Source organism: Salarias fasciatus, chromosome 20 (genome assembly GCF_902148845.1).
Source record: "Salarias fasciatus chromosome 20, fSalaFa1.1, whole genome shotgun sequence".
In the NCBI taxonomy this organism is placed as follows: domain Eukaryota; kingdom Metazoa; phylum Chordata; class Actinopteri; order Blenniiformes; family Blenniidae; genus Salarias; species Salarias fasciatus.
The window spans coordinates 25,678,834-25,800,687 of NC_043764.1; the positions used below are offsets into that span (position 1 = coordinate 25,678,834).

The following is a 121,854-nucleotide window of genomic DNA, read 5'->3' on the forward strand; positions in this document are numbered from 1 at the left end:
ACAGACATTTTTCTGCCCGCGATTGTTATCAAAAAGACAGAAAATTCTCTGAGTACCGTTTCTTTCTTTTGCCGTCTCATTCAGATTTCTGTTTAGTGTAATGAGGCATTGGTCCTTCAGTCATTGCTTAAAGTACTGATTTGCTGTTTTGGAAGTCTGGAATTAGATGCACTCTGGAGTTTCAGTTGGAGGACTCATTGATTAGCCTCTAGTGTGATTTAAAAGTTAATAAAAAAAATTAAAAAAAAGTGTTTACAGCAAATCATTCAAACTTCTAAAGTCTATTCCAGTTTAAAGACACAGGCCAGAGTGCACCGCACTGATGATTGCCCTGATAATTTAATCATGACAAACGAAATGACAGCGTAAAATGGTCCCTACTCATTCTCCTCTGAATATTAATAATGCATCATCATATTTCACTGGGATTTCTTCCCCTCCCCCGGTGACAGAAGCACACACACATTGCAGAACTCCTTTTTTTTTTATTGCCTGCTGCTTTCCAGCTTCCACACATAAGCAAGAATAATGCATTTCACATCGCTGCAACTACTTCCTGTCCTCGCACCAATACTCAGGCCTCAATTTGAGTGAACACACTTACACAATATTCTCCAAATGGTGCTCTGTAATCTCAAGCCTGCCAACGTTTTCCCTCATACACAATCTTCCTGTTATAGTGAATCAGCAAGCGGCCCCGGAGTGCAGGGATTTATCTCATTAATAAACTATCACACATCTTTCCAGGCCTCAGATGACTTGAGGGGCACTTGGTGTGGTGGCAGGAGGCAAAGGGCCCTCTAAAATTAATTTTCATTTAATCTGTCAGGGAATTAAAAAAAAGGAAATTCCTGTGGGGAATAAAAAAAAAAAAAAAAAAAGAAAAAACCAGCAGTGTCCTGCTGCTGCTGCACCAGTTTCATCATGTGTCACCAGCAAATTCACACAAAGGCACATCGAACCTGTACGCAGTTTTAGATGTACGGCGGTCTGTACTGACCTATGGATACTGATCTAGACCTGTCTAAATCGACGTCCTCATTATATTATAATGATCTAGACTGATCTATTTTGAACTATGCTGGTCTTATTTTGGTAATGCTGGTGTACACTGGTCCATACTGATGTGTAGTGATCGTCTATACCGACAGTACTGACGTACAGTCGTCTGTAAGAGTTGTTACCAACTTATATTTCCCTGCACTGCTCTACACCCATCTGTACTGGTTTATATGCAAGTCATAGTGGTCTGTACCGGTCTCTGCTGGTCTCTACTTGTCCATATTGATCTGTTTAGTGCTGGTGGTAATGAGTACATATTCTCCTGCCAAATCAGCATCAAACCAGCACCATCCAGTGCAGCCCAGTATCGATCAGGTCAAAACCACTTTATATCATAACAGACCAGGAAAGATGAGCGTCGGGACTGAACGGCATTGTGCCGTTTTCCTCGCTCGGGTCTGCTGTAAACCAACAGGAGAAAGAGGAATTATGCATCCAGAGAAAATAATCTTTCTAAAAAACAATCCCCTTCTGTGTCCTCTTATAAAACAAGAATTACAGATAGTGACGTTTTCGTTCAAGGTCTGACGCAGATTTCAGCAGAGTGGTCAAAAAGGTAATTGGTTTCTGAAATTGCCAGCATGTAAACTGTGTCTAACAAAAACAGAGAGGTTTGGTTATTCACAGAGATGTGTCCCTTGAGGCAATAAAAGAGAGAGAACGGTGTCTCTGCCTCCGTATTTACACCATTTGTTGATTATTTCAAAAGGCCTCGTTCGCATCTCCGGCTCCACATTTTTTCAGTCCAGTGTTATGACTGAGAGACGGTGGACAGACGGGAAGAAATGCAGAAAATGTGAACGCGGCACAACCCAGTGAAGCAAAACTACTCCTCTTGCTGTCTTTTCTCCGTGGTGCGAGTGGCTTTGTTAGCCTTAATGTCGGTCTTCCACACACCAGCAAATCCCCCAGAGGTGGTTGGTAGTGGCATTCGTTTTCTGGAGACTGGGCATCACGCTTTCTGTTTGTACACAGCTGCGTGACAGATACAGTAAACAGCAATTACACAGCTCGCACGCTCCCTCCGCACAAGCCAACCATGTAGATTTGAGTGGATTTGAATTCATGGCAATGAGGGTAGACTAACCATTAGAAACACTTCTCAGAATAATACGACACACGGCAGCGTCTGGAACAGCCATAAAATTGAATCAACACTTGTGTAGAAACAAGACGGATGCATTATTAGCTCCACTTAGGCTGGATTTATAACTTCAGCGTTGGCTTTCATCGTTCTGGTCATGGTTGTAGCCGTCATCCTCGTGCTGTGTTTTCTAATGAGTTTCCGTTCCGCTTTTCCATCTCCGATTGGTTGAAGTTTGCTTCCTGCTCCTGGAACGGTCTCATTCTCAGCTCAGTCTGCCGTCCTGTGCTTGGTTGTTTCTTCCTCTGTTTTTCATTCGGACTCTGCTCGGGTTTCTTTGTTTGAGCCTTGCCTTGTTCTTATTTTTTGTGTTTTCTCAGCTCTGGTGTCTGGACTTTTACATCCTGAATACAATGAACTGGCCAACAAATACACAACCCTGACCCCGTCTGTGCAACATGTTTTCCACATTTCCAACAAGTTTAGTTTCCCTCCACTGGCACGACAGAATTGGAGCATTTTCAAAAACTCTCACCTTGTGTTCAGAAATCTGCATTTTCCAGTGGCTCCGACTACCAACAAAAGCAACTAAAGTTTTGCCTTTTCACTTGAAAAAAAAAGTCAACAAAATAGTTTTGTGGCTGCAGTTAAAGAAACACGATGGCAACAGAAACTCTTCACTGAAGGCCAAAGCCAGCTGATGTTAAATGCATGAACACGGTAAACGTCCTTGTGTGTCAGTCTCTGTCAGTTTTTTTTTCTTTGTGGTTTTGTTCTTTTGTGAGGAGGGGAAAGCATCAGCTGCACTTCGTGTTAACAAATCTCTTCGCTTGTTTCTTTTGTGTGTGTTGAAAGAGGAAAGTCAATTATTCAGAGAAAGAAGCCACATCAGTATAATCTTTTCATATGGCTGTTAAAAAAAAAAGAAAAGAAAGACCTCTAGGGTCAAGAAATCGATTGTTTTCTTCATGCAGTGTGCAGCCAGACATGGCCTGGCTTTGAAAATCCAGTTAGTCAAAAAGATTTTATGACAGTTTGGCTAATTACCCCATTAAGACCTCTGAGGCAGTGTGCATGTTCCCCTTAATGACAGTGCACAATGTTAATGGACGCCTCCTTTTAAAGTCGGATGATGAGACGCCACTTTTTACCTTTTTCCTACATTTTCGCTCATGATACATTTACGTGAACACAGCCTTTTGAAGATCACCTTTTAATGGCATTAAAGGTGAATTTAAATCCACATAAATGGCACTATTCATTGCCAGTACCTACTTCGGCCCCATTAACTCAACATTTCAAGTCACAATGCGATGTTTATGCATTTTTGCTTCAGAAAAGTTTTGAGTCTTTGAACTGCTATGGTTTGAAAATTGAAGAATAGAATAGCATTTTATTGTCACCATGGAAGAAAAATGTTAAAAGACGGTGTTTACAGCAATAAATGTCATTTACAGTATCCTCTGTGGCAGCAATACACAAGAAAAACAGAAAGTCAGCTTGTCTACCGTCTTCAGGTGGGTCAGCTGACCCACCTGAAGACGGTGGATGAGCTGACAGTTTTCGCTAACTTAGCCACAATTAGCTCGGACGGGAACGTTGTGGAGCTCCTCTCCGCAGCAGAGAGGCACTTTGAGTCGGCCTCGGCTGTCACGGCGCCCGGGCGTCTGACTTCCAGGCGCCGAGTTGGAAAACGGCCCGGAGCTGCTCCACGGAGGCTCCGGAGGTCCAAAAGCTGGCGGAGACGAACGGCTTGCGTGCGGCTGCTGGGCCGCTTCTGGAGTTCTCTCCTCGCCGGGAGGCTGCTGAGCTCCGGTGCCCAGCGGAGGTGCACTGCACGCCGGCCGCAGGGCACGCGGAGACCCGCCGCTGCTCTTGGCAGCGGGAGGATCCAGATCTCCGCCACCCGGCGGATGCGCGCTCCAGACCAGGCCGCGGGGCCCCACCGGAGGCCCCCCTTCCGCAAGGAGGTGACAGAGAGGAGCGAAGCGCAGCAGAGCAGAGCAGAGCTTTGAGCATCCAACCGCGGACCGAAAGGCAACCCGGGGCCGCCACGGGGGGCCCCCGCCCGGCACAGCGCCCAGCGCCGCCGCCGTGGCGGATGGTTCCCCCGACCCAGCGGCCCAGCCTCCACGCCCGGTCGGGCTCCGCGAACAGGCAACCGGTCCCACGCCGTCCGACTGTCTTCAGACGGTAGACGAGCTGACTTTATGATAACACTGGCGATGGATGAAAAAATATAGCCGAAATGAGCGATTTTGCAGAGATTATGTCCCGCACTGAAGCTCCCTTGCCGTGGCCCCCGCTAAACCGGTTGGATCTAAATAACTTCTGAAGGACTCCGAGCTGCACCATGTTTGTCTGAGTGAGTATATGAGCATGCACACACCTAGAAATAAGGTCCAGGTGTCAAACCGGAGTTGCCCTTTAAGATCAAGTCGTATTTGGATAAAAAGTATTTACAAGTCGTTGCGTTTTCGGTTACTCCAAGCACTGCTTTTGAGCAGAAAGACCCTGAAAACACGTTTACACTGGAAAAGAACACAGAATATTTCCTCCAAATGAAAAACAAAGCTGGAGTAAGGTAGCGCCTCAGCAGGGTGCATCGCCTGCCTTTGGCAAACCAACACGGCTTTGAGGACTGACAGAAGAGAGCAATGAATCGCATATAGCGGTTTTATGTTTTCTTATTTCGCTGCTTAAAAAAAAAAGGAGACAGTAAATAAATAATGTATAAGTTGGGCTACAGACAATAAAACAAACACGGAGGCAGGAATCTGAATCTGAAATTCCTCTGCAGACTAATCAGCAGCATCTTGACTTTGTTTATGCGTCATTCCCCAAAGTGTGTCAGAGTCTGATTAGAGGGGGCTAAACCGTTCAGACTGCACAACCGCATAGCTTTTGGTATGAAAACTGACCACACGGAGTAATAGAGCTTCTTCATGAAATTAGTTTTGATTATTAATTCTTTCTTTTTACAGCGCCGGATCCTGACAGCCTCCAAAAATCTCCGAGCCGACATCAAAAGGCGCTGAGCTGGAGCTCGCCGTCTCCCACTGAGAGCCAAAACTACGTGTTTGACCCAGTTTTCCTCCACTCGTCAGGACCCGCTTTCTCCACAGCGTCTCGTTCAAAGGAGCGCCGCAGAAAAAAATTGGCCGTGACTTAAAAGACACCTTGTGCACAAGAGGCTCCATTAGCCCTCAGATTTGACAGTGACCACACCTCTTAGATAGATTCGTCTCAGAGTTTTTGTCATTAACCTGCACATTTTTCCCCTCCGCTTGCTTTCATCTCCTCTCTCATCTATCCGCTCGCTGCACAGAGCTCTCCCACTTCTGTCTGCCTTTCACCGACTCTCCACCGGTTTGGCCTGTGCTAAATGAGAGAGTTCGGTCGCGGTGGGTTTTTTGCCTGGAAAAGTGCTGACTTGAGCTTTGGAAGCTGTAATTATTCACGTCGTACTTTATTCTCCTGGCTTCGTGAACTTGGAACGATTTAATTGTATGTTGTGGTGTTTGTTTATGCGGTAATAGACACACGCGGCGAGCGCACTTTGCATTTCCCCCTAATCGACACCTTTGTTGGCTGATTACAAATTTGCAGTCAACAGCTGATATATTATAAGGCATCAATATTTCACGTTCCAGCTGCGAGATCACGGCAGCCACGTTACTGTACACGCTGCTGTCATGTTGCATTTATATGAGGACGCTTCCGCTGGAAAAGGCACTGACTTTCCCCTCTGCTGCAGGATTTTTCATTACATTTGTGCACAACAACAAAGACAGAATCAGAACCACAATGCATATTTTCTACATGGACTGCGTTAGCTGTTGGGGAGCAGGCTTAGTGTGTCTGTTTTAAAAATAGATCGCTCAGCAAAGCCAAGTCACCCACCTTCTTGAAAACAGGATGTGGGCTCATGTGCTTATACTCTTTTACACATTTGTCTGCGAACAGCCCAGTCAGTAATTCTGCGACTGGAGTGTAGGCTGCAGGAGAATATCGCACTCTGAACTCACACGTGGGAGCTGCAGAAACGTTTTCTCCTCCAGATCAGCTGCTCATCAGAAAGCGGGTCGAGTGATCTCAACTGAATATTAAAAATGTCAACATTCAGCACGAATTACGTATTTAACCTTGATATTTGGAGAGAGGCAGTCTGTTCCTGCGTGTGCAGACGGACGGAGTGAAGCCGTGGGAGGTAGAGCGCAGCGTTTGAGAGGCTCAGTATTTTCTGCACAGTAATCTTATTTGGGGCTGGTGTTGGATGACAGGGAGATGCTCTCCCCACAGAGCAGCATCACACAGCCTGCGGTTTGGGTTTAGATTTTTTCCCCCCCATTTTTTTCTTTTTTTCTTTTTTTTGCTGGAGTAGCCCTTTTAACATGTGAGTACATGCAGAAACACTCAGGGGGGAAAAGAGAGCCTCCAGGGGATTCCCGGGATGATGCTGGGTATTACCATGCGGCCAAAAATAATCATAACACAGCCTACCTGAAAACATATAAACATCCCACATGGAATTTATTTTCAAAGTACGCTAACGTCTGTTTGTGGGGTGGCTGTAACTGTAGAGAAAAGTCCAAATAGCTTCATGCATTAAATAATGAAACACTTGTGTTTGAGTATGCTTCAGTGTTATAAAAACAGAATTGAATATTAGGTAGCTTTAATTTTTCTCCATGAATCACAACTCCACTGGCAATTCTTTTTAAAGTCTTGAGAAATGAAGCTATCATCTCAGGCCGCGTAACGATTTCAGGTGAAAATGCTAAACTCTCGTTGCATTTTGGGTGTCCATGTACCCGATAATGTTGCTCGAAGCCAATGAAAAACAGCTACTTTTTGGAAACAACTACTAAATTCCAAGCGCCGTCTCCGTGTAGATGGGGGAAACGCTGCACATGTTCAAGTAGATGGACGACAACGACATCTGTCTCCAGAGAGTCATGATTCAGTCCAGATTCTCCTGGACTTGGCTGTTTTAGCATTAACGGTCGCCGTAGTGACAATCCAACATGGTCATCTGTCCATACCAATGTCTGTGTTCTCCTATCCATAATGTGCATGTGTGTGGTTGCATCACAAAAACAAAAAAATGCACCCTCTAGTGGCCCAACATGAAAATTACACTGTCTTTAAGTTTTTAAGTCTTTAAGTTGTTTGAATATAAGCCTATTCTTACTTTTGGACTTGTACTTGTGTTCGCGTGGCCGTTAGGTGACCGTGGCGACCAGCATCCTGAAGGTGGCTCTGTCCTGGGCCTTGCGGATAAGATCGGGCAGTGGGCGGTCCTCGGAGACTTGTTTCAGCCAGAAAAGCCTCGGACGGCCGCGGGGGCGCTTCCGTTCGTTTGGCGGGCGGAGGGTGGCCTCGGCGATGATTGCTTTGGCAGGAATGTCTTCGCCAAGGCGAGAGACGTGTCCGAAGAGTTGTAGTTTTCTTCCCTTGATGGTGGTGGAGAGCGGTACGGGATCAGCGGCTCTGGCGTATACAGTCTCGTTTCTGACGTGATGAGACCGCCTGATGCCGAGAATATTGCGAAGGCAGTTGCGGTGAAAAGCGTCCAGTCGTCTTGTTTGTTCATGCGATAGTGTCCATGTTTCACTCCCGTAGAGGAGAACGGGGAGTACAACTGAATTTAACAGGCGTATCTTGGTAGCTAATCGGATGTTGCTATGTCGCCATACGGGGTGCAGGCGTCCAAAGGAGCTGCGGGCGAGTTGCAAGTGCCTTATGATCTCTGAGTCGGAAGTGATTTTGGCTCCAAGATAGATAAAATCATCTACTACCTCGACTTGAACATTAGCAGCAGTTCGAAGTGGTTGTAAGGGGGGGTAGGAAGTCGGAGAGGGATTGTACCTTGGTTTTGGCCCAGTTTATAGTGAGTCCGAGAGGTGTCGCTTCTTCTTGAAGCGCTTCTTCAACGTAGCAGTCGATTACTGGATAAATAAGCCTATTCAATACTATTAAAAAACCATCAATGTAATCACAGTATAATTCATTTGGCTGCAAGAGTATCAGCCAGCAGGCTCACTATCAGATACCCAAATCCTGCTATTCATCCATCTTCTGTACCAGTTTATCCATCTTAAAGTCTCTGTGGGGATGGAGCCGATCCCAGCTGTCAGTGGAAGATAGTCAGGCTACAAGATTCACATTTCACATTTAGCATCTTCTGTTCCACCTTTACCGCTTTGTTACATTTAGAGTCTTCAAATCCTATATTTAGAACTTGCAGATGACTTGAAGATGTAAAAATAGTTAAATCACAACACAGAACGTTTGGTGCGGGAACGTGTAAGTGTTCTCTGGTTCCAGCCGAGCTAATTGTATTTGTACATTTAGCCATTATGCTTAGTCTAAAAAAGAAAAAACCTCAACTGCTGTTACTTTTCCTACACACACACACACACACACACACACACACACACACACACACACACACACACACACACACACACACTCACTTTTGAAAACATTAAATAAACACATATTTCATGTTCTCCAAAAATAGAAATCCACTTGTTTTTTTCCAGGGGGACTGGTGTCACGTTCACGACTCTGGTGAAAAACGCTTATACATCCAGCTTTCAGCTGCAGCTTTCTTCAGGGTTAATGCACCCACTGTGCAACCTGCGGTCTCAAAGAGTCCATAACACACACACGCACACACACACACACACACACACACACACACACACACACACTTCTAACATGTCAGAAGAGCAGAAGCCTCTCAGATAAACAGCTTAATTCATTGCTGCAGAGGCTAATTTCAAAGTGACAATGCTTGATCTACAGTCCTGCTTCCTTTTTATTGCCTCGGTATGAAACTCTCGATCTGCTGCTGATGGCTTGTGGCTTTTCTCTACAGGAAATTCTTTTTATTCTCCTTTGAGTTGAGATTGTCATCTTGTCATAAAAAGCTGAGACACGCGCTCTTCGGTCTCCGATGGCTCTTTCTGCTCTGCCTCCACACTCCGTCCCAGACTTTCAAGTTTGATATTTTGTAATTTCCTTCTCAATAAAGGCTCCATGAAACACTTTCCCTCACCTGTTTTTGGATCTGATTGTCCTGAGATGGCTTGATTGTTGTGCTCACAAAAAGACAGTCGTTTGCAGTTGAAATAAAATTTTGTGAACTATGCGCACACGTCTCTCTATTGATGACCATTTCTACAGCCAGAGTGACGCATCTTGTCGTATCTTATTTCTGCCCCCTGAATTAAAGTCCTTACAGCTTTGACAATTTTTTTTTTCTCCAAGTCTTCAATAAATCCCTTTCAGAGGCTTTGAACCACCAACTGACAAATTCCATTATTCATTGTGTCACGTCGCGGTCCGCCTCTGACGTCAAAGGTCAGCCCTCCGGCCAGCTGCCGAGAAACATTCAATTATCACACATGAATATTGATGTGCTTTCTTGGTTTGTTGCTGTTTTTCAATCAGGTTCATTTCTGCAATTTGAAAGGAAACACTGAGCTCATTTTACTTCAATTAGGATGTTTCTATTCTTTTTTGTTTTAATGTAATATATATTTCAAACATTCTTTCCCGCCTGTAGGAAAAGAAGTACTTTCGAGGCCAACCCCAATAATGTCGGACAAAGTTTCTGTTGATCATGATATAATAGCTCAGGGGTTTTTAATCTGCAGAAAATGACTCAGAATATCATTTTCAGATAGCTGAGCACTACTTTTTTATGTATTTCCAAAAGATTTGACCCACATGAGCTCGTTTAACAATTCATGACTTGATGAAAAATACATAAAAAAAAACTGATAATTCAGACCGACGTCAATGACTTTTTGCCTTAAAAATGAAAGGTCAAAGATCAGTGTGCTCCTTGATTCCATGTCATTGGAAGATAAAAATCATGGTTTAATTAATGAGTCAGAGCTGAACTTTAATTTTTTCTCTAAAGCTAACACTAAATCTGCCTTTTACTTCCTGAAAAATATAGAATACGCCCAAAAACGTGTTCATGCTTTCAGTTTCAGTCAGCCAAAATTACTCTAAAAGTGTTTTTACAGGTCCTTCCAGCTGATCCAGAGCGCTGCTTCATAGTACATACATTGTGAAGCTCTTTGAATTGCCTTGGCATTAGATTTTCAGGAACTCAAAAATGTTGGAGTGTTATTCTGTATGATGTCTATTTTTTAGTAGCATGTGATCACTTCTCTTTCATGATTCCAACCCTTTCTTTTGTTGATGGTTCTTTTTGTTTAATAGCTTTTTGCTGTCAGTGTTATTTTGAGAAGGTATTTATCATCAGAGCTGATCGCTTTTGGAATATTTACAAGAAAACTGGTGTAAGATTCAAGTATAATTTTCGAAAAGCCTTTACTGAATTTATCTGCATGACTGTTTCGGACCATTTACTTGTTGTTTTATCTCTGTACACAGCGACCTTGAGAGCTTTGAACGGCGCTTTGAAATAAAATGCATTACTGTTATTATTAGGGCTGGATGGGCAGGAGCTCCCAGAGGATATCTACATGTTCTATTCATCCAAACTTTCTTTTAGTTTGGAGGGAAATAAATCAGATTCTTTCTCGCTAAGCAAATTCTGTAAATTGACCAGAGCTGTTTGAATATAAAGCGTGGATGTGTCAGTATTCAGTGCTACGGATGAGCCGTTTGCTGCTTGATGACCATCAGTCCCTCGAATCGGCATCGTAGGAGTTTGATGACGCAGCAGTTTGATAACCATAAACATCAGACAGAGCCAAGCTTAATAGGAACAGTCAGATCAGACATTAACCTCTTCCAGATTCTCTGAAACAACCCCGAGACGTCATGAAACGACTGCTGAGGTGCAGGGGACTCGTTTGAGGTTACTGCTGCTGAAGGATGCTCGACCACTGATTCTATCTGATGGTGTGTTTTTCGTTTCGAGCACTTCCTGTTTTTATTATGCTGGGTTCAGCCAAGGTCGGACAGATTAGACTTACTTCGAGATCAGATTACATTTCACACACAGTGAAAACAGGAAGGTGGTGTACTGGTGACGTTTTCGCTCCCTCTCCTGCCTTCGTTCAGGTTGCTGGGGTCTTAATTAGTCCACCGTGTTTCCAGGGTTCATTTGTTTCTCGCGCTGCTTTGTCGGCCTCTCTTTGTTTCGCTGGTGTGTGAACATTAAGCGCCGTCACAGCCGCCAGTGTCGGTTTCCATGGTTTTTGGATCACACCTCTTCATAGCGTTTGTATGTTTGGGTCGTTTAACCACGACTAAAAGCCCATCTTAATGCTCCAACGCCCCGCCTTCTGTCGTCCTTTAGTGAACTCCCCGTTTCTGAGACGCAGATGATCCCGCCGTAAAACCAGCGTCCCCACAATTCTCTTTATGTGTGGCTTAAAGAAATGAGAAAGCGGTTCGAGTCATTTGTGAAAATTGTGTCGTTGCCTTGTTCTCACTGTGTGATTAAAGAATAAAAAAAGGTCAACAGCTCACATCGCCTGCGTGCCAGGTTTTCACTGGGCAGAGAGCAGACCTTGATAATCACAGTGGCTTGTGGGGAAAAAAAAATGTGCAAAATAAAGAAGAGCTTACATTTAAAAACAACCTACACCCAGCCAGATTTTCAATATAAGATTAAATTAAATCACAGGGTAAATTTCAGGCTGTTGTTTTGAAGCATTCCCAAATACAGCAGTTTAAATTAATCCGCTGCTGATTTTGAGGACAGTGAAGTCTCGTCCTCAGGACACTTTGTGAAGGTGGAATCATGGTTTCAAAGATCTGCAGACATGAAGAGTTTGACTCATCTGTAAATAAAAACAGGAGTGTTACAAGGTTTTCAATCAGGAATTTATGTTGTATATTTCAGGTTCACCCAAGACAGAAGATATATCAGCTTTAATGATGAAAAAGTATTTACATTAATTCTATAGAACTGATATCTATCATACTAAAAGGCAAAAGCATTGTATTTCCTCATCATACTTTCTGGACCAAACTGCCGCTGTCCCTTGATAAAGAACATCCAGATTTGGAAACTGAGTTTGTCCCATTTTAGCCTGAAGAGAGCGACATGTAATTATCTAATAATTGCCTTCTGATGGAACTAATAATTAGTAGGTCACATTGGTTCATGTGTGTGAAACTGGACTGCTGACAAACTTTGAATCCTGAAGGTTGTAGCTGCAGCCTGATAATTAAATGTCTTTAATTGACCCAAACTCATCCTGTGGAAAAAAAAAAACTCCCACTCCAAAGTTTGCCGGTATTAAAAGTGGGAGGATGGTTCCAGCTTTTCATCTTTGCCCTGTCAGCTGGAGCTCCGAGTGGGAGGGGAGGTGAACGTTCAGCACTGTGCAGGTCGGATGATGTGTGACGGCCAGCTGGGCGCTGCGGGAGGAAATACTCAACCAAAATCAAGATGCCTTTTAAGTAGCTTTTTTCTTTTCTTTTCATTTTTTTTTTCCTGAGCTTGAGCAGGAAATCAAAACATATTAAAGCACTCTCATTCGCTGTATATGATTATGCTCTCAAGCGCAGCCATAATGAGGCTGAACAGGCAGTACTCCGACCGGCTTAATTCCATTTTTGTGAAGAGTAACTCAATATGTGGGTCAGACACACCATGTAAAATTTAATATTGGTGAATGCATTTTTCCTGCGATCAAATGTGTCCCCACAGCGACCTGTTCACTGCCATCAAACATATCGGTGAATGGACTCATATTGTGTGTTTCCGCCACTACAGCCTTTACACTGTTATCCACACTGAATTTTGATGTACATTATGGGATGTTTTGTTAGGTTTGAAACCAAACCAAAGTAATTCCATTTTCATATCATGTCTGCTTTAGGTCCCCAAATAAAGAATTTGAATTCTAGGAAGTTACAGAATTGTAGAGCATGACTCATCAAATGAAGACACTGAGAAGAGGAGATTTGAAATCTTCATTTTTATTGATGATGGATGAAACCGGAATCAGGGCAGCTTGTCCAAAATAAATTCTAAACCCATTCAGGCATTTAAAAAACCACTTTCAGTGTGTTTCATTAATGAAATTCAAAAGAAGGGAAAGGTCAATCGCATCCCAGCAAACCAATTAGGCCTGCATTACTCAAAAATACAGTGCAAATTTAGATAAAAAATTCAGAAATAAAATAAGGCTGAGTCTCAAGGCAAACTCTTAATTCACTTAAGGCACTTAAGCAAACTCTAAATTCTAAATGAATACTAAAGCTAACTCAGTACAGCAAATCGAAATGAAAACGACAAGTATAACATGCCTCTAAACAAGACAACTCAAAATTCAATTAGCATTGAATTGCCACTCAAGTGTGCTTTAATTAATCTCACATTAATTTTTAAAACCTGTTACTTTGCATTGCAATGAATTAACCGAATTAACATGTTGAAGGGACAGCCCCAGTGTGTACACTATATGTATCTTTGAATTTAATTGTACGACACATTTAAAACCATATATTATCCCCCAAAAAATGCCGAGATAGAAAAAAATCCTGTAGCCGATGCCCTTAAATTTCATCTAGTATTGCTGACAGTGAATTAGCTGTGTACCATATGTATGTAGGCTCACTTTATGATTAGAAAATTCCTCCTAACATGCCAACCTGCTTAACGGCATTTCTGTGTTCCGAAGGACAGAACCGTGTTTTGACCGTCTTGTCCCATGAATAAATACGCTGCATCTTCAACTAAAATCTGAAAAGATGAACGTTTTCCGTGGCCTCCTTTCACTCTCTTTCACTGATGAACATAAAGAGACGCACAAAAGCCCCCACAATGCAACGGGGCGAACAGACCGCAGTCCAATTGCAGTGAGACATCTGCTCAGCCTTGTAGTTGCCTCGCTTTACCTGAAGGTTTAATGACTAGCATATCCAGAGTTTTCCGTCTTCTGTTGCTTTTTTATCCAGGCGTCCCTGAAAGTTTCTGTGCCGTCTTGCTCCTCGGTGAGGCCGGCTCAGCTTGAACCTGCTAAGCAGTTTGCCTATGAAAGGTCCCGGCCAATCGAAGTCTGTAATAATCTTGCTTTCTGGTTCAGCGCTGCCCTGACAGGGTTACTGCAGTTCATCACAGGGCTTTTTCTTTCTTTTTTCTTTTTTTTTTTCAATGACTGAGCAATATTGTTGTTTGATGTCAGTTCGCCGTGGAAGGCTGTGGGGAGGAAAGTGCTGTGTGATCTTTTCTCATTTGAATATGAACATGACTCATTGCTTTAGTTCTCCATCCAAGGAGTGGAAGCCCTGAAATAAGGGCCGTGTGCCTCCGCGGCTTCGCGCCATTAGCAGTGTTTTTGTCCCCCTAAGTGGATGAACTGCGTTTAATGACGGAAGATTTGTTGAAAGAAATGAGCCTCTGCAGATTAACAGCCTTCTTTTCGCCAGTCGGAAGACGGAGAGCTTGAAGGCCACGTGGACACTGTGGACTTTGTCACACTTGAGGTAATTCTGATTTAAGACTCAATGGGAGAAAGTGCATTGGACTGTGGGGCCGTCCGCCCTGCACTCCACTGGTCACGCGGCCTCAGACGGCAACAATCTGACAAAAGTCCACTGAAGCATGTCCTCATTCCCGCACTGTGTGGAAGTTAGCGTAACCCGACTGTCTGCAGTGGAAATACTTCAGGGCTGCTGGAACTCATCTCCGAATGGCCTTGATAGTATTAAAAAGTCTATTTTGGCAAGCGTGCGCGAGATAGCACGGGGGGTTATTGCGTCTCGCGCATTGTCAGCTCGCAGCAGCGTTGTCGGCGATACGGCCGACGCTGAACAGGAACAAACGGCATTAGGAGGCTGGTATCGGCCTGCGCTCCTGCTCTCCGTCTCTAAGCTGTTCAAAGGAGAAACACAATCAGGCGAAACAAACATCAAATGACTGTGTGAGGATCACGTTGCTGCTCTGAACTCGGTTTTGTCGCAGTGTAACAACAGACTTATGTGCTTGATTTAAAAAAAAAGAAAAAAGAATAATGAACTAAATTTTAATAAATGCAGCTGGAATCTTAATCCCGAGTCCCGACAGTCTGAGGGTGTCAAATAGTTCAATGATGGTCTCTCATGGATTCCAGCCATACCTCATGCTCATAAAAATGCTTGAAGTAAGCCGGATGCCAGTCGTGGCGGTGAGCATATGGCCGCTTCCTCCCTCCCCGCCTCCTGACTGACCTCCGTGCTTCACGCTGACAACTCTCACATGGTTCCGGTCACAGCTGGAAACGGTCTTCGGCGAGGCTCCCGCTGACTGCTGACCCGCCGGACATCGTCGACTCGCTGTGAATGCCAAACCAAAAGATTCCCCCCCCCCCGCCTCTCGTCTTGTTTTGCTTCTCGGAGAAGCACATGGCGGCCGTCAGCTGAGCGCCGGGCCGCCTCCCTCCACGCTGCATAAGTTAGAGCGAATGAGCGCCGTGCACCATCTGTGATTCCTGCACATGCAATCTAAACAGTCATTCCTGCGTGTTTAGATCCCGCCTGGTCAGAACACACTGCCGCTCAGTGCTGCTTACTGCTTGACCTTTGAACCCCCCAGAGAGCAAACACGAAATGCCTGCAGTTTGCTCCTGCCTGCCTGTAATGCTCGGCTTCTCAAGGTCCTTTGTGTGATTCTCAGAAAGCAACAGAGCGACTCATTGTGCCGCTGGGACGCGACAAAGAAGAAGAAAAAATGCTTTTTACAAACACCTGAAAAAGCTGCAGATCAGCAGGTTAAAATCACTCACAAAGTTTCCATTCTTGGGATTCTGTTGGATTCAGTTTCTGCAGGATGGCGTTCGCCTTGGGCTCAGAGCGGAGGTGTTTGATGTCGAATGCAGAAAGATATATTTAGAATGACCTGAATATGTGTTTGTTTGCTTGTTTGTTTACTATTACAGATGTGGAGCTGCTCTGAGGTGCTTGAATCTATTATGCCCGGGCGTGAAGAGTAAGGACCGACGGCCAAAACAAGCCAGTCAGGTTTCACCTTCAGACCTGTTTTCAAAACTTTGCATTTCCAGTGGCGCCAGTCAACATTGTCGTCAGTGTCTGTTGGCCAACAGATTACGATCAGGCGCGGTCCTGACCCAGAAGGACACTAAACTGAATCGATAGGCACCAAGAGGCTAAAACCATTTACCTGCTTCTCCTGATATGTCTACCAAGGTGAAATTCAGACATCAGCTGCTGTGGTGGATCCTCGACGTCTATTTGTGAGCAGATCCAGTCCGTACTGCAGACCTGGCAGGCCGCAGGCCACATGCAGCCCGCGAGATTATCAGTCATTTTAACCACCACTTTAACCTCATTTTAATTTCAAATGCGTCGTATTTGAAGAATGAAATTGCTACATCCTGTATGTAAATGTGCACCGCGATGCAGAAATCATGTACAGAGACAGTTTTACAGACATGGCGGTCTGAGGAGATTTCATGATGTTTCTTTTATCTGAAGAAATCTCAAAATTTTCATTACAATTTTTGTAGAATGTATAATGTAACATTTTCCAGACTATAAGTAGATTTTTGTTGTGGTTGTTGTTGTTTAGCAGAAGCAGATAATCCGACTCACACTGTAAACCCGAATCAGTTTCCAGAACTCAAAAAAATTGAGGCAAATGATTCCCTCAATTTTTTTGAGTTGCATTTACTTAAAAGTCAAAATTTCTCTTAACTTAAAAGGGTTATTGACTTGTACTTGTACTGTTTGATAACAGTTAACTCAAACAAAACATTCAGCTCAACTCAAAGACTTGCAGTTAGTAGGACTTACATTTTTTTGCGTTAAGGTAACTCAATTCTTGTCAGTTATTTTGACTTCAAGTTTTAAGTTCTCCAAAAACTGGATTAAATTCACAGAACTCAGAAAAATAAGTGCAAAACCACATCCTTCCACGATCCTCTAACTCAAAATTTATCTGTTTGTGTTATCAATGTTTTAAGTACACAGATCATGATCACATCAAATACACTGCTTGTTTCCTAAAAACATGCCTCTCCAAAAATGGAGTTTAACTAACTTCAGTCATTAATTTTCTGCCACTTCTTCCCTTTCGGGGTTGCGGGAGCCAATCCCAGGTGCTGTGGGCGAAGGCGGGGTCATCAGCTGACATTTACAGACAACCATTCACTCACACCTCGGAGCAATTTAGGGTGACCAGTTAACCTGACATGCCTGTTTTTGGACTGTGAGGAGGAAGCCGGAGTACCCAGAGAGAACCCACACACACACACACACACACATACAGGGAGAACATGCAAACTCCACACAGACTCCCGAGTTCCAGGCAGTATTTGAACCCAGGACCCAGGAGGCACAAGCGCTAACCACTACGCCACCATGCAGCCACAGTCTAAACCAACTTAAGTAACAACTTTAACTAACTTAACATTCCAAATTCCTTGTTCAGCCTCCAAAATGTGTCTGGCCACTTCAATTATCAGAAACAATAATAAAGATTAAATAATGACAAAATTAGAATCTTTCATTACAGTTAAAGAAAAGGTGTGTGCTTTTAGCATCTATTCCTGAGTAAGGCAGCAGAGCAGCAGTTCAGTTCAGCAGCAGTTTTTTTTGTTTTGGTTTGTTTTTTTTACCCTCTGTCGTGGTAGTCAGTGCACGGAATAAAAAATTCTGGATTGCCTTCAACACATAAGTAATTGATCATAGAAATCAGTTGTAATCACAGCCTATAAAACAGTAACTGATTGGATAATGAAAATAAAAAAAATTATAAAATTAATGCTCTTTCCCTTTCACTATCATCTATGCATATGACACTTTTTCGTAATTGATTTGGAATGTTAAATTACTTATATGACAAAGACAATGTTTTTTCTTTAATTATCCGTATTTGAAACAATATAAATAACAGGATTTTATAGCATGTAATTAAATTACTTGTTTTAAGTTGACCTTAAGCAATGTTTTTGAGTTATGCATGCTTATATATAAGTATAGTTCAATTAACTCTAAGGTTATCAGTTAGAGACACTCAAAAGCAAGAACATGTTATACCAACTTAATATAATTAAGTCAGAACAACTTTTTCTAAAACTTTGAGTATACACTACTTAATCTATTTAATTATTTTGAACATTCGGGTTTACAGTGCACACCCTGTTTGTTTACAGGACAATATTTTGAAGTGATTATAAAAGCTACAACCTGACAAGCTACTTTTATACCATCTGATTCTGCTAGGTGTTACTGTAAGACAGAATGATGCAACAGATACCAAAAAGCCTCATTTAATATTTGACAGGTGGAGGAAGCAACTAAAAAAGACAAAATGAAAACTGAAATAAAGAAAGCCTGTCAGAGAAACTTGTGACTGACAGGAGAAAAGCAGGGAAACTGTCATTTAAAATAACAGGGCTGGTCATAGGAGGAACAAATTCACTAATACAGCTGCTGGTTGAGGATTGATAATGCAGTTACATCTGCAGCTTGTGTTCAGGTCACGTGTGACTTACAGTCAATAAAATACAGTTCAGAGTTTATAATGCTGTTAATATGTTACTATTGGACTGAGACCACTCTGCACTGTTTGTAACCAAACAACTGTTTTTACACCAATATATTGTGGTTCAAAAATAATAATAATGGGAATAATTTCGTTTGGATAAGACTGTTTATTCAGTCTTTACCACTTGGGGAGTGGGTTTTATTTTAAAAAGGTTTCTAACTTGCGCCAGTTTACTGCCTCACCTTTGAGCAAGGTCCATGAAAGGGTGTGGAGGGAGAAGACTGAGGGACGTTTGTGCTCAAAGTGCGACTCCAGAGCGCCTGTGCTCTCCTGCCTCCTCGGGACGGTCCCGCAGAAGGCTCGCGGCTTCTATTCATCCCCGCAGAGAAAATGAGGACGACGCGGAGGATGTGTGAGCGTCTGGCGAAGCTGCCGGGATCACACCGCGTCACTCCACCGAAACAAAGCCGTCCCGAGTGAATGGAACCAGAAAGGCGAGAAAAACCAACACGTGCATCGCGCTGCATTATCATCATGGTGCAGAAAGAGAAAGACGCGCGTCCGACTGCGCGTCCGCTGCAAGTGTGCGCGCTTTTCCTCTCGGGATTCTTTCTTATTTTTGGCGTTTAAAACCTGCTTTTTTTTGTTGAATCGCGCACAAACGCGGGCTGGTGATCGAGAGACGGGAAGGATGCTGCGCTCCTCTGGAGGAGCAGGTGTATTCATCCAAGTGGAGGCGCAGGGCGCAGAGCAGGAGGGGCGCGCGAGCAGCCGCTGGACCACAACACCTGCTTCACAAGGAAAAGCCCTCTCTCCCTCAGATAAGCCATTCTCCTGATCCACGAGCTTCTCCTCTTTAAAGTACCTGTAATTTTTTTTTCCTCGTAACTTGCGCCTGGTCACCTGGAGAGAACTGCTGAACGCGCCGCGCGCCTGACCCCAAAGAAATCAGGGAATAAAGAAACGGGGGGACCCTGATCGTCTTCCCGTCCGGTTTCTCAGCTGAAATCAGCCTCGTTCTCATCAAGGACCGCCTGCCAGGATGCCCGGGGCACTTTTATCAGCGCAGTCCCTCTACATCGGGATGGAGGTGCTGATCGCCGTGGCGTCTGTGATCGGGAACGTGATGGTGGTCTGGGCCGTGAAGATTAACAAGTCGCTGCGAGACACCACGTTTTGCTTCATCGTCTCCCTGGCGCTGGCGGATATTGCGGTGGGAGCTCTAGTCATCCCCCTGGCCATCACCATCAGCATCGGACTCAAAACTCACTTCTACAGCTGCCTGCTGGTGGCGTGCACGGTGCTCGTGCTCACGCAGAGTTCCATCCTGGCACTGCTGGCGATCGCTATTGACCGCTACCTCAGGGTCAAGATCCCCACCAGGTAAAGCTGCACATCACCCACACACACACACACACACACACACTCAGATAGAGCACCATGCTGAGGATGAGGATGATGAAGATGATGCTCCACTGACCAGAAGACCCCCCCCCCAACATGGTCTTGTTTGGATTCACCCCCCCTTCCAGCTGCTTCTCCTGGATGACTCACTGGTGCAAACATGACAGCTAACCAGAGCAAACAACCATTAGCTTTAATTAGTGCTGCCATGTGGCACAGTGGTGAAGTGGTTTGCACGCTGGCCTCACACATTCAGGGCCTTTCTCTGTGGAGTTTGCATGTTCTCCCTCCTCCAGGTTTCCTTGGTTGGCGACCCTAAATTACCCATGTAGGTGTTTGGCCCTCGGCTATAGTAACCAGTTCTAGAAAGTGCTTCCATTATTTCGATCTCTAACAGATTTGCACTGACAGACAACAGTGGTCAGTTTTGTCGTTTTTTTTCGTCAATGCATCAAGGAATTCTGCCTGTTTGTATTTGATGCGCACATTTCCAGCGCAGCTGTATCGTTCCGCTCTGAAACAAAAGGCGGAGCAGCGGTGCTGAAAGACTGAAAAGATAAGATAAGTAGAAGAGGGGAATCTATTGTCTGTCACAGTCTAACACTTTAATCTCCTGTCTGAGGCTCCAGTAAAGCTTCCAGGATTGTGGTCGCGCTTTATCGTGAGTCTTAGCTTTTGACATCTCAGTCTTAGTTCGTATAAATCCATTGGCGCTCGTCTTAATGAGTCTGCTGTGTGTCCGTGCTCAGGAATCCTCACTCAGGTTATTTATAACACACCTGTGTTTGGGAGTTGCTGGTTCTCTCTCACTCATCTCACGACTGGTATCAATAGTTTGGAATATAAATACTACTGATAACCCTCATGATTTCATCCATTTTTAAATTGGAGGCTCTTTCCTGCTGTTTAGATAAGAATCAGGTTTCTTTCCCAGCATGCTCCCTCTCACGCTGAGTGTGTGAATAATGATTTTCTTGCGCTTCACACACAGACCTAACTTAGCACACATGTCCCCCGATCAATACTAATCCAGCACACGGCACCTGCGACAGCCGGGCTGAATGGAAGCATCTTGTTTTCGCTTCTGGCTACACTTCCGCAAAGGTCACGTTGTTGTAGCGGTAACTTTGCCGTTGCGGCACCGGGCGTTGTAGATATCAGGCATTAGTAATCAGAAAACGCTCTCTGAAATGGACTGGATCAGATAAGTGCTTTCACATCAGCCTCTGGACAAGGAGCAGAGTCACAGGAATAGCAGCGATCAGGTTTGAGAGCCTCTGCGGCCCTTCATCTCCGTCCTGTACCTCCTGCTTCAGATCCATTAAAGATTTTGGACAGCAGTGCGCCAAACACTCCGCAGCTGGCGCTCCATAAAGTATTACTGAGCCACCTTTTAGCTATTCAGCTTTGCCCTCAAGAAAAAGAGGCGTGAACAGCAGCAGTGCCGCGCGAGGCGACGGTTTTTCTAACGAGGGCTCAAGAAAATCCTGTTTGTGGAGCGCCGAGGGGCTTGTAGCTTAAACAAGTGTTCTGTATTACACCTCCTGTCTGCCCAAGGACACCGAGCGCATGAACAATGAAGTGAGGAGAAAGTGTGCGCGTCCCAGCAGTGCAGTGTGGGAAAGTGCTGACATGTCCGCTGCGATGTTTGCTTCCCGCAGGTACAAGCGTGTGGTGACCCCTCGGCGAGCGGGGCTGGCGGTGGTGGTGTGCTGGACGGTGGCGTTCGTGGTGGGGCTCACGCCCATGCTGGGCTGGAACAACCTGAAGCGCCTGCAGCAGAACGGCTCCATCGGCGCCGACCTGGTCGTCACCTGCCAGTTCGAGAACGTCATCAGCATGGATTACATGGTCTACTTCAACTTCTTCGGCTGGGTGCTGCCGCCGCTGCTGCTCATGCTGCTCATCTACGCGGAGATTTTCTACATGATCCACAAGCAGCTCAACAGCAAGAAGTTCAGCACCAGCCACACAGACCCCAACAAGTACTACGACAAGGAGCTCAACCTGGCCAAATCTCTGGCTCTGGTGCTTTTCCTCTTCGCCATCAGCTGGCTGCCCCTCCACATCATTAACTGCATCACGCTCTTTTGCCCCGAGTGTGAAAAACCCATAGTGCTCCTCTACATTGCCATCTTGCTCACCCACGGCAACTCCGCCGTCAACCCCATCGTCTACGCCTTCCGCATTAAGAAGTTCCGCTCGGCCTTCCAGAAAATCTGGCAGCAGTACTTCTGCTGCAAGGACACGCCGGCTCTGGAGATTCAGCCCAGCGACAGGAAGGAGATGCCCGACCTGGACCTGCGGCAGCTCGCTCCGTCGCAGACCGCGCAGAAGGAAACTCCGAACTGTGAAACGCCGCAGCAGCGGCAGGAGCAGAACAGCCAGCCGCCGCAGCAACCCAAAGAACATCCGCCCTTACTGGAACAAAACACAATCTAAGGAGAGGAAGAGAGCTGATGGCTGGAGAAGTAAACGCTCCGTGCACAATATTGGCTCGCTCCTTATCCGAGCGCCGTCTAATGAGGAGTGCGGATTGCTACACGGGGCCGCAACGCTTCGCTGATTGAAGCGTTCTGGGATCGCTGGAAGATAATTTATCTTTTCTCAGGAGGAGTGTATTTATTGAGTGTTTGGTTCAAACTAAAAAAAGGCAAAAAGGGTACTAAAAACTCGCAATAATGGCTGTCCTGTTGACAGAGGTGACTGCTTATCTTAGTAAGAGACTGAAAACTGACTGTTTTATTCCATTTGGTGAAACAGTAGCTCTGAACATTACAAAAATGTGCAATATAAGTTATTGTGGTTGGTCAGTATTAGATTATCAAGTATCATAACTGGCTTTATGCGTTAAGAAGAACAGGTTGATGGGATTCCTGCAATGTTGAAACGAACCGTGGCTGAAAAAATATGAATGTAATATTGTAAATATGAGAGTGTAGCAGCAGTTCACGCTCATCTCTTCTTCAGGGTTTTAATTGCACAACAAAATGTAAAGGAAGCAACAGTGTGGCGGAGACTTTTGAAAAAAGGAGGGTTAATATACAAAGAAAAGGAAAGATTTTGAAGTCTTTTCCATCGGATACGAGTCTCGCTGTGATCCAGCCGCACTGATCCTTTGCAGGACACAGATAAGAAGCAAGGAAATTGGAGATCTAACCGTTTTAAAAACTGTGTGCAGGAGACTTGTAGCCACAGGAGGACGCAGCCACTGGTGGGGGAGAAACACAAGATGCACTAAAAGCCCCTCTTCCTCCAGACTCTGCTGGCTGGCAGTCAGAGCGGGACTTTTCCTCTCCCTGCATCAACACATTAACCGGGCCCAACACCAGAGACAGTGGCTCCAAGTCCCGATCCACTATTTTAACGTGTGGACTGAACCCGTTAAGTGACCCAGAAACAAAAACCTGAAGATTGTGAGTGTTTGCTACCGTTTGAGCTCAGACCGAGGCCTCTGTACATGGAGTTATTAAAGGACGTTCAAAGCCACTGACCTGATGTCGCTGGATGAGAATGTAAAGTACTCAAACTGAGACAGTTAACTGACAATCTCTTCTTTTCTGTTGCTGTCCAAACAAACACCTCTCAGGCGGGAGCAGACAGCGAACATTTTAGGTTTTAACGAAAAAATAAATGTCAAGAGAAACCTTAAAGCAATCCACCTTCCTGCCTGGTGGACTGTACATATGCACATTTAAGAGAATATCTCGATAAATAAATGTACTATAATGTGATTTCTAGAGTTTGTACTCTCAGTTTGGAATCCAATAGAAAAGCAAAATGTACTCTGTCATTTTATTTTTTTTTTCATTTATAAATTTTACAAAATCCTTCAAAACACGATCAGGAACTGCAGTGAGTATATTTATCTTAACAATGGATCACATGACCACCTCAAGGAAACTTTTCCTTATTATACATTCCTCCTAACAGGTTATAAAATTTATATCAGAGCTAAAGCGAGAGTAAAAATTGTTCGACAAAGTGTCCAGATATAGAACTTTAAAGGAGTTCCCAGTATTTCCATACAGGTAGAGCTTTTAAAAAGCACAAAGTGTTTCTGCATGTTGAGCTTTTGAAAAATTAAAGTTTAAAATAGGGATTTTTATTCATATTCAGACATGTACAGGGGAAATGGAAGATGGGGCAATAATGTGTGATAAATACATTTTTGTCTGTCTCAGTACAAATCTTAATTAACTGCAAAGATTTCAGCTTCTCTCAAAGGAAAATGAAACAGGAGCGATAAACGTGGCAAAAACATCTGAATTAAATGTTTGTCTAAAGACAGTCAGTATCAGCTGTCACCGGTTTGCTTCTCTCATGAAAAGTCAGCACTTTTTACAAGCTGACATGGATTCAGTGAGAACCTACAACTCAGTTTTGCCCCGGAGGAGGTCCGATTCTCCAGAAGTCTCCGTGAGTCATCACTTCCACGCTCGTAATTATTCCACAGAAATCAACAGTGGAAGCTCGCGATGTCTCAACCTTTTGTTGATACCTTGCTGCAGCTCAGCAGTGCTGTCAGGATGCTCATTAATGCAGCGCAGTAATGCAGCCGGCGAGCGGCTGTTAGATAACAGCTGAGAGTTTTCACAGCGCTGACAGCCCACTTCTCCCCTCCAACCGCTTTGATATTTTTCAAGACGCGCAAAGTTCCCGGAAAGACCTTGTAATCCGAGTGAGAACTGCTCACTCTCGCTGTGTTTGTGTGGTTTTTTTTTTCCCTTCCTCACAAGCTATTCTCTCCTCTTTAAGATGTAGCACATAGAATCCACACAGCAGCAGATGTGCTACATATGCACACTTTCATGTGGCATAATGTTGACCAGAGGGGTTCATAAATCAATGAACTGGTGCAATGGTTGGAATATATATAGTACGACACCAATAATTTAGTCTGTGGGGCGATTCTTCTAGAGAAACCGAATATCAAGGAAGGAGGCTTCAGATAAGATTGTCTCGTAGTAGGAAAGGTAATACCGGAGCTGCAGTATTTCTGATAGAACAACAGGGGTGACCTTTCCCAACAACAGCAACCTACCGTCCTTGAGGCTAATGCGGTTGTTCACCGCAGACCCTGAGAGGAGACGAGGAGAAACGCTTCTCTTTATTATGCTCTCTGGCAGTAAAAATAAAAAGAAAGCAGAATATCCTGATGTTATGAAGCCTCGGATACTGTATTACGGTTGAGTATGTATTTGCAAGAAAAACGCTTTTGAAAATTGTGTTGTTGTTAATCAGGTGTGTTCGGATTAACAGCTGTGACCTGCAGGCATCTGAACTGGCCCTCTGGTGAGACGCACGTGTGGATCAATTGTTTCTCATCCAGGTGGCTTGTTTCAGTTCAATAATACCTCTGGAAATTAGCTCCTGCCAACAGAGCCGCTGTAATCCTCGGAAGGTCTCTGTGAAGCTCCAGTAAGCCTTGCCGGGAGAAGATGCATGGTGTGATATTTATGTCCCCCGTTAAGAGCCTTTTTCCATTAAAAATGGAGGAACGGTTTGATCTACCTGGGCTCCGATCGGGCATCATGAATAAGCAAGCGTCCCGCGCCCCTCTGGTGCTGCTGCACGACAGGAAACAAGGCTTCTTATCAGGAGTCTTTAAACATCTGGCTCGGGGAGCAGCTGTCGCACAGACCGGAGAAAGCTCCGAGGAGAGTAGCACCTATAAGAGTCTCTAAGAAACGGCTTGTCAGGTCATGCCCACGTTCACGATCCGCTCGTGTGATACAGTGAAGCGATCTCCGCCGTCGCAGAAAGTTAATTGTTAGCATTGTTCCGCTCATATGGCTTCACAGAAGAGCAATCAGTCATAAAAACAAGGGCAGCCAGCGACTCTGCCTCTGCTGGAGGAGCATCTGTGTCATCCGTGTTGTGAAGCAACACCGTGGGAACATCAATTCCTGGTTGGCACCGTGGCTAATGAGAGGCTGAGTCCAAAAGGATGAGCAGAAAAATTAGGAGTGTGGATGCAAATTTGAAGCAGATGGAAAATTTGCATCTGGTGACAACGGACTAAGCCTATTGAGATGTGATGATATGCTAAACAGCTGCAATATAGGTAAACAGCTGTATGAAAAACCCTCGCATTTAGCTGCAGAGTGCAAAGTGGTGCTTGAATTTTCCAGGTTGGATCGTTATTTTCCCTTTGAAGCGGTTTGATCCTCAGAAACATCTATCAATAATGTGCAAAAAACCTACCAATAAAACAACATTGGCTTGATGTAAATAAAACAATCTCCTTTCCCCCCTAACGATCAATTATTCACAAGCAGGCTTACAAAATTAGAACAACATCAATATTTGATCTCCCTCTTTAAAATAATGCGATCTCCGCCTCAGGAGGTGAGCCGGAAACGTCGCCTTGAAGAAAGGTCTGAAATGTTTGAGAGCTTTGACTCCTGCGTGAACCTAAACCGGAAAAAAAGGAGCAGTAAATCGTTTAGAGGACTTCATTAAAGTGACATTTTTATTGATTGGATTGAACAATGATGGTTTTGCTGTGTCGCCGGAGACATAACTCACCACCTGGTGTCAATGGGAGATTTGTCACAGGCAGAATGCGTCTGCTGAAGCTTCGTGCCACATTTTCTTTACTGACACCAATTCCCTGAACCAGAGGGCTGCTCCAGCCTGCTTGGGCCTTTCTGACGCTCTCTGTGCCACAGTGCCACCTGCTGGTGGACACTATTAAGACACTGCTGTGGGATTTCATTGATAACTCAGTATCTGAAATCCATCCTGCTTCTACGTGCATGCTGATGAGCTTGAAATAGTCCCAAAAAAGTCTTGGTATTTCAGAGTACATTTTCCCAGAACTACAAAAAAATGAGATTCAGGATTGCCGGTCGAGCAGGGCTAAAGGGCCACATCGGGCCTTTTATTTTCGAGTTCTGATTTTCGGAAAAGTTTCATGTTTACACGGCAAAGTTTTGAGAATGATGTACCGTAGTTTTTACCTCTGTGCAGTTGTTTGTTTTCATAACTAAACCATACACACATTCATGCAGAGAACAATACTCCATTAGAATTAACCATGAGAGAACACGGACATTTGCATGGACAGACCATGAAATTGGATTGCTTTTACAATGACTGTCAGCTCTGGAACTACCAAGTCAAATGTCCTGACTGGGAGTCATGACCCTCTGGAGGACGCCATTGTTGTTTTCCATCTACTGATCATGTGCAGAAGATCTATTACCTACAGCCATGCTGCATATGTTTCTGAAGTGTATACAGAGCACTTACAGCAGGCTGTGTTTTCGCCTGTTTACATGACGACGGACTCAGAGCGTTTTCAAAAAACTTATATTTTGAGTGGCTCTGAGTCCCAGTCATATAAACAGACACCCACAATGCATGAAAATTGAAAACGTTGTTTAAACAACGTCTCAGAGTTCAGAAATGCCCGTTTGAGAAGCTGAGCAGTGCACTCACAGGCGAAACATGCAAACCAGATGCAAAGAGATCACATCGTTCACCACTTCACCACCCTGTGTTGTTGGAAATGACTTTTATTGAAACTTTTTTGATGGCTACACCAAAAAGCTGCTTGAATCCACTGTTAAAAAAAGTTATTTTTATAATGAAGGCGTATTTCTAATTAGATCATGTCGCAGGAATAAAACAGAGGAAACAGAAACACATAATTAAAAACAGTGTTCACAACAAAGCCGGCATGAAGACCTAGTGTATTCATCATTTTCGCCTCTAATGATGCAGAATCAGCCGCCACGCTACAAACACACGCTGATTAAATTAGACTTGTGTTTCATGCAATCCAGCAGAGTAAAAGCTAAATCGGGAATTTGCACTTCAGAGGAATGCACTGTAGGAAATACAACACATGGCATCTTCTGATTCAATCACAAACAATGGTTTTGTTTGTAGATTCGGGTGCATCAAACGGCTGTTTGAAGTTGCTGACTATCTCACAGAGAAGCCGTAGCGGGTCAGTGATCCCCCATGCAACGTAACCGAGCCCAGAACATGAAATCTACCGACAAGCGAGCCGTCGGTGAAGCTCGGAGCGCCGAGAAAACAGGAGCAAACAGTTGTTTGCATTACTTTTCACCCCGGGTTACTGATGCTCGGCGCAGGCAGACTCATCAGCAGATGTTTGACCACAAAAAGTAATGTCAGTGTTCTGGCTGTTTTGCTGCATTACGGGGAAATGACACAGTGTGTGTGTGTGTGTGTGTGTGTGTGTGTGTGTGTGTGTGTGTGTGTGTGTGTGTGTGTGTGTGTGTGTGTGTGTGTGTGTGTGTGTGTGTGTGTGTGTGTGTGTGTGTGTGTACAACAATCTGGGTCTTTCTCCTGGAGGAAAACGACGCGTTTATCTTGGGCCATGCGGGTTCAAACCTCAGCGGCCTCACGTATGGTAACAGAAAGCTCAAACACACATCAGACAGAGAGATAATTGCCTGCCTCAACAAGTCTGAGCCAGAGTGTGCAGCCGAAGTGCTGAGCCTGACTCATTTCCCGCCCGCTATCAGCTGCTTGTCCTTCATCAGGAACCGGGGAAATTCCCTTTGTCCACTTTTTGGAGTAGTGGTTTTAAAAACCTGCTGAATTGACCTGAAAATTCGCAGCTTTTTTTTTTTTTTTTCCTTTCATTATGTGTATTTTTGGGGAGTGTCGGCTCATAATGCCTCCAGTGTTTTGGTTTGAAGCCTCCTGTTCCAGATTTCGAAAACAAGTCTTTAAAAGAGTTATGGAGGCGTTGCTTCATATGCAGTTAAAACAAGCAATAATAATAGTGGGTGCAATCAGAGCTCGCTCCGTGGCCCGCGGCGTCGCTCCTTGTGGCTGTGCCTCGGATGGCACCCACCCATAAAGACCACTGCGAATGACTGGCAGTAATTAGCTTTTAATGTTGGCGGTGAAAGATGTCCGTCCATAAAGCCAGCGGAGCTCCGCCTGCGCCGACACCGTCTACCCTCATGTGTGGCGCACAGCCAGAGCCGCCTTTTAGTGACATTATATAACTACACCAACTCCTACAAACTGCCTTTTAATTCAAGTGAATTAGGCGTGAATCATGAACCGCAGCGTCCAGGCTTCACCGGGAGGCTGCCTGACGTTTTCACTCAGGTGAACAGTGTGAAACCACATGTTTGGTTCTGAAAGATAAAAACTGCAGCAGGAAGTCTATAGTTGAGATTACATCTATACGGAGCCGTTACACAACATCGGTGCAAAACATAGGATGATTTCAGCCCATTAGGTCTGAAAGCTGCCTGTCACATCCTGTTTCGCTCATGTTCACCACTGTGTCCCAATCCTGTGCAGTACCTGCAGAGAGGAGGAGTGGGAAGTGTCTGCTTTGGTCAGTAATTTCCACTAAAGTCTCCCTGAGAATGGTTTACAATGAGTGAACTGGGCACTTTGATCCGCGGCGCTGTAGCAGAGCCTCATTTTCCTCACATCAGATTGAGAATGTCTGTCACCCGCAAACGGGAGCTCTGATAGAACAACAAGCAAGTTGCATTAAACCACCAAGCATCCGGGATGTTATTGTTATTCAGATTTTGATCCATCTCAGGGGTGGGAAACTCCTTTTCCAGAAGGGCCAAAAGAGTTAAGTTTCCATAACTTTTACTCAATAAGAATTATTTTTTTATAGAAAAGCTTCTTCTTTTCTTTTTTTACACAGTTTTTATGAGCCACTGCTGTTCTGCTTCAGTTCTTCTCAGTCTTTTTCAGTCTTTTTTTTTTAAATCATGAGTGGATTTTTCTAAATTCGGAGTTCAGTAAATGAATAAATAAAAACAATAGTTTTTTATTAACCATCGTTTTTTGAAACACCAACACCATTTTGGTTCAGGATTTCACAGTGACACGCCGAGGGCCGGTCAAGCTTTATTTAGTTATTTTGCCAACCTGCCTATCATCATTATCACAACAATGTTAAGCATCTGAATGTCATCACAGAAAGTCTGTCATCTACATCTATCAGAAAACATTTCTATTCATGGACTGATTTATCTGACGTGAGTTGGAAGCAGAAGTAACGCTCCTGCACTCAGGGAAACATGAGTCAAGGCTGATTCTTCCCAGATGACTGTTCTCCAGGTTTGAGCATCTGTCCAACTGGAATATTTCTGTCCAGCTTTTATTGCTGTTTGTGACTCATTAAAGATGAGATGGTATGAGCGACACTTGAGGAATCGGGGGCAGAATATGGCTTTCCGCCCTGGCGATTGCTTGTTTTGATTGTGTTTTTCGTTCAGTCGGTCGTACTCTTAAGGATCCCGCTGTGCCTATCTTGCCCACAGGCTCCCTCAATATACTGGCAAACACTCGCTGTTTTGGTTTCACTGGTATTGAAATAATGAAGAGAGCAACACGGAGTGATTCAAAATAAAACAAAGGAAATGCAGAGGCTGTCGTGGAAAAACCAAAATAAACCGTTGAGAGAGTTTAGTGGGGTATAAAAACAGAAGCCTTCTCAGAATAAGTGCGAGGCCCAGCAGACTCAGCAGGACTTGGTAAAGTACCTGGACGTGGTGACGGGCTGACCCCCTCCCCCCACACCCCCACATCAAACTGAGGGACGGCTCAGCGCGTTGCACAGTCTCTCAGTCCCACCGCAGAATCAACAAACCAGCCGTCATTAAACACAACACAGCTGAAATGGGAAGCTGGCTGAGGAACCACATCAACGGTGGCAGACAGGAAGCGATGGCTGCATTTATAACTGCCTGCTAGAAACATACCATAAGGCATAAACTGTTGGCTTTAACAAGGCCGTGTGGGAATAAACAGGGCATGTCACAATTAAGAAGCTTGCACAACTCGCCGTAGTATAGCGCTTGAGCCGAACGCAGTGAAGAAACAAGGCTGGTGAAAGAAGCCAGGGGATGAAGCACGCTGAGGTTTGGTGGAATACACAACTTTGTATATGAGTGTCATAATCAAAGCTCGTCTCCCGGAGCCATCGCTGACCTTAAAATGCCAGCATTCAGATGTGCGGGAAGAGTATTTTTGCAGTATCGTCTTCCCCGTGCGCATCAACAGCCTGAGGAAAAACACGGAGATGTCGCAAACGATGACTTTTTGGTGTTGCATGGCAGCGCCATGTGCACGGTTAACCGAGACGCCGGACTCCCGCCCACGTGAGCAGCGAGGGTCCCTCCGCTCTGATGTTATCCAGTCCCGCCGTGACGCAGTCCGCCGCCTCGCAGGCCTGTTTGGCGTGTGCCGGCGGCTTGTGCTGCCCCAGAGGGCAACTCTGGGAAGGACGCCATGCTGAAATGTGTATTTTTCGAGGTCCCGTGCCAGACGTCTCCCGAGGGAGCGGAGTGGCAAAGCCAAATGAAATGTGGCATTTGTTACAATGCATGGAGCCATATTCATTAAACCTTTGACGCCATGTGAAATCAGTGGCAGATGTTTTCAAAGGAGGTCCGGGATCCTCTGGAAAGCCACACATAAACAGAAATAACCTCGTGATTGCGTCTGAATGAGCAAAAAAAAAAAGAGTCAAATGAAAAAAAGGCTTATGAAAGGTTTTCGATCTGAGGCGAGACGGAGCTCTTTTGCATCAAACATAATCCTTATGATTGAAAATATGGTGCCATTAGACAGCTGATGTTGTGTTTTAGTGCCAGACAATACTTATACACACCCACAGAAAACAAATTACGTTGTTTAATTAATGGCTGACTACAATGAGTATTTTCCAGGAACAACTAGTTAAATGAAATCCTAAGAAAACCACATAACTACCGTACAGCCTCCAATGTGGAGATGTAACTTCTGATACCCTCTTTGAGCTCCACATACTTCAGTTCTATCTCTGTTTGACTGTGGAGGACTTGTTTGTGTTATCAGGACTAGAAACCCGACTGGCTTCATGAGAAAAACATTCACACAGGAGGTTCCATAGCAAACCAATAAATAATATCACACATTAAAACTAGAATGAGGAAGCTGCGGTAGTGATGAAAATCAAGATATGGCAACATCTGTGAAATACGTCACTCTTCATGGCCAAGTGAGTCAAAATGTCAAAATGTGTGAAGTTAAAAATTTCCATTCCAAAAAAAGAAAAGACATTATGTCTAATTGTGTGCGCTAATAAAGCCCTCTCTATTAAAGCCATTGCTGCACACGTCCTCGCTTGTTTCTGCTTTTTATGTTTTCACTCAACACATCATTTAAAAATACTTGTTTCTTGTCCAACGTTTGAAAATCCAGCAGAGTAACTAAGTAAACATGTTTGCACAGGAAGACTGGATGTCAGCAGTGTGTTCACTGAATAATATATAAAGAAAAAGCCCCTCATCTGCAGCTCTGACCACTCATGTGGGAACAAAGTGATTCATGACATACTGGCTGAGACGCATCGCTGCCCACTTTGATACCCACATATCAACCAAAATATCCACATTTACTTCGAATGGCCAAAAAGAAGTGATGTGCTGGAACAGATGCAGGACTTTCAAGAATACAGAGAAATAAACTGTTTTGTATGAACAGTTCAATAATATCCGTATTAGATATGCGTATGCATGTGAGATATAGAGAAGTTAGATGATCATCTTAAGAAACATTTGTGACTAAATGACCAAATGACTAAACGCAGAAGCCCTGTAAATTAATTGAGTCATCTAACGTTGAGACACACGTTGCATCAGCAGTCGTGTAAACTGATGTGAGAAACAAAAGAGCCTAAGAAAAAAAAAATCTGGTCACGCCAGGAAAAACATTGCAAAACTGCAATTTGTGAATTAGACTGTCAATATTGTGATGCAGGAAATTAAAAAAAAACTCACATTCATCATGATCGATGAAATCAAATTAAACAACAGGGAGCTGTTTTCCTTCAGAATCCACTTCGGATTTGACCTACTTCAATGTTTTGTCTTAATTTAGATAGGAAGGAAACATTTTTTGTATTTAGAACTAAAAAGTGGAACCAAACTTCTTTTTTTTTATGTATCAATTTTTTTTTTGTGCTGCAAAATAACAGAAGTGTCTGGTCCGGTCCCATGATGATTATGGATGTACTATAAAAATACTGCAACATGTAGGAAAAGCTTTTTCCATCGGTTTAAAGGATGATAACTTTGCGTGTGGAGGAACTAAACGAGAAGTTCTAGCTCCATTTGTTATGTTTACGGCAGTTTTCCAAACAGATTTTCAAGGTAATTTGTCATTTGGTCATTTATTACCTGTGGGTGTTCAGTCATTCTGTGTTTTTTTTTTCTCATTAGATGCAAACAACACAAGGCACACATCCCAGTTGACCATAATTGGTCTCATCCACCACTGTCATTGTTCGCACAGCTCATCAGCTGTTAGGTAAAAGCTAAATGTGAATATTTTGGAAATTCCCCAGATCTGTTCACCCAGCACAGCCTGTTAAGATGTAAGTAGGAGGTATGAGGTTAGAGGTGGGCGGGACGAGGTTAGGTGACTAAGAGGCCACGTTGCATAAATACCAGGTCCACAACCCCAACGAGAGGCACGAAGTGTGGAAACATCAACAAGAGCGAGCAGTCAAAACAGAGAGTGAAGCCAGCAGTGAAGAAAAAGCAAAGTTAATCACCGGGGAGAGAAGTATTTTACTGCTCTTTTTTTGTGTGTGTTGCCGACAGTTGATCTCACCATGAGATGCTGCACTCTAGTTGTGTGCTTGCTTTTGGGGATAAGCGTGCAGGATGGATGGAGCGTTCCCCTGAAGTCTGTCTTTGTCACCTTCCCTGGAGATATCCTCAAAAACAAGACTGATACGGAGCTGGCAGAAGTGAGTAACAGATGGCTCGTTTTGTTTGATAGATGGAAATTCCCCCAAAACAGGGGGCGATCAAGCTGTGCAGGAAAATAATTACCCAAATGCAGACTGCTCTCATCAAACCAAGGACTTTATTCAGACTAACAGAAAGGTGTAGCAGAGACGTAAACAGATGTCATAGAAATTACCAGGACAGGAATTAATTCACTTTCCAAATTAAGTTTTTATTAAGCATGCTTGTCTGTAACCATCTGCATGGATGGACTCACAAATGTGTTTTGTCATGATGTCTTTTCAGAGTTATCTGCAGAGGTTTGGCTACATGAACACGCTGCAGCGCAGCGGCTTCCAGTCGATGGTGTCCACCTCCAAGGCTCTGAAGAGGATGCAGAGGCAGATGGGGCTGGAGGAGACCGGAGAGCTGGACAAAGCCACCCTGGAGGCCATGAGACAGCCCCGCTGCGGAGTTCCTGATGTGGCCAACTACAAAACCTTTGACGGAGACCTCAAGTGGGACCATCAGGATATCACCTACAGGTGAGTGAGGAGCAGGAATCTAACCCAGGAGTCAATGACACAGTAATGCTTTAATGTATTGAAATGAGCTCTGCACCGAGGGCATCCATGGGTTCCTCGTGTTGCTAATTCATCAAATATCCCCTCGGACATTGTCAGCGTTGTGTAAATTCTGCTCTCGTCCACAGGATCGTTAATTACTCTCCGGACATGGACAGCTCATTGATCGATGACGCCTTTGCCAGAGCCTTCAAGGTGTGGAGCGACGTGACCCCCCTGACCTTCACTCGCCTCTTTGACGGCACTGCGGACATCATGATCTCGTTCGGAAGAGCAGGTACACACTAGTCAGGTGTACATTTAATTTGTCTCGATAGAAGATATTGAAGATTATACCGTCAGTCTGGATTGAGAACTTTCTTTTATCCACTGTTAGAATGGATCAGCATTAGCCATTAGGGACCATAAAAAAAACATTTATCAGAATGAAGCTTTTTCTTTTCTTTATTGATGAATTGTTCAAAAACACAAAGTCAAAAGAAAGTCAAAATGTGTAAAAGATAAAAAAGACATAGTTGTAAACACATAAAGTAAATCCATATATGCACAAATAATGATGAAGAAGTCGATGTCCAAAATCCAGCCTTAAACTCACACGCCGGCTCATAATGTATTCTCTTCTTAGACCACGGAGACCCATACCCTTTTGATGGGAAGGACGGCCTCCTGGCCCATGCCTATCCTCCCGGTGAGGGCGTGCAGGGAGACGCCCACTTCGATGAAGATGAGTACTGGACCCTGGGAAAAGGCACAGGTATAATGAACGCTGAGATTCTGACTATCCACATGTGGCTGTCTCCCCCAAGTGTTCACCTCACAGACTGCAATATGTTTTTCCCCCCTGCCAACTCAGTTGTGAAGACTCGCTATGGGAATGCAAATGGTGCCGAGTGTCACTTCCCATTCATCTTCGAGGGTAAATCTTACAGCACGTGCACCACCGAGGGGCGCACCGACAACCTGCCGTGGTGCGCCACCACGGCGGATTACAGCAGAGACAAGCAGTACGGCTTCTGCCCCAGTGAACGTAAGCCTGATATGATTTAACCAAAGCAAAAAAAAAAAAAAAACACAGGTCAGGAGTTATTCTGATACACACAGTCGCTTACCTTTGACTCGCCATCTTCCACACAGTTCTGTACACGTTTGGAGGAAACGCCAACGGAGCGGAGTGCGTCTTCCCCTTCATCTTCCAGGGAGAGGAGTATGAAAGCTGCACCACGGAGGGCCGCAGCGACGGGTACCGCTGGTGTGCCACCACGGCCAACTTTGACAAGGACTTGACATACGGATTCTGTCCCAGCCGTGGTGAGTGTGACCGTGACAGTCAACCAACCGCAGTGCGTAAAAGCGCACCGGGACGCTCAGTCCCGCAGCGACTCACTGAGTTTTAACCGTTTGTCTGCGACGCCCTTTTGTTTATTCAGACACGGCTGTAATCGGTGGAAATTCTGAGGGAGAGCCCTGCCACTTCCCCTTCGTTTTTCTGGGTAAGGAGTACAGCTCATGCACCAGTGAGGGCCGTGGAGATGGCAAGCTGTGGTGCGCAACCACTGACGACTATGACGAGGACAAGAAGTGGGGTTTCTGCCCTGATCAGGGTAAGATACAAACCTTATTCAAATTCTTTAAAATACGTCAAAATACATAGGATTTATATTGATGCGCATTGTTGTCGATACTTTTAAAGGTTACAGTCTGTTCCTGGTGGCGGCCCATGAGTTTGGACATGCTCTTGGCCTGGATCACTCCAACATCAGAGAGGCTCTCATGTACCCCATGTACAGCTATGTGGAAGACTTCTCCCTGCATGAGGATGATGTCGAAGGCATTCAGTATCTCTATGGTAATGTCCAGACATAGTTTTTCATGTGACAAAGTCAAACCAGTTCTGCAGCAGTCTTCCTCGAGCTAATATGTAATGTTTTGTTGTTTTCCAGGCCGTAGAACAGGACCCGATCCCACTCCCCCACAGCCCAACCCCCCCACCACTTCTCCTTACCCAGACCCTGATGAGACCGACCCCACTGATGAACCTGAGCCAACCGATCCCACGACCCCCGTCGTGCCAGTGGATCCGACCAAAGACGCCTGCAAGCAAGACAAATTCGACACCATCACTGTGATTGACGGACAGCTACACTTCTTCAAGGATGGGTGAGCGACTCATTCTTCCCAATGAGTTAAATACACATTTTCAAACTCGAGAGAAGCCGACGTCTCAACTCACATGTTGATCAACAGACTCTACTGGAAGAAGTCCAGCAGCAGTGAAGCAGAGCTCAAGGGACCCTTCGTTATTTCTGAGAAGTGGTCGGCTCTGCCAGCCGTCATCGATTCATCCTTCCAGGATCTTCTGACCAACAAGCTGTATTTCTTCTCAGGTACTGAGCCATCACACAAGTCAACACACCTCTGCCACATTAATAAAGACTGCTGATGTTCCTCACACTGATGTTTTTTGCTCTGCAGGGACTCGATTCTGGGTGTACACAGGAAAGAACGTGCTGGGTCCTCGCAGCATTGAGAAGCTCGGACTTCCCAGCAGCGTTCAGAAGGTGGAGGGAGCTCTGCAGAGGGGCAAAGGCAAGGTGCTGCTCTTCAGCGGCGAGAACTTCTGGAGGTGAGTCTGAAGTGTGCATTTAGTGTATTTGACTGAGTAAATCCACACCAAACAGTTGGTTAGTACAGCACGTGTGTATAACCTCATTCTCTGGTTTGTGTTTGTTTAATAAAGGCTGGATGTGAAGGCCCAGAAAATCGACAGAGGCTACCCCAGATATACTGATGCTGTGTTTGGTGGCGTTCCCAACGATGCCCATGATGTGTTCCACTTTAAAGGTAAACAAATCTGTACAGTTAAAAATGTTTAATCCTTAAATAGGTTTGTAGAACGGTAATTAAAGCTCAGCGTTTCTCTCTTAGGTCACATCTACTTCTGCCGCGATCGTTTCTACTGGAGGATGAATTCCCGCCGGCAGGTGGATCGCGTCGGCTACGTGAAATACGATCTCCTCGGCTGCTCGGATTCAGCACGCACTCGTTACTAAGGAAACAAATAGACAGATGAGCTGGAAATTGTCTGTAATGTGGTAGCATCCATTTTATTGCTCGTGCGCAGGTGTCGGGGGATGCGATACGGTGTTTGTGTGCAGCGCCTGTTCCATTTAGTGTGTGCTTTCTGGGATGTATATAACTGACATTCATTGATGATGGGAGGTTATAAAAACATCCAGCTTAATATACATCAAAGTCCAGCAGAAAGCAAAGTGCATTGTAAGGCACTGCCTTGTCTGATAATCTGTGAACTGGTTTCAATAGCCTGAAATTTGAGAGCCGCAATTTTAAATACAGCTGTCTGGAGCGGTGTCCAGTCACTTCCTCAATGATTTCTATGTCTGACAGGTTCAGACTCCTAACATTATTATTTTGATATTTATAGCAATACCTTAACATATTATTTTTTTCTCAATCTTTTTCTGTTTTAATTATGTGTTGAATTCTGAACGAAATGGCTTAAAGGCCAGATACTTGCACTGGATGACAATGCATGTCTCCTTCACTGAAGATATTTATGAAACTAAAATATTTGTTTTGTATTAAAGTTTGAACTTTAAATGCAATAAACATTTGATGGGAACAGCCAACCAACCAACCCCTGTCCTCAGTCTTTTTCCACCCCAACAACTTTATTTCTGTCCACACCCTCTGCTATTATGTATTCATCAAACAATGCAGACCAACAAAAATATAAGTCTGGGACATTAAATGAAATCTGTCGTCACTACAGACCAACTTTTTCACCCATCTTTTAAGTATGACAACATTATTCAATAGTGGGTAAGAGGAACAAATGAAAACACACTTTTCCAAATTAAATTGTATAACTGTATTTCATAGGGGCCGCAGAAGAGCAGGGAGTAGCGCTCTCACCTCGAAGCAAAAGTCCATCGGTTTAAAGATTGGCCAGACCTTTCTATGTGGAGTTAGAATGTTCTCCCCATGTTCCTCCAGGCACTCTGGTTTCAAAAATGTGCATGTGAGGTTAATCAGTCACTCTAAAATGCCCCGAGGTGTGAATGTATGTGTGTAGCTGTTTGGATGGACTGGCGACATGTTCAGTGTATCTTGCCCTCGACCATTTTAAACTGGAATGGCTCCAGGAACTCCTTACCCTGCACACGATTAGAGCTGGATCACAATATCCTTCATTGCTATGTGGTCCATCAGTAATTTAAGTGTTTGGAGTAGTTGTATTTCATTCATATCATAGAAAATGTCTGGGGAAAAAACTGCAAAGCTCTAAAAAAAAAAAGGCATATATATATATATATGATCGACAAGAATGAGGACAAGCCTCCACTTCTGCATCTTTGTTTATATTTAATTTCTTCCAGGCATGTGAAAACTGATACAAAAGAAAACAATTACATGAACAAATATCTTGTGAAATACATATACATATATTTAAGAATCAAACATTAATTCACAGATTCAAGCAGTGCACCCTTCCAAAAAATACACAACCAACACAAAAATATGTAATCACGCATAGAAACATAAGTTTAGTTAAAAAAAAAAAAGAAAAGTAATAGAACAATGTCTTTCACTGAAAGAAATCAGCGTTCTTGAAAGTCCTGTTTACTATTTTAACGAATCTCTTTGTGAATGAATGAGGTTTAGTGAATAAACATTTAACCACTGTTATTATAAGGTCTATAAAGATTTTACTCAACAGATAGGTTGTTTTAAGACACTTACACCATATCCCTTCTTATAAAAGAGCCCAATAAGAGATAAATCTACATGTGGTTTAGGGAAGTGTTGCATTTTAAACCACAAATTAAAAAATCCATAAAAAATGTTTTTTTTATAAAGCAAACGGATGTAAGTGGCACCGATATTACTCCGCGCCCTATTGCGTAATGCTCCTTCCCCTTAAAACAATAGTCCATTAATTGAATAAAAAACATTGCATCTTCGCGTGAACGTTGAGGAACTAATTCTACGAAATACATTTAGTAGGGATAAATCGTAAAGTTACGCGAAATCATATCATGAATCTGCAAGGAGAATATTAATGCTCAATAAAAACAATAAATAAGTTCCGGTTGGTACGAGCAGGAAGCGAGGAGATACTTATGGCGCCCGACTAGAAAGAAGCAACAATTATCGGTTACTAATTCCTGTTGGATTTTAACGCCTCCGGAGCGAGGGACGTCCTTCAGCTCGAAAAGACACGGTAGGAAAAACGCGTCGAGATCGCGGAGCCGCGGAGGAGAAATTGTTTTCATTTTCTTCAGGGAGAGTTTTCGGGCGGTCTGCCGCAGCTCAGGCCCTCGAGGTCCCCAGTAGAGCTTTGAGATTGCCTGAGTGTAAAAAGGGGGTCGAGTGGTGGAAAATGGCGACGCGGAGCAGGCAGGACAGAGGGCAGCTAGGCCCGCTTTAAAACAGCTAACGCGTGCCGCTCCCCTCGTCTATACCTCATCTACTCATCGTATAGGCACATTTTCTGAGCAACAGTCTGGTGTGACATAAACTAAAGTGCAGCTTTCTTTCACCGTGAAGCGTTATTTGAGTGTTTATTTTACCAAAGTGAACAACAACGCCGCTTAGCCTGCTACGAGCTAACATGCTAACTATAATCTCGTGTTTACTTCAGTTCATGAGCACGATCATTGGCAAAACATGGGTTGAGCTTTGTTAAAAGGTCGATATTGACCAAACCTGCCATGAAAACGTAAGGTAATAGAGTTTAAATGCCCGATGTGGACAACTACAACTACCTGGCAGCACGGATCACTTTTCTGTGATTACACACAATAATAGCAGTGTGAGGTTCTCTTACTTATCTAAGTAGAGCCACAAAGACACGATTAAAAGTTGACCTAAAAGTATGACCACAAAAAAGTGTTTCTCCTTAAAAACTGCCAGACTTATTTCCATCTTTGTGCAGTAAACCTGAAACTGAGACTTGCATGTTAAAATAATTGTGTTGTTCATTCTTCATATATTGTTTGTGTACTTTGACCCCTGAGATCAATACAGAATTTAGCGTAGTTAAGGTATTCAGTTTTTTCTTCAGTTAATTATTATTCTTTCCCTCTGTGTGTGTGTGTGTGTGTGTTGCCAGGGGAAACTGACACAATCACACACACTAATTTTAGTGTCAGGACTTAACCTCACATGCCTTTGGATTGTGGGAGGAAACCAAAACAAGCAGGGAGAATACAAACTTCAAACCAAAAAGACAACCTGGTGTTGAACTCATCATATTGCGGCTGTGAGGCAAGAGTGCCAGCCTATATGCTGGCTACTTTCTTAGACACACTTTGCATATACTGTGTTGAACCTCCTTTCCCCATCAGAATTACCTTATTTCTTAATTTCCTAGATTTGGGGAAATGCTCCTCTTTGATTATAATCCATATGAAATGAGAGCTGTGATGACAAACGACAATGAATTCACCTTCATAATTAAGATGATTTGTAAACTGCTGTGTTATCCTGCTGGAAGTCTCCATCGTGGCATACTGTGTGTGGACATAAAGAGGTGGATGTGGTTACCAACAATCCTCAGGAAGGCTGTTGGAAAAGCTCAGAGATGCTCTTCTGTGCAGCTCGTTTGAGTTCCTGTTGTCCTGCTGTCACCTGTCCATTCTCCTCTGACCTCTGGCATCAACAAGGCATGTTGTCCCAGAGACCTGATGCTTGCTGAAGATTTTCTCACCATTTTCTTTAAAACCTGGAAATGGTTGTGGCAAAATCCCTTTGTCAGACACTAACATCCACAAATGTTCAAAATCATGTAAATCACCTTCAGCAGCTCATTACATTGAGCTTATTACTACAGTTCAGTTGCTATGATTAAATAGCAATGACTCGACCAACATTAAAAAACAATACTTAAATTCATGGGAACACCATGAACACATACAAGTAGATGTCACTTTGAATTTGGTATTGACCCTATGATGTTGTTTTTGTGTGTAGGTATGGATCTGGAGGAGAATGAGGTGGAGAGCAGCAGTGATGCTGGCCCCTCAGGGATGGAGGAGCCGTCTGAAAGCGGCATGGGTATGGAGTCGTCGGAGGCCATGTCTGCAGACAGCAGCGATGCTGCCGCCTCTCACGCCGCCGCCCCAGAGTCTGACTGTCATGTGGGACAGAGTTCAGAGGGACTTGTTGTAAGTGAACATGGGTGACAAAACCACACGGAAACAAACGGAAAACAATATTTCTGTCAGGATATGCTTTATGAACAAAGTGTTCATATATTTTCCATTTCAGGTGTTCATCCCAGAAACCAGCTCCAGTACAGATGTCCGGGTGTCATCAGTTCATCTTCCGGACTCCTCCTCGGTGGCTCAGTCCACCAGCGTGTCCAGTGTCTCCACCGTGACTCAGTCGGTGCTGGTGTCTGAGTCCGCCCAGGTGCTGGTCCACTCCAGCGCAGTGTCTGAGGGAGCCATGATGGTTTCCGACTCGACGGCCTCTACCTCGTCAGATTTGGGCTCTGCCATCGACAAGATCATAGAATCCACCATCGGCCCCGACATCATGAATGGTATTTTTAAAGCTTCTCATGGAGGACACTGAGGCAATATGAAGCTCATTGCCTCATGTATCAAACATTAAACATTTACTACAATTTGTTTCAGGTTGTATTGCTGTGACCAGTGCAGAGGACGGAGGTGCAGAAACTACACAATATCTGATATTACAAGGACCAGATGATGGTAAGTTTTCACCATCATAAAACAAGCAAATGAGCAATAATCATTTTGAGTTTCTTTATCATGTCAGCGCGTTTGACTGTACATCAACAGCGTTATTTTTGTAGTCTGTAGTGTGTTAATCCACACTACAACTATGGGAATCCTTTTTAATGAATTGTTCAAAATCCATCTGCATGTACGTGTCTGGTCCAGGGGCTCCTATGGTAGCCCAGACGTCATTTTCTACCCTGTCTCATCGTATAGCCATAGAAGCTCTCGCTGAAGGTCCCACCTCCACCTGCCTGGACCAGGGAGACCTGCAGGGCGGCCTGGAACCCGACCAGCCCGACGATCAGCCCGGACACTCGGGTTACCCAGAGGACAGCAGCAGCCAGCCCGACCAGCCCGAGCACTCTCACCCCTCCCAGTACATAGACTGCACTGCAGATGGCCCCGACCAGACGGGGGAGTCTTCATCTTCCTACGTGGAGTGTTCAGAGCCGGACCAGACACGCTCGCAGTCAATCTTCCCAAACTACAGCAGGAATAACAGTGACCAGGACCTGCCTGGGTACGTGGAGTGCAGTGGGGCCGATTCCAACCCCACCAGCAGGAGTCGGTATGTGGTTGAGTGCAGCGTCGGTTATCTGGAGTGTGCAGTGGACGGGGGAGAACAGCCTCATCATTCGCGCAGTTACATCGACAGCAGTGCAGACCACCGGACGCAGTCATGTCGGCAGTACGTGTCTGAGTACGGCGGGGAGTGTGTAGCGGCGGCGGACTCCGAGCAGCCTGGTTGTTCTCAGTATCAAGCAGTGGATGACGATGAAGACGATGAGCAGAATCAGGATCCGGATCAGCCGCAGCACTCCCAGCAGCAGCCGCAGCATTCCCTCTATATGGAAAACAGCAACGGCCCCGAGGCGTCCCTCTATGCTGATGACAGCTCCTCGTCAGACCACCCCCAGGCAGACACGGTTGGCTCCGGCGGGCTTCCTGAGGGACTGGAGTGCAGCGAGAGCCAACCGGGGCCCTACATCAGCAGCAGTGGGACGTACTCCTCCAATCCGGAACAGCAGTGCTCCCAGAGCCAAGAGGAGCCGCAAGGCTCCCAGGACGAATCCAGGCTGGTTGAAGACATGGAGACCTCAACAGTGGCAGAGGGCTCCGGGGACCGGCCCCCAAACCTGGCCGAGTTAGAGGAAATGATGGAAGTCGTGATTGTACAGCAGTTCAAATGTAAAATGTGCCCATACAAGAGTGCCTCCAAAGACACACTCATCAACCATATGAGAGACAAACACTTCAAACCTGCAGGTGAGACAGCAGCAGTACATCCCCAGGTTTAATTCAACGTCAGTTGTATTCAGTTCTGGTATAATTTCTGCTCTTCCCCTTTAGGGGAAATGCCAAAGAAACGCAAACGTGGCCGACCTCCAAAAAGTGAGACGCTGGCCCGTCAGAAAGCAGCGAGGGAGGAAGCAGAGAGGAGGAATGCAGAAAGGATGAGGGCTGACGAGCCCCAGCAGGCAGAAGAGGAGGACGGTATCGTGGACGCTGGTGCTATCGATGATCCTGAAGGTCAGTGAGAAACAGGTCACTTCAAATATTCTGTAATGTTCATCCCTATCTGGATTAGTGAAACATTTAGTAAGTAAGGTGTAGTCCTATGTCATAGGAAACAATGTAAATAATGTATATCGAACAAAGTAAACACACTCCTGCCCCAGACAGTTGAGGAAATGAAGTCTCACCTGAAACATACATGGGGGAATTTCACAACTGGGGCACTGCTAACCCTAACCTAACTACATGCACTCAACAATTACAAATCACATAAATATGTGGAATTATAAAAACAAACACTGAAAAAAGACACTTTTATTCAACATCAGAAGACTGATGGTTATAGTTTGGTGATGTGGATTCTTCGAAATGGCTGTTTCAAATATAGTTTCACTGGCTCCTAAAATCAGAATCAGGACGCTACATCTGAAGAGCTAACGCTTTTCAGTGCCATCAATCAGCGAGTATTTTTAATTAGAATTAATTTGAATCTTAAGTGCAGTAGCTTTTTTTTTTTTTGTCAAATGAGTATTTTGACAGTCATTTCTCACCATGATTTTGTGTTTATCTCCAGTTGACAGTGACTACAGCCCAATGGAGGAGGACAGCAGAGGAAGACCACCTGCTCTTCTGAAGAAGTCCACTACTCCCATCTCCTCCTCCTCCTCTTCTTCCTCCTCCTCATCTGAAGTGCGTCCTCGACGTAAGGTCGGCCGTCCCAGGAAGTACTGTGTTTTAGATGAAAGCTACAGCAGCAAAGGTGGGTTTGACAGAGAAAAACAAACAAACTAAAAACCTCCTTCTGAGCCGCAATAAGTCTTTAGATTTACTCTTGTTTTTCATCCGGTCTTTACAGAGGCGGAGGGTGTTGCCAAGAGTTGTGGGGTTAATGCTGATGCCGGAGCATCCGAGGAGGCCAGCTCTTCTGGGCTGGGCAGCGGCCCGGGTCTGCTGGTGGACGGGGACGCAGCTGAAGCAGCCGTGAGCCAATCAGACTCTGAGAACAAAGACCCGTCGTCCAACATGCAACCGGAGGAAGAGTTCTTCCCCAGGAAACGAGGTCGACCATCCAAGCGCTTCCTTCGCAAGAAATACAAGAAGTATATCAATCGAAAGTAAGCATCAGATTAGTTTACTTTTAAATGGGATTGAAAATGAAATGAAACTCATCGCGTCTTCACTGTCTTCCAGTCGGTACTATAAATCTCTGAAACCTCTCCTGAGACCTCACAACTGCTGGATCTGTGGTTCACGATTCCTCACTCAAGAGGATCTGCGCTTCCATGTGGACTCTCACGAAGGCAATGACCCCGAGCTCTTCAAGTGCCTGCAGTGCAACTACCACTGCAAGCGCTGGTCGTCACTCAAGGTTGGCCGCAGCCAAACAGGCCGTTCACACCTTTAACACGTTCACAAGCGCGTTTCTGCTGTGTCCTAACAGTCCCGCTGGCTGTTTTTCAGGAGCACATGTTCAACCATGAAGGCAACAAGCCGTTCAAGTGCGAAGAGTGTGACTACTCCAGTGTTTACAAGAAGGACGTCATCCGCCACTCAGCAGTCCATAGCAAAAAGAAGTGAGTCGCTCATTCAGACATTCTTTAACCCAGTTCAAGTAAATCCAATTCAGCTTTATTTCTAAAGTGCAGATTACAACATAGTCACTTCTAGATGCTTTTACAGAGAAAACCCAACAGATCCTGTTCAACTTACATTCAGACCAATATCATCTACTGAAATAGGGGGAAAAATACACTTTAAATTTAAACTTCAAAGAGTTTCTTTGTTGTGTTGCAGAGTGTGCATGATGAAGATGTCTATATTTTCACAAAACAAAACAATTACTACCGAAAATGGCTGCAGTCTCAACATAGATGCAATTTCAATTAAACCTTCTGGTGCAAAATTCAGTGAAATGTCTCATGACAGCATCATCAGTATCTCAGCTCAGGTGTCTGTGTTGTGGTGTGGTGTGGTGTGTCCAGTCCACTACTCTTAAGAACTTGGTTTAAAGAAAATCAATATCTTCTTGACTGATGGTTTTTTTTTTTATTCCTCTTTCAGGAAAAAGAAAACTGAGACAGTAAGACTCGAGTTTTGACTTCATTTGTGTGCAAATTAGCTCAAAAGGTCATAGATGAAGAATAAATGTCCTGTTTATATGTACCCCCTGAGCTGCTGCAGTGTTGGTCAGCACTGTAACTGTTGTTCTTGTTGTTTTAGGCGCCTAAAGTCTCAGAATTCCCCTGTCCGGTGTGTCACCGGGTTTATCCCATGCAGAAGAGGCTGACCCAGCATATGAAAACTCACAGCACTGAGAAACCTCACATGTGCGATAAGGTCAGAACCCATTCACGCTATGCAAAGTTATTTGAATTTTTATGCTGAATCTATACGTTTTTCTGTTATTTTTATTCACGTTTTGAAATATTTTAGTGCCTTTTGTCATGACAGATGTTCCTTTGTCTTCACAGTGTGGTAAATCCTTCAAGAAGCGCTACACATTCAAGATGCATTTACTGACCCACATCTATAGTCTCGGGGACAACAAGTCAGTACTGAAACTTTTATTATTCTGACAAAAAAAAAAGTTTTTTTCAATAGTATCATGAAGCATTTGCTTTTCCCGTCCCAGGTTCAAGTGTGAGTTCTGTGACTATACTTGCGAAAACAAGAAGCAGCTGCTCAACCATCAGCTGTCCCACACCAACGACCGACCCTTCAAGTGTGACTACTGCAAATACTCCACCTCTAAGGAGGAGTTTCTCGTCTCACATTTGGCCATCAAGCACACAGGTCAGTGCAGCAGAAGTCTCAGGTTTGATTCCGGACCGGAGGTGTTAATGCTCTGTGGTGAATCTCTTCAGGTGAGAAGCCCTTCTCCTGCGACATGTGCCACTTCATGACCAAGCACAGGAAGAATCTGCGTCTGCACGTGCAGTGCCGCCACCCCGAGGCGTTTGAGGACTGGTCAATGGCTCACCCCGAAGAGCCGGTCAAGAAGCGACGCAGGCCTTTCTTCACGCTGCAGCAGATCGAGGAGCTCAAACAGAGACACGACGACACACCGGGGCTGCAGAACACTATTGTGAGTCTCCTTAAAGTTTGCTTTATTTGAAGTATTTCATCTGTTTTTTGGTGTGTACAGTTCAGTCAACTTGTTTGTTCTCTCCTTTGTCAGGTGGCTGTTGATTCGGCAACACTGCAGGCCATGCAGGGGATAGAAAACGCCTCGGTGTCCCAGGATGCTTTGGGAAACACAACCATCATCTACGAACATGGTCAGGAGGGATTTCTCAGGAGAATTGAATGTGTGCGACACGGTGCATTAAAGACAGATGCTGACTTCCTCCCTCTGTGATCGCCAGGTGAATCCGGTGACCTGTCTGCTCAGAACGCTCTGGACCTGCTGCTCAACATGAGCAACGCCCGAGAACTGGTCGGAAACTCGTTACAGGTCAGTTCTTCAAATGAAGTATTTTGAAATGTGTTTTCCTCTGTAAACATGTCCTAATTGTTTTCTTTAGGTAGCGGTGCTGAAATCTGATGGAAAACCTTTTGAGAAGGGAGCATGGAGCGCCGTCAGCACGGCGCCAGGCCAGACCCAGAAGATCGTCACCTTCCACGTGTCTGAGAACGGAGAGACCGTCCTGCAGGAGGCCTACGAGGCAGCCAACTCCGCGGCCGGAGAGCTGGCCCACATCGCCATCGAAGCCTATGAAGGAGGAAGCGATTATAGCGTGGTGGAGCAAGCCGCCGAAGAAATCCACAGTCCAGGGTACAGGTGATAAAACACACAGGATTCCTTTTTGTTGGACGAGCAGAAATTAAATGAAGGTGGACTTTTTTTTTTTTTTTTGTTTAACTTGCGGTGTCTTTGCAGTAACGGTGACAGTAGCCCCTCCCAGGCTTTAGAGGTCAGTGGCTCAGAGAGCCTGAAAAGCGACAAGTACTATCTCGCCTCCGCGCTGGCGGACGGCGTGCTGCAGCAAGTGGAGGTAATCCAGTTTTCACGTCAAGCCTCTAGTATTTACCGTGTATGGATCTTGTGTCTGGACCTTCTGACCATCACTGCTCTCCCTCAGCTGAGCAGCGAGCCCCCGGCCTCCCCGTCCGCTCCGAGCTCCCAGGGCGCCGGCGTCAAGAGGTTCTCCTGCCGGATCTGCATGGAGTCCTTCCACGGACGCTCCGACATGGAGAACCACAAAAAGGCGCACTTGGATGCCAACACCTTCAAGTGTCATGACTGCGAGTTCACCTCCTCGTCCTGGCCTGAGGTCAAGGTGAGCTGCAACACCGGCTGCTTTTATAGGCCCACTTTTCTGTCTAATCGAGAGATCAGATTGACTCGTTAATTCATCGGACAGGTTTCTGACAGCAGTTTAAAGCCATGTGACCATCTCCCCCTCCCAATGTGTTCGATGTCCCGTTTTCTTGCAGTCTCACATGGTGCAGCACTCGTACCTGCGTCCTCACAAGTGCCCACACTGCAGCTTCGCCTCTAAGAACAAGAAAGACCTCCGCAGACACGTGATGACCCACACCAACGAAAAGCCCTTCTCCTGCAAACTTTGTGGACAAAGGTGGGAACGCTGCATTGTAACACTGAATGAATTTACACTTAAATACACCACAGCTGTCAACATCTATGTTTGTATGTGTTTTTTTGGGTTTGTGTTCAGGTTTAATCGTAACGGTCATCTTAAGTTCCACATAAACCGTCTTCACAATCAGGATCATCCGATTCGCAAAAGCCGGACGTCCTCGAATCAACAGACCATCATCGTGAACAGTGACGAGGAGGCCTTGGCTACGCTGCAGTGTAAGAGCCCACAGAGGTCCTCAGCTGAGTGTGTGTTACAGGAAAGGCATTAATGATGAATGATGGCTGCTCCAGGCTGCATTACACAGAGCGGTAAAGGCGAGCGGATGTGTATATGATTCGTTTTATGTGCATCAGCTCTGCAGTCCCAGACGGTGATCACTCCAGAGCGGCTGCAGTCGCTGGGCCAGGATCACATCATCGTCGCTCAAGACCAGGCCCTGTCAGACCAGGTAGCGCCCACGCGACGTCAAGCCCTCAAATCTGATATCTGTGCATGCGACACGCGTCCAAACTGCTTTTGCGAATGCAAATTTTCTGTGCATCAATCAGGAGGAAGGCACATATATCCAGCAGATTACCACTATAGATGGACAGACGGTTCAGCACCTGATGACAGGAGACAACCAGGTGACAGAGGTAGGGATCGAAGCTGTGCAGTAAACAGTGAACCACAGTGTCCACAGTGGAACTCTGGTTTCTCCCTGATTGAACCAGGCACGTTGTTAAAACCCGCTGCTAAATGTTTGTTTTCAGCTCATCGTCTCGTGTCCTGTTTCAGGTCCAGTATATCATCTCGCAGGATGGGGTGCAGCACCTGATTCCTCAGGAGTACGTCGTGGTGGCTGACGGTAACCACATACAGGTCAGACTCTCACCACCCCGGTTAGACGAGCGTGGCTTTAAAAGGTGGCGGCGTTCTGACTTTCCTCTGCCCGTCACTCAGATGGCAGACGGACAGATCATCCAGTACGAGCCTGACAGGACCTTCCTGCAGGAGCAACAGGTGAGGCAGATAACCCCAAAAAACCAGGAGGGATTTCACTCTTTCAAAAGCTCACTGCGGTGTGTGTGTGTGTGTGTGTGTGTGTTCAGATTGCTGTGAGTCACGATGGTCAGATCCAGTACCTGCCTGTGAGCTCAGAGCAGCAGGTGGTGAATCCTGAAGATCTGGAGGCTGCTGCTCACTCTGCGGTCACAGGTATGACATGTAATCAATAATGATCCAGATCGTGCTGGGTCGTCGTTATCGCGCATGTCGCACGGACCTGAGAGGATGCTGAGACGGCCTGCTCTCTTGCAGCCGTTGCAGACGCAGCCATGGCTCAGTCCCAGACGGTCTACACCGAAGCCACGGCCGAACAGCTGGAGCAGCTGCAGCAGCAGGGCATCCAGTACGACATCATCACCCTCACCGAGTAGGAGAGCCGGCGCGCACACGGCGCGCACAGAGCGGGACGGCACAAACCCTCAACCGCTGGCAGATCAGAGACCTCAACTTATTTATGCATCCAGCCTCGTGTCCTCCACAGCGCCACCTGCTGGGCAGTGACTGCATTGTATTTTTTTTTTTTTTTTGTAAATTCATATTACTGCACTCATTGCTTCTGAACTAATCGTGGAGGCTGTGCAATCCAAGGTTTATTTAAACAAGGTGGTTCTGTTCTGTAATGTTTACGTGCCTCAGATGCTTCGATTTGCAAGACAATGAACGGTCAGACAAGTTTTGAAAAGTGTCAAAAATAAAATCCATTTAGTTTTTGACTGAAGTGAAAAGAAAAGGGATCGTTTATTTTTGACCTGTAGTTATATATGTTAATTGTTTAAACTCTGTTAAACATTGTGTTTGATTATTATCATGAATCTGTAAATATATTTAGCTTTTTTTCTTCTGTTGCGTGATCCAGATTATGCTTTGAACTGGTGAATATAAAGAAAATAAGCTGCAAGTTCACACCAAATAAATCACTTTATGTATACATATAGCCTAGATACCCTTTAATGTCTCCACATTTTTTGGGATTTTTTTCAGACTAACTTTGTTGTGTTTATATACTTTTAAAAAAAAAGCTATTTTATTCAATGCAGCGGTCAATAAAGTACAGCCACGGTAATGCAGAACATCAGAAGATGCAGTTTTGTTGTCAACTTTATTAATGAAATACACTTTATTGGCAAAAACAATTTCTCAGCTCCTCAAGTCATTAAATCCAGGCTGTTCCAATCACTTCCATGGCCACAGGTGTATAAATTCGAGTGCCTCATCATGCAGACTGTTTCTCCACACAGTGAACGAATGCATCGCTCTGAGGAGCCACCTGTGCAAAAGGTCCAGTGGGAGGATTTAATTCACAATCAACTCTGATTATATTATATTATAGCAAAGTGGCCTACACGGAGTCCAGACCTCAACCCCACAGAACTGCTTAAAGGTTAAATTATGTTAGATCTGTGAGCAAGGCGCCATGGCGGCCTCAAGAGGAACACGTCTTTCCCTCCGGCTGATAAGTACTCCACTTCCTCTTCTCTCCTCTGAGGAGGAGCCTCCAATCCTTCAAAGTGTAAAACTGTAAAATTAAAAGTGCTGAGACTTTGAGAGCACCGCACCAAAGATGAAGTCTTTCCTCGTCTTCATTCTTTTATCAGGTAAGGAGGTGAAATTTACTCGTCTCCCTGCAGTTTTCTGTTTCCAGCGCGTGTGGGAGAGCCTCTGACCACAAATGTTTGTTTTCCAGACGTGTGTTTTTCCGGAGGGCAGCAGAGGATTGAAGAGTACCAACAGATCCTGCTGAGACTCCCCTTCCCTTCCTTTTATAACAACCACAACAAGTCCTGCTGCAAGCTGTACCCGGGCGGCTGCTACAAGCTGCTGGACAGCGCCGGATTCACGTGCGACCTCCTGAGAGGGAGGGTGACGAAAACCGAGAGGGACGGCTGGGTCGAGTTTAAAATATCAAACGTTCGGTTTGTTGACGGAGGCTATTACAGATGTGCCGTGCTGGGGATCCAGAGCCACATCTACAGAGACTTCTATGTTGAGGTGCTCGGTAAGTATCCTGTGGTTCACATTTCATATCACAGTGGTTGATGATTTCTCTATTGAAGCATTGTGTTTTGACATTCTTGTACTTTGCAGAAGTGTCACGCCACCACAGCCAGCCTCAGCCCCCCCTGACAGAAGCCATCACCGCTCCCTCCAGCTCCTCGGCCCCCACAGACGTCACCGGGCCCGCTCTGGCTCAGGACCACAGTGGAACCGCCGGGTATTCGCTCGCTTCCTGTACGACGGCTCGTTCTGACACGGAGGACTCTCTGTTTAACCCTCGCTCTGTGTCTTCTCCAGGGTTTCCTGGAGCTTCGGTCTACCTCTAGTTGTCATTGTGTCCATTGCAGTGATGATTTCCGTCACTTCTGTGATCGGTGTTGTTTGCTACAGACTCAGAGCCAAACATCGGTCGGGTAAGCAGTTTCCTGAAACGGATAGTCACGAAGATCTGATCGTCTGCCAGGTTTTTTTGAAAGCAGTGTTAACGTTGTGCTGTTTTCCTCTATAGACCAGTATGGTGAAATTCTGTGTGAGTCAGTGAAACGGGAAGCTCCGGTAGGTAGAAAATAAGGAAGATGCGGCGCCTGTGACTCACGGTCAGGTTCACTGGAGGCGCCTTGACGCTTCAGACTTCCTCCACTGCATTGTGACCGCGTGTGTGTGTGTGTGTGTGTGTGTGTGTGTGTGTGTGTGTGTGCGTGTGTCCCTCAGCCTCAGGATCTCGGCGGCATCGTCTACACCACCGTGGACTTCAGGGCTCACGAGAAGCCGGACCAGCTCTATGCAAACCTGACGATGCACAGAGGAGCTGCAGGAGCGCCGGGAGCAGAGCATGATGGGACAGTGGAGTACTCCACCCTGGCAGTACACCAGTGACGTCTGGTTTAGCAACTCTTTCATGATCTGATGTTCCACAAGAGGAAATGCAGCTGCATGATGACAGATGTAGCATCAATTATTTTTGTAGTTTAAATGGTTTAATGATGCAAAACGCAGTGAAATGTACAGAAAACTCTTAATTCGCTTCTGATTTTCGTGTTCTGCATGTATTAGCAAACCCATCCTGACAGCATTGCTTTGAGACTTAGACCCTGTTTACAAGCCAGCTATTTAAGCTGAAAACTCAAAACTTTTGTTGCATGTTGGGGTTGAAAATGACACTTTTTGAAAAAGCTTGAAGGCTGTCTTCACGTAGACAGTGGAAACGCTGCTACTGCACGAAGATCCGGACAGCAGCAACGCTTGCCTCCAGAGTGTCTCGAGCCCCGGTCCATGTTCTCCTGAGATGTTTGTAGTAGTTTTAGGGCTGACAGTCGGTATTGTTCTCTGCATCTTTTGTTGTGATTTCAACACAAAAACAAACTATGGCACCTACTAGGGGCCAGACATGAAAGCTGCATCATTTTCAACATTTCTGCCATCTCCGTGTAGACGGACATCGTTTTCAAACTGTTGCCCTTGTTCATGAAAGTTCTCTGAGAGTAAAACTCAAAAATGTTGTGTTTTCACTTGAAACGTTGTTGTGTAAATGGGGCCTGACGTTGGTTTGTTATCGTTCATGGCACCAAGAGGCTCAGGTCTCAGTGTTATGTTGTGTCTGCTTCTCTTCAGAAATTTGTTTGAAAATCACTGTTTTGTTTGATATTCTTACAGTTTTCTTGGTTGTTTGACGTCTGTGAGCTCGACTGAATATCTGAGTTGACAGTTTTATTTTGATTGACGTATACCTTCCCCCTCCCTGTTTTTATGAGAGTGCAATATTGAAATACCTCTAGGAAGATTTAAATTGTTCTGACTGTAAAGATTATTGATGGAAACAATGTTGATTTTAGAGAAATGAACTCTGTCACGGTGAAGTTTGGAGACTTCATTGGTAATCTCGCTGGCCGTGTTGTCAGATTGTCTTTTGTCAAACCGAAGTTTCTCCTTATCGGTTCCATCTTGACAAGCTGAGCCATCATTGTGAGAGCCGCTCAGTATTCTCCTCGCCGTCTGTTCTTCCTCCACACAAAAAGCTGCAGGAGTTCCATCTTATGTCCTTTGTTAAAGGTCGAGTTTCTCTCAGGAGTGAATGAATGAATGAGCCGACTGATTCTTATTCCTCTGACATTTCAGTACGAAGCAAAAAAACTACTTCTTGTCCCGATGTTAATGTGTCAGCAAAACTGACTCGCACTTTAATAAATAATAAATCTGTTGAATGCAAAAGAAACAACAACATCAACACATCTCTGTTTTCCACTTGGTGCTCGATTTGACCTGGACGATGCTCCGAGCCTCACCCTCGATGAAGACATCTCCCAGAATCAAAAGCTGTGAAGAGCTCGAGCCGCAGAAGAAAGACTTGTTTTGTCAGATCTTCGGTGTGGCGCTGGGAGCGTTCCCTGATGAAGCGGGCGGCGGTCCGGGTCGAGCCGCCCTCGCAGACGCAGGCAGCTGCAGGACCGTGAAGGCCTGAGCGCGACGTCGCTGCAGACCAACACAGCCAGAGGTTTATTTATTGGTATTTCACAGGTTTCCAGCAGAAGCGTCCGACCGAATCCTACTTAATTATTTTTATTCCAGAGTTTTGACGTCAGAGTAATAAATGTTTGTTGACACTGGATTCAGAAACTTATGTCAGATGGTATAGCATGACGATATGACTCACATCTCCGCACTGCTCAGTTTGGGTTCCAACCGTGCAATTACAGTTGATGCGTCTGAGTGGTCCAGCAGTGACGGAGCTGCCAGAGTCTGTCATTAACCATCAGCTCCAGCGCAGTCCGTCCACAATTCAACATTGACTCAAGGAAGCAGCAGAAGGTGAACTACAATCAGACTTATTAATGCACCTTAAATCTGCAAGCAGTTCTGCTCTCCACCTCTTGTGCACATTGAGTGTCTGAAGGATCCAGAACTAAAAGGTTTCTTGTGAAAACATTAAAACTTTTGTTTCGTTTTGACTGTTCGTTTACGTGATAACAGCTGAGACCCATGGAAACCACACCTTTTCCAAAGTGGAACTTTATGAAAACACTCTGACTCTGTGTAGAAACGCTGCTACTGCACATGCACGCCACGTGCACATGCTCAGGAGGTGGCCGATAAGAACAATGTTTTCTTTTCTCCTGGAACTTAGTTTTAGAGTTAAGAGTCGCCCACAATGGTAATCCGACTTCAAAGCCCGTGCAGTCGTCATTGTTAGTGTTAATATTGTTCTCTGTGTGCATGTGTGTGTGTGGCTTTATTACAAGAACATGGAAACTGCATTGTTTTGAACCTTCCTGAATTATTGCTGTGCAAACACGAAAATGATTTGAAAAATCCCACAAACAACACAGACCACCTCTCTGCACCGTGCACACTGACTGTGGAAAACAAAAGAACATAGCAAATGTACAGCAACACTGATTTAAAGTCACACACAGATTTCTGTAGAGTTTGATGGGCTCAAAGACCTGAAGACCAAACCAGGACCTCCTCAGTCTGAGACTAATGCCACACACTGGTTGGCCTCCGTCACGCTGCCCTCCCTCCTCCACCCTCCTACAGGACAACTGTCAGTCACAGACCACAGAGACGCCTCAGTGAAGTCCAAACAAACTTTTCTTTTCGGTCCAGTGTCGTTGGAAATCTTGACATTGGCTGCCTGGAAAAAGATGGTTCGCTCCATTAGAAAGTGGAGGACTGACGTGGGCTGCATTGATTAATCACACAGTTCTCTGTCATCTTATGGTTAACAGAGTGTTTCATGGAAACTTCTAGAGGTCTCCAGTATTTAAGCTGGAGATATTTCAGAGTGACGTGTGTCATCGACACACATGGTGGGGCTTCAGCTCATACAGTCTGTTGTACTGCTTCAGTTAGAGGGTTTTATTCATGCTCAGCTGCTCTCCATAAATTCATTTTTTGCGCATCTTTCTGTAGATAAAGAAAAAGCTCCACGCTGCAGAGAAGAAATAACACAGTTTGATCTTGCTGGTCTCATTACCAATCTGAAAAATGACCAAAACCTTGGTCGTGTTTTTCCTCTTCTTTTCACTTTGTTTATCAGTTTTTTGCTTCTTTTTTTTGTCTTTCAGTTTTGACCTTTAGACAGACAGGCAAGACTATCCTTGAGGATAGTTTAATAGTAGTGAGTGAGGTAGTCATATTTCATGGTAGCATCTCTGATATTTCAGCTCGGATCTCAGTTTTCTGTGTTCTATCTGCTACTCTTCATCAGTTTGTCTCAAAATTCAGTGTTTTCTTTGAAACTTGTCCAGCTTGCTCTCTGGATTGAGGCTGTTTCCTGATGTTTGACACTGATGACTGGATGAGTCTCCTGATGGGTGATTGCAGGACTCAGAGTTAATTTCCAGTCACACAGTCCAGCTGCAGTAAACTAAGTTTGTGTATTCAAATGTCTTCCTACATAAGTTGATTATCAAGTATTAGCTGCAGTTATGAATGGTGGGATGAGGTGAAACAGGAAGTCTTCTCAGCTGAACAATAAAAACCTTTCACAGTCACCCAAAATGGTGCCAGTTAATACATTTGGCGATTAATTCCACTGTAACAGCAGCTCATTTTGTTTTTTGCTCATTAAATTTGTGGCACAAACCTGATTAGAACGCCTTTTCACAGGTTCGTCCTTTAAAATGTGATTTCACTCTTTTTATCTGACACATCATTCGACTGAAGAAATGGTTGATACAAAAACTTAGTTGGTTAATAAAGTGAATTATAGGTCAGAAGGAGCATTTTAAGTGTCAACCTGTTTTTTTTGTTTTTTTTTTTCCAGCACTGATGTGGAAACCTTATACCTGTCTTTGGAAAGGTATGATGTTTTTTTTTTGTGTCTTAACACTTCATATTAACATTATACAATTCAACAGAATAGCAAAAAGATTCTTTAAAATTCTTTAAAAGATTCTCTTCAGATTCTTTATCAAATCCAATGTTGATATTGGTGATTTACTGTTATTTTTAAATTAATTGTTGATGAATATTCTGCTTTAAAAGAATCAGGACAGACACCAACACAAAGACCAAAACATGTGAGTTGAACACAATCTGTCTTATTCTGGTTGCTCTTGCAGAGGCTGGATCTTCTAAAAATAATGGACCGAAAAAAATCCACTAAATAACTTCTAAATCTGCAGAAGTCAAACACGCTGCATAAAGTCACAGACTCAGAAATTAAACGAAACCTCGTGTTTGACAAAGCAACATAACTCCACAGAGAACCACACCGCAATGATTCTATAAGTTTATTGACAATCTTCCTGGTACATTTCTCCAGAAACATTAACTCAAAAAGATCATGAAATAATACAGATTATTGAAATGTTCCCCATTAAAACGCCTCAGGTCTACTGTGGCACTCATGAGCAAATGACACTGTCTCAGCATGTATTTTAACGTGCTTGTCGTCGTGTAGATTAGAATATTTGTGTGTATTTTAGTGCATAGAGTACACAAATGAGAACAACAGTCAGTCAGATGATTTTGATCCTCCTCCTGTTCCGGCCTCCGTTCTGCTCTCTGCTGTGCTCCGCTTCATCCGAAGAGCCGGGGTTTGTTAAAAGTCCAGGTTTTTGAAGTCGTCAGTACATCGATACTTGCTGTCGGCGTATCTGGTGCACACCAGATGGGGCAAACAGGGGCAAGTGTGGTGCTGCCTCTTCCCCAGATAGGGCACCTGAGAGTGTGAGAAAACAAGGGAGAGTGTTGTTTCTGACACTTTAAATCAGTCATCAGGGAGCAGAGCTGCAGGTCCTGCACCGCGCCTCTTTAAATGCCTGAATTCCAGAGATGGATGTGATGTTGGCAGAACTAATTGTTGCCTTGTCTGGATAAGAGATGCACGGCTCCGGTCGCCTCCAGATCAATAGCTTCTGCAGTTATCAGCAAAACGTTTGAAAAACCTCCCAGCGCCTTGAAAACAATCTGAAATAGTAAGACTGAGCGTGTGAGTGTGTGTGATGGCAGCGCCGCTCACCTTGTGGCTGAAGGGGTGACATTCGTCCCCTTCCACCCCTCTGGGGACGCACATCCTCAGACCCCTCAGCCATAAGCTGACGGCACAGCAGAGACCGAAACCACACTGCGCATCTCGCTCACAGGCCTGCGGGACACAGAGGGACGACATGTTGCATGTACACACAGGGAGGAAAATCAGAAAATTGAAAATGATCAAAGAATTCTGTACAAAATTATTCTTTTCTGTTATTTCAAGCAGAGATATTCCCAAACACGCCTCCAGTGAATGAACTTTTATTTATTACCTGTCAGTTTTCTAATCTATTTATGAAGCAACACCAATCAGGGGACTGAGATAATTTCCTCTGGACTGTCCAGTGGATGTGAGGCGGAGATGGATGTGGTCCCCTGTTGGTCTTTAGTAATTAGATTTCTACAAAATCATTAAGAACAACATACGCAGTCTATATGTGAGAACAATTGTGTTTTTTTTTTAATTAGGAAATTATTTCTTAGACAAAAACACAAAAGCTTTAAAATATTGACAGTTTTTTTTACAGTCTAGTCTGTTGTATTGTATTACATTACACTACTATACATGAGAATTACTGTTTCTTAAATGCAGTGTGACTGTCGTCAGTCACATCTTTCACAGTATAAAGCTGAGCGATCATTCATAAAACAATTTGATTACTTTTGAATCATGATAGTCATTGCAAGTAGTCTGTGTTTTCATATTTATATTAAAATAATTATGAGTCTTCATGAAGTTTCTCCAGAATAAAGAATCTAAAGAGAAAACGCAGAGTTTTGTCAGATGGACGGGACACTCACCCCGGTGATCACCGCTCCTCTCGTCAGGCTCAGAGACATCAGCAGGAAGGACAGCAGCATCACCCTGCAGCTCATGGCAGCAACAGGAGAACTGGACTCTCCGAACAGCTTCAACACAACAACTGTCAACTCTCACTGGATGATCCCCGAGTCCTCAGCAGGCGGAGAGGGGGGAGTCTCTCTCTCTCTCTCTTCCACTCTCTCTCACTCTCTCTTTATTCACCTGCGACCCCCCCCCCCCCCCCCCCTCCTCCCAGCATCCCCTCCCCTCCCTCCACAAGTCTGAAACCAGAAGCTTCGTCATCACAGTCACTCAGATGACGGCTGATGGATGCTCGCCGTGGTCCTCTCTAAATTTAGACCTCTGTCCATCAGCCAGGGTTTGATTTTATGTCTCCGTAAAACGGCTTTTCATAGTTTCCATGACTCAAGAAATTCAAAGTCAGGAAAACATGAAGAAGTGATGATATTCACATGAAGTCACAGAAATCTGACGCCTCTCCGGGAGAAAAGGGCTCCGGCGCCATGACAGTTACTCAGTTACTGGTCATTCCAAAGCAGCCACAAGACAAAACAAATGAAAATCATAGCCATGTAATGCATTTAGTGAAATCACCCTGGGCTGACTCACGGTCTGGCCTTCGCACAGCCAAATGATGCTCCTCATTAATTATTATGAGGTCTGTGAGCCATGATGCCATCGGCTGTCATCAACTTCAATTCAACATCCCTAAATACCCTCAGATTTAACCCAACATGTCAGTCACAACCTGGTCTGTGGGAATATTCTGTATTAAAATGTAACTCTTGGAAGCAAAATTATTTCCCTTCTTGAAACGAGTTAAAACTAATTTGATGTTGACTTTTCACTACTCCTCACTGAGATTGCTTGTTAGGCAATAATGTCATTTACTGGACACCAGAACAGGAATAATGGGCCTTGTTTCTCTGAATTATAGCAACCATTACACGGTATGACGGGTGGTGATACAGTGACTCCCATGTCTCTATTTGGGATTCAGCTCATCTGCAGATTTATTGGTGCTGTAAAGTGACTCTATAAAACAAATAATAAGACCCAGAATTCATGCAAACTTCTCTTTGCATAACAGTGAAAATTATTTGCACGTTCTATGCATAAGCGTGACAGTGTGGGACATGGGGGGAGGATGTCACGTGGAGCTTATAAATCATTCTGCATGCATCTGTTTGCCTACGTGCACGCTCGGACAGTGATGAGCAGCTGGCTGTCAGCACGGGTGGAGAGGCTGTGATTTAAGCTGTGAGAGGAGAAATATGACTGAGAAAAGAGGAGAGGCAAAGGTAGAAGAATTAGAGGGAGAGGAGGGGGAGAGACGGCAGCCCATGGGTTAGTCAGCAGCACATTACCCCGCTGCTGTGCAGGTGATGGATTCCTCCGATGCAGAGGCCACATAATTACGTTCACCCATTTCTGCCCTGTCAGCAGGAGCAGTGAAGCCTCACAGTGTTGGAGCAGGCAGCAGAAATCATGCAGCAAGTTGAGTCCAGAGGCCTCAGGGTAACTTTTGAAGAGAACATTTTGCAAAATCCATCAACAAAATGCTACAAGAGACAATAAATTCAGACTGTTCATATCTTTTCTTTATGTGGAGGAAGGGACAAAAGGCATTGGTGAGGAACACATAAAGAGGTTCAATGGTCCTTCTGCTGAATAATTTTAGCTCTTTTGTGGTTATTGAAATGGAAACTTGTCTTATCCGTGATTGCTTAAAAGATTTTGCTTTTCCTCTAATAAAGTGATTGAGGAGGGTGGAGAGTACATTACACCTGAGCTTCAGTGCTCAGGCTGCCTGTGTTTCAATCAACTTCAAATCTTACTTTTGTTCTGTAAACATTTTAATGGTCTCGAATCTAAATACATCTCAGGTTTACTCCTGCAATCCATCTCCATCTCTCTACCTCTCCATCATTCGTTCTGTCTCGAAGAGTTAAATCGCGCTTTTCACCGTTTGGCCCTCTCTGGGATCCGTAGCACGTGACAGTCAGCTGACATACCCGAAAGCGCCGAGGACGCGGACGACAACAACAAACAGATCCTCACACAAACTTTAATTTTCTCTCTTTTTTCGGAGTTTAACGATGGAGTCGACCCTGGAACAACATCTCGATGACACGTAGGTTGAAGAGAAACTGTTACCGAGTTGTTTGTGTTGATTTCGTGCTTTTAAACACGACTTTTGTGTGTTTGTGGCAGCATGAAGAATCCGGCGGTGGTGGGAGTGCTCTGCACGGATCAACAAGGACACAACCTGGGCTGTAAGGAAACTCATCTGCAAGTTATTCCTAGCAAACTGGTTTTTAATGAGTGTCAGTCTGGAAAAACCTGCCGTTCAGGGGTCAGAAATATCGTCAGTACCTTGATTAACTTGCTATTTCACCCCTTAGTTTGTCTAAACGGCAATGAGACCCCAGAGAAAATCGGATTTATATTTTACTGAACAAATGAAACAATTATCTGTGAAGGGGCATTACTGTGAGAAAGTGTTTTCCTAAAATAACGCCCCAAAATGTCTTCAGAACCACAGTAGCACAGAATCAGTTCAATCGAACTTTATTTATATATCACTAAATACAACAAAGTCATTTCAAGACAATTTTACAGAGGAAAAACTGAACAATTCCACTTGAGCAATCAGAGGAGGTGGTGGAAAGGAAAAACTCCCTAAACAGGAAGAAACCTGCAGAGCCAGACTCAGAGACGGAGAATTTTTATACAATCAGACTCAGAGTTGGAGACTTGCTGCTGTTCCAGTTGGAATTAGTGGACAGAAAGAGAGAAAATGATGAGACAGATATAAATCCACTTGCTGCAGACAGAAGGGGGCAGGAGACTCAGACCTTGAACTTCCAGTTCCTCTGTCAAAGATCCTAGAGAGAGCAAGCATAGACTTTGAGGAGACACAGATATTAGTGACACCGAATAGTGAGAAAGGAAAGTAGCTGAGTGTAAGTCTCCCAGTAGTCTTAATTTATAGCACCTTCAATAGAAAATGGTCCGGGATGGCCTGAGTCAACTTCCTTTTGTTAGTAATACGGTTATTCCTGTCATCAACAAACTTAACCTTATACAATAGCTTTTACTGTTTGGCAACATGTGCAGTGCTGGACACGTTTGAGCTCAGTCCAACCATCATCCATCATTAAAAAAAGAAGCTCCAAACATGTAGCAAACCAGAAAAAATAATAAATTATCATACTCATCTTGCCTTGACTAAGATTCATCCTCCACTCAGATATTAAATGTATTACCTTTGCAGGTAAACAGCTTGAATTTCCCAATGAGACAAAGAGATTGACACATTTAAATTACCTTCACTAGATACACAATAACAAGGTTTAATCCTCCGTATTTCCAGTGTGTCTTCAGTGTTGTGTTTTCTGTGCAGGCCGGGGGTCCTTGTCTGATGAACACGGCGGCGTTGTGTCCGTTTTGGCCAAACAAGCTGCGGCTCTCACCAGAGACCCCACAGACAGCCCGACAGTGTGTCTGGAGTCGGAGTCAGGGTGAGCGCTGGCTGCTTCTTTTTTGCTTGACTGACTTGCATCTCTCTTACTGTTCCTCTCCTCTCAGTGGATTTGAGAGATATCTGTGAGGTTTTGATTAATATGTGAGGAGATCAATAACTCTACAGTGAACGGCTGAAATGAATCCAAGATCAAAGATAACATGTCAATAGTTTGCACCTCCGAATGCTCAAGGTCATCGCTGAGAGGTTTGCTTTGTAGCTCTGCTGCCATCTACAGGACTCTGGTCTGTGTAACTTAAAGTCTCAATAATCAGTGTATGTCAAGAAGTTGACACAGAAAGACTAACACAACAGTTCAAAGTCAAGAGGTCACAGGAAACCTTTGATCACCGATCACACTTCACGACACCGTCTTCATCCTATTTATCAAAACACCCAGTTCTTCGGCAAAGCTGTCAATATGAAAAAAAAAAAAAAAAAACTAAACTGCAGACAGGAGCCAGTTGGAGCTTCTGCTGCTTCTCCTTCAGGTCCCATGGGAATAATGAAGGAGAAGAATATCAATATGCGACAGCCCACAAAGCTGATTGACACACACAACAGGCAGCGTGGGTCAGTGTCACATCTGACGTTACGCTTCTAAAAGTGGATAATGAAATGTAGCATTCAGGACATTCAAAGGTATGACAGCTTATACAGGAGCTGCTCCAGGCTCCAGAAGCTTCTGAGGAAGCTGTCGGCTTTTACCTGGAATGTCCAGGCGAGAAATTCCCCCCCGTCAGCCACTTGACACGGGTAGGGTGAGCCGAGCTGATCTGATGGTTGGACCCCGGTCCTGCACGCTTCAGCTCTCTCCCTCCCTGCTTCAGCTCACCTGAGTGCTCTGACAGGCTCATTACTGAAGAGAGAGCCATTAGATTCAGGGAGAGAGTTCAAAGAAGTCGGGCAGGGGCTCTCCAGGAATAGGATTGAGCACCTCTTACTTAATGTGTCTGCAAAAGGCAGCTGGGTTCAGGTTCACACCGAGCAGATTGCTGTGTGTCTGCATTCCAGCACTGCTGGCGAGGAACCGCACGACATCTGCGGCTGGAAGCCAAAAGGAAGAAAGAAAAGATGCTTTCTGGAGTTGTGACAGTGAAACAGGAGAGGCCTAAAATTAGAGCAGGAGGGTCCGAGGCAGACTGCAGGGGGCGATGTGGAGATGCCGCAAGATTTTGAAAGAAAGTATCAAGTGAGGCGCTCCAAGTTTTACAACAATGCAGCAGCAGCAGCAGCAGCGCAGAGGTGTCCTGCAGGTGGAATCACCTGTGCTGCGTCAGTTAGACTGAACATTTCTGAGTTCTGTATTAAAATGCACGAATATTCTTTTAAACTGTGGTAAAATCTATTCAAGATGAAACTAATATAATTAGAGGTTTGGATTTTCTGAAAAAAGTGAAATCACAATAAAAAATTAAAATGAATCTTGGACGTGGACACTATGTATGAGTCAAAGATGCCTTAAAAACAGTCTTAAACGTTACTCTTCCAGGTGTGCTGTCTGTTTCATCAGGTGTGTTTTTGCCTTCTTTTTCCCTGCAGAAACATCCTGGTGAGGAGTCACGGGACCATCACAGTAGCAGTCCACAAGATCGCTTCTTGAAGACTTCCGGAATGTTTCATTGCAAAGAAACATACACGAGTAAAGACTCGCAGTCAAAGCAGTGTTTGGAGCTGTCAGGTTATGTATTTAAGTGCTGAATTCTCTTTGATTTCTTCTTTTTTTTCCTTCACAAATGAAAGCAACAATCTGTATGTAATTAAAGGTATTTTGATGAAATCTTTGTTAAACCCAGTCATGTGTGTTTGTATCTTGTTGCGTGGTGCAGTTAATAAAACTTTAACCTGACTTTCTGCTGCCCTCTCCGTGTTAAGTATTCATTATTTTCTCCTTTGCCCGTCCCCGCACGGACAACCAACTCTCTGCCGCTTTGCAATGATTCACCCCCAAACCGCCATGAACCTATTAACTCCCGCCTCACGAGGTGAGGATGAGACACGCGGCTGGCTCGTGCGGCGTATAGAAACAGGGTGGAACGAGCGCGCCAAGCGATTCTCCACTCTGCACACGAGCCGGACGGATCCGGGACAGCCCACGTGCACATGTTGCCTCTCTGCAGCTCGGGACTTGTGCAGAAGTCTGCGGTGTTTCGACCGCAGAGGTAGAGGTGTGTGTGTGTGTGAGTGAGAGTGTGTGTTTTCTCCCTCTCCACCCTGTGCGCCCTCAGATGGGGTTCACTGCTACGCCTCGGTCACGTGACTCTCCTCGGTGAAGGCTTTCCTCTCTGCGGCTCCTCGATGCTGCTGAGGCTGAGCTGAGAGCGAGATGCGGTCCGGAGCGTCGAGGAGAAGTTATGGCCCGGTCATCCCCGGAGGAGAAGGTCCCGCCGCAGCCCGTGTCCGGCCCCAAGTGCCCCTCCGGTGACGCGCACGCCCTCCAGGGACGCACAGCCGCGCACGCGACAAGTTGCGCGTCAAAGTAATTGAAATCGAGGCAAAGCAGGAGCAAATTCCAGGTATGTGCTGCAGCTCCCGATACCCTTCAGACAACAACACACAGCAGTGTTTATCCTCTCTCAGGTCCTTATAAATAATTCAGAGGAATTCCTGCTCTAGGCGAGAGTTTAGATTTTGATTTGATTTTTGTTATTTTTTTATTTTTTATTTTTTGTTTTTTTTCAAACATAAGCGTCTAATTTAAAACTCTTTGACGGGATGTGTCCACCCTTTAAAGTTGTTTGATCACTGTAAACTTCTCAGCCACGTTGCGTCAGGGCAGCCTTCGTTTTTTTCCACAACTCTTATGGCATCGTTTCTGAATTTGATCCCCAAGTGTCAGTGCGCCTGAATTTTGGCATCTCCTCCCCCGAGCCACCCGGTGCTTGTCTCTCAGCAATGCAACAGGCCTGCGAGGTGCAGATAACGACTGGCTCGCGGCTCCGCACGGTAAGGCCACCCTCTTTTCTCCCCATAATGCGGTTTTGCGCGTGCACCCCGGGGACTTAAGCCAAAAGCCTCCAGCTAAACACCCTGCACTTCATACATAATCTCACTTTTCCACACAACTCTACGCAGGCTGTGGAAGCTCTCCTCGTTTTGGTCGTTTTTGACTGATTAAAAGTCAGTATCAATAAATTGATTAACAGTACAGTCTGTGTTTTCTTTTCTTTTTTTTCTTTAACCCAGCTGTAATATTGTTCTGGCCCACTTTTGCTCAGGTGTTAGTGCCTCACAGAAGTAGGTTACTGACAGGTTTCCACATGCCTGAATTGTTTCATTAACAAAAAACGCAAATGGATAAGTTCTGAAGTGGAGAAGAGTTGAGAGGAAGTTTTTGGATGCTGACAGTGAAGTGCGCTGCTCTCCAGGCGCGGTGCCAGTGTCAGAAACACTCTGCAGTCTCCATTGGAGGCTGCAGAAGGCGATCATTTTACCTATTTGTGGTCAGAGCTCCTACATATAGTGTATAAAGGCTCTATTTCAGTGACACGAGATCCTCTGTGAAAGACCTTCACCCAGCATATTGATCCTTCTGAGCAAGAAGGAATGTTGATTGTTCCTTTAAAGAGCAACAGTGTCAGAGCTTTTGATTTTCTGCTGTTTGATCTGTTTTTTTTTTCGGGTGACGAAGGGGATTAAACATGTTGGTGCACATTCTTGAAGGCAGTCTCTTGATTGTAGCCTATCATTCAAGGCAGTGACAGGCCTCTGCTGTTATAACGGGGACAGACTCACACACCTGCGTGCTCACCTCAGTGTGCACAGGAGGATCAACACACACTCTCTGAAAACTGGCTGAACTTGGTTGGTGGCGTGGGTGCGAATGTTTTCTTGAGGAGCTGGTGAGAGTTCACAGAGGAGCATCTCGATCTGCACTCCGGATCTTCCTCCTTATCACGGTGGTGTTTTTACGCAGCCCTCGGAGGGTGTATTGCTTTGCTCGAGAGCACTAGAAAGCTTTTGAGGTGTAAAGAATTTACATTTTCCGTACGCAGTGGATTATGGGCATGTTTCCCATTCCCATGGGCTTTATACATACTTTCACCTGATGTATATGATACAAACTACACCCAAAAGCTTTACCTATTATATCACCTTATTTACTGTTGTGTAATTGTTACTCGTGTGGTTTGTTGCTTGATTGAAGAGAAGAAGAAAAAAGTGCAAGTATGTAAATTTGGCTATGTACATATATATATGTGTGTGTGTGTGTGTGTGTGTGTGTATATATATATATATATATATATATATATATATATATATATGTGCGTACATGTGTTTTGATTATTTTGTGCAGTTCTATTTCTTTTCAGTTCTTTGTTGGAATATTAACTATTCATTGGTTGTTGAGATTGTTTTGTGTTTTTTTTGTTTTGTTTGTTGTTTGTTTTGCTTTGTTAAAAATGTTGAACAGGAAGAAGGTTAGGCATGTATAAGCTATGTAGCTTCAGCCTAAACCTTTTCGGTCAACCTGGTTTTCAGTGGTGTTGCTTTGGTTGGTACACTTTTCAATATGATCGAAATAAACTAATCTCAATCTCAATTGTGTTGCAGATATAAAGCGAACCTTGATGCAGCCGGCGTTCCAAGTGGCCTTCGACCAACCTGAGAATGATACTCAGTAAATAGGAATCCTGAGTTTTCTCCCCACCTTCAGTGCCTTGGAGGCGAAACACCGAGGCAGCATATCGGGTGCCTCCATCCGTCACATCCGCCAGCGGTGAGTCCCTCACTCCGAGTGACTGAACAGGAAATACTGTATGAACCGGGCTGACGGTCAATGATGCTACATCTGGGTTTACTGGTTGTTGCTGTTCTTTTATTATTGTATTGAGGGTTTGATATAGGATGAACAAAAAGAAACAACAACCTGATTCTCGTCTTTTAGTTATTTGTAATTGGTGGCATTGAGGCAAAATTATGTGGAGAAAAATCCAAGCAATTACAGCATTTTGTGACGCGTGCTGGAGTTTTAGTAGAGATATCTATTAGGGCTGTCAATTTTAATCTCATAAATCGCGATTAATTAATCGAGAGCTGTCAATGATTAACTTTTTTAAATTGTGATTAATCGCAGAATTAGAGTTAGGGTTACAAATTGGCACAAAGAAAAGAAATAGAAAAAAAACTCATTTTACTGTCACTGGGACATTGTTTTTTTTTTTCCTCCCTGTGCAGTACAGGTGAAGCTTGAAAATATTACAAATATCCTCCTGTGACTGTTTATGTTCTGTACTGTTCACACTGAAACAGAGAAAACAGGACTGCCCTGCCCTTGAGCATCTCAACTTAGAAATGTTGGATGGTTCAAATTCCACATTGGTGAGTGTTTTCTGAAGGGAAACTGCTCCACTTGAGTTAAAAGCTTCAGTTAAAGCCATTTCTGTGCTTTAAATTATGATTTTGTGTGTTGATTACAAGTTTACAAATGATATCATTAATCACCATTAATTGTAGTCAGAGTTGGGATTAATTAGCTAAAAACATTTAATCGATTGACAAGAAATAATGTTAATCTTGTCTGACAGATTCAGTGTGAGGCTGTAAGTGTTCACTTTAATCCTGGACTCTTTTGTGAGTGTGTTATATTTTATCGTATTCCTTGTGGTGTGGGTCGATCCTTCAGTGGAAGACACACAGACGGGACACAGCGTTCACCTTTTACCTGAAGACTCTCAGAACAGCCTCTCATTGGGTCCATTTTGATTGAGTTTTCTATGAGAGAAGACAGCACTGTCTTCTCATCATCCATTGTTACTGTTCAATCCCAGTGTGTGTATGTGTGTGTGTGTGTGTCCTCAGTCACCTTTTCTCTGACAGTTTTACCTCCAGTGCAGACAATAGTCATTTTCATAGACTCCCGACTTCACCGCCGGGTGTGGTACCCTGTCGCTACAAGCTGAGTACATACCAGAAACCCTTCTGTTTGTCTTTGTACCGTAATTTCAGTTGTCCCACCCGTGAGTCTCATTTTGTGAGAATATGAATCCATGCTGAGCTCAGCTCGAGCTGACTCACATTTTTTACGCACTTGTTTGAACTTCTTTACTTGTGCAGGTTCTGAGATGTTCTCAGTAGTTGTTTTGACTTTTGGTGGTGGGGGGGTCATCATTTTTACAGCCTAAATACTGAATACGAAACGACTTACTTTAGATTCATATAGAATGGACAGGTTTTCCCAAAGATTATGGATTATTAATGAGGCTTGTCCTCAGGCCTTTTTGTTTCTTTTTTCAAGACGTCTAAGCTCAGTTTGATTTATATGCTGCCAGTTCCAACATAAACACCTCAGCTTTGCAGATTCGGACTCACAAGTGGCGGCTCTCTGCCTCCATGAGATCGAAGGAAAAGACAAGAGACGGAGAGCAGCAGACGGACCACAAACTTCCAGTTCCACGGTCAAAGATCATGCAGGATTGTACAGAGCAGATCGTACAGAGCAGCTGGGGGCAGAGAGGGGAAAGCACAGACACAGCAACATATGAACACAAGGAGACAGTCTCTGGGATTCAGTGCTGAGATCTCTGTGATGCCACCATGAAAGCAGCTCGCTATTGCTAGTAAATTAGCTTCGTTATCCTCATAACCGTGCTGCCAGGGTGAGTTTGTAAAAACTTACATGCAAAAGTCTGCAGAATGCAACAGTTTTTTTTGGACATCATATTCCAGGATCAAAATTGCGAGTGTGTTATGTGTTCAGCACATTTTTAACTGAAGGATTGTTCAGACTGAAAGGAAACCAAACCTTTCTCCTCTTCCTGGTTCTCTTTAAAGACTTCTGTTATCACTTTGCTTCACAAAAAATGCTGTCCGCATTCTTGACTCATCCGCCGCCCTCTCATACCGCGCAGGTGAAAACTCCATCAATGAAATGTAGGTTAAATGACAGCAGAGCCCGGACAGCGCGGTATAGAAACCTCGCCCCGGAGGAAAAGCCAGCAGTGGGAGCTGGAGGGAGCGTGTCTCAGGGTGAGTGGTGTTAATACGCCACTACAAAGTCCCCGATCGCCCGGGCCCCGAGACTCTCAGCACATTCACAAACATGCACTCAGGCACACTCTGAGGACAACTTGTTAACGGCACATGGAGAGCGGGGGGGGGGGGAATACTTTGCTCGCACTACACTGGCCCAATTCATTCCAGTTTTAATCCGCTCTGCGCCCTCTGTTTAATTTGGTCCTGGCTCCTCGTACATGGCTAAGTCAGACGGAGTTAGTGATGCCGGGTTCGATCGGCCGGCGGTAAACGGCGTTCATCTCCAGACTGAACATATGCTCGCAACATGGATCCAGAGGAGACGCTCCGATGCAGGTGTTCGCCCGAGTTTTATTTGTGCTGGGTGTTTTCTTTACTTGGCGTCATCAAAACTATGTTGACTCAGACATGTTCGCAGCCATCTGTGGAATAAACCACTTTTATTTTTTTTATTTTTTATGAAGCATTACTTCAGTTGATATGTAATCGGCTGCTAAATCTTATGAAACTTTATTATGTGGTGCAATGAGTGCATTCCAGGTGTGTTTTCTGCTCTGTGGTTGTTGTACCTCACAGTGAACGTACGAGTTTGTTTCTTCATTAGTGTTTAGTGAGTTATGTGTACAGTTAAATATTTCTACTATCTGTGTTTCACCTCAGGTGGCAGATGTTAACAGGTTTTTCCTGATTTTTGTGCTACTCTCAGGTTCCAGTCTGTGTGGAAGTGAAAAACTTGATGCTCACAAACAAAATAAAAGATTCACATTGAATTCACAAAGCAGTGGTGCCAATCATAAGGCCCGTGGGCCAAACCCAGCCCGCAAGAGACTCCAGTCATTGAAACTGGCTTTATGTTGAGATCGTAGTCGTAATTGTTTAATTTTTCATCACATGCTCTCTGTGCCCCAACAAGAAAAACTTTAAAGGTTACATTTAAAGGTTACTATGGCTCCATTTCAATTTTGCTGCATGTCGTAATTGAGATACACAAATGTTTTGTTTGTCCAGAAAGCCTTCGTACAAATTGTCCCCCCTTACTCAATAACCGATCAACTCATATAATCTTGTTACGCAACAAATTTTCCATGAGAAGAGATGGTTTATGTTTATACAGATTGTCTTTGGTATTCCAGATTAAATTGCATATGTGGTGAAACATTTTGCTTGTGCTTGAGAGAAAATCAGGGTTCGACACCGCCGCTCTGATGCTTTCTTTACAGTTTGTGATCATCGAAACCTTCATCCTCTCTTGTTCCACTGCTCGTTGCTCCGACCGTGGATGAGCGGGCCTCGCCGCGGTCGGAGGAGCTGCTTTCAGTTGGTCTCTTTGCAGGATGCATCTCCTTCATAGACACTCACACAGTCTGTCTCCTTCCAGACGACTTGTGGTTAATATTTGATCAGAGCGCAGTGTGGAGAAAAAGCCATCTCTCTACTTTACACTGGTAAAATTATAACAATGGCAGCATGTTAAAGTATAAATGATGCTTCCCTGCGAACAGGACACATCCTTTTATATCCCAGAGATTCAGATCAGGTGCCTGACTTTGAATCAGAAGTAAAGATTAAGACATAAGTCTAATCTATAGTATGAATACAAAATGTACATGCTCGTACTTGTTGATGCTGTTTTCATCACAAATAATTATGTTGTTTTTTTTTTTTTTTCCCCTCTTCATCTTCGGATCTGTCAAGGCTTCTGTTTCGTTTTAACAAGCCTTATTATAAACCTGCTGACACAAGTCAGAGCCGTCGCAGGAGGATCCATAGTAAACACTTTGCAGGAAGGATTCGATGTGCTTCAAGGTCACACGCTGCCTTCTGGGACCTGAAGACAAACTGCAGCAGGGCTGGCACAGAACCCGGCCCCGAGCAGATTGTTTCTGAATCACCTCACTAAAGGAGCAGAGAAAGTTCATTTCACAGAGATTCAGCACTGCAGCTTCAGTCTGAGGCTCATTAGATACGCCATTATGCACACATGCAGGGGACATGTCAGTTAAGTGCACTTATTGATACAGTTTTATCTTCCTTATTGAGTCCATTCTTCAAGAGAAATTCTAGTATTTTGAATCTTTTTGTTTAAAGTCACCCTCTTTTGATCAGAGAGTTGAAGCGTCCTGGTCGGGCTGACATTGAGGCCGTAGATAAACTTAATTGTATAACTGCACAACGTGCCGCCTAAAGACGTCTAATGTGAATCTCCTGAGACAGGCCGTCCATGTTGGAGATGTAATAAAAGCAAAAGAGGTGGAAGAGTAACCGGGGCTAGTTGTATACTAACAAACCTTTTCACAGCTCAGAGACTGAGAAAGTTAATGCAGCATCCCCATCTGCTGCTCCTCAGCCTCTGGACGTTCACCGTGCCGTAATGATTACAAAACGATTGTCACAGTTGTACTATAAAATCCTGACATGAGTCTCACTCAAGTCGGTTTCGTAATAAGAAATTCTTGGAGAGGCTGGAGCTTGGAGAAGTTTTTGCTGATGTGCAGTGTGTGAGTTTTCTCCTCTTTTTGGTTTGATGCATATTTTGAACAAACGAGGCACTGCAGAGGATTCAGATAAGCACAACGAGCAAATGTGTGCATATTTTCTGAGGAAAAAGGTTAAATCTTACAGTGCTGTTAGACTGTGAGGTTGTTATGGGTCCTGATGGATCAATTCATGGCCCGATTGGCTTTAAAGCTTCTGATGATTCTTCTCTTGTTTTGCAGTATCAGCAGGTCGCCATGAATCTGTTCAGGAAGGATGCCATGGGCACGAAGAAAGAGAAGGAGAAGGAGATCCAGTACGAGGACCCGCCTGACGGAGGCTGGGGGTGGATGGTTGTGCTGCACTGCTTCCTGGTACGTTCGCTTCAGTCGAAGGCTTCTAATTTCTCCGGCCTCCAGACTGCTTCGCACCGTCAGTCACATCCACCCGTCGATCTGGTGGACGACCCGCTCTACCAGATTTATCTCTGTTCTCACCGTTTACTGTAATTACTGTTTTAACGTTTGAACTGTGCTCCATGAATCAAGACCGATCGATTGATTTAAATCTTCCGGTCCTTCCGCCTGAAAATACTGCCTCTGGCTCAACAACCAGTTTCTACACATAGCGCATTGAAAACAAAACTAAAATTTTACATCTTTAGAATTCAGTGTATAAGATAAAAACAGATGTATCGACTGTAAGAGAATTCAGTTAAACCTCCAATAAAAATCAAATGCACAAGTAGGTTTCATCCATATAACCTGTTTCCAATGGAAGAACCGGTGGATTCTAAAGACTCTGCATTGATTCTGTACTTTGTAGAAGCAAACCGAACAAGAATTGATGTGAAAATGAACTTGTTTCCATGTGTGTCTGAGCACAGGTGAATGTCCTGGTGATGGGAACCCTGAAAAGCTTCGGGATCTTCTTCGTGGCCTTCCAGGACGAGTTCGGAGGCTCGGCAGAGAGCATCAGCTGGATCGGGTCCATCATGTCCAGCCTGCGTCTGTCTGGAGGTCTGAGCCGGATCAAACCGCCCCTGAAGCAGATGTTCTACAGCTGGGCTGACGTTGTTTTTTTTCCCCCTCCTGCCGCCTCGACAGCGCCGCTCGCTTCTGTAGCCTGCGCCAAGGTGGGAACCAGAGTGACGTCCATCACCGGAGCGGTGCTGGTGAGCGGCGGCTTCATCATGAGCATCTTCGCCAACAGTGTGGTTTTCCTCTACATCAGCATGGGAGTGGTGGTCGGTGAGTTGGAATGTCTGATAACAGGCCGTTTCCCCGTCGACTGTGCACGTGTGTGTGTTCTAATGCTGCTCTCATCTCGTAGGAATGGGTTTTGCGCTGCTTTACCAGGCCTTCTCGGTGGTCACAGCGCTCTACTTCCGGAAGCGGCTGGCAACAGCTTACGCCATCGGGCGCTCCGGGATGGGTTTGACCTTCGCCCTGGCTCCATTCACTCAGCTCCTACTGGACCAATATGCGTGGCAAGGTAGGTCGGATTAATGTGTGAACGGGCAGAGGGGGCGCCGCCGCGCACAGCGTGTGTGTTGAACTGTGGCCGACCCCCACAGGGGCCATGCTGATCCTGGGCGGGCTCATGCTGAACCTGGTGGCCTCCGGGATGCTGCTGCGGCCCATCAACGTCAAGCCGCCCGTCGCCAGCCCGACCTCCTCCGCCATCCAGAAGAGCCCCTGTCTGTCCGTCAAGAGCTGTTCTGAGAAGGACGCGAAGAGCAGCTGCTCCCACCTGTCCAACGGCTTTTCCAAATCAGACTCCCGCCCGGCCCCGCCGCCCCCCCAGACGGACTGCGAGAAGCCGGAGGACCAGCGAACTCAGGAGCAGCCGGCCAACCCCGAACTGACCAGGCTGGTCCTGAACGGCGTCAACGGCCACGAGCCGCACCAGAGCGCCGGTCAGTGTAAGTCCACGAGTCCGGACAGCTCGGCGGAGATCAACGGCAGCATGAATGGATCCACCGTGATCGGATCACACACCAGCATGCAGAGCGAGACGAGCGTCGTAAAAACCAAAGTACTGGATTTCTCCCTGCTGAAGGACCCCTTTTTTTGCATCTACACCTGGTCCCTGGTCTTCAGTCAGCTGGCCTACTTCATCCCCTACTTCCACCTGTCTGCCAGAGCCAGAACTCTGGGCATCGACGCAATGGACGCGTCCTTCATCATCTCTGTGGCAGGTGAGGTTTCATCGAAATGGAAGATTAATTGATGCTTCGCTAGCAACACGTTTTTGGTTTTCAGCATCTACATAAAGGGCTTCGGTTCCTCTGTCCAAACTGGTAATATCTTTTCACCAAAATCAAATAATTGTTGCTTCTTTTTTTTTCCTTTTTTTCTGCTTTAAGTCCACTTTGAGGTCAGTCCATTTGGAAATGCAAACAAACAGATGGACAAAGTCTGTTTTGAAAAAGCAGATTGAGTCTCCTTCAGAGCAGATATGGCGCTGAAGAACAAACAAAGCAGAGATAAAGAGAAGACGGACAGGCATCCGAGCTGCTGACCTGCAGCAGACGCAGTTCACGAGACTGCGTGCGACAGAGGAACTGCTTTCTGTGTCTAAACTGTGGGCGTGAGCGAAGATTCGGCTGCCAGCTGCTGCAGCTGCTGCCTCTAGATAAAGTTTTGGATCAGATTTAAAGCCTCAACACGTCTCGAAAACTAAAATTCACCTCTGAAAGAGTCAAAACCAATAATTATCAATGAAATCAAGTAGTTTAAAAGCAGCTGTTACTCTGAATGAGATTTTTACTGAGTTACAACCATTTCTTCCTTTATTATACTAATCTTTGTTCTTTTTGAAAATCATTTCATGGTCTCTCTGTAGATCAGAACCATTTTATCAGTGAAAAAGTTCAGATTAACATTGCCTTTATGTCTGGCAGGGTTTTGTTTTTTTTTGCAGTGACTGTGAGGAGGCCCCGGCTTCTTTAAGACTGGGTCCCAGAAGTGATGCAAAAAAAAAAAATAGCGCTCAACTTCTAGGCATTAATTATTTGTGAGCTGCTCAGGCTCTGCAGTCTTATGTAATGAATGTGCTTACATAAAAGCTGAACTTTGGTCCACTGGCGGGGACGGGAGGGTTCAGCAATATGCCATTGATGAGGCCACTCCATACGAGCAGAAAGCAGCATTAGCATTTCGCCCACATGTGCGTGTAAGTCTCCGGGAGTGCTGGGTCAGGCTTTGTGAATTATTGAAGTGCTCCAGATGGGGTCGGGCATTTCTCAGCTACACGTTTCACTTTCATAATCTGCCCCTTGATAGTCCAACGCCAGCCGACTGCCGGAAGCGTTATTACCTTTAATGAAAAGTTTCTTTTAGATGAAACCCAAAAAAAAAAAAATCAATGTCATTATCGATGTTTTAATGGATGTCATAGTTTTGCACCTCGCTTTTATGCAAACTAAGAGTTGGTTGGTTGGATGCTTTTTTGAGAGCTTTTAATGATTTGTTTCAAATAGAATAGAATAGAAATACTTCAGTTCTTTGCAGCATTTTTTCATTCAGAATAAGTCGAATAGAAGGTAAAATATCAATCAGACAATCAAATGCTAATGTATACAGATTAAGAAATACATCAGAATAATTTAAAATCATAGGAATAAAATAAGTTATTCAGGAAATAAAAGATCATTTAAAAAACAGTTAAAAAAAAAGGAGAATAAACAGTTAAGATATTCAAAATGAAGCTAATAAAAATGCATTTAGATTAGTGTACTTTGCACTTTTCCCGTGTTGGTATTTGGCGTCCAAAATCATCCCCAAATATTACATCGCATGACATTGGAGATAGCTACTTCCACAAACATTAAAGCAATGAAATTAACACAAAAGAATACAAAAGACAGTAATTACAGATAATGATTAAGGTGATTTTCATTCAGGTCAATGGAAAAAAAAGTCTGTTTTTCTAAACTATCATGTATGGATCAAGGAATTGCAAGATTATTTTTCCACACAGGGTTGCTGATGATGAAATGCACGGGATGCTCTGAAGGTGATGAGCTTTTTAAACCCGTCTGAAATGTCTCTGTGACACAGGCCACTCTGAAAACTCCCTCAGATGCGTTTGGCGCCAGCGGGCAGCGGGACCGACAGGCTCTCCCGCCTCAGACACGTTTGTCCCGTCACATTCTGTGGTCACGTGCACGGTAATGAGGGGGAAAGTTAGACAGGGCTGAAGAGACGGGGTGCCGCTCACACCACAAAGCCGCCATCCCAGCGTCCCGCCGTCCCGCTTTCTCCCCGCCCGGCGCTGGCCATAAAGGCCCATTGACTCAGAGAGGCCGCTATCATCCGGGTCCGTCTCCCCGTCGGCCATCGCCGCTGTCGCCAAGCAACGGCTGACCGAGTGAAGCTGCTGGCGCGGTGACAAGAGGGGCTCCCCGCTTTGTTTGGGCTCAGATCTAAAGTGGCTGATACTTTGCAGAGGAGCGCAGTGCGAACGAGAGAAGAGGCGAGACGACCGTGCAGCAGCTCTGGAGGAGCTGGGAAAGCCAACATGCCTTCTATGAGCCCCGTGCCTTCGTCTTCACGGCTAACGGGACGCGACCCGTTACCTAACGGATAAGAACGCAGCGGATGAAACGTCCCTGATGCACTTTGTTACAGGTGCCACTCAGAGAGGCCACAATTAAGCCCCATTGTGCTGAGTCTGAACAGGAACAGCTGCAGGGCTCGACCAACCTGCTGAGGCTAAAACACACAAACAAACTCCACGACTCGTCTGGCTGCAAGCGGGGGACGCCCCGGGACATGTCTCGAGTCGCCGCAGGAGGACACACAAACACTGCACAGCTGCCTCATGTCATCCTCCTAACCTCGCCGGAGGGAGATGCTTTAGGCGCTGTTATGTAAGGGGAGCAGAGGTCTTCGGTGACAGTCGCTGCGTTCCGGCTCCACGGCCTCTGCAGAGGCTGAGTGAAGAATAGGTAACCCCGATCTGCACAGGAACCGGTTCGCTTCATCGATCGGTGGCTTCGGCGCTGCCTGCTTGTAGCTATTCCTGCGTCGGTCAATACAGCGCTGCAGTTTCCGCACCGCCTATCACGTTCCAGTTGACCTCAGCAGAGCGCGGGCCGTATCTGCCCAGTCATCACACCGCGAGGAGCGAGCAGGCTGCAGCGCCATGCCGGTGTAACGCAGACCAACGGATGAAATATGTCGCCACCCACCGCTTCTGGCAACCCCTTCCTGTCAGGACAGGATCAAAGGGAGTTTCACCACTGGCAGCAGCACACGCCCGTCACGGTGATCCAGACACACATGCAGACACAAGCAATGGGCTCACTGTCTTCCTGCTTTTAGATTCCGTATATTCAGTGTTTAATAAGCGGGTAGCGAGCTGACGAACGCACACAAGTCTCCGCCGGCTGCTGCAGTCGGTCTGTTCACTCGCCTGCTCGATGCCTGCGACTGTTGGCCTGATATTTACAGAAAGGCTCTGCAGCCCAGGTCAACATGTCGGTGACCTTTGTTCATGACCTTAGCCGGATGATCTCAACAACAAATGAATTAATTCGACAAAACACACACGGCGATGGTGCAGTGCTAAACACTCTCACCGCAGGAGGTCGAGTCCAGGTCAGGCTTGGGTTTGCATGGTCTTTATGTCCGGCAGGTCTGGTGTCTTCACATTTTCATCACTTGAAACCTGTGCCACAACAAAGAACAACTACATCATTTAAATTTGAAAGGTTTTACCACTTCTGAGAATTTGACCCCTGAACTAAATTGAGTTGACGCCTTTGGATTAGATAGTCCGTAGGTGTGACAGTGTTTGCCCTGTGACTGAAGGCTGACCTTTTCAGGTGGAACCTGCCTTTTTTTTTTTTTTTTTTTGAATGAATGAAAGCTTTATTTCACCCGCGGTCCAGTGGGATGGGCTCTAATGTGCCGTGACCCTGAGTTGAATAAAGCAGGATAAAAACGGACAGAAGATTTCACATTACCGAGTCAACACACATTCATTTAGCTTGGGTTCACATTAAAAAAGAAGAAGAACAACAGGGTTTAAACTACCGCAGCGTGTAGATATCGCACAATATCTTTACACTGATGTCTGTATTGGTTCTTCCTGTTATGGCTCTTTCTCTGGCTGGTGAGAGGGAATACTGAAAACATCAGTGTTACTTGACTGTGAAAATTAACAGTTTCATTCACTGAACTGAAAAAAGAATCCTAACGTGCCTTCTCATTTTCCTTTTTCCGTGTACGTTTGTGCTGATCTGTCGTCTGCTGCCCCTCCCGCTCCGTTGCAGGTATCACAGAGACCATCGCCCAGTTGGCCTCGGGCTGGGTGACGGACAGAAACCTGTTCCATAAATACCACTACCACAAAGCCTACCTGATCCTGTGCGGCCTGGTCAACCTGCTCTCCCCGCTGGCGACCTCCTACATCTTGCTGATGGTCTACGCCATCTTCTTCGCCATCTTCTGCGGCGGCTACATGGCCCTGCTGCTGCCCGTCCTCGTAAGGAGAACACACGCGTCACACTCCCTGCTTTGATCCAGCAAGCATGAACAACAGCAGAGAGCGCGGAGTGAAAATGAGAGCGAGACAAGAGTCGGTGACACAGCTGCCAGTGAATTCTTGTTTTCTGGTTTGAGTTTCGGTGGTCCTGCAGCAGTGTTCTGAGAATGTCCCAAATATTTGGTGCGTAAATACCAAAAGCAGCATCTACATGTTTTGTTCTCTCTCTGGAAGAGACGGCAGGTTTGATCCAGATGTCCTGCAGACCAGAAGAGTGAATTTGACCAGAGCTTTGTAGATCAGTCAGAGTGTTTTCAGTGACAGAAAAGCAGCGCAAAGACCTGAAAACTGGACCGGTCTGCTGGAAGTTGCTGATTTTTGAGAAGTTCAGAGGATAAGTTATGTTTACAGCACTTTTATTCAGTGTTTTTTTCAGAGCTGAGGAGTTTCCTTTTATCACACCACCATCAGCAGTTCCATTATCTCTCTGTATTTTATTAATCCTACAATATGGAGCATTTATCTGAAATTTCCCAGGAAAGTGCACGCGTCAAGCAGTCACCTGCGGGAGGGGGAACATGTCCCTGAAGCCTGGGAGACGTTTCCGTAGCTCCGCTCTGGGTGGGGCGACGCATTGCGTCAGGGGGGATCCGGTGACCGCAGGTTTCTCCCTCAAAGCGAGGCGTGCGCGTTGTAAAGGCCAGAACACGCCTCGGGGCCTGGGTGACTCGGTTGGTAGAGCGGTTGTCTCTTGGTTGGAAGGTTGCGAGTTTGATTCCCCATCTTGTTACATAGTGTCTTCAGCAAGACACTGAAGCCATATTGCTCTCAGTGAATGCACTGAGTGCCTTGCACAGCAGACCGTGGTGTGTGTGTGAGTGTGTGTGTGAGTGTATACAACAGTATATAGCACTTTGGGGGCCACTCAAGTGGCAGAAAAATGCTGTATAAGCATTTTCCATTTATTTCACATAAGAAGCCTCTGTTTGATTTGGACTTAAAATTGTATGCTTTTTTCCTTTGAACAATAGTCTGTTGTCAAAAACTGGTGCAAACGTTACATTTTCTAAAGGTTTAAGTGTTTTTTTTATATTCTTCTAGTCTTTTACTTCTCCTGGAAGCTAAAAACACAAATGCATTGATTTTGTACCTTTGATTTATGGCTTAGTTAACAAATCTACTCACTTATTGCTTCTGTGTGCTTTAGAAAAACTGAGTTGAGTGATGTTTTGTCTGCTTTGCCTCATTTACATTCTGGAATGCATGTAAATTACAATGGACCAGTTTGAAGAGGTAAACAGGAGAAGCGCGACAGTTGCAGGTCCCACCGTTTATCCGGCGTCGGGATTAACTTGCCGTTGTGCCCCGCAGGTCGACCTGGTGGGATCTGAGAAACTCAATAACTCCATGGGCTTCTCAATGTTCTTTGTTGGCCTGGGCTGCCTCACAGGGCCTCCTTTGGCAGGTGAGTGGAAACGCTCCAGGAGTAAAACATGTGCTAACCTACTTTTTTTTTTTTTTCCAAATTCACACAATAACAGACGCGCACTGCACATATGTGCCGCATGTGCACGGGACGCTCGCCACAAGGTTACTTTACTGGAGCGAGGGGAGGTTTCTACACGTGTTTCTCTGTTTTCTCGCATGCGTGCGTGAGTTTAAAGCTTGAAAGGAGTGATTGAGTGCGGGTATCAGTGGAAGAGCTGGCGGGCCGTCCTCTGGAACATCATTTTTTGGGGGTGATGTTGTAGCATGTATATTCTCGGGAGCCCGAATTCCTAGTAGGGCCTCTGAGTGTGTGTGTGCCTGTCTGTGTATATGCACTCACTGCAGAGTGTGAAAACTGAAACGGACAGGAGAAAAACAGCCTAAAGTTAGCGCCGCCCTCAGTGCATACCGGAATTTTGGGTGTGCTTTGACTAAAATGTATATGGAGGTTACTGGGTCAGGTTTCATTCTGCCTTTCTGAAGAAAGTGGAGTGAAACCCTTAGAATAAGAGGCCGGCGTTCACCGCGACTCTGAGTCACTCTGTTGAACTGATGGCAGATTGCCCTTCTTGGTCTTAGGGAGCTGTTTCTAATCGGGGATCAGTCTTTTGTTACTGTATTTTTGTGTTGCGTCAGATTGTGGCAGATGTGTTTCCAGGTCAGGTAAAAAAAAAAAAAGACAAGAAAAAAACTCATGAGGATCAAACATCTGCATGACAGCTGAAATAGGAGGGGAATCAGGATGAACACACACACACACTCACCTGCACTCTGCACAAAAAAAAACATTCAGCGGGACAGAAAGCCTCCTCCTGTCCTAATTGGTAACATTTGGTTGCACTTAAAGCGAGGGGAGCCTTGAACCTACTGACTCGCTCCCTGCCAGCGCCGTTGTGCAATCCCCTCCGAGGAGCTTATGGATTTTTGGGAGTTAAAAACGTAACTCACGACCCCTTCTAAGGTGGTACGGGAATAGCACGCGGCTCTGTTTACCGCCCCTGCTGTTTGAGGAAGAAACAGACATTTGCTGGAGGGCTTTTCCTTCAGGGAGCCGGCCGAATCAGAGAACCTGCGTCCAGGACGACCCACCTCTCCCTGATGTAGTCCGACCTGTTTCTGTCAGTCACAGACTCTTGTCTGAAGACGAAAGTCACACATGCCGCTGAAGCTTCGGCAGCTGTAACGTGACTTGGGAAGTATGTCAAAGTTCATGTCAAACGGGGGACATAATGCACAGAACCAGCGTGAGGGGAAATACCCAGAAGACTTGGAGGGGTTTCGGGGAAATAGGCGGTAACCTGGGACTATGAAAGAACTATAGCCTAGGAAGCAAATCTCCATCAGACCCAGGACAAGAGAGACAGAAAGCAACAAAGAAAGCATTTTTCAAGAGAAAGGAGTGGCGAAGACACCAGAGCGGTACGACATGCACTGGAAATATCTCCTATCCATCACTGTCACCATTTAACCCTCCACATGTCTGCCGGTGTGAGAGGTCACCGCAGGGAGAACCAGCTCGACCTAAAACAGGACGACCCCGCCCAGCAGCCCGGGCGGAGCGTTCCCGCTGCAGGGCAGCCGCCTGCCTCCCACACCTGAAGCGCCGCCGCCGCCGCCGGCACCACTCACTGAATGGTTTTATCCTCTGTCCCTGTTTCGCTGGTTCAGACCTAGTTTGAAAGAAGTCACCTGACTTCTCATTGACTCCGTTTATCTTTGTTTTGTTCAAAACTGAGTAAAAGCAGCACGTATAGAAACGTAAAACAGACTCGAATTTTAATATCAGTGATGCTGCAATGAAAGCGAACAACCTCATTTCTATCAAGCTATCCTCAAACTGTCAGGGTGTGTTTGTAAAACCATGCATAATGCAACAGGTTTTTTTTTTTTTTGGGGGGGGGGGGGGGGGCAGGGTTCTATTTTGCACCAGAAAGTTTTGTTAAAGTAAGTTTTGTTGAAATCATTTTAATTGTTGGTAATTCTTTGGTTTTGTGAATACATCAATATCACATACTCTTTACCACAACAAAGAAAAAATTCAAAATAAAAATTTAAAGGTTACAGGCACTATAGGTGAAGTTTTTTGGGGGAAATTTCCCTGTATTTTGCATCAGAGTAAAGTTATCATTAAAATTGTCTTTATGTTGAGATTTTAGTATTTCTACAAAAAAAATAATTCTATACATTAACAGAGAAAAACTTAGAATGTGAAATTAAAGGGTTATTCTTTTGGCTCTTATTGTGGCGTTCTGGCCCGGTCCAGATGAAACCGGGCTGACTGTGTGTCCCGCTGTAACGTGTCCCTGTGCCGCCTGTGTTCTCCAGGCTTCCTGTACGACTACACCCAGACGTACGACTGCTCCTTCTACCTGGCCGGCCTCTGCTACCTGCTGTCCTCGCTCTCCCTCTTCATGGAGCCGCTGGCGCAGCGCTGGAAGTCCAGGAAGAAACTGTTGCAGGCCAAGAGAGCAGAGAGCAGCTGTAAGACCAATGGCTGCTTCACCCCTGACCGCCTGCAGAACGGCGCTGTGTAGGAATGAAGTCCGGGGAAGGCCTTGGATCTTGAACTAACACGCTCATGACCACAGGCCCGCATACCTCGGACCGCGGACTCCAGCTCAAAGTCGGGACCTCGATGGTAGTTTCTGCAGGAGGGAACAGATGATGTCTGAGAACAAACGCTGGCGGACAGATTGTTCAAACCGAACCTTTAAAAAGCCAAAATGTTTCTTCACCCGTCCCTCCGACTCCGACGTTCGACACTGAGCACAGCTTGAGGTCCGCGGACGTGACTTATACACTAGGACAGACTCTTATTTTCACAACCTGCAGTTTGATTGCACATCCAGCCACAAGGAACCAAACTATGCAGTGGATGTCGAGATTCCGTTCTCATCCGATTCTCCGACTGGAAGCACATATCCCCGAGGATGTACATTTCCCGAATGTCTTCGTTTAAAAAAAAAAAAAGCAAAAACAAGAAAAAAAAAAAAGCCTTTCACCTGTTTCTGTAAACCTGTACTCACTGATATGCACTTTGGGCCAAATTGTGATTATGCTGCATGACATTTATGCCGAACCTTTAACTGCCAGATAGCCGAGACGCTGCGGCCCGCACGACGACACGACGGGCCGCAGTCTCCCCATCTCCAACCAAAAACACGCTGCGGCGCCTTCAGCCGGTCGGCACAGAAAACATGCATCTCCTTCTGCGGCGGAACTATTGCAGGCATGTGCAAGCATTTAACCCGTTCTCACCTACAGCGACACACTGATATTCTTCTATTTATATCTTCATTCTTGGCGTCTCAAACACTTTTTATATGGATCGCCTATAGCAGATACTTTCATACGGATGCCACCTTCAGCCAGCGAAGATGTTTTAATCTTTGGAATTCTTCAGGCATGTTGACCTTTCAGTTGCTAATCTGTTAGTTTTTTTAATATATATATATTTGCCTCCTCATGCTGGCTTCAAGCAATACTGCCTGCACTTGGTAATATTTACCTCTTATTCCAAACCTTTTCTAAATGCAATGAATGACCGTAGGATGCAATATCTCACTTCTACCAGCTATACTGTCTATTCGGCTGCTCCCTTTTTATATATGCACATGTATACATATATGTATGGAACTGCCACAGCAAGCAGGTGTAACTTACACATCATGCATGGCCAATATTGACACACATAAACTAATACAGTTTCAAAATTAGTTTAAACAAAAAGTGCTTTTTCAAACCAATGACAACTCGATGTCATATTATCAAATAGAATAACAGCTAAGTTTATGTCCCACAGAGAATTTTTGAAATGAAGATTCATCTGCTTTCCGCCTGTAACACTTGATCCCATTTCAAACCGTTTCTTGTGTGATTTCTTCTCTTTTGTCTCCTTAAAACACACACGTTGAAGCATTTAAACCAGATTTCAGCGAATGCACAAATAACTCAAAAGTCCTCCTCGGAGTGCTGGTTCTGCTTGAAACCACTTCCCTTCCTTCCCGGTCCCTTCAGGCTCATCGCACTGAGCTGCTCTATGCAAGTGCACTCACAGAGATGTTCCTTTAACAAGCACACGTTTCCGAACCTCCATGTGTTTTCTACATACTGCATTGGGGCTGAAGGACGCCGGCTCCACTCTGACCAGCAGGCTTTCTTTCTGCTGGTGTGTGTGTGTGTGTGTGAGTGAGTGTGTGTGTGTGTGTGTGTGTGTGTGTGTGAGATAAGGTGTCGGTCTGAAACCCTCGTGCGTCTCTGAACCTCTGATCAGCTGTGCAGGAGCACGGCGCCCGGACAGGACTGTTGTGGAGACTCTCCAGTGCCTGCAGGCAGCCAGTTACTGGCAATGCAAACTGAATATTGTGTTTATACATGGAATTCTATTGGGTGTTGAATCTTTTTTATATTCTAGAGGTTTTTGTGTTGCCGGTGGACTCCTTGTTTTTCACCACTGTTTGCCTTACGACTTCATGTATCTTTTACTAACTTTTCAGTCATGTCAGCCAAAGATCACAGTAGACAGATCTGCAGTTCACTGCAGCTCCTGATTCTGTTCGTCCTGGTTTAACTGAGGACAGTCCAGAATCCTGCGGACGGGTGTTGTTGTGCTGCCCTCTCGTGGCGGCAGAAGGTTTCTACTTCAAGAATCCTGTCGCAATTAGCACCAAATTATTCCCCCTCAGCTCGCTTTCACAATACAGAGCAAGGCTCTTTGTATTGTTTCTATAACGACAGTCACGCACAAAAGCTCTCTTGGCTCACGAGTTGCATTCACCGCCGGTACGCTTGTGTGATTCAGCTCCTCTGGATATTTTCTACCTTGATAATTCTTCTATGGAAAGTATTTGATGCTTTAAAGAGTAGATTTGGGTTTGGTTTATGATGCTTGTTAGTTTTTCTGGGATATGTTGAGGATTAAGCGCCAGAGCAATATCTTGAAATAACTTTTGTGTACTTTTTGAAAACCGTCTCAGACCCACCGATGATGAACATTCGTTTTTTTTGTTTTGATGCCATTTCATCATGTTCAATGTCTCTTGCTGCGTTCATGGATGAAGCACTGGTTTAGTCACGACTCGGGCTCCCGGATTTAGAGAATATGCTTAACCAATCATAGATATCTTGTTCTGAGCCTGTAGAGTTCCTTTGTTAAGCCTTGTAGCGGCGCACAGGTCAGCTGTAATAAACTGATGGTGTGTGACTCACTGTGTTGTTGTGTGTGATTCAGAGGAGGAAACGACCGCGACGGGCCAAGAAAACACGGATTACAGTCAATCAAAACACTTTATTTGCACATCGTTTCATCCACAAAATGACTCACAGACATTAACATAACACTCGTGTTGTAAAGTGACAACAAAGCATCGAGTTTTCCTCTCATTTCTATGTTACTGGTGTTAGTGTGAGAAAAAGACGTTACTCACAGAAGACGCCGCCGCCGCCGCCGCCGATCCTGGAAACAAACTGATGTCCAGAGGATCTGTGTAAGAAACATAAAACACAGTTTAATCAGCACCAGAAATCCGAATAAACCAAACCTGAGTGCTATGAGCGTATTCAGTCATGTGTTTTGAGAACTGAATATCAGTTCAGTTTTGTGTTTAATATTACAATGAAAGAAGTGAATGATAATGGGCTAAAGAGTGGAAATGTGTGTGAATCACATTAATCTCCTGATGCAAAATGAAGTCAGTGAATCAGGACTGAATTCAGATTACTCACCAATGTGCACCAGAACTTCAAATCTATCGGGAGGAAAAAAATATTGATCCAGCTGTGTGAAACTGACAGTTGATGATAAAGTGCATGTGGAATTAGACTTAGTCATAATTCACCTTTAACATCTGGAATATCTTGGAATTACCTAATGCTTTCTCTTCACAGAAATGAGTCATTAATATACCAAAAACTTCTGATTTTTGTCTAAAGGTCTGTTTCTCCCACAAACCTCACCTCACTGCTCTCAGTGGTTTTACTAATAAACCAACATGTCTGTTAGTTTCTTCTCCTCTCCTCTGGTTTTTGATACCGAGGCCTGAATCTCATCCAGTACAGAGAAAAGTCTTGTTTAATGTAATGATTTACACACTGTGATTCAATACTTCATTTAACAAGGCATTTTCCACTTGCTGGATTTACAGCGATCTTTAATCATTCAGTGGATCAATATTGTCGGAGACTGTGATCAATAAATTTTAATTTCCGCTGAGAACCAGGATTCAAATCAAGAGTGGAGTTTGAAATGATTTTACTAACCTTGGAAAAAAGCATTGTAATTTCATTTCACCGAATTGTAATGACTTATTTTCACTCTAGTTAAATATTATGTAATTGTGATCACTATTGATAAATGTGCCACTACAATTTAGCACAAACTAACCAGAAACTAAAGCTATCTGAATCATGCGGGAGCACAAAAACCAACAGTGAATGTCCACTGAAGTAGAAACGACTCAAACGATCCCAGTTTAGTGCCTGAAGTCAAATGTTCTTATTTACCTGTTCTGTGAGGGAATAAACAAAACCTTTAAACCAAACTCCACCACCTTCACCTCTCAGACTATATTAGAATGTCTATTTAATTCCTATCAATGGAATTTTTCTGTCAGTTTCCAGTGAATGTGCAGAGTTTTAAGTCTTGTTTGAAGGTTTGATTGCTGCTTTATCTCCACTGATACAACAAATTTAACTTGATTCCCACAATTCCTGCAACTCTTTTAGAGTTAGCTCAACCCGAGAGGTTCTAAAGTTTTGGACGACTAAAGGTGACCTTGTTCAGCTCAGTGGGTCAATAAAGCTCTACATCCCACGGAGCACTGCTGACACTGGTGATTAATGCTGATGGACATTAACGGGAAGCGGCTCGCTGAACGACTTTGGCTGGAAGCCGGCGTCTCACTTTGCGTGTGTTGTTGGAAAACATCGTGTTGTTGACACTGGATACTCACCGGTGCCGCTCCGCCACCGATACAGAGCTGGCAGGCGGCACGGCTGCACCTTACTCACCATGGCGCCGCTCGGCACACGGCGGCCGCTCGGTGAGTCCACCTCGGTCCGGGACCAGAGGAGAGGAGGAAGGGGGGGGCGGAGCAGGAGCTTCTCGGTCCTCAAGGTGGCAATGTTTCTCTGGCGACTGCATTCACACTGACACAGCTAGAATGGAGCAAATGGAGAACTCTTCCCTGAAACTCTTCCAGGGGGAAGCAGCCGAGCTCCTGGAAGGGTGGAGGAGGCCGAGGCGTCCGCGGCGTGGATTCCTCCCAGCGACGCCTGCAGGTTGTGAACGGTCGGGCCTCTTCCTGTTCCATCCGCTGCAGGCCTCTTCGCCCGTCTCCTCGGAGAGCGTTCAATCAGAGGAGAACGCCAAGGCCGGGGCCGGTAATACTCCTAGCTGGCGATTGAGCCAATCCTCTTCCCTCATGCAAACAAATCGATTCAAATGAGCGGGCGGCGTGCAGTGAAGACCACGCCGGCCCGGAGGTTCAGCCAGGCAGCCGGCACTGTGGACGCTACACACCTTTCAGAGCAGGTTCCCCTGCCAGCTCCCAGGCGGAGTGTGTGACGGAGCACAGAGCACAAGGCCAAACGGCTCCGGCCCTCTTCTTCCTGCGAAGAACCGGATTCTGTAAAGAAGAGGACCAGCGAGGCTCCTTGATCCTGATCAGGTGTTCACATGCCGTCAGGAACAGGGGGGGGTCGAGGGGGGGGGCCAGAGTATGAAAGAGCCAAACTTAAGAGCTCAGAACTGGCCTGTCAGTGAACAGTGCTCCTCACAGGAAGTGAGGGGGAGGGGGGGTCGGGGTGGGGTCTCTCCTCACCGCTCTGCTAAACACACCGGGAGTCGTCTCCCCTCCTCGTGTGCGGAAACAAGAATCACAACTCCGTGGAAACACAACCCGGCACCGCAGCTCGCTGCTCCAATTCACTTCCATCGAAGAAACACGTTTCCCTTCAAATGAACAATTTATTGATAATCGGTCACATCAGGCGCCCAAAACGCACTCGCAGCTTCGCATGGGCTCTACGGACTTTCCTGTTCCCGTGACATCAAAGTGTACATTGCTCAATTTTTCCACTTTTAAAAACAGAAGTCATCACAGGTGCGGATGGGCTACACAACTTCAAAAGCTGCCTCGTCGGCGAGGACTCACAAACACTCGGGGAGCCTCCGTGCAGCTCCGCTCGCTCGTCTCCTCCGAAGTCCCAGGTTGCAGTGGAAGCCAAGTTCACAATGTACAACAGCCCCCCCACCCCCTCCTCCCCCCACATAGGAATATTTTCAATACATTTTAAACCAAACCCATCAACTTAGGATGCATGGTTAGTAACCAGTGCATGTAAAAAAAAAAAAAAAAAAAAAAAAAAAAAAAAAACAAACATATGCTGGCAAAACAAAAGAGGGGAAGCAGGCCGTGGGGAAACGTTGGCAAGCTTGGATAAAAAATACTGTCCAATTAAAACCGCTAAGTTTTAAAAGTTAAGTTAGCTCTAAAACTAGAAACCTGCACAGATTCTACAAACTGAAGAGAAAAAAAAATTAGTGCTATACTAGTTTTGAAAGTTCTTTTTCTTGGAGGAAAATAAATGAAACAGGCTGTCAACACAAACATCCTCTACGCTCTGTGTCCATCGCTACAGAGAGTTTCCAGAGAGCACATTTCACAACCATTTCTAAGATTGGGATGCACAAAATTAAAATCTGAAGTAGAAAAATATCAATAAAATGTTAGTATTTCCTTTACTATGCTATGAGAACTGTGTTAACGGGCTGCTCTCTGGGCAAACGTTCACATTGTTAGTATTTATCATTCCACACCGAGTTGACGGACGTTTAGCTTTACCAGTGTTTCGATTCAACGCTCCAATTCTGAGGAATACAAAGCATGCAAACTAATCTCAACAGATCAGAGAACCCAAAGGTGAGCGAAATGTTGGGGATTTTAACTTGTAACCTTCACACTGGTTTCAGAATTTGAGAACCACACAGATAAAAGTGACTGTCAACAGAAACAACATGCGTGTGAATCCTCTTCGGTGAATCGCGCTGCATTCCCGGGCGGTAACGTAAAAATAGCTGTGAATGCAGCAAGGTTCACTGGAGGGGATGCAAAAAAACCTTCATTTAAATTAAAAAAAAGCAGCCATATTCACCTTAGTCTCCTCTATGGCTGAGTAACAACAGTCGTAGTGTAATTCAAGTCAGTAACCGTGCAGGAGCTTGACACAATAACACCAATAACAACACCACGTGATGTTTAACTATGACAATTTCCTCCGAAATCAATGAAGGATTTATATATCTTCCTTGGCTTGGTGAAGTTTTTTGTGATTTGTGCCGATTAATGCATTCCTATAACCGTGGTGCAAACTGTAATAGAGGTGTTATTGTGTTAATTTACTCCTTGCAATCCGAGCTCCTTTGTTTCTTATGTTTGTGGTGAAACTTGAAAACCTTTTTTTTTTTTTTTTTGTAAAAACAGTAACATAAAACGCAGTGAAATGTCGACTTTAACTCCTACACATTTCTCTGTGTACTGAACCTTTTAACGGATATCTGTCGGAAACGTTTTTTTTTGCAAATCATTGACCTTTTGAAAAGTACGTCCAAAAACACGTGACCTGTTTAGTTTTATCGGAGGGCTGTTTGTCCTTTCAGTGGATTACATGGCAACATACAAAAACTAAGGACCCATACTAGTGTACCCCTTGATGCAGAACACAGCATGCAATAGTTACTGACATACAGCAGATTCTTTTTTTTTACAACTTGAACTTAGTGTATTTTTTTTTTTTTTTTTTTTTTTTTTTTACGAGGCTCCACGAACCACAATCATAACCAGATAGTCCTCCTCGCTTTTTGCCAGAGCTTTGGCTGAAGAATCCAGGAACTGCTGGGAGAAATCACAGGGAGGGAAAGCATGAAGGACCCCCGTGTTGTCTTTATCTCGGCTCCCGCCCACAGGCAGGCTGATGACTCCAGCCGCCTGCTTTTGGTTGAGGTAAGACACCAGGTTGCGGAGCGGCCGCTGGGTGGAGGCCGCCGGGTCGGACGAAGACGAATCCTCCGTGGCGCCGGGAACGGCCAGCAGGATGGCGTAGCCGCTGGGGCCGGCCACCTTGATGCGACGGGACACCTCGTCCAGCTTGGGCTGGTCCAGGCGGAGACGCTGCGTGATCTTGAGCTCGCTCACCTGCCTCCCCGTGGAGCTCTCGACGAGCAGGTCGCTGGCCACGCTGTGGTCGCCTTCCAGCAGGTGCATGTTGGCTGGAAAGTTGCTGTTTTTCAGCAGCAGCATGCCTTGCCAGGCCAGGCCGAGTTTCGTGTTGTCCGTTTTGGATGGGGGGCCTCCCTTTGAGCTGTTCTCAGAACGTTCTCTCTTGACCGGCCCTTTACCGCCTTCGCAGGCTTTGCGCTTGCGCTCTCCAACAACCGAAATGGTGCTGCTCGATGGTCCTTTGTCAGAGAGGCTCTGGCCTTTCAGTCTCCGTTCAGCACCGCTTCTTTCAATGCTACCACGCCGTTCTCGTACTGGCGAGGCTCTCTCGCCCCGCAGAGGTCGCTCCGAGTCACTGAAGCGTCCCCCGTCTCTGCTGCTGCCCCCGGGGCTGCCGTCCGGAGACACGTGTCTGCGCCTCACTGTCCTTTCTGTGCTGTCGGGCGAGTGGTCCAGATGACGTCCGTCCTCCATCAGCCGCCGCTTCCGTGCGGGTTCTCGTGCCTGCAGCTCTCGTTCCAAAGACCAGGGCTCCCGGGCCCGCCGCTCTCGCTCCAAATGCTCCAGCGGCTCAAAGGGCGAGGCGCGTACCCGCTCCCGGATAGCTGGGTTGGGCCACTCGGCCCCGGGAAAGAGCTCTCTCTCCCTGAAGTGCAGCGGCGGTGGAGTCCGTTCCCTGACCCGGAGGGGTTCAGGCGTGGCGCGGTGAACAAACGACTCGGCCACCATGTCAAAAGGTGGGATCGGGAGAGGCTGCAAGAACTGCTGCTGGTATCGATGCTCAGTGTCTGCGAAGTCCACCCGGAGGCGTCTGTCTGGGCCTCCCAGCGGGAAGCCCCTCATGTGCGTGCACGCAGCCTGAGAGGCGTCCAAACTCTCATACTGAATGTAGGCCCACGTGTCCCCCTTCCGGTAGTCAATGGTCCTTATGGTGCCAAAACGGTCAAACTCTCTCGCCAGAGCGGGTAATGGAACCCAGGGTCCGAGCCCGCCCACCCACAGGCGTGTGGTGGGTGTTGCTTTTCCATAGCCTATCTTTATTGGATTGCAGCCCACTATTTTGCCAGACATGCTGAGCTTAGCACGGTGAGCCATGTCAAGGTTCTCAAATTTAAGAAATCCATATGTGCTGGTTTGTCCACGCGATGGTCTTTTGATGTCCACCTCAGTTATGACCCCAAAGCGGTCAAAAGCCCTCCTCAGGTCCGCCTCCGTCACATTAATGTCCAGGTTTCCTAAAAACAACGTCCTGTTGGCTCTTTGGTCATCCTCGGGTGATATAAAATCCTCCTCGCGGAAAGCGGCCCGCTCTGCGATGAAAGCCGGACGAGTCCTGGCCTCAAACAGGGCGAATTCCCGGTCCCGTTCCAGGTCCCGGGGCAGGGGGGGCGGCGGGGGCGGGGGGAGCCGCCCCAGAGCCAGCTGCTGCAGCCGGTAGTCCCGGTATCCCAGCCCGGTGGGCGACAGCGGTCTCTGCAAGTGTCTGTGCGCCGGGGCCGCGCCGTACAGCTCCCTCTCCACCGGGGAGCGGCTCCTCCTCCGGTTGATGTACACGGCCTCGATCTTCAGCGGCCGGTCGTACAGCACGAGCCGGCCCCGCGCGTGCTTCGCGGCTCGCGCGTCCTCCGGCTTTCTGAAATTCACGAAGGCGATCCGCTCGTCGTTGCTGCGGCTGATCTTCACGCTCACGTCGCCGAATTTCTTAAACTCGTGGAAGAGGCCGTCCTCGATGTCCTCGTCGCTCAGCTGCGTGCCCAGGTCGCTGATTTTCAGCGTCTTGTACTCACTCTCGGCGCTCGGCGGCTGCACGCGCGGCTCCCCCCGCGAGGCGGTCCTAGCCGAGGCTAAATCCAGCGTCAGGCTCAGGCTGTGGTTCTTACCGACGGAGCCAGCCGCCGCCGCCTGACAGCTGTGGTTGTTCCCAGCCCGACTGTGCCCGTCGAAGTCCCGGTCCCTCTTTTCCCCGAGCAGGCTCCGTCGCGTGGAGCCGCCGTCGCTTTTGACGGAACTGTTCCCGTTGTTGCTCCCGCTGGAGACGGACAGAGCCCCCATTTTCTTGCATCCTCCCCGGTCTCGAATATCATCCAAGGCCCGGGAGCGTTTTTTAATCGGTGACCGCTCTTTACCTTTCATCTCAGTCCGCTCGGAGACGACCCGTAGGGCGCTTGACCTGTGCTGGGGGGTGTTTCTGCCCACCGATGCAGAATATTACAGGGATGAAAAACGGATTTATTCAGTGACCCTGCGGCAAAACAACAACAGTCGCCATTTTGTAAAGATTACCCCGAAGTCCCGCCCCCTCGCCCTGATTGGCTGAAAAGTGGGTGGAAAAACTTAAAGCGCACGTCAATCATCCGCCGAGCCCCTGCCCAAAAAATATTATTTTTTCATTAATTCCAATATTATCCTAGAAGACTTTACAGTATATTCTAATTCTTCGGGCCTTTAGTCAAAATGTACTTTACTAATTTGAAAAACAACCAGAAAAAGTTAGCAGGTGTGAATGCTGGAGCTGAAATAGCCAAATAATACCGAAGAAGCTGTAGAAGTGAAATGACTATTTAAAAAAAAAGTTAAATGACGGGTAGGTTAAAAAAAAGTTAAAAGATTAGTTTGTCAAAAAAAATTAAAGCATTGTTTTTTTGTGAAAACGTTTAAGCACTGTTAATTTGTTTTGAAAAAGCTAAAATGTTTAGACTTAAAGCATTGGAAAGACTTTATTTCAACTATTTTTCAAAGACTTTACAGTCTGTTCTCATTCAGTAAATCCTTCTTCTGGACCTGGATCAAAAACTACTTAACTTTTTTTTTTCAAAAGAAATACTGTCCGCTTGAGCAGGCATGTCTGTTTGCATGGATTATAATGCGTTGTGACATTTTGTAATTCATCAAACCACATTGAAATGATTGCTGTAATTTTGTCAGAGCTGGAAAGCCACTCCATGTGGAGAGGAAACATGTTCCCCTTCAATCTGACTTGTTGCCACAAGGTGGCAGTATTTAATCACAAGCTCCATAACAGTGGCCTCTGACTAATCCTTTAAAATGACATTAGTAAAAACGGCTTTGGACTGGTGTGTGGACAGAAGAAGCTGCTAATTCATCTGCTTAATGCTCTTAATTTGAATTAATTAGACTGATTTTATATTACCAAGTTCAGATTTTTGAGTAGCTCACTCACCTTTCTGTTTTTTCATCGAACTGTCACACATACACAATAACTATCTTTTTCACCTGTTATGTGACATTTAATGTGAAAAACAGTGTCAGAGTGCTCTGTACCTCCACATTGTTCTGGTTAACGCCACTGTCCTGAGGTTACAGTGTCTGCTCCGGGAGGTTCAGATAAATCTTGCTGGGATCAAAGAGCAGAGTCGTGGCCGGCAGGCAGCGTCACTGATTTTAATGAGCATTCAATCATATTTGGAGTCCATTAATGAGGCGGACGGTGGAGTAACTCCCAGACTGCACTGACAGTCTTCACCCAGTGACCCTGCATGACACACAGTGATGCTCAGCTAATAGCTGCCTGCAGCATTGTGCCGCTCAAACTCAGAATTTGTCATTTATTTCTGACAAATCACACGCCAGGCCCTTAGTGGCCTGATGTATTGAGCCAGAGCAGATCAAAGCCTTTCTCGGTCCACTGAAACTTTAATGACAACTTGATCTAAACTGATGGTTCCCTTTGTAAGATGAAGTCTTAGACTATTTTACCTAAAGTGGAATCGTTCTACGATCATTTAGCGAGTAACTCTCTCCTCACACTGTTTACGAATTGACATGGAAATCCTTAAACCATTAAGTCCTCTGTGTGTGTATATATGTGCTTGGAGAGATTTGATTAACCCGCTCCCTGTTAAAACAAATATTAAAATTAAGCACTGATCCACCATCTGCTATTTCTTCAGCTTTCCTCAAGATGGCCAACTCCTGAGTCCCTTATCCCTACTGACAGCTCTTCTTATCTTCTCCACTTAATCTGGGATTTAATCAGGGGGGCTATGTAACTGCAGTAAGAGCTGCCGTCTCCCAGGGCCTGGCTGGAATTTAAGGCTGTGGGTGTGGAAAGTGTTTCTGATGGGTTTGTGCATTCTTCTATTGGAACCACATGTCAGTGGCTCTCACAAAACCCCGTCACAGACCAGGGGAACAGCAGCTAATCTGCCCCAGCATGGCTGTCATAGTGGAGCAAGCAGCAAGAGAGCAAAGCCACTATATTCCCCCCCGAGCCATGTGTGCTTCTCGGGAGGGAGAGGGGGGCCGGGAATGACTTTGTCCACTTCTCTCCCTCTTTTTTTTTTTTTTTTATTTTGAATCCTCGATTGAAGTTATGCTCACACGAATTCAAATGTTTGCCCATATGACATGAATATGCTGGTATTTGGTGATTTGCACCAGATGGCACCGTGCAGTTCCGTGTCTCCTCGGCAACGGTTCTGGGTATAAGGCACAGCGAGGAGAATTTCTGTAAATTATTATTAGTTTGACTAAATGACTTTGGCTTTCATGCCCGACTGACATGCCTCTTCTGTGCAGAATTTGCATATTTTTCTTGTGCGTTGATATTTTTTCAGCTATTCAGTGACTGTAAAATTGCCTGTAAGCGTGAATATGAGTGTTTCATTTGCCCTGTGATGGATTAGTGTCCTGTTCTGCAGCGCCCGAGACCCTGAACTGGATAAAGCCAATAATTGTAAATAAAAGAAGAAAGCAGGTGACCTGGCCGCAGTGAATTATGTTACCAAACAGAGAAGGCTCTGGCAAATCCTATTTTTCTCTCTTAAACTGTACCTCATTACTCAGGTGGTCGGGTTAACGGCTGCTGCCAGATGTGAATGAGCACTGCGTGCAGCGAGCGGCCGGCCGTCCACTGGAGGCTCCCGGCTTTATTATCAGTGGTGCAGTGTGGTCACTCGGTTAGTTTTCCCCTAATGAACCTGCCAGGCTGTCCTGATACATGGCGTGCCTCCTGAAGGCCTCTTGAAGGGAAGCCAAGTCGGCAGCACATGTACGCTCTCTCTGTACACTTCCTGCACAGCAGAGATCTTTGTGTTTATTGCAACCACAGCCTTTCAAGCTTTTTTCTTTTCTTTTCCTTTTTTTTTTTTTTTTTTTTTTAAACCACAGTTCCAGTTTAAATGCAGCACAAACGTTCTGGTTATAAGTTATCATGTCCTTAAAGAGTTGTGTCAAAGCTCAAACAAGACTTTCTGACAGTGTTTGTGTTCTTTTCTTTAACATTTTTCCCATAAATATGTTCCTATAAACAGCTGATTTATATGAAGGCCTTTATTACCGATCGCTCTATAAAGCACAACAGACATCAAACAAGGATTAATATGACGATAGCAGGTTTTTTTTTTTTTTTTTTTTTTTTACATGCTTAAATATTTTTTTTCTCTTTGGTTTCAGCATCAAGACATCAGACTGAAACTGAAAACAGCAAACTTCCTGTTAATATGTTGGGTTTCGTGCAAGGCGCTCAAGCTGCCCCTGATGCTCATTCTTCTGCTCCAGGAGATTCAGATTCGGGGAAAGTCTCCAAGTTGGCATACACAAACGTTAGGAGGAAATATTTGAGTCATATGCTGAGGTGGGTGGGTGTGTACATCTGGGGCTGCGTATGGGGGCAGGAACAAAATACGCTTTGGCTCAGTCAGTGCATGATGGGGGAGGCGGCGCTGCTGTGGTCATGTCGGCCAGGAGAGGATGCTGCCCGGCTCCTTGGCCTTCATCCGCAGCGCCACCAGGCCCGTGGGCTTGTACTCGGTCTCGGGGACCTCCATGGAGGGGGAGCCCAGGCCTCCGGGGAAGCTGTGGAGCGAGTAGAGGCCGTTGATGCCCGGGTGGTGCGTCGGGTGGTGGTGGTGGTGCGGGTGGCTGGGGGACGCCGGCATGCCCATGAAGCCCTGCAGGTTGCCGTGGGGGTGAGGGTACGTGCTCATGCAGGAGGAGGGGATGGAGTCGGGCCCGAGGACGCAGCCGGCGGCCGAGCCGCCGCCGCCCCCGGAGGTCGGCCCCGGCCACAGGTTGCTCTGCATCTGGATGGAGAGGGGGGCGGGGGGAACGCCGGTGATGCACAGCTCCTCGTACACAATGAAGGTCAGGGGTGAATGTCAGCGGCCTACCTGGTAGGCGTCGTGCCGCGGGAGGAGAGAGATGTCATATGTAGCAGCAAAGTGGTTGCGGACCTCCTGGATCTTCCCATAACGTTCCCGCTTCCTCCACTTAGCTCTGCGATTCTGGAACCAAACCTTTCGCATGCAAACACCACTCAGTACGATAAAGCACTTCCAGGCCACCGAGCGTCTCCTGTGAAGTGAAAAGTTTTAAAGTGTCTCCGACGCACCTGAACTCGAGCCTCGGTGAGCTCCGTCCTCAGGGCCAGCTGCTCCCGGGCGTAAACGTCAGGGTAGTGCGTCTTCTGGAACACCTTCTCCAGCTCCTCCAGCTGGAAGGTGCTGAAGGTGGTGCGGTTCCGCCGCTTCTTGTTCTTCCCTGATAAGTCGATGGAGTCGGCGATGGAGTCTCCCTGCAGGCCGCCGCCCGGCTCCTTCAGCTTCCCACAGCAGTCCGGACCCATCCCCGGGTAGCCCATGGCCTTCGGAGGGCCTTTCTCCCTGACTACACACACACACACACACACACACACACACACACATACACACATAAAGTAAATATGCATGAAAAATGAATATATAAACTCTACTTTCCACTTTTTGACTGTTTACATTTTGACACTCAATTTTTATAATTCAAGTTTAATTGTTTGTCAGTTAGCATGAGTGACCTTTAATTCTGTCTTAAATTAATATTTAGAATCCACTCCAGCAATCATAAAAATATGCACATTTTCAGTTGAATTAACTGTACAAATGTCTGATTTAAAAATATTTTACACTGTTTATAGTTTACATTGAGTTTTTTTTCCTCCCACAAATAAGCAATTATTTTAGCAGCTTTAAATGTGAAAAATACAAACAGATGCTCATATATCCATTAACTAAAGGATGAAAAGGGAATTTTACTGTGCAGAAAAGGCCAGAACTGAATGAAAGCTTCTTCTCTTTTAACAAAAATAAATTAAGGTCGTTTTTCAAACTGTAAAAAAATCAGATTGCTGTAATAAAATCAAAACTCAGATACAACTTGTACAGATTGCAGCTTAATTAAAATAAACAGAGTCTCACATCAAGCTTTTTGACCATGACGGTGCGACTGAAATCTTTGGTTGTTTTGCTTGTTTCTCATCGCGATTCCCAAGTTCATTCTGTCAAAACATGCTGAACTGTGAGATGTCTGAGAATCTTCGAAAAACACAGACACACACACACACACACACACACACACACACACACACACACACACACACACAAACACACACACACGCAGCAGCACTAATTCAGATTTAATTTGATTATCCCAGACTGGCCTTATTCAGACAGCACACACTCTGGGAGTTGAATTAAACCTGCAGGGCAATAAGTAATAAACAAGATTCCATTGCGATAATGCAGAAAAGTTGATTTATGGGGTCAATTCAGCTCGATGGGAAACACACTAAACTACAGACAGTAAAAGGGACATCCAGTATGCACAGCGCCGAAATGAGATTTATCTGTTTGAAAATCCAAAACCCTTCAATGTCTGAATTAATCATGTTCTTCTTTTCACATTTGGCTTTAAAAATGACATTATTTTGCTTCCTGTTAACAGACTGTGAAAGAAGTCTGCTCCTTCCTGTTCTGTTTGGATGTTGTTGTCCATGTTCATTATGTTTGACCCTGAGCCCCCAAACAAAACCGCTCTCCATCAGTCTGCAGCCGCCGGCTCACTGGAGGCGGATGAGACGCCACTCCGCTGTTCCCCTAATTCACCGTGGGGGCCCGCCGGAGAACGCTTCTCATTGCAACGATAATTTCTTAATGTGCATTAGATCTAACCTTGCACCACATGTTGAAAATGTTCTCAAATGCAAGCGGGGGGGGGGGGGGGGGGGGGGGGGGGGGGGGTCTCTGAATGGCTTTTACCTTGTCAAGCGCCCACATCCGCTCGGCCCCAATTGTGTAACTGGAGCTCGATGTTAGACGCAGAAAAAAGTTGCAATACTGGATATGTTCAGAATGTGAAGGTAGGAATCTCCTGCTGCGAGAGCGAGGATCTGTGTTCATACATCAGGTTGGTAATCTCAACACTGAGTTTGAGGCCTTTATCTCGTTACATTTAAATTTAGACAAACTATTAAAAAAACATTTTGTTATTGTCAAATATGTAAATAAAATATAGTTAGATTGAAGTAATCCCAGGAACATGATCAGAGTTTGCTTTGCTTCATATTAATTTAAATTAATAGATTATGTGTGCGTGTGTGTGTGTGTGTGTGTGTGTGTCTGAACTGAAACAGCTCAAAGATGTCGGTCAGAGGGCTCCTCCTGAGTGTCAGCCTGTCCATCACCCAACTTTCATCCCACTGTAGACAAAACAGGAAGACGGACCCGCCTTTGAAAGAGCAGGGAGCCCGAATTTAAAAGCACACCACCGAAGGGCACTGCAGGTAAACATACCACACACACACACACACACGCACACACACACACACACACACACACACACACACACACACACACACACACACACACAAACACGTAGTTCTGCCCATACGCAAAACCAAAGACACACAGTATTATGCATAAGGAATATATGGAAACATTGACATTCATATGTGTGTGTGTGTGTGTGTGTGTGTGTGTGTGTGTGTGTGTGTGTGTGTGTGTGTGTATTTCCTAAAAGAGACAAAAAAAAAAAAACAGACTACAGGAGAAAAGAAACCGCCCTGCCTTTTCTTCCTCCAAAAGGCCATAAAAAAAAGAAGAAACTAATATTGTTGAAAAACTCTGAAAAACTTCAATTAAATCTCTGCGCTGTCTTTGGCATTAACTTTAATCAAACGGTTGTATATTATTCTGGATACAGATATCACAAAGCGCATATCAGCGCTGATATCCTCTGCTGCTTCACAGAATCATCAGCAACAATAAACACAGTGGAAGACCACATCATTTCCACAGGCTTCATTTCAAAACACTCACTCACACACACACACACACACACACACACACACACACACACACACACACACTCGTAAACTATTATCTCTGACAGCCTGTCTGCAAAAGCCACAGCCAATGCAGCTGCAGCTCTCATTTTAATAAAGGAGAGAAACAAAGAGAGCTTGAAAAGAAAAAAATAACAAAAAATATCAGAGTTGGCCTGAAATGATCGAGCTGACCTTTAACCTTTAACTTTACACCAGGAACTGAAATTGAAAACTTTTTTGATCAAAAGAGATTTTCTCTACAAAAAATACATATAAATTTTATTCAGAGATTTTCTGATAACATACAATTATGATGTCAACATTTAAGGTAAATAAATAGAACATTAAATTGAATTTATGAGGACATTTAAAATAAAGTTTCATTTATGTATTCTTTGATATATTTCTTCTCATTATGAGAGTATTTTTCTACCACATTACACTATTTACACCTGACAAAAAGGCAATTTTTAAATTACTTTTAAAAACAGTACTTTAAGATAGAGTTAAAATAAGGCGCAAAGACTTTTTTTTTACTTTATTCATACATATATTTATTTATTTATTGCTTATGCCATTTCCCATCTCGTAAATATATTTCAGTTCAATTGAGCTTTATTTATATAGCGCCAAGAACAACAACCCCGAGCTTCCTATTGACTTTTACAGAGAAAACACAAGCAAGCGTGGAAAAGAGAAACTCCCTTCAGACGTACCTTCTGTGTTGTTCTCATAAAAAGCGGCCTTGATCGACCCCCCCTTCGGATCCTGGTTTATACTCTCCAGGAACTTGTGCTTGGACGGTGAGCCGGGCGCGTTGGCGGGCGCGCCGCCGTGCGTAAAGTCCGCCGCCGCGTCACCGAACCGGCCCATGGCCGCGGCGTACAGGTCCGCGCGCAGGCTGAGCCGGTGAGGAGGAGCGGCCCCGGCGGCGGGAGGGAGAGGAGGAGGAGGCGGGGGAGGGAGGTGAGGGCCCTTCTGCAGCTCGTCGCAGGACAGGAAGGAGCCCGAGCCGCCGTGCTCCAGGCCCGGGGAGTTCGCCGGCGTCCTCCTGCTGGTCTGCGGGGAGAAAGGCAGACACGTCTCCGTCTCCATCTCTCCGCTCCGCTCCAGACAGCAGCGACTGGCCGCAGCGCGAGTGGGCGCCGGAGTGAGGAGGCTTCCTTTTTTTTTTTTTTTTTTTTTTTTTTTTTTTTTTTTCCCCTGATCTGTGTTCATGTCAAGTGGGTGGGATTTAACAGATCAGAAACAAAGACCCGTGAAACCGTGTGTGTGATAGAGAGAGAGAGAGAGAGAGAGAGAGAGAGAGAGAGAGAGAGAGAGCGAGAGCGAGAGAGAGTTTGTGTGTCTAACAGTCTGATATAATCCGCCAAAAATTCAATCACGCGTGGTTTCTGTCGCTCCAATTAACCATTTAATTCCTATTTCATATATTGTTATGGGCCTAATCACCAAATCAAGCGGGACAGGAGGCGCGCGCGCGGCGGCCTGAGCGCAAGTTTACGCACAGGAAAAAAAAAAAACCCCCAACGGAACAAAACACATCCTCTCATCCTGCCACAGTCCGTCATATTTTAGTTGGATTTTATCGATTACATAAAATGATATTCTAACATTTTAAATGAAATCCATCTAATTTTGCACTGAAGAACAAACGTTTTCCTTTTCGAGGCTTCCTGTTATTTCGTTTTTGTACATTTTGAGGTCCTCAATGTACACATAGCATTGTGTTGGTCTTATTTATTTTCTAGATTCTAGCACAATTCCAATTATCGTCACAGTTTCAACCGGATATTTAAAAAAATTTCCCAAATAAGAAACGTTTTGTCAAAATAACATTTAAAATGTGTATATGACTTTTTAAACATGTAAGAACTATATTATTACTTAATATATATTTTTTTAAATGGAATCAAAACCCACAAATGTTTTGTTAATATAACTAGAATAGTAAACTATTAGATGAACAAATAAACCGGATGATCCGTAAATTACACTCACGCAATAAATACACGCACAAGCGCCGCCATTTGTTAAAAAGTAATTAGATTACCAGATATACACATTTAATATATTTCTGCTTAAGATATGTGCAAATATACGTGACTGGAGTTGTATTTATTTAGGAACGACTTAAAAATAATTACTTTTCAAAAGAAAAAAAAATACGTCGACTTGCGTGAGCAAATGCGTAAAAAGGGACAGCATCAATATTCAGGTATTTATGTATAATGTTAATTTTTCATTAATTTTGCTGCAACTATTTCATTAATTATTAGAAAAGAATTTGATTATTAAAACTGAAAATAATGTATTGTGGCTGATGAATAAATTAATGAACATATGTAACCTCTTCAGGCTTCTTTTGGTTTTAACTAAATGTCAGTTCCCTCTGAACTGTAACTTTGGTTTTACTAAATATATTCTGAATGTATTATGTATTTAAGAAATGATGGGGGAAAAAATCCAAAACAATAGTCACAGTCATGTACTTTCCACCAGCTTGCAGTGAAATATAATTTCAACATATTCCAGACAATCACGTGACAGTTCTTCTGATTTGAAAACAATACTTTGAATATAACACACACAGATTGTGTTATCCATTATATTTTTTTTACCTCTCAGCTCAGCTGAATATCCTCCGAGAAAGAGAAAAAGAGCTTCAGTCTATAAGTTATCTGTGATCTGACCAACCTCATCTAAACACAGAGCACTTACCAGGTTCAGACATGGTGCCATTGGTGGCGGGGACATCTCTCCATCTCCCAGGATACCTGAGGCCTGGCTCCGCTCGGGTGATGGACGTGTGCGTAAACATGAGCTCCATTTGGCCGGAGAGGTCTGGTAAGCTCCATTTGAATCCAGAATATGAAAGCGTCCACAGTACATGTTATATAGATCCGCGTGAGAAGGCTGAGGGGAGGCAGTGATGGATGTTAGATGGCCTGTGAATAATGGAGAGGTCTGAAGGGTTGAAAACTGACACAATTTATAGGAGGAGGATTTTTATTATTATTATTATTATTACTATTGAAGGGATGTGGATGCTGTTTCTTTTTAAATATATATAAACAAGGATTAGACAAAAATATTTGACCTGAGGAAACTGTCTCTAGATCATAAAACTTCTTCTTGTCTATAAACGTACAGTAATGAGCAAAATCACATTTCCAATCTTCTGCAGCCGCTTGCATGCAAAGGAAAACCCTTCCTAAGTGTAAAATGATTAGTGAGCGCAGATATTTGGCATAATGACATTTCTGTGTAACATGACTTGGATTAACATGTGTGTGTCAGTGGAGCAGAGGCTCGGAAAGGCCCGTCACGTTAATGACAGCCACAGTGCCGCTCTTTACCCTCCCACCCTCGCAGAGAAGCCCTGCCCTGCGCCGTCCGGCCTGGAGGTGTAGCTGCCAGCAGCTTTCAGGCCGTCTGACTGACCGCCGTTAAGAAACCCCGGTAATTCTGTTACGGGGAGGGTGTGCAGGTTCTGAGATGTACACACAGAGGGACGTGTATATGTTTCTGAAATCTTGTGACAAGCATGTCCTCTGTGGCCCCGGGGCCGCGGAGCACTCTGCGACTCACAAACCCAGCTGAGTAAATGCATTCCAGAGATGTGGGCAAGAGGAGGAAGGTCTGTGTATGATCTCCGAGCCGCCTCAGGTAACACTGTTTATATGAATATTGCATCAAGAGAGCATAAGATGGAGAGGATTGTGGGTATGTTATTTGCTGAGAAATCAAAGTCTCCTTTGGGTCTGTGCACACATCTGCATGCCGAGGCCTTTAAAAAAGAAAAAAATTACACTTAAGATAAAAGGCATGCATTGAAAGTTTCACAATGGAATAGACGTTGACATCCAAGTCGTATCAAAAATAAATACAGAACAGGTCTATTATAAAATAAATACTGTGTGTGAGCCCGTTTAGAGAATCCTACCTCAGAAAGAAGGAATGGAGGAAAGCAGCATCAGTTTGCTGTCTGCACCACAAGCGGCTCCACTGGCTTCTCCCTGCGGTCCTAAACCCTCGTCCTCCGAGCCTGTCCTGGGCATGACCCTGCACAGGAAATCACTTCAGCCTGTTGGGAGTCCCAGGTCCCCCCCCCAGCCCCCCCAGCCCCCCCAGGCCCCCCCCCGCCCCGGACCCCCGAGCCCCTCGACCGCTGCCTGCAGCCCTGACCACAGACAGCGTGCATAAAGGTGACCCTGCACTCTCACTGCGCACCACGCGACCCCGGGGCTAAAGAGTCGCTTCCACCCCTCCTTCCATTACATCCGCCCAGCCCGACTGTCAGTCAGCCCGAGACACCTTACATCCCACTGCACACGGGAACACATGTGGTTTTCAGACGGTCAGAGGAGCACCGGTCCACTCTGCTCAGGGAACAAACAGTTAAAGTTTATCTGTAACAATCAGACAAAGATGGGAAAACGGTTCTAATATGGACGAACGCAGCGCTGCCAGAGTGTAGCACAGACCTCCCGCTTCATGCAAGATGGCCGGCTTTGTCTGGCTGTCAGCGCCTGGGGCTTTTCCTCTCACGTACAGGGTGGCGATTCAACCTGAGGTTTGCATTAGAATAGGAGAAGGATAGCTAATTTAATTACCCGCCATGAATGCACAGAGATGATCCCATGTGCAGAGCCGGGCCGCTCTCTGAGGCCTCCCTCACATCCTCCAGTGCGTGTCCAGAAGCCGCGCAGCCGGCCGAGGGCCCTGACTGACAGCTGCCGACCCCCGGGGTCGGCCGGCTGCAGAGGTGCATGATGGGAAGGCAAAAATGGGAAGTGGTTGCCGCTGTCCTCCGTTTGACCCGGAGCGGGGCGTCGTGAGGCGATCCCCACCGAGCGTCCGCGGCCGGCTTGGATCCGCAGCCACAACACGCATATCTGCCATTCAGGAGGCCGGCAGAGAGAACGCTACGCACAGTTTATTGTTGTTGCTGTGAAAGTCGCTGTTAGTGAATCAGTGACAGAAATCCTCCTCGCTGCAGGAGGCGTCGTGTCTCACTCAGCCGCTTCATCAGCCTCCCGGCGGCCTTCAGACCAGAAGAGGCTGAAGCTCGGCAGAATCCATGCGGCATTTGTTAGTCAGAATGTGGGAGCGCTTCTCCTACGGCTGGTTTGTCATGAAAGAGATGCTGTGCAGGAACACGCTCGCTCGCCGTTTCTCAGAAAACTCAGAGTTCACCGACTTCAAATTCAACACAGGACTGCAGCGAAAGGCCTCGGCGGCGAGCTGCCTTTCATAAACTCAGCAATACAGCAAATGTGAATTAGAAGCTTTGATCCAAAGCAGTGGAGCTCGAACCGTGAGAGGAACCAAACCGGGCCCCCCGGTGACATCCAGCCCCACCAGGCCCGGGGGGTTACTGCTCTACAGCAGCCAGCGGACCACAGTGGAGAGGAGTTTTAACTCCGTCACCACGGCTCCAGTCGCTAAAGCCAAAAACTCTTCCCAAAGTTTTACATCAGTTTCTCCTTTTGAAACCACCTGACTGTTGAATCTCACTCTGTTTTTTGCACTCCAAGACACATTTGTTGGTTTATCCATCTGGACAAAAGATCAAGATGCACAACTGGAGTTTTCACTTTGGTGTTACGAAAAATAGATATTCTGCAATGATTCTTTCAGCTGTAGCAATTCTTTCTCAAGCAAACATCAAAGCTCTGCTCGGATTGTTCTGTTTCTGTCTTTTTTGCGTGCTTAATCCAGTATTTAGGTTGGCCGAGCACCAGCCCTTTCAGGGCGTGTTATTTGTGTTGTCGCAGGACAACCGGTCCAGGAATTACCTCAGCAGAACCAATGTGAGCGGAAAACGTGACTTTAAACTTCCTGCACACACAGATCCCGCTCAGAAAGCAGGTGTGAAGGTCTCCGCGTCTCCAGACTGACCGATGGACGCCTCGGCTCAGATCCACTGTTCGATAACGTCACTGTCGTCTTCTTATGAGTGAAGCTTCATGTAACTATGATTTAAGTTCAGCTTCAATGTTCACACCTTAAAAAGATGATCGAGTATATTTTATTTAACCTTATGTTGTGGAAGTGAGTGATTTCCAGATTTCTACTGAAACCTGAGAATCTACGCTTCTGATTTACATTTCTCTTAACAAGCCTGTTTTTTTCTTTGAAATTTTCACTAAACTTGTAAATGTGAATGCATGAAAGGAAAGGAATCTAAAATACAGTGATTAAGTATTTTATGAAATGAGGAAGCAAAATGGTAACAATATTATCCAACCTTCATTTATTTTAATATGCCCCCTTTGAAATCTCCTCAAATTGCAGATTCTGCTGGATTATAACCAGTTTTATAATTTTAGTGCAAATACTTATAATAATATCATTAAAATTGACTTCAAATGTTTCAGGATTATAAAAAAGAGCAGTGTCGTGCAGTTTTCCATGAAATTTAATGACTGCCTCATAAAAAGAGTTGATAAATGAACAAAGTGTTCATGTTTTTTACCTAAAACATTACTTTTAATTTGAGACGGCTAAGTAATTTGTATTATACTATCTTAAATACATCCTAAATAGACTCTAGTGGTTCTAACTTCAGCTGAGCTATGCCTTCAGCCCAGGAGTGTCTGCAGACTGCAGCTCAGCTCCATGATGCTCCTCCGCCTCTCTGCAGCTTTCTGCTTCTGCAACATTACATTTAAACTGATGGTGAGTTTGATTTATATATTTTTAGCAGCACAGCCAGAAAGTCTTCACATTGATTTTTGTTGTGCAAAAGGACAAATGTGACATTTAAATTAAAGAAAGTTTCATCCATCACAACTTCAAGTGATTATTGTTGAGTTTTGAAATTTAGTGATGAGCTTAAATCCACATCGACTCATCTGATTTCATTTCCTTCTGCTCATTTTATAGCTGATATCAGAATCTTTTGAAGCAAGCAGAGACACTGAGCCTATCCAGACTGAGAAACCATTGAATTCTTGTTTTTCTAAAATAATTTCCACATTGTGGAATATTTTTAAAAATGGGTTTGTAAGAGTTTCTGCCTGTTTTCCCCAGAATGGAGGCAGAAAAACAGAAGTGTCTGTGCCTTTTCCACCAGGAAACCCTAGAATCAGTCCCTTTACGCTCATTTTTTCAGATTTGATTTCTAGATATGGCATCACTCCACCCATCCGGATGATCTGTAATTTGGTTTTTGACTGCTTCCCTGTCAAAATGTCTTTATTCAATAGAGTTTTAAAGAGAAACCCCCAAATGGATGATGATAAATTAGCCACAACAAAAATTAACCTTGGCAAAGCTAAACCATCTAAGTTATATGTTTTTTTAGTTGTATTGAAGCTAAACTACAGTTTAGGTGATTAAAACAACACTGTAAATAAAAAATTATTTGGAGATTCAGAATGATTTTTAGCCCAAGAGGGACAAATATCGACTCCTGGAAATGAATGGATGCTTTATGCTCAAATTAAGGTGGATGAGGAGATGCAAAGGCCGTGCACGCGCGTGTGTGCGCGCCCCCGGGGTGAGTGAAAGCCCGGTGCGTCGTGATGGATGCCGCCCTTAATGAAGGACAGACCGGCGCGGCCGCGCTCCGGCTCACAATCTGCAGGAATCAGTAAACACGCACCTCAGCGAAACCATCTGGATGCGCGTCTCAGGTCGGCCCGACGCGGCGCACACTCGCCGGAGCTATAAATAAATAATCCCCGAAAGTGTCTTGAAGCGGACAGAGCGGAGGAGCGCGCGCGGTGGGCGGTGACGCGTGCGTAACGGAGTAGAAACGGCCTCTAATTTCCGGTAAAAACTAATTCGGGTCGTTTATTTGTCTGTCATTGTGTTTAGTCCTAACCACATATTAATGATGGCGTTTTTTTCCCCTAACAGCCACAGTTCTGCTCCATATCACCTGGTCTTTACGCGCTGAGGCGCAACAAGAGCGCATTAGAAATGCTAAATAAAAGTTTATATCCTCGAGGTGGGGATTATTTCCGGAACATTCAGCTTGTGACATTTCTTGGCCTTGAACTATCCCGACAAGATTTTACAAGCAATATGTGAAAAAAAATGTTAATTTAGTCAAAATGATCATCCCTGCAGCGCGTAAAGGCTGGCTAGCCTGATGCGCTGCAACTTTTGTGCTTAGGTTTTTTTTTTTTTTTTTTTTTTAATTCTTGGTAACAAGATTGTCCGTGACCCCCGAGCCTGGGATTGAATTAGAGCTGGACAGCACACATTGAGGATCATGGGATTTTCATTATCCGGAGCCGGAGGACAGGAACCTCCCCGGGCCCTGCAGCGCGCAGCAGCCTCCTTCCGGTGAGTGGATGAGTGGAAGTGTCCAGCTGCAAGCAGATTCCTCCATCAGGAGACAAATCTCACCTCAGGCTCAAGTGACTCGGCCTTTCACAAATATTTTATAACAATAAAACAAATAATCATCCACGGAAAAGTCTAACAAGTTAATCCAGAATAATTACACAGATTGGTTCAAACATTTGATTTTTTATGAGTTTTCTATTTTTTTCTGCAACATAAGGGAAATAAAATTATTTACGAAGAACCAAGAAGTAAAAGCCTAAAATATTTGTGATGCTAAAATCTACATCCAGACTTAGATTACAGTTATATTTGCAATCATGCCTAATATTACTGATATTTCTATTCTATTCTATTCTATTCTATTCTATTCTATTCTATTCTATTCTATTCTATAATTAAGTGCATAACTATTTATATTTTTATTTTAAAATAATTTTTTTTGCAAAAATATTTTTATCAATATGGTTAAGGCAGACTGGATTTTCCTTTGTCTATTTCCAGAGAAATCATTTATCTATTCAAAATGATTTTTGGACTATAAGAAACTGTATCCGCTTTCTTTATATTTTAGACTGAAAAGAAAAGACATCTCGGTTTTATTCAAACCGCATTCAAATTTTACTAAAGTGTCACATTTTTGTGCGCCTCTCTTGGGCAGTATTATAGATTTAGGAGGAAAAAAAGAACAAAAACTTGACTTTATTCATATTTTCTATATTCCGTATTTTAAATTTGAAGAAAAAAAAACTTTTTCGAAAAAAGAAAATCTTGAAATAAAATCAGGACAATGGATTTAAAAATAGCTGATATTTTGTATTGCCATGAGTCGAGCGTAATTATAACAGGACTGACGGGAAAAAGTTAAAAACTGTTTTGTAGAAGTTAACTCGGAGTGACTCTCATCATTTTGACTTTGTGCAGATTATACGCGTGAAATGTGATTTATAAAAACATGAAATAACTGTTTTCTAGAATCATTTGTTTACTTAAATGTCACATCTGACCTGCTGGATGCGCTGCTTCTGCGTCTGGTTGATTTATTGTCTCATTCTTGGAGAAAGGCTTCGTTTGTGCTGTGACGGTCTCACACACACACGCACACGCTCACACACACACACACATACACACACACACACACACACACACACACACACACACACACCCACACACACACACACACACACACACACACACACACACACACACACACACACACACACACTCCTGAGGCTCCAGACAGGACCTGCGGCTTTGGCAGCGGCCTCCGTCTCCGGCGCATCGAATGAGGAAACTCCGGACGCACCGGAGGTTTCCGGTAGCCCGCCGCCTTCCTCACATTTTGTGGAGGAAACCTGTCAGCTTCCATCTGGACAAAAAAAAAAACTTAAAAAACCCACTTTTTTTCTTTTCTTTTCCTTTTCTTGGACGCCTCCCAACAAATCATCCTGATTTTAATTAAAAAATTATCTCAGTGCTCTGTTGATATCAGTGGGTGTCAAGACGGATCAAATGAAATATATTTCATTGTGCATTAGATTCATAGATTGATGGATCATTTGAAATGAGCAGCAGAAGTTTAATGCGCCATGTGACATGTCTGCAAACCATCTCTATAAACAAAAGACTCATCCAACTCATCCTTTCTGCAGATTATTTTCCCCCAAAAAAACCTGTCAGTAAATACTGTCCTTCAAATCAGAGGCTTCTTCTGCTCAAATTTAACCATATCAATGTTGCTGAAGTACATTTTTTAAAAAACAAACAAAAATAGAAATATTTGTAAGCCAAAATATAAGATATAGGTCAATATCTTGAGTGGTTTTTGGTATCTGCTGCCTGGAATGAACACCCCCCCCCCCCCCGGAGCAGCGCAGCTCTTTGTTCCTGTCCAATCACATACAGCTGTTCAAGCCAAACTCTGCAGGGATATCTGGGGTCAGCCTCCAGCGGATGCTGGTGGTGCATCCTGCTACTGGTGCCCTCGGGGCCTGGGCACAGAGCGTGACCCCCAAACCCCAGCCACCCAGACACCGGCCATAATGCTCCCCTTCAGCCAGCGCTCGCTGATACAAACAGACAAATATATATATATATGCTGTGAAGCTTTGAAGCTCTGAATCCTCCGAATGCCTGTTTTTCTCCTGTCTTTCTTTCAGGACAGGCTGAAAATACACACATATTTAAATCATACAGCGATCCAAGCAGAAGACATAACATCACATACTTGAACATTCTGTGCAGTCTCTTCTTCCTGGGGGAGGTTGTTTTCTTTTTTTTTTTCCCCCTAACATGAACGAGAACCCGATCTTGTTATTTTCCTATCAGCAGACCTCAGGCAAAAGATGGGTTGGTAAATCGCAGGAACTCCGACACATCTGACAGAGAGTGTCACCGCTCTGCAGGGGAAGGAGCGGCGAGCATGGCGAATCGGGCTGAGTGGAGTTCCACCGCGAGGGGACATCTGAGATTTCTGCCTGTTTAGAAAGAGAAAAAGCAAATGACCTTGGGGGCTGAAGTGGCTGGATTGAAAATAAACTGTTTGGAATTACTCTGCACATCGAGGAATAAAAAGCAGCTGCAAAAATCTGAGCCTACTCCGATGATTTCTCAGTGATTTGGAAAAGCTTTCAGCAGACACATCACACTAACCTCTAGGCTTAGAGTGCAAAAGCATCACTTGTAATGTTTTCAACATGTTCCCCACGTTTTTAAAAGAGATAAATTGTGCTGCTGGGGTTTTCGACATAATCTCGAGCCAGCGTTTTGCATTAAACCGTAGGCCGGCAGCTGACAGAAGAGCTGATGCACAGTTCAGATCATTGGAGGTTTGTGACAATGAACTGGCGAAGCGCAGAAGGGATTTAGCTAATGATGATGAAAGTGGGCGACTGGCGCTTGAGTCCAATAACGACTCACTGGAGACCGCGTCTGCACCAAGTTTCAGAAAATCTAATTTATGGCCACTTCACAACAGCTGGATTTGCACTTCCGACCAGCGGATACTGTTACCAAGCAGCATGGGGACGGCTGATGGACACACAGGAGTGGTTCTTTCACCTCTTCTGGACGGGCAGAGCTGATCCCCTCACAGCAGCTCCACGCCACACGGTGGGGTAATTTGTACACTTCCTCACAGGGACAGTATATTGTGATTTTCCCATCACTGCTCTGACTTTCACTCCTGTAACTGAATTCTCCTCCAGCGGTCGGTGCCTGGGTGGTGGGAGAGGGAGAGGGAAATCACGCTCGTTTCAAGTATTATCTGACGTAACTTGATGGGCACTTTGGAGCTAAATAGCCAAGAAAACTCACGAGAGCCAGACAGCTCCGACATTAATGTGTAACATCAGTCTGCAGCTACTTCACCGGCCATAAATTGGAGGCCGACTTTGAGGTCTGTTATGTAGCAGAAAATGCCGGCGTTTGATCCGCCGGCCTCTCCGCCTCTCTTTCCTCAGGCAGCTCTGATGTGACGTTACAGATTACAGGCGTGAACGCCGCTCTTTCTGCTCGACCCCGACGCGCAGACAGAAATCCTTCCTGACATCTCAAACGCGATGGTGTTTCCCCCGGTAAGGACTTTAAGCCCGGCCATGGAAAGTGAAGTCAGCTGCAACCACAGAGGGAGTGGAAGCTTCTCCCAACTCAAATGGAAAAAAAAATAAAAGCTGAAAAGCCAGAGTTTCTACACCGGATCCTCCTCTGCCTGATAGTTTACACTATCTCTCTCTGTCTGATAAACTATGGCCCCTTGATAATTTCATTACCCCGTGAGCAAAAGACAAGTGTTTGGTAATCAGATAACCCAGATAAAGCGAGACAGCTGATATTTAGGTCCTCACGTTTCAAATGTTATGCTTCTCCGAAAGCTCCAGTTTCTCAAAAACCAACAAAGCAACAACTGTTGATGATGTAAATAATGTGAAAAGACCCTCTCCTGACGCTGTTTCCTTTATCGGGTGATTCAGTGCTGCTCGCCGTGACAAGTGTTGAGGTAGTGGAAATGACCGGCGTCCCTCCGGTTCGGGGACCTGACAATGAACCCTGAAGGCCAGCCGCCCCCCAGACGGCTTCGAGTCTCCCTTATCCAGTCGTTTGCCTGGGGACCAATCACCCCGGCTGCCCTCTGCGCCCCCCCCCCAACTTCACTATCTGTCTTCTTCGCTCTCTCGTTTTCTCTCTCTCCAGGCTTTCAATACTCGGCCCTTTCAAGAGCTCCCTGTGTCACCAGACTGATTAAAACAAACACTGACCCTATTTTGCTATCTAATCCAATTGTGCTCTTTTTCTTCTCGCCGGCCCTGGAGCACGCAGAGTATTAGGTGTCCTGGGAGCCACGGCGCCCCCCCTCTGTGACTGATCTTAGATTTCAAACACTCGGGGAACATCACATATGGTGGGCAAAGAGTAAACAAGGCCTTATTAAAGTGCGTTTCAGCTCACGTGCAGACGGCTTTTAGCATAAATCTTGATGGAGTCTCTGGATGAAAATGCATTTTAGTGTTGGTTTGAAGCTTCGGTTTGGAGGGCAGTGATTTAAGAACATCAGCCCTGCTGGTTGTGGGGAGGGGGGAGTCGGTTATTGAGGGAACACTGTAGTTTATTGTTTCATTACTGAGGGCATGTTGGTCTCAGGTCGGGGCTTCACCTCTGACCCCGGAGGAAAAAGACGACTTCTCCATGTCAAACAAGTGATTATTAAAGTCTGTGTGTGTCCTGTGACAACAAGACGTGTCTTGAAAAGACAGTGAAGTTCCACCGCTGCCGTCTTCACGCCGTTCGCTTTCTGGCCGTTTCATTAAAAAGTCAGGATGGAGCAGAGCGGCTCCTGTGACCGGGATTAATTCTTATGCTATCTATCGTTGCAGCCGAAGATCTTCATTTGTTTTGCCTGGCACACATGGAGGCTGGAGCAGCATGGCTGATACTGCAGATATTACATCTAGCTGTGGACTCAGGCTGCGAGACACAGACAGGCTCTTCAGCACAGCGGCTGCACGTGGGATTAGCATAGAGATGGACAGGAGGAGTTTAGAGAAGAGAAAACACACACACACACACACACACACACACACACACACACACACACCTCAGACTGAAGGCAGTTCATCATCCTCATTACATCACATCCTGGAGCACAGTGACAGTAATACCGCCATCTAGTGGGGAGATCCTGTATTATCAGCCTCACAGTAGATTAATAAAGCCCACGCTGTTCTTAAAAAAACACACACTATTATATTTAATAGTTGTTTAATAGTTACACTTCTTTTTATTTTGCAGAAAGGCACAATCACACATATGAAAGCGAAGCAGCTGTTGGTTTAGATCATAAAAACAACGAACAGACAAACAAATCCTCAACTTTAAAGAAAAACAAACAATAATAATAATCATATAAATAACATTAATGATTAAAAATAGTACATTCCACAGCATTCATGCTCCAGGAACCTAAATGTAATATATTTCACAGGAATTCTTCAGGAATATTTTAATCCACTTTAACTGATTTACTAATATTTCACACATTGGGGAGAAATTCACATTATTATCAGTCATATGAAAACATCCTATAACATAATACGGTACGGATTTGTTCAGTTTCAGAATACCATGTTCCGTTGTAAAACATCTGTGGAGATGCGGTTTGCAGTTTGCTCTTCGGTCATTCTGCCTTTGAGTTCTGCTTCCTCCATTTTTTAGGGATTCTCACCCAACAACCGTGTGGCCTGTGTACAAAAGAACATGGGAAGCTCACTGCAAATGAAGAAAAAGAAAAAACAAAACAATAAAATACATTTTGTCCAATTTTTGTAAATTCTTTTCTTAGGTGTGCAGGCCTGTGTTTTGTTTAATTTGTATTTTTTGCATGTTTTATCTATTTTATAAAGTGTAAATTGTGCACTGTGCTCTTTCACACCTTTGGTTAAAGAAGAACCACAGTCTTTCCTTCACATATATTTTGTAAATGTCCATCCAGTCAGTAGCAGACGTTTTAAGCAACTTCCTTGTTTTTTCTTGCAGTCGGCAGAGTTTGCACTAACATTTTGCAATTGCGACAGCATCCATCAGAAGGAATATCATGTGATGTTAAATCCAACAGTGTTGATGTTTGTGGGTTTCTTCTCATCAAGAAATAATGAGTGGAATCTTCCAGAAAATGTGACTTCTTCAGCCGTCTCTAATTCAGCAGTTTTAAAGTTACTTCGTTTTTAAACTCGACAGGAATCCTTCAGAACATTTCTCAGATGTAATAACGTGTGTTTAGATCCATGAACCGTTCTCCGGCCTTCCTCCTCCAAACCCAAAACCCAGAGTTCCAGAGACCTGAAAAGAAAATACGGCAAAGAACGTGTAGAACAGGACAGGCAGCGCTTCCCCAAAGCCACAGTTAGTAAAATGTAACTGGTGAAATGATAAAATCAAACTAAATCAGCTCAAATTAACTTGCTTTTAAAGTTGGCAGTGAGAGCTGAGAAGAGCTCCACACACACACACACACACACACACACACACACACACACACACACACACACTCTGCTCAGTGCATGGAAACCAGCTCTGATTACATCCAGACACTCTTTGGTGAATTATGGCCAATTACCTCTCCCCTCTTTTAATAATCATTTGTTTTCCCTGCAGTCAGGAGCGCAGCCTGAGAGCTGCTATTACCTCAACCTGCAGTAGGCGACTACAGCTTGAAATATACGGCGATAATCATTCCCACTAATGGTGGCGCAGCTCGGAGCAAAGACACTTTTTATAGAGCCAAGAACTGTACATCAAACCCAGAACGCAGCCGGCTTTTATGGCCGGGTCATTTCACCCTCCGCTCTGTTGTTTATGGTTTTAATGGCGGACTGTTGCCAGCTTTCATGCTCGCCACGGCGGATCTTAACCCAGGCAACATGCCTCTGACCCCAGATTTAGGAATCTCTACAGCAGGAGTGACGGAGTCACTGAATCACCCGGGGCGTCTTCTGCAGCTTGAGAGCAGTTTGTTAATGTGTCTTTAAATTAAATGGGTTAAGCTTGTCGGAAAGGCCTCCGTGTAGAAAGGAAGAGGCTGCAAAGGAGACGTCAGGACTGAATCGATGGAGGAACAAGGTGTGAGGAAGAGATGAAATTAAATCAGCCAGGCGCAGGAGGGGAAGGGGAGGCGAGCAGATGATCGATGATGGCGGGAATGAGGAGCTTCGCCTCCCGGCGAGGGAGGAGGCGTGTGAAGACATATCTGTCTGCTGACGGAGCCGGCGGCCGGCCGAGCGACCGAACAACTGCACCATCAGTCACAGTGACGGCCGGCCATGCTGCTGATAAAGACGTTAATCTGCAGAGGGAGTGTGTATCCGGCTCCAGTGCGGAGCAGGTACATCGCCCCAGCTCAGCGGGGCCGGGCGCTCGCCGCCAAATCGAATTAAATCCACCCTGAATGAATCTTTGTTGTTTCTCACATTAAAAGCACATTACCTTCCAAGAACTGGTGATTTTCACATTTTCACAGCACAAACCTCCATGTTCCCTTCTCAGTGAGTCAATCGCTTCACGCTGAGGATTATTTTGGCCTCTGGATGTTTTTAGCTTCACTACGTTTCCTTCCAGGAATAGATCAGGACCCACTTTGAAGCGGCGCTGCGGAGCCCATCGAGCATTTCTGTGTGTTTCCAGACACGAGATGATGCTTAGAAATGACGCAGCGACCACTCTGCTATTCTACACTGTAAAAACCTGCAAATCTGAGTAAATCTGAGCAACTCAAGTAAAATTAATGGTTTGAAATAGCTACGTTTTTCCTATTTCATCTGTCAAGTTTGTGAAATTGTAAGCATTCTTTTAGCATTCTTGTTTTCCATTCATGTCATATACTGAGTCACCTAAAAACTACATCATGATATTTGATAAAGATGAACTATTTTGATGTTTTGTCTCGAGATCCATCATTTTCCTGCTTTCCTGTTTGTGCATGTCGTCCTGGGGCTCTGCCCCCCCCCCCCCCCCCCCCCCCCCCCCCCCCCCCCCCCCCAGCCCAGATGGCAGTGAAGCCCCCCCCTCCACAGCAGAGGCCTCTGCAGCCCGCCTGACAGCCGGAGAGGGAGGAGGCTGGATTACCATGCTAATCGCTCTGAAACCTGCCAGGAAGACTGATCAATATTCAGACATCTCCGGTCTACAATCACAAGAACAAACCTCCATGAATGAAGCAGTTCCATGTTTCTCGTCATTAGTTTTTTATTATTGTGTGTCACACTGGACAGTGAAGCTGAGAAGAGTCTAGAGGGTGTCAAACATAAGGCCTGTGGACCAAAACCGGTCCACAAGAAGCTCCAATGCGTCATCCTGTTTACTCTGCGCCACAACAAAGAAAATTTTAAATTTAAAGATTATTATGGCGGCATTTCACTGATCAAACCCGCTCAAGATGAAATCTGGCTGAACGAGGCCCCTGAACTGAGATTAGTTTGAATCCCTTCAGAGGATTTCATCATATTTTGCGGTGTTATCACATGTGCAGCCAGTAGAGGGCAGAACAAAATCACATTGGATCTGCAGAGTGTCTTTCAATCTATCATTTATAAAGGCAGAATATGCACACATTATTCATCACTGGTTCTGTTGTTTTCTTGAATCACCTTGATGTGTTACTACCGTATATCTACTTAGGAAAGAAAAAAAACATTTATAAAAGTGGAACTGAGAAAAACACTGGAAGGGAAGTTAAATCCACCTCATCCAGACAGACGGCGGAGACGTGAGGATGTCTGTTAGAGGAGCAGGAGCAGCCGGCGGTGTGTCTGTGAGCGCTGACCTTTAGCGTCCACTGGCCCATTAGGTGTTCATCCATGAATAAATGAAGCTCATCACACGAAGGTGAGCCGGCGCGGCGTTGGCGAAGCCGACGGGACGCTGAGCTCCACTGGAACGTGTGTGAATTTCCATGGTAAAGTCAGCTCTGCGGAGCCGATTATGGAAATCAGATATAAGATGATGTGATACGAACCTCGGGGATGAATCACAGACGCTGGACAGAAAAATGACGAGACCTCAAAAAACTTCTACTGCCATGATGAAATGGAAAGTTGCACGAGCGTTTTGGCTGACAGGAATGAATCAGACATGAAAAGCCGCACATCAACCCCCCCCCTCCGCCCCGGGGAGGGCGCAGGGTTTGGAGGTCACAGCGGCCCGCTGCTCACATTTGGTTTACAGTTGGTTTTAATGTTGTTACATAAAATACCCTGCATGCTCTGCTTCTTTAAGCGCCGCGGCGCCCTCCTGGCACCAGGCTCCACGGATTCGTCACTCTGAGGCGGGGAGGTGTCGGTTACACCGTCTGATGTGGAGTTATCACAGGCCACTGGCTCCGTCTGTGCTGGGCTCTGGTACATCGTGTCGCCCTCTGAGGCGGCTGCGTGTCAGAGGATCGCAGCGATGCGCTGCCGAGCGATCGTATCCCACATTACCCAACGGAACAATGTGGAGTCAGACCGACAGCCTTACTCCTAAAAATCTGAAGAATTTCAATCTCCACCTGATCTGAACCTGGCTCATGCCCGTTGATACCCACAAGGCACAGCGACGTATGAAGTAGCAGGAAGTCTTTCCTTGTGTGAGTATTTTTTGTGGTGTAAACAGCACGGCTCTGAGCGGCCATCTGGTCCACTGGAGGGACGAAGACGAGCAGCGGATGCATCGCATCCACCTCAGCCATCTTTTTTTAACTCTAAATGAATCTTTGAGTGAGTCTTCACAGCAACATTACGCTATGGAAGCCACCCCAAAAGAGAAACCACCGTCTAGAGGAGCCATCCATCACAGTCCACACATGAAGGAGCGAAAACATATTGAACAAATGAGTCTCATGTAGAAAACAGTGCTCAGATGAAAGTATTGGTTATACCTTTGTGACTCTGAATCGCAAACTACTTCAGCACTCAAAGAAATAAAAGTAGAATAAAGTGAGAGCAACAGCCTCTGTTATTGGAAGTGAGTAAAATCCTGGAGACATTAAAAGTGTGAGTGTTCTGCATGCAGGCTAATTCACAGCAGTTTTTTTAATAGCAGAAGCAAAATATGTAGAAACTAGGTTATCTCTACCTGTTTGTGTTGTTTTTTAAAAGATTAATACAAATGATGATGACTTTTCCAAGAAGTGACGGCGTGTTGACATAAATTACGTTTCAAAAAAAAAAAAAAATCTTCAAAGGTCACATGTCAGTTGTAAATTAAAGAAGAGTATTTCAAAGGAGCTCAAACACCTTTATGCACCATTTTTATGTGGAATGAAAAACCTAATTTTAAATGTTCAGGCAGGTTCTTTTGTGATGACGATGATAATAATGATGATGATAATTATCATTTTCATTCTTCTTCTTCTTATTATTATTATCAGTATTATCATTATTATTGTTTGAATATTCTCAAGGCAAGCCATTAGTCAAGTCACTTACTGAGAGAAAACAAAACTCTACCAAAGGTGAAGCGTTCAAACACAATGTTTATCTCAATTTCCAAAAATGATTTCATTGTTTTTTTCTCACAGTAAAAAAAATGGTTGTAAATTAAGAAGTGTAGTCAGCGGCCAATCTCATCTTGAGTGGGTCAGACAGGTGAAATAGATCCATAATAACATTTACATTTCAACTTGAAGGTTTTTTTTTTGTGGTACAGAGTGTACGTGGTGAAAATGTCTATACTTTAGCAAAACCAATCTCTACCAAAAATGACTCTAATTGCAACATAAAAGCAATTTCAATGAAATTTTGCAAAAGTTAAAAAACCTTCTTCTACAGCGGTTACATTATACGCCTGACGGCATGGCTCTGAGCGTGTTGCTAGTCTGATACCTTTCACTGGCAGCATCACTGATACCTCAGTCTTCTGTTGTGTCCGCTTAATCTTTCATTTATTCATTTACTTATTTTATTAAAAGAAAAACGTTTTCTCTGAATTTTTTACCATTTGGTGGTTTGGCCAGATTGGAGCCTCTTGTGGCCCTGTTTGGGCCCAGGGGCCTTATGTTTGACACCCTTGCTACAGTAGATGTAGGACATTTTCAATCTGTAGTTTTTAATTCGTCTAAGTCAGGGAACAACTTCTTTATACCTGTTCAGGTTCGATGGCCACTCCCATCATGCACCAGGAGCTTTCTCTGTTTCTTTGTGTGAATCTCAGCCATCGATTGTAAAGCTGAACGTGTGTCGATAACCATGTTTCTCCTCCTGAGGTCACGGCTTTCCTGTTTGAGTGTCTTTATCTGAGCAGCTTCACTGGCCTGCTAATGGCCTCCTGTCACTGGAACAGAGAGGCGGCCATTAACGGAAAATAAGCAGAAGCCCGGGGCTGAATACAAATGAGCAACGCATTTCTAGTCCGACAGTAAACAACGATGTGCAGAAAGCTCACGTGTTCAATGCTACTGATGAACGGGAGAAGCTGTAAAAGAGAGATATTATCAGGTCAGCAGTGTCTTAAACATCCTTCCCTCTACACTTATCCACCTGCTCTCTAACACCCGGGGGGAGTGGGCAAGGTGTCAGCGGGCTGACGGAGCAGGGACTGCACCATCAAAGGAAGGAACAGGGGAGAACGGGGAGGAATCACAGGAGCCGCCGGGGCTGCGCTGCACAGAAACCCCCCCTCCAGACACGGATCTGGCTCTGCCCGCCGGTGTTCGTCAGCCTGGTTAATTCGTGACCTGGCAACCTGTTTCTCCTGAGGTTAGAGATGAGGGCTGGTGTTTCTCTGATGTTTCACTATGATCTGACGGACTCATAAGAATTCTTTTAACCTGGAGAGCGTTAGAATTGCTGCTCATTAAGCAGTCTAAATGGAGATATGTTATCTCCAGCAGTACAGGAGCAGCGGTACTCAGCGTCTCCCTCTGGGGATGTATTGCTGCATGAAGATCACTCTCAGGGTTCAGTGCATCTCTATTTACTGGGCGTTTAGCAGGCCACTCTCACACAACTAAACTCTTATAAACGGCCTTGAAAGGCTCAATAAATCACAAACCAACCGGCAGCTTATTGCTCTGTGCTCTGCTCGGCTTCAACAGCATGTGAAATGTGGCGACGGCTGCCGTTTCTCCCCTCCCTGCTCAAAATAAAACCACCCCGCTGAAGGTCAGCGTGTCTGAGGCCGGTGACGGAGAGCCGCTCTGATGTCTCCGCTCCGCTCACCTCCGTCCACAGCGTTTTAGCGCAGTGATTCAGAGCCATCGCCGCAAACTGTGACCTGCGGCGAAACGCGGGGCTTTAAGGTGAGTAATCCTGCACAAGATTTCCGGCTGTGACAGGAAGCAGGGGACGCCGCCGCGTCTGTTGTTGCATGATTTCCGAGGTGTGATAAACGGCGAGCTTTCGAGGCAGGTCACACATCGGAGGTGATAAACCACATGTTGTGTTTTGAGAGGTGCAGAGGTGTGGTACTATATCCCTCATTCACAGCCTCATGCAGAACGCCGGTGGGAGGGAGGGAGGAGGAGGAGGAGGAGGAGGCAGAAAATAAAAGAAAGGAAAAAAAAGCTGGCGGGGTGAGTAACCATCATATGATCAGCAGTTGCTATGGCAACTGATCCCAGCAGCCAGCCCTTGGAAAGTGAGTCACATGAGTGGATTGAAGGAGACAGGAGGCATACTGTGCATACATGTTGTCAGTTGATGCAGTGTGTGTGTGTGTGTGTGTGTGTGTGTGTGTGTGTGTGTGTGTGTGTGTGTGTGTGTGTGTGTGTGTGTGTGTGTGTGTGTGATGGCGTGTTGAGGTGGGTTTTAGGATTTTGTTATTGAAACAGCATCAGCTGGGGGGGATTCGCACAAGCAGCAGAGCCAAGATGCTCTTCGTATTTAAAGTTGGGAATCACACGTCGGCAGCACATCTGATTCAACACCTTCAATGTGAATAACTGGCACAGAACGTGCACGAGCAGCCCATAAGTTTATCAGAGGAGCGTCAACCTGCAGCATCCCTCTGAGTGAGACATATTTGTAGCACCTCTTTAAAACAGTATTGTAATACTCCTGACTTCCTCAATGAAACGGTCCAGGAATACCTGGCACGTGCCTCTAATGACTCACATCCTCGTCATCAGCTGGATAAACAGCTACAACAACAGAAAAAGGACGAGCAGACCTGCCTGCCTGCCTGTTCTGTTCAGTGCAGAGAAAAAGACCACCCAGTGAGACAGGAGAGGGAGGAAAAACATGGAGTGCACGGAGCCAAGGGCAGAATAAATTGCTGGTGTCAGTGAGAAAAATGACTGTGCCACAAATTATCTACACTCCAGAAAAATGGCCATTCAGAACCATCGTTTCACACCTATTTTACTTTACAACACTGCGGGCGAAATAAAGAACTGACATGTCTCTTTGGTACTAACAAGCTCTCCTCTATGCATCAATATGCAACAATAATAATGATGATAACTGATGAGCCAAGGCCTTGATCTGACCTCATCTGCACTTTCTCTTTTACCTATATATAAAAGACAGTTTGATCCACTTTGTGACATTAACAGTCATGAAGTTGGCTCTTCTGAACTGGGATAGCAAGTTCGCTAAGATATATCTCAACCTCAGCTGTAATAAACTCTTTGAATGATGCAATCCAGTAATAATGACAACAATGGCTTTTCCATCAGGGATTATTTGAACATAAGCGCAGACATCATGCTTCAAATCATCCGTATCACCTTCCTTGAGCCCACCTGTGTGGAGCATCTTAATATTTATCCCGGGACCACTGCAGATGTTTCTCTATCAGCTGCTGACGTGCGCGCGGCCCGATGAGTCAAACCTGCGTCAGACTTCGTCGTGACTTACCATAGTAATTCCTCCAGCCCGCGAGGGGCTGATTTATCCCACAACGCGGCCAGAACCACGTGGAAGCTCCAGAGGTGGAGCTGCGGAGCCGAGGCTGAACGAGCGCTTCAGTGAATCGACAGGGTCTGATGTGATTACAGGAGCCAAACTTGTGGCGCGCGTTCAGCTCCTGCGTCAGACTTTACGCGCCACGCGCCCCGTGTGACCGACTGCAGCGCGCCGTGGCTTCGCGTCTGTTTGCGCGCAGAGATGTTGCGTACGGAGACAGTGGCTGAATGAAGACGGTGGATGTATGTTGTCCCCACTGATATAACCTGCTCTGCACAACACATCAGGTAGGAATTTCATTTTTGGAAACACGTTTGCGCTCGATTCGCGCTGTCATCGTCTTTTAATGGTTTCGCATTGTGGCGAAGCGTGAAAAAAAAAAATCTAAGCGGAATCAATTGAGATGAATTGATGGAGAGGAGCGAGGGCGTCCTTCCCCTCATCACCTGACAGATGAGGATCTCTCCGCGGCGCTGACGGCGAGCGTCGCTGATTAATCCTCCGGGTTTGACGAGGACGCGCCACGCGCGTCTCAATTTGCCACAAATAGGAGAAATTACGCGGGACGCCCCCCCCCCCATCTGGCGGCTGCCATCGGCCCCGCTTTCACCTTATGAGGCGACTGCTTTGACCTTGACAAGGCATCAGAGGTTATATCCACGCAGGGACAAGCTCCTGAAGCGTCGGTGTGCGTGCGTGCGTGTGCATGTGTGTGTGTGTGTGTGTGTGTGTGTGGGGGGGGGGGGGGGGGGGGGGGGGGCGGGGGGGGGGGGGGGGGGGCGCTGTGTGAAGCGCACCTAAACGCCACCCAGCAGGTGCTGCTCGGTCCCTGTCGCCTTCACTCTGGCGTGTCGGGCTCAGATCGGATGTGATGGGGATTTGTGGCCGTGTGCATCGGTCACACACTGACCGGCTCGTGCCGCCTGACTGACAGCTTGAGGGACCCCGCCACAGACCACCACCTCCAGCTTTCCCCGCAGCCGGCCTGCCTGCCTCTCCAGATCCACGCTATTTGCAGCGCTCCTCCGGGGGATATCACGTCCGTCCATTTGAGATGGCGAGAGGAGAGGCAGGCGACCAGGCCACTGATGCTGCGGGGACTGGATTTCAATTTTGCAGGAAGAGGCATTGCTTAGCAACCACCACGAGATAAAAGTGCAGCCTGCTTTCCTAGAGGAACCTGCTGGTGTTACATCATCCAGCCAAACCGGTGGAGGGAAGTCAGAGCAGTGGGATCACACACATCTGCACCTGCATGTATGTTTCATCACGTATCTCTCATTTTCTGTACGTTCACATCCAAGTGCCCGCATTTTCTCGTTTGGCCATCAGCTGTTGAATCACGGCGTCTTGCACTGTCCTC

At 45.3% G+C, this 121,854-nt stretch overlaps 9 protein-coding genes and 1 long non-coding RNA gene across 13 annotated transcripts; 6 read left to right on the forward strand and 4 right to left on the reverse strand.

Moving 5' to 3' along the window:
• Positions 1 to 19,589: 19,589 nt before the first annotated feature.
• On the forward strand, positions 19,590 to 22,682 carry adora1b (adenosine A1 receptor b). Its single transcript, XM_030118626.1, has 2 exons — positions 19,590 to 19,964; positions 21,647 to 22,682. Exons 1-2 carry the CDS (start codon positions 19,624 to 19,626, stop codon positions 22,425 to 22,427), a joined length of 1,122 nt encoding a protein of 373 aa, XP_029974486.1. The 5' UTR covers positions 19,590 to 19,623; the 3' UTR covers positions 22,428 to 22,682.
• Positions 22,683 to 23,052: 370 nt separating this feature from the next.
• On the reverse strand, positions 23,053 to 42,015 carry LOC115407731 (uncharacterized). Its single transcript, XR_003933679.1, has 3 exons — positions 42,002 to 42,015; positions 39,795 to 39,799; positions 23,053 to 23,196 (listed from the first exon to the last, which is right to left on the reverse strand). It is a non-coding gene; the product is annotated as an uncharacterized LOC115407731 (long non-coding RNA).
• On the forward strand, positions 33,458 to 37,958 carry mmp9 (matrix metallopeptidase 9). The gene is made up of 13 exons (XM_030118191.1): positions 33,458 to 33,747; positions 34,034 to 34,272; positions 34,440 to 34,588; positions 34,937 to 35,065; positions 35,165 to 35,338; positions 35,446 to 35,619; positions 35,739 to 35,912; positions 36,002 to 36,157; positions 36,252 to 36,468; positions 36,556 to 36,695; positions 36,784 to 36,934; positions 37,049 to 37,152; positions 37,237 to 37,958. Exons 1-13 carry the CDS (start codon positions 33,610 to 33,612, stop codon positions 37,359 to 37,361), a joined length of 2,070 nt encoding a protein of 689 aa, XP_029974051.1. The 5' UTR covers positions 33,458 to 33,609; the 3' UTR covers positions 37,362 to 37,958.
• On the forward strand, positions 39,435 to 50,174 carry znf335 (zinc finger protein 335). Of its 3 annotated transcripts, none has more exons than XM_030118190.1 (28): positions 39,435 to 39,553; positions 41,305 to 41,498; positions 41,602 to 41,878; positions 41,973 to 42,050; positions 42,294 to 43,346; positions 43,431 to 43,610; positions 44,170 to 44,355; positions 44,452 to 44,710; positions 44,787 to 44,964; positions 45,057 to 45,169; positions 45,657 to 45,675; positions 45,816 to 45,932; positions 46,067 to 46,143; positions 46,228 to 46,388; positions 46,460 to 46,680; positions 46,774 to 46,873; positions 46,961 to 47,049; positions 47,120 to 47,376; positions 47,476 to 47,590; positions 47,678 to 47,875; positions 48,033 to 48,175; positions 48,275 to 48,414; positions 48,553 to 48,647; positions 48,748 to 48,834; positions 48,977 to 49,060; positions 49,142 to 49,201; positions 49,291 to 49,396; positions 49,499 to 50,174. In XM_030118190.1, exons 2-28 carry the CDS (start codon positions 41,307 to 41,309, stop codon positions 49,615 to 49,617), a joined length of 4,704 nt encoding a protein of 1,567 aa, XP_029974050.1. In that variant the 5' UTR covers positions 39,435 to 39,553; positions 41,305 to 41,306; the 3' UTR covers positions 49,618 to 50,174. The 3 variants fall into 3 exon arrangements, with proteins under 3 accessions (XP_029974050.1, XP_029974049.1, XP_029974048.1); XM_030118189.1 differs by lacking the exon at positions 39,435 to 39,553 and adding an exon at positions 40,212 to 40,997 and having other exon boundaries at positions 47,120 to 47,370; XM_030118188.1 differs by lacking the exon at positions 39,435 to 39,553 and adding an exon at positions 40,858 to 40,997.
• Positions 50,175 to 50,764: 590 nt separating this feature from the next.
• Positions 50,765 to 53,381, forward strand: LOC115408428 (uncharacterized). Its single transcript, XM_030119184.1, has 6 exons — positions 50,765 to 50,841; positions 50,931 to 51,242; positions 51,332 to 51,458; positions 51,539 to 51,654; positions 51,750 to 51,796; positions 51,953 to 53,381. Exons 1-6 carry the CDS (start codon positions 50,808 to 50,810, stop codon positions 52,115 to 52,117), a joined length of 801 nt encoding a protein of 266 aa, XP_029975044.1. The 5' UTR covers positions 50,765 to 50,807; the 3' UTR covers positions 52,118 to 53,381.
• A 3,405-nt stretch (positions 53,382 to 56,786) lies between these two features.
• Positions 56,787 to 58,166, reverse strand: prok1 (prokineticin 1). Its single transcript, XM_030119328.1, has 3 exons — positions 58,022 to 58,166; positions 57,207 to 57,332; positions 56,787 to 56,906 (listed from the first exon to the last, which is right to left on the reverse strand). Exons 1-3 carry the CDS (start codon positions 58,094 to 58,096, stop codon positions 56,787 to 56,789), a joined length of 321 nt encoding a protein of 106 aa, XP_029975188.1. The 5' UTR covers positions 58,097 to 58,166.
• Positions 58,167 to 60,009: 1,843 nt separating this feature from the next.
• On the forward strand, positions 60,010 to 63,428 carry lamtor5 (late endosomal/lysosomal adaptor, MAPK and MTOR activator 5). Its single transcript, XM_030118707.1, has 4 exons — positions 60,010 to 60,177; positions 60,258 to 60,319; positions 61,450 to 61,567; positions 63,112 to 63,428. Exons 1-4 carry the CDS (start codon positions 60,143 to 60,145, stop codon positions 63,170 to 63,172), a joined length of 276 nt encoding a protein of 91 aa, XP_029974567.1. The 5' UTR covers positions 60,010 to 60,142; the 3' UTR covers positions 63,173 to 63,428.
• A 449-nt stretch (positions 63,429 to 63,877) lies between these two features.
• slc16a4 (solute carrier family 16 member 4) lies at positions 63,878 to 82,005 on the forward strand. 2 transcript variants are annotated; one of them, XM_030119169.1, is made up of 11 exons: positions 63,878 to 64,085; positions 64,403 to 64,515; positions 66,124 to 66,289; positions 71,262 to 71,393; positions 71,906 to 72,038; positions 72,126 to 72,269; positions 72,352 to 72,513; positions 72,596 to 73,219; positions 77,303 to 77,514; positions 78,886 to 78,979; positions 81,328 to 82,005. In XM_030119169.1, exons 4-11 carry the CDS (start codon positions 71,277 to 71,279, stop codon positions 81,534 to 81,536), a joined length of 1,695 nt encoding a protein of 564 aa, XP_029975029.1. In that variant the 5' UTR covers positions 63,878 to 64,085; positions 64,403 to 64,515; positions 66,124 to 66,289; positions 71,262 to 71,276; the 3' UTR covers positions 81,537 to 82,005. The 2 variants fall into 2 exon arrangements, with proteins under 2 accessions (XP_029975029.1, XP_029975028.1); XM_030119168.1 differs by lacking the exon at positions 64,403 to 64,515 and having other exon boundaries at positions 66,124 to 66,261.
• A 6,404-nt stretch (positions 82,006 to 88,409) lies between these two features.
• Positions 88,410 to 91,503, reverse strand: rbm15 (RNA binding motif protein 15). The gene has a single exon (XM_030118943.1). The coding sequence runs from the start codon at positions 91,350 to 91,352 to the stop codon at positions 88,812 to 88,814; it is 2,541 nt and encodes an 846-aa protein (XP_029974803.1). The 5' UTR covers positions 91,353 to 91,503; the 3' UTR covers positions 88,410 to 88,811.
• Positions 91,504 to 94,858: 3,355 nt separating this feature from the next.
• Positions 94,859 to 99,414, reverse strand: alx3 (ALX homeobox 3). Its single transcript, XM_030119176.1, has 4 exons — positions 99,036 to 99,414; positions 95,572 to 95,846; positions 95,351 to 95,476; positions 94,859 to 95,263 (listed from the first exon to the last, which is right to left on the reverse strand). The coding sequence occupies exons 1-4, from the start codon at positions 99,412 to 99,414 to the stop codon at positions 94,913 to 94,915; spliced, it is 1,131 nt and encodes a 376-aa protein (XP_029975036.1). The 3' UTR covers positions 94,859 to 94,912.
• Positions 99,415 to 121,854: the final 22,440 nt, after the last annotated feature.

Bases quoted from the DNA above. Each gene is read 5' to 3' on its own strand.
- adora1b (XM_030118626.1), top strand. From the start codon at position 19,624: ATGCCCGGGGCACTTTTATCAGCGCAGTCCCTCTACATCGGGATGGAG. The intron at 19,965-21,646 runs GTAAAGCTGCAC...TGCTTCCCGCAG, and splicing joins AGGGTCAAGATCCCCACCAG to GTACAAGCGTGTGGTGACCC.
- mmp9 (XM_030118191.1), top strand. From the start codon at position 33,610: ATGAGATGCTGCACTCTAGTTGTGTGCTTGCTTTTGGGGATAAGCGTG. The intron at 35,620-35,738 runs GTGAGTGTGACC...TTGTTTATTCAG, and splicing joins CGGATTCTGTCCCAGCCGTG to ACACGGCTGTAATCGGTGGA. The intron at 36,158-36,251 runs GTAATGTCCAGA...GTTGTTTTCCAG, and splicing joins AGGCATTCAGTATCTCTATG to GCCGTAGAACAGGACCCGAT.
- znf335 (XM_030118188.1), top strand. From the start codon at position 40,916: ATGCTCTTCTGTGCAGCTCGTTTGAGTTCCTGTTGTCCTGCTGTCACC. The intron at 44,356-44,451 runs GTGGGTTTGACA...CGGTCTTTACAG, and splicing joins TGAAAGCTACAGCAGCAAAG to AGGCGGAGGGTGTTGCCAAG. The intron at 46,874-46,960 runs GTCAGGAGGGAT...TGTGATCGCCAG, and splicing joins AACCATCATCTACGAACATG to GTGAATCCGGTGACCTGTCT.
- LOC115408428 (XM_030119184.1), top strand. From the start codon at position 50,808: ATGAAGTCTTTCCTCGTCTTCATTCTTTTATCAG. The intron at 50,842-50,930 runs GTAAGGAGGTGA...TTTGTTTTCCAG, and splicing joins CGTCTTCATTCTTTTATCAG to ACGTGTGTTTTTCCGGAGGG. The intron at 51,243-51,331 runs GTAAGTATCCTG...TGTACTTTGCAG, and splicing joins CTTCTATGTTGAGGTGCTCG to AAGTGTCACGCCACCACAGC.
- prok1 (XM_030119328.1), bottom strand. From the start codon at position 58,096: ATGAGCTGCAGGGTGATGCTGCTGTCCTTCCTGCTGATGTCTCTGAGC. The intron at 57,333-58,021 runs GTGAGTGTCCCG...TGTGTCCCGCAG, and splicing joins GAGGAGCGGTGATCACCGGG to GCCTGTGAGCGAGATGCGCA. The intron at 56,907-57,206 runs GTGAGCGGCGCT...TCACACTCTCAG, and splicing joins GTCACCCCTTCAGCCACAAG to GTGCCCTATCTGGGGAAGAG.
- lamtor5 (XM_030118707.1), top strand. From the start codon at position 60,143: ATGGAGTCGACCCTGGAACAACATCTCGATGACAC. The intron at 60,320-61,449 runs GTAAGGAAACTC...TTTTCTGTGCAG, and splicing joins ACAAGGACACAACCTGGGCT to GCCGGGGGTCCTTGTCTGAT. The intron at 61,568-63,111 runs GTGAGCGCTGGC...TTTTCCCTGCAG, and splicing joins TGTCTGGAGTCGGAGTCAGG to AAACATCCTGGTGAGGAGTC.
- slc16a4 (XM_030119169.1), top strand. From the start codon at position 71,277: ATGAATCTGTTCAGGAAGGATGCCATGGGCACGAAGAAAGAGAAGGAG. The intron at 72,039-72,125 runs GTCTGAGCCGGA...CCGCCTCGACAG, and splicing joins CAGCCTGCGTCTGTCTGGAG to CGCCGCTCGCTTCTGTAGCC. The intron at 72,270-72,351 runs GTGAGTTGGAAT...CTCATCTCGTAG, and splicing joins CAGCATGGGAGTGGTGGTCG to GAATGGGTTTTGCGCTGCTT.
- rbm15 (XM_030118943.1), bottom strand. From the start codon at position 91,352: ATGAAAGGTAAAGAGCGGTCACCGATTAAAAAACGCTCCCGGGCCTTG.
- alx3 (XM_030119176.1), bottom strand. From the start codon at position 99,414: ATGGAGACGGAGACGTGTCTGCCTTTCTCCCCGCAGACCAGCAGGAGG. The intron at 95,847-99,035 runs GTACGTCTGAAG...GTGTGTGTGTAG, and splicing joins TTATGAGAACAACACAGAAG to TCAGGGAGAAAGGCCCTCCG. The intron at 95,264-95,350 runs GTAGGCCGCTGA...CTCTCCATCCAG, and splicing joins CGCGGCACGACGCCTACCAG to ATGCAGAGCAACCTGTGGCC.